Consider the following 144,179-nt stretch of genomic DNA (forward strand, 5'->3'; position numbering starts at 1 on the left):
TACTTACAGAAAAGAAACCATGATATTTCTCCCCCTCCCCCACTTTCCCCTTCACAACTCCACTCTCTATCATATCCCCCCCCTCTCTCTGTTAGTCTCTCTTTTATTTTGATGTCATCATCTTTTTCTCCTCTTATGAGGGTCTTGTGAAGGTATTGCTAGGCACTATGAAGTCATGGATATCAAAGCCAATTTCTGTCAGGACAGTTGAATTGTAAGGAGTGGTCCCCTTCCTTTGGCTCTTACATTCTTTCTGCCACCTCTTCTGCAATGGACCCTGAGCCTTGGAGGGTATGATAGAAGTGTTTCAGTGCTATACATTCCTCTGTCTCTTCTCAGCACTATGTTGCCTTTTGGGTCATTCCAGTGGTCACCACCATCTGAAAAGAGAAGCTTCTCTAACCAAAAGTGAGAGTAGCATTAATATAGGAATATGAACTTTAAGTGTAGTGCTTACAGGGCAGTTTGGTGAGCATAATACATGCATTTATCCAGACAAGAGCAGGCTTTATACGCCTAAGGCTCATGACCTCCCCTGTCATAGGTTTTTGATTAGGCTTTCAGTACTAGGCATGCATTCCCTCCCATAGAGCGGGCCTCAAGTTCAATTAGAGAGCAGTTGGTTTTCCCCAGAGCACACATGCCACTATTGTATGTGCTCAGTCATTTAGCCTGTCTGGCCAAACTTAAGGCTTCTAGTGTCTACTGTTTTCATTGCCGAGGACTTCTGTCTCCCATAGGGCTGGCTGCATGGAGAGCAGCTTTTTCCAGCTTTCAGTTGGTTGGTCTACAGGGAGAAGGTTTTCAGCTTAGCACCAGCTTGATTTCTCAGTGATCTTGCCACACAGGTGTATGAAGTCTTCAACAATAGGGTTTTACCATTTGTTACTCGTCGGAAACCAAGGGCCTTGGCAATAGCCTGTAATATTTTGGAGGCAACAGGGCCTCCCTGGCCAATAACTCACTGGAAAGTATCCCATCTCTGGCACTGAAATTTTTTTGGTAGCAATCTATGGATTCTGGATGTGCCATTATCTAAAAAAGTAGGCTTTCATATGTCTTATTCAGAATATCTTGAATTTTGATTGACCCTCTACCCACCCTTCTCTTATTCAATCTCTTACTCAGTCTCTTCCCCTGGCCTCACTTAGGCATTCTACTCCCTGTAATCTGTTCTACATATATACATACACACATACAATACCATCCCCTAAAATCCTTTCCTCTCCTCCCTCCCTTATAGCTTTTTCTTAGCTTACTGGCTTCTGATACTTATTTTTGGTTCCAGCTCACACACAAGTCTAAACATTTGTAGCTAGGATCCACATATGAGAGATAACATGTGACATTTGGCTTTATGGGCCTGAGTTACCCTACTTAGTATAATCCTTTCCAGATCCATCCATTTCCTTGCAAATTTTATAATTTCATTTTTCTTTACTGCTGAATTAGAACTCTATTGTGTAAATGTACTACACCTTTATTATCCATTCACCTGTTAAGGGACATGTAGGCTGGTTTCATTTCCTAGCTGTTGTGAGTAAAGCAGCAATAAACATGGTTGTGCAAGTTTCTCTAAGGTAGTGAGAAGAGTCATTAGGATATATGCTGTCTCAGAAACCACCGCACTGATTTCCACAATGGCTGTACCAGACTACATTCCCAACAGTGTAGAAGGGTTCCCCTTTTTTCCACATTCTCATCAACATTTATTGTCATTTGTTTTCTTGATGATAACCATTCTGACAGGAGTGAGATGGGATCTCAAAGTAGTTTTAATTTGCATTTCCCTGATGGCTAAGGATCTAGAATGCTTTTTTAGATATTTATATGCCATCTGTATTTCTTCCTTTGAGAACTCTCTATTTAGTCCCATAGCCCATTTTTTTAATTGAGTTGTTTGATTTCTTACTGTTTTGTTTTTTTGAGTTCTTTGTATATTCTGGATATTAATCCTCTGTCAGATGTATAGCTGGCAAAGATTTTCTCCCATTCTGTAGGTTGTCTCTTTGCTCTATTCATAGTGTCCTTTGCTGTACAAAAGCTTTGTAATTTCATGAGATCCCACTGGTTGATAAGTGGTTTTATTTCTCAAGCAATTGGGGTTATATTCAGAAAGTCATTGCCTATGCCAATATGTTGAAGGGTTTTCCTCTACCTTTCCTTCTAGCAGTTTTAGAGTTTCAGGTCTGATATTAATGACCCTGATCCATTTTGGACTTGATTCTTGTGCATGGAGAAAGACAAGGACCTATTTTCATCTTTCTACATATAAATATTCAATTTTCCCAGCACTACTTGTTGAAGACGTTGTCTTTTCTCCAATTAATATTTTTGGCATAAATCAGATGACTGTAGCTGCCTGGCTTAACATCTGGGTCCTCTATTCTGTTCCATTGATCTACATGTCTATCTTTGTGCCAGTACTATGCTGTTTTTGATACTATGGCTTTGTAATACAGCTTAAAATTTGTTATGGTGATATCCTCAGTCTTATTTTTGTTGCTCAAAATTGTTTTGGCTATTCGGGGTTTTTTTGTGCTTCCAAATGAATTTTTGGATGTTTTTTTTTTTTTTTTTTTTCCTATTTCTTTGAAGAATGCCATTGGAATTTTAGTGGGGATTGCATTAAATGTGTAGGTTGCTTTTGGTAAGATTGACATTTTTACAATATTGACTCTTCCAATCCAAGAACATGGGATGTCTTTCCATTTCCTAGTGTCTTATGCAATTTCTTGCTTTGAGTGTTTTAAAGTTCTCATTGTAGAGATTCTTTACTTCCTTGGTTAGGTTTATTCCAAGGTGCTTTATTTTATTTTTATATATTTATTTACTTTTTATATTTTTTTTGAGGTGGGGTCTCACTTTAGCCCAGGCTGACCTGGAATTCACTATGTAGTCTCAGGGTGGCCTTAAACTCAAGGCAATCCTCCTACCTCTGCCTCCTTAGTGCTGGGATTAAAGGCATGCACCACCACGCCCAACAATTTTATTTTTCTTTGAGGCAGTTGTGAATGGGAGAGATTCCCTGATTTCATCCTCTGCATGTTTGTTCTTAGTATATGGGAAAGGTACTGATTTTTGCGTATTTATTTATTTATTTATTTTTGGTTTTCTGTGGTTGGGTCTTACTCTAGCTCAGACTGACCTGGAATTCACTGTGTAGTCTCAGGTGGCCTCGAATTAACAGCGATCCTCCTATATCTGTCTCCTGAGTGCTGGGATTAAAGGCGTGCACCATCATGCTGGCTGTTTATTTTGTATCCTGCTATGTTATTAAAAGTGTTTATCAGCTCTAACAGTTTGCTGGTAGAGTCTTTAGGGTTCTTTTTGTATAGAATCATATCCTCTGCAAATAATAATAGTTTGATCTCTTCCTTTCCAATTTGTATCCCTTTTATGAGTGTGTCTTACCTTCTTGCTATAGCTAGGACTTCCAGTACTATATTAAATAAAAGTGGGGACAGTGGATACCCTTGTCTTGTTCTGAATTTAGTGGAAAAGCTTCAAGTTTTTTCCCCATTTAGTATTATGTTGGTTGTAGGTTTGTCATATATAGCTTTTATTACATTGAAATATGTTCCTTCTATTCCCAATTTCTATAGGACTTTTACCATGAAGCGATATTGGATTTTGTCGAATGCCTTTTCTGAATCTATTGAGATGATCATGTGAATTTTGTTCTTTGGTCCATTTGTATAGTGTATTACATTTATTGATTTGCATAGGTTGAACCATCCCTGCATCTCTGGGATAAAGCCTACTTAGTCGGGGTAAATAATCTTTTCTGGATGGCTTAGCGGTTAAGGTGCTTGCCTGCAAAGCCAAAAGACCCAGGTTCAATTCCCCAGGGCCTATGTTAGCCAGATACACAAGGCAGAACATGCTTCTGGAATTCGTTTGCAGTGCTTGGAGGCCCTGGTGTGCCCATTTTCTCTTTCCCTCTTTTTCTTTCTCAAATAAATAAAATAAAATATTAGCAAAAAAAAAAAAAAAAAAAAAAGGAGACTGCCAATTATATATACTGTGTGGGAGAGGGAGATCAGTTGAACTATTCCTGAATCTATAATGGACAAGTGTCTCATATCCACCCCTCCTGTCTTCACATTGGTAGTTTTCCTTTGCAGGTGCTCTAGCATCCTTTGCTGGAAATCTGTCTACATTCCATTGAATTGCCTTGATCTTTGTCAACATTAAATATGATTTAATAAATTTATATAATTTAAAAAATCTATTTGGATATTCTTTCCTTTCCAAAGGACTTTGGATCCTAATTAGTTGTCCTTTTAAGTAGATAGAAGCACATTTAGCTATAGTAAGTGTAAAAGTCTAGTGGTATGTATCCCCACCCTGGCAAAGGAGAGCATTACTGACCCTCGTTGCAAATACATGAGTTTCAGCTCCCTTTCTGGCTCTACTGCTACTTTCTTGGCAAAAGAAGGGCATTGATTTACATATCTGTGTTGCTTCCTAGTGGGAACATAAGCTTACCACCTGTGGTAGTTTGAATAGATGCCCCCCAGTATATACAGGAGTTCATTAAAATTTTTAATTTAGATCTGCAGCCACCTGGCTGGACCCACTAGGGGTGGGCCCTAGGGTCCAGCCCTAAGGCGTGGGGATGGATTTGGAATTCTACTCTAAGGATATGCAAAGTGCTTGAGCTTTGCTTTATGTGCTTGCTTATTTATGGTGCTGATATGGCTTATGGCCATTATTATTATTGGTTTTTCAAGGTAGGGTCTTGGTCTAACCCAGGCTGACTTATAATTTTTTATGTAATCTCAGGGTGCCCTTGAACACATGGCAATCTTCCTACCTCTGCCTCCTGAGTGCTGGGATTAAAGGCGTGTGCCACCATGCCTGGCTTGGCTTGTGGCTTTTTCTCTCTTCGCTTGGACCTGTGAAAGCAGTTCACCTTCTTCTGCCATTATGGATCTTCCTCTGGATATGTAAGCTTTGAATAAATGCCATTTCTATCATAAACTCTTCCTGGTTTTCCTAGCTCATTCCGGTGACCTAATCTGTTTGCTACAGAATTGGTACTGAGGAGTATGCTAGAGTGCTGAGATGAATTTGGCCATGTGGATTTTTTTTTTTTTTTTGAGGTAGAGTTTCACTCTACCTGAGGCTGACCTGGGAATTCACTACGTAGTCTCAGGGCAGCCTTGAACTCAAGGCAATCCTCCTACCTCTGCCTCCCGAGTGCTGGGATTATTGGCATGTACCACCATGCCTGGCTACTTATTAATTTATTTATTTTGGTTTTTTGAGATTTTTTTTGAACTTGTGTGCTGGAGGAATGGGAAACTTGGTGCTTATAACTGAAGATGTCTTTTGGAGCAGTAAGCCAAGTATTATTTACTATTGTCATGAAAGTTTGAATATGCTAAGTGTAGAGAGAGTTGTATTTGGATGCTTAGTTTATAACCTTACTAAGGGGAAGAAAGGCTACAGAAAACCTTGTTGGAACTGGGTTACTGGAATAAGGGCTGCTGCATTCTGTTGTCCATGCCCAGAGAGTTTAATCAAGGTTAAATTTGTAGTAGACTGATGATACACTTGACTAAAGATAAGACCGAGAGAATTAAGATTTTAAGTTGGAAAAATTTAAGCAAGTTTTAGATTTTTTGGCACCAAGACTGGTTTTTAGGTTATTGGAGCTGCTATTGTCAAACACATTAGCAATCTTTTTTTTTTTTTTTTTTTTTTTTTTGGCTTTTCAAGGTAGGGTCTCACTCTAGCCCTGGCTGACTTGGAATTCACTCTGTATTCTCAGGGTGGCCTCGAACTCATGGCGATCCTCCTACCTCTGCCTCCCAAGTGCTGGGATTAAAGGCATGCGCCACCACCCCCGGCTCACATTAGCAATCTTAAGGAAGATGGTCCAATTGCTTTACATTCAAACAATGGAGAGAATTCTTGAGATGATCCCACCCCGAAAAACTGATAGAAATGCAAACTCTTTTGGAGAGAGTTGACTGGAGAAGGAACCTGCTTTTCAAGGTTACAATTTATTTTGTCCCTGAATTAAGAATATAGCTGTGTCCTGAACAACTGGTATTGGTTTTGGAAGCATGAAAAATGTGTCATGAATTGCACACGGTTTCAGTAGCTGCTGCTGAGACATAGTACATAGATGGGAGTGATGACTCTGATAGGCTGGCAAAGCCACTGGAAGATGGACCATGGTTTACATGGAGATCTGAAGATGTTCTGGATATACCAGGACTGGGCAAGGGCTACCAGGGAGGCTGTTGACTTGGGATGGAATGGCTATTCAGCCCAGCTGGAGGGGTAGAACTGGAAAATCTGGAGATTGTAAGTTACTAGTTATGATATTGGACTTGAACTGCAAGTGCTTGATGGTTATTGAATTTGCATTGTTTCAGTCTCTCCTTGCTATGCCTTATAGCATTAAAAATATTTACTCAGGGGCTGGAGAGATGGCTTAGTGGTTAAGTGCTTGCCTGTGAAGCCTAAGTACCCTGGTTCGAGGCTCAGTTCCCCAGGTCCCACGTTAGTCAGATGCACAAGGGGGCGCACGTGTCTGGAGTTCGTTTGCAGAGGCTGGAAGCTCTGGCGCGCCCGTTCTCCCTCTATCTGTCTTTTCTCTCTGTGTCTGTTGCTCATAAATAAATAAATAAACAAACAAACAAATAAATAAATAAATAAAATTAAAGGCGTGCACCATCATGCCTGGCAAAAAAAGAATTAAAAAAAAATATTTACTCTGTGCTTTTTTTTTTTTTTATCAAGACTTTCCTATACCAATTTTATTTAAAACACAAGTATTTCTTTTTGTTGTTTTCAAATAATGCTGAACACGAATCATGGACTAATACAGGACTTTAAATATGAACAAAAATTTTTTTAAAGCAAAAGAATGAAAGTTATATACAAAAGGGACTTGTAATCTATAGGCTGATTCCAAAAGTGAAATGAGTTTACAAAATGTGTGGTGAAACGGAACATTCCACCCTGCTTTGGAGAAGGGCTATCATACAACATTCAGTCAGCTGAAGATGGATTGGTAGAGGTGTCTGTACATAAATTTCAAGTCATTTTGCTTGTGTAGAATCATCCAGATCTTCCCAAAAGTGAATGGGTAGTCCTGTGGCTTTCTTCCTTTTTCATATTTCCAACAAGGCTACATGAAGTTTCAACTCTTGATGAGCGGTTTACAACAGCAGTTCCTTAGAAGCCAACACAACAGGTGGTTCAGATTTCTCCATGAGAAACAAACTGACCACCTAGAGCAAAGTACCAAACAAGTCCTTCTTCCTCCTCCTTCCCATTATGTACACTGTCTCCTTTCAAGACTATTATCCTCACCACACTTGTTTCTTCACCAGTCTAAACCTTGAGGTGATATGAAGGAGACTAACACCAAGAAAAGAAATTCAAATTCAGAAATGAATAAAACTGGAAGGTATACCATACACCCCCAGACATCTCAATATCCCTGCTACAGTACAACTCAGTATACTGCTACATTCAGATAAATACTGGCAGCCTGAATGAGTTTATTTATTTATTTTGGTTTTTTGAGATTTTTTTTTGAACTTGTGTGCTGGAGGAATGGGAAACTTGGTGCTTATAACTGAAGATGTCTTTTGGAGCAGTAAGCCAAGTATTATTGACTATTGTGATAAAAGTTTGAATATGCTCAACCCCCTCAACCCCCTCCTCCCATGGTAAAAGGACATCAAATAAATACTGGGCAAGAGGAGTTTGATGAGAGTTACAAATAAAAAGTTAACTAATTTTTATCCCTGTGATAATTCAATGCCAGTAGGAGTATTGACAAGTATTGACAGTAATGTCATATCTCCTTCTATAAAGAATGCAAAGGACCCCAGAAGTAGGAAGTTAGCTTCTAGGGACCCAGAGGCACTTTAAAGCTTTTAAAAGATTACAGTATTCAGTTAGCTATTGCTCTCAGAGGCCTACAGAGCAGCTGAAGCGTCAGAATCAGGCCCGCATTTCAGGATTCTTGAGCTGCTCAGTCCTCTTTAAAACTTAGATGAATCTCCAAATAACTTTAAGAATACATACAATTTAACACAGACTGAGTGCGGTTTTTGTTTAGTGGCAGAATGAAATTTGGTCCACAATGGCAGCAGCTGTCTTCATCTCAAATCCCAGTAACACTAAGCACGTTAAGACAGTACACAACAGGAAGAATGCAGTGGAGGGACATCCAGAGCAAACACCTCCTCAAGGAGCTGCCGAGTTCTCCTGTACCCTTCTCATTTGGATCTCCTTCACGGTCTTTTTTTTTTTTTTGTGTAGAGAATGGTGTTATAGAACTTTTTTCTCAAAGATGCTAAATAATGGCATCTAATGAATAAATGATTACTGAAGGATTTGAAATTTGACTCAGGAAATCCAGGACAAACACAGGTAATTCAGAGGTATACTTTTGATTTGGGGCAGATTTGAGACTAAAATGATCACCTCAGGTAAGTGTTATAACAGATGAAGTTCAGTTCAGTTTTTGGTGAGATTTGTTTTAAGTGTCTCACTACCACCTTCAGCTGTCAATCATTTCTGAGAGCTCAAGCAGAAGGTCATCTTCATCTTTCCCAGGATCCAGGTCAATTTCAGCTTCCAATTTGCCTCCTGAAATCTCCCATATCAGTTTCTCAAAATCATCTTCCACAGAGAGTGGAGGCTTTCCTGTTGAGGCAGAGCTCAGTCAGCGAGGTTTTGTGGCCATTTGGAATGAAGAAGGACTGGATATTTCTGGGGGTGAGGGATCTGAAGACTGAGTTGGAGACAGCACGAAACTGTCTCTGGGTTTTTCTGTTTTAGGCACAGTGACCGATTTTTCCTCAGAGAGGAGTGGGACAACAGCCTGGAATTCACTATGTAGTCTCAGGGTGGCCTCAAACACAGTGATCTACTCTATGCTTTTCTATGTTGAAAGTATATAATTTGTTTTGATTTTACAGAACTCACAGCTAAGAGACAGTCTTAAATCTTAGATGAGACTTAGGACTTTGGAACTATCTTAAGTTGGTAAAGACTGTGGGGACCTTAGAATTTGACAGTTTACAATGTGAGATGGTTATGAATCTATTGTGGGCCAGGGGCAGAATATGGTAGTTTGAATGGATGTCTCCCCATAGATATGCATATTTATTAAGGTTTGTAATTTAGATCTGCAGTCACTTGGCTGGAAGAGATGTCACTGTGGGTGGGTCCTAGGATCCAGCCCTAAGGTATGGGAGTGGATTTGGAATTCTAGTCTAACGATATGCAAAGTTCCTCAAGTGTACTTGCTTATGAGGTGTTGGTATGTCTTGTGGATTTTTTTCTCTCTCTGCTTGGATGTGTGAAACCAGGTCAGCTTCTTCTACCTTATGGAACTTCCTAAGGATCTCTAAGCTTCAAATAACTGTACCTGGTTTGGAGGTTCATACCAGTGACCTGAAGCTGTCTGCTACACCTTCCCAGTAGGCTCTAATGACACCAGAGGAAGGAAACAATTTCACCTTATTGATCCACATGTAGGAATGGAGGGTCAGATAAACATCACGTGTTATGTATTCTACTGAAACTGTTATTATATTTTTCTTTCTGGTTCAGGGGATGGAATCAGGACTGTTTTAATGCTAGGCAGTTGCTTTTGTTATGCCCAGTTCTTGGCACTCCCAGTGACCACCAAGGAGAACCAAACATGTATGCAAGGGCAAGGAGCTTTATTTGGGGCTTAAGCTTGGAATCTTGACTTCACCAATGCAGTGGATCTGTACAAGCGTCCCAAGTAGCAGGAGGGTAGGGTTTTTATAGGGATTTGAACAAAGAAGGGGATGGGTACATGACTGGTTGATTTAAACAGTAAGTACAATTGTACTTTTCTGATTGGCTTAGGATATTGGCAGGCAAAGTTGGTGGGCTGGGGCTAGGGGAATTGAACTTATCTATGACTACAGGAATGTATGGCATAATCAGTTTCCAGTAACTGTTAAACCTACCCTTACCAGAAAGTAAAAACTTAGACCTTGTCAGGAAACAGAAACTTAGGCCTATTGAGGACTCCGAAGCCTGTCATGGCATCCATCTGGTTCCTGAGTCCTTCACTTTACCACTAAGCTGTGGCTTGAGCTCTCTGGTAGCATTCAGATTTTATGTCAGGCTGCTGCACTTCTCACTGTCAGAAGGAAAAGCAACCTAAATGTACTGTGATGCTTTGTTTGAGATGGGTCTTCTCAGGGTCTTTCTGTGCAGTTTAGGCTGGCCTTGAACATGAGACCCTCTTACCTAAGATTCCTGAGTGCAATGATAACAGAGGTGTATACCACCATGGTCGGCCACATATTTTAATCTTTAGTTAATGCTGAACTCAGTCTGTATCTGTTTTCTTAAGAATTCAATGTTGAGCATTTTCCAGGGAAAAAAGCAAAAAGTAAAGGTGTAGTACATTAGCCAAGGTTCTATAGAGGAACAGAACCGATTAGAATGAATTGAATTAAAAGGAAATATATTGGATTAGTTTATGGCATTCTAACAATAGCAGTTTGTAGGCCTGAGAGTCAAGGAACCTCGTAGCTGTTCAGTCCATGAGGATGGATGCCTCAGAAGTCAAAATCTGGCACTGAAGGCCTGGAGGCTTCCTGAAGAGCTGTTGCTCTTCAGTCCATGCTGGTTTTCAGTCCATACTAGAAAGCAGCAAGCAGCAGCAAGCAGCACCAGCAGCCAGGTGGGATGAGGAGATACTTTTTTTTCCCTGTGCTTTCTTAGAGAAAGCCCCCTCTGGGGGAAGGGCTCATCCTGGGGGGAAGGACTTCCTCCTTCAGCTAATCCTTCCTGGAAGCAACCTTAGAGACCCACTTTATGAGGAATGTCTGATTCCTCATAAAGATTCCTAAACAGATCAAGTTGACACAAAACTTAACCATCATATTAGTGACAACACATGTTATTTAATATCATTACGTGAGATCAAACAGCTCTATTTAATGCTATTTTCTTATACAACAATGAGTTCTTATTTTGTTAAAGCATCTTCAGGAATTGGCACAAGAATATTGTCTACAATACTTAATAGTACTTTTACATTTTGACCTAGAAGTGAACTGCAGTAGTGGCTACACTACACTTACTAGAAGTTTCTGCAGTCTGTTGTCACTATGATTTAATGGCAGAATGGTTTCAGTTATTCTTTTGGAGTGATGAATGACCGTTGAGATATCTGTGTCCTGATGAAGCTCTGTGTACCTTTATTCCATCTTTTGCATTGAGTATGAAGCTCACTAAGTTGGAAGGCATAGTTTTTTCAACTATTGATGGGATCAGTTTTCCTCTCATTTCTGTTTGCACAAACATCACTAATTTGGAATATGCTGGGTTTCTGTAACCAAAGGAAGAGTTAAAAAAGATAAAGAATTTTAAAATTTACCCAATGAAAAGAGCAGTTTTTAGAGAGCAGAATTTTTGTTTTATTCCCCCTTGATTCCTTCTATAATATGACAAAACAGTTACTGAAGGAAGGGGAAAAAAGTAGAGACAGCCCTGTTTTTATAAAGAAAAATTGATGTAAAATATTCAGTAGTTAAAATATATCTTAAAATCTTTAGTTTTATACAACCTTTACTTTTTTATTTTATTGACTTTCTGAAATTAGACTTATATGTCTATATATATGCATTCACAGTTTTGATTTTTAAAAATAAGATATTTTAATATTTTTGCAATTAAGTTTCTTTTTTTCTTTTCTTTGCCTTTTTCTTTTTGAGACAGGGCTTTGCTATGTATCCCAGCCTGACTCACTACTATGTAACCCAGGCTTGCATTAAATTCATGGTAATCCTTCACCCTCCACCTCCCAAGTGCCAGGGATAAAGGCTTATATCATCATGCCTAGCTAGACATGTATTTTTAAAAAAATTTTCAAGGTAGGGTCTTGCACTAGCCCAGGCTGACCTAGAATTCGCTATGTAATCTCAGGGCAGCCTTGAACTCATGGAGATCCTCCTACCTCTGCCTCGTAAGTGCTTGGATTAAAGGCATGCACCACCATGCCCAGCCTGACAGGTGTATTTTTAATGTTTAGATACTGTGGTCACAGAAAACAAATTTGAAAACTTTAATTCATATTATATTTTTGTTTTTTAAAATTTTTATTTATTTATTTGAGAGAGGCAAACCACACACACACACACACACACACACACACACACACACACACATATGTATGTTTGTATGTATGTATTATGTATGTATGTTGGGGGGAGGGAGAGAAGAAGGGGGAAGGGAGAAGGAAAGGATGAGTATACCAGGGCCTCTAGCCACTGTAAACCAACTCCAGACACATGTGCCACTTTGTACATCTCACTTACATGGGTCATGGGGAATCACACCTGGGTTCTTTGGTTCTTCAGACAAGCACCTGAAAGCACCTCTAAGCTATATCTCCAGCCCTCATATTATATTTTTGTACAAAATTATAAGGTGATTAAAACATTCTAAGCAGAACTGACCCTTACAGTGCTGGAAAGCACTATGGGAGCTATTGGGGGACAATGGCCATCTACAGTGTGAATAAGCAGGGGACCCTAAAAATGATGGAATCAACTAGCCATACAAGAAGTACACACTTGTGTAATAGTGGCATACAACCTTTGGGGATAACCAATTGTTCTCTGATTGGACATGAAGCCTGTTCAGTGGGAGAGAACTCATACCTGGTATTAGTACTGGGAACCAAGTCAGAATTTCATGGACAGGAAAGTCATAGGCTCTAGAAAGAAGTCCCCACTGCTGTCTGGATAAGAAGAGTGGGCTTATACACAAAAAAGTCTTTCAAATAACTGCATATTCCCTATAACCCAAGCTGTTCACACTTTTGAAAGGTGAATCTGTTTTATTTTATACAGATAGGAGAGAAAATGGAGGAGTGTTGGGGTTTAGAGTGGTTGGGATGGTTGGGGGAATTGGGGAGTTAGGGGTTGGGGTTAGGGGCAGGGTGGGTACAGGGGCACCTGAGAAATTACAGAGGAAGCAGTGACATGAGTACTGCTCTCACTGCTAGCCTGACATCCAGCTCCAGGGTGATAGTGGCAGACACTATGGTCAATCAAAACTCACCAAAGCAGAAATCCAGATACTGCATGCTGCTAACAGGCCTGCCATGGCTCATGGAACATTGTAAAAGAGTGGCAGAAAGAGTGTAAAAGCCACAGAGTGGGTAGAAATATCCTGAGGCATAACACCCCACAGAGACTGGCTGAAGCTTTCCTGACCCCATAGTGCATACCATAACCCTACTAAAGAGGGCCCCCAGGGAAACGGGAGTGGAGGTGAGGGGATAAAAGAGTATAACCTGTTATATAAAATAAAATTATAAATTAAAAAAATAAAATGCAAATTCAAATTTTAAAAATTCCAGGGCTGGAGATTGCTCAGTGGTTAAGGCATTTGCCTGCAAAGTAAGGACCAGAATTTTATTTTTTAGAACTATTTTATTTATTTATTTGAGAGTGACAGAGAGAGAGAGAGGGGCAGAGAGAGAGAATGGGCATGTCAGGGCTTCCAGCCACTGCAAATGAACTCCAGACGCGTGTGCCCCCTTGTGCATCTGGCTAATGTGGATCCTGGGGAATTGAGCCTTGAACCAGGGTCCTTAGGCTTCATAGGCAAGCGCTTAACCACTAAGCAATCTCTCCAGCTCCAGAATTTGATTCCCTAGTACCCATGTAACACCGGATGCCCAAGGTGGTCCATGAGTCTGTAGTTTGTTTGCAATGGCTAGAGACTCTGGCACACCCATTCGTTTCTCTATCTGCTTGTCTCTCTCAAATAAATAAATAAAATTTAAAAAACACCAAAAAAAAATCCAAGCAGGAAATCTTTTCCATGAGGAAACTACTATGTAAGGAGAAATATTTTATGTGAGTTCAATAAGGAAGAATCATATAAATAATGACCAGTATAATGGTGGATTTAAGTTATTATGGCATATACATAGTATTGGATAAATTCTGCAGGTACATCCCATAAAAATAATTTACTCAATGTAAAACATAGTTGACAAGTGTGCATTATAAGTATAAAGCAATTTATCTCAATTTAGAAAATTCCTTATTTTAAAGAAGTGACCAGTAGAGAAATACAAGCACTGTGGAAGGTTTAATTGTTGCAAAATATGTGTTGATTATACCCAGGAACTTCAAACCATATTTTATAGGAAACCATTCTGATATTTAATATGAAAATAAATTGCTTTTTTTCCCTAATAGACTATGTTGGTATGTATTTTAACTGATGAACTAGGAATTGTGAACTAAATCACAAGATGAACTAAAAAACTTAAAATACATTGATGGAAATAATACTTACTCTTTCAGAGGTGAACATACGAAGCCACAAGGATGATTATAACCACGGATATAATCTGATGAGGGAGGATATCCTGGGAAATCCACACTTTTAGCTGAAGTGATTAAAGAAGTTAAAATGAAACCCAATTAACAGATGAAAAATTCTACTTCTGGTAGCATATTTAAAAAATATGAGATAGCATTCAACTTTATTACCCATATATATTTGCACTAGTATTTCTAAATATGCTGTTGTCTTTTTTTAAAAGTTTTTATTTATTTATTTATTTATTAGAGACAGAGAAGGAGAGAGAGAGAGCAAATAGGCACACCAGGGCCTCCAGTCACTGCAAACAAACTCCAGATGCATGTACCTTTGTGCATCTGGCTTATGTGGGTCTTGGGGAATTGAACCTGGGTCCTTAGGTTTCGCAGGCATGCGCCTTAACAGCTAAGCCATCCCTCCAGTCCTGTTGACTTTTTATACAAGAAAAACCATTAAAAGTATAATTTAATTTCTGAGGTTTGAAACCAAATAAGATATTATTTCATTTTTTTTTTTGGTCTTTCAAGGTAGGGTTTTACTCTAGCCCAGGCTGACCTGGAATTCACTATGTAGTCTCAGGGTGGCCTGGAACTCATGGCGATCTTCTCACCTCTGCCTCCCAAGTGCTGGGATTAAAGGTGTGCATCACCACGCCCAGCTTTATGCATTTTTGTTTGCTATTAATCCATTTCTTTTACATAAATATCTAAATTGGTCAGACACTTTAAAATGCCCTTTCTTGTTAATTCTATGAACTTACCTTCAAAGTATAATTAGGACTCAGTAGAATTTGTTCTAGTAATTATGCTGCATTACACAGGTATATATGTGTATGTATACATTATTTATATTACATGTGATACAGAGGGAGGTGATTATGATGACATTTATGATAATAATATATGTTCTTTTCAAAATATTTTTAGATATATGTTTGTTAAGTTCTGCTATAGCCAGAGAAGTAGGATTTTCCTAGATGGTTTTAACAATGAGGAATCAGTTCTCTGAAAAATATATTTGCTTAGGAAATTAATAGAGTTGAATTAATTTTCATTTTTGTATTATTATCTTAACATAGCCCATTATTTTTGTACAAAAGTATGGTCAGAAATGATACTGTTTTTTTTTTTTTACTTATAATATATTGGTAATGCTTTTCTTTTAAAAAAATGTTATAGTCTATAAAAAAGGTAAGTATCTTTAGTGAGGCATATAATATGGCTGTTAGCACTCACTTTGAAATGAGAAAAACTGAAGTTTTAAGTTAAGCAGTTTATTAGCGATGCAGTTTAATTTCTTCACTGCTGAATATCTGAAAAGTTCAGTTTATTTATTTTTTTAAAAAAATTTGGTTTATTTTTATTTATTTATTTGATAGCGACAGACAGAGAATGAGGCAGAGAGAGAGAAAGAATGGGCATGCCAGGGCTTCTAGCCACTGCAGACGAATTCCAGATGCATGTGTCCCCTTGTGCATCTGGCTAACGTGGGTCCTGGGGAATCGAGCCTCGAACTGGGGTCCTTAGGCTTTACAGGCAAGTGCTTAACTGCTAAGCCATCTCTCCAGCCCAAGTTCAGTTTTATTATCAGTGAGATAATACATGCAAAATATTTAGCTCAAAGCAAGGTACAGAGAAAGCTTAAAAACATTAAGCGTATTCACTGAAAATTTATTCAATGGAAATTCTTACAGCAAATTTAGTACTGATTCGTGCTCTGAATGACTGGTTCTCCTCCTCCCTATTTTACATTTTTTTTTTTTTTTTTTGCTATCCTGGGGATTGAACCTATAGGCTTATGCATGCTAGGCTAGTGCTCTACTACTGAATGCCTCTATTATAGACCTTAATTTCAGTGTCCTTATGACTACCAATAGAGGATAGAAATGTCTGCTTTCAAACTAGAAAATAACAGATCAATGATACAGAGAAAACAGTATTTTGTACTGTAGGCAGTAAGTACATTTTATGTGCTCTCATTTTAAAATGATACAATTAAACATATTTACATATTATGAATATCAGTCCTTACTGATCTGCTTTAAGATGGAAAGCTGGATATGAATGAGATACACTACAAGTCTAGGCTATGAAAATGATAATACTAGACTCATTTTAGAGTTACTAAAAGCTTGCTGGGAGGTAACAACTTTCTTGCCCCATCTCTAAGCAGTTTATCATACAGGAAATATTAAAATAGCATATATAGTAAGCTTAAATTATAGGGGAAAACCTGAGAACTCTACCATTATTTTACCAAAGTCTTTTCATCTTGAGTTTTCTTAAGTTTTCAGAGTCCAAAATTCCTTATGCTTTGAAGTATTTTGATCAGTAACACAAGTTAACCAATGGTTATACATCTGAATTTTATAGAGTGTCACAACTGCAGCAGGGATTCTAAGGATATGTCAATTTCAAGTTTCTAAAAGAAATATAAGCATACTTCTAGAAAAACTCATTTAGTAGAAATTTCTTCAGTAATTTTACCAATTATTATATATGTCTATTTTAGCAACTCAAGCATAAAATTATATATACAAAAGCTAAGTTTGTTGTACAGGACTTGAAAAATGTACACCTTAAAGTTTTAGCCTAAGTCAGCTATCTATATTGAGTCCAGAGTTTATGCTGTCAAAAATCCTGAAGAAGCCAGGTGTGGTGGCACACACCTTTAGTTCCAGCACTTGGGAGGCAGGTAGGAGGATCATTGTGAGTTTGAGGCTGCCCTGAGATTACATAGTGAATTCCAGGTCAGCCTTGGCTAGAGTGAGACCCTACCTCAAAAAAAAAAAAAAAAAAAAAAATCCAGGAGACATACCTAATGAGATGTTCAACATCTCTCCTCATCAGGGAAATGCAATTTAAAATGACTAATCATCAAAAAATCAAATGACAGCACATGCTGGCAGGGGTGTAAAGAAAGAGGAATCCTTAGCCACTGTTGATGGGAATGCAAACTTGTGTAACCACTATGGAAATCAGTATGGAGACTCCTCAAAATGCTGAAAATAGAACTACCATTAGATCCAGCTATAACTTTTTTGGACATATACCCTAAACACTTTTACTATTTACTTCAGAGACATGTGCTCAGCCATTTTTTTAAAATATTTTATTTTTATTTATTTATTTGAAAGAGGGAGAGAGAGAGAAAGATGGAGAGAGAGAGAGAATGGGTGTGCCAGGACTTTCAGCCACTGCAAAAGAACTCCAGGTGCATGCATCACCTTGTGCATCTGGCTTATGTAGGTCCTGGGGAATCAAACCAAGGTCCTTTGGCTTTGCAGGCAAGTGCGTTAACCGCTAAGCCATCTCTCCAACCCTGCTCAGCCATTTTTATCACTGCTATTTTCACAATAGCCAGGAACTGGAATCAGCCCAGATGCCCATCAACAAATGAATGGTTAATGAAGATGTGGCATATATACACAATGGAATTCTACTAAGCAGTGAGGAAAAATGATACAAAGAAATGTCCAGGAAAGTGGAGTTGGAAAAAAAATCATACTAAGTAAGGTCAGACAGGCTCAGAAAATCAAACACTGCATGTTTTCTCTCATATGTGGTTCCTAATCTGTATCAGCTTCAGTTTATTTTAAATAGTAATAAGCATCAACAGTATGGACACAGTACTATAATGAAGCTAAGAAAAGGAGGAAATAGGGAGGAAGGAGGGGATGAAGGGCTACCTCACAGAAAGTTTGGGGTCAACAAAAATAAATAACTAAAGAAGTGGAAATACCTTTGGGGGGGTAGGGGTAGCAGTAAGGGAGGACAGGGGGTAATTATAGAAAACTAATGGCAATATGAATCAATTCCATACAAACCTTCTTGGACAGAATTCTACAAGTCAATAAAGGGGAGGGGGAATGCAATCAGAAGAGTACTTTAGAAGGTGGAGAAAACTTAATCCTAAAACAATGGGCTTTGGCTGGTAACTTCCAGGGCCAGAATTGGGTTGTTCCCCACAGTGAGTCAGGGAGACTTGAGGTTCTCCACATAATACAGGCCATTGCCAAAGCACTTGGTTACATGCCACAACTAAAAGGTAAGACCCTATTGCTGAAGACACCACAGCCTGTGGTCGGTCACAGGACATCAAAAGACTATGCAAGATCTGAGAGGGAAACCAGTTCCCTACTGGCTAGCCCTCATAGCATTGGAAAGTGCTGTGGGAACTGCTGGGGAATAACAATTGCCACAGAATGAATAAGTAGGAGATCCTGCCAGATAGGAAATCTACCAGCTAAGCAAGAAGTATACTCTTGTGCAATAGTGGCACATAGCCTATGTGTATAACCAAATGCTTCTGGATTGGACACAAGACCACTAAGTGAGGGAGAACTCATATCTAGCTATGGGACCCAAGCCAGGGTCTCTAGAATAGGAAACCAATAGATGCCAGAGAAAATCTCTACTGTTCTTTAACTAAGATGAGTAGGCATACACATTAATAAGTCTCTAATAAATACGCTTATCTCCTTCAGTCCAAAGTGCTCACACTTTTGGTTGGAGGAGCTGTTCTGTCTTATAGATGGTGGAGAATACTGGGGAGAACTAGGAGACATTAGTACATCAAGAATAGATAGCTGCCAGGCGTGGTGGCACATGCCTTTAATCCCAGCACTTGGGAGGCAGAGGTAGGAGGATTGCTGAGAGTTCAAGGCCACTCTGAGACTTCATAGTGAATTCCAGGTCAGCCTGGACTACAGTAAGACTCTACCTCAGAAAAACAAAAAAAGAATAGATAGCTGACTGTCTACCATGAGGTGATTCACCTTCCCCACTTCTGCCCAGGCCCAGAAGTCATTACAGAATAAGTAGTGACATGCGTACTGCTCTCCTATGAGAGTCTGAAAACCAGTTCTAGGGAGATAGTGATAGACACTGTGGTCACACAAACCTCATCAAAACAGAGATTCAGAGGCCACAAAGAACTCAACACTAAATTAAATCTCTAACTTACCTGCCAAGGCTCCAGGAACATTGAAGAAAGATTTTAAGAGCCTCAATATGGGTGGGAATAGTCTGACACACTCTCTCCCTCACCCCTGAGACTGACTGAGGTCTCTAAGACTCCACAATGAATAACAATGATTCCACCAAGGAGGAGCCTCAGTAGAATGGGAGCAGAAGACAGATTTTCTCTGCATAAGAGTATAACCTTTTTATTAAAAAACATCAGTAAATAAGCTTACCCCTCCTCCAAAATACAGGAGATGATATAATCATTACTATGTTATCTTACAAATGACACCTTCTACCTGGCATGTTTCCATTCATGATGCATATATTTGTTGGTCATATTGAGTAAATACCAAGAAAATAACTAAAAATATAGCTTATTCTAAACAATTTAAATGAAAATTTATGAATTACTCATAATAATTCTAAAATGTGGGTAAAATGTTTCAACTTACAGCTGATAATGTCCATATTCTCTGCATAGTGCTTGATATATACTAAGTCAATAAAGTCTCGGGGGGAAATTGAGCCCATGGCAAAACTTTGTGTAATGGTATGACATATAAATGTATCCTGCAACAAATCAAATGATAAAGATTGCAAGAATTATTTAATGTAACTCATTTGTGTGGTTCCCCAAAGATTTCATTGTACAAGTTTGGACTCTATTTGGAAAAAAAACAAGGCTATGAAGTTTTAAGGCTGTCTTACCAAACAAGCTTGGATTTTCAGTATTAAGGGAACATAAAGATTACAATTGTGACTGCAGATAATTCAGAGTGTAATATTAAGACTACTCTATAGAACCCAGATTTTCTGATTCCCTGTAGAGTCCACACTCAGTAATATATTCTGACAAATACACTGCTTTTGCATTATGAAACATAAGACCTAAAATTAAAGACCAATGTTATAAGCATCAGGTGATACTTAGCTGCAAGTTCTCCCTACTCTGCTCTTGCAGATAAGATTTGCTAGCCAGACAACCCTCTTGTGGTGGGTTGAATGTGAATGTATGTTCCCCATAGCCTCAGTAATTTTTGATTATGGTTAAACTTCTTACTTAAATCTCTAGCAGCCTGCTGGAGGAGGTGTCACTGGGGAGGGGGTGTGAATCTTTTATTTAGTCCAGCCCTAAGGTGTGTTTTGAGTTTGCTGGCTGTTGGTGATGTCTCTTTGCTATGGATTTATGGAAGTGAGCCAGCTTCTTCTATCATGATGGAACTTCCCCTGCATTCTGCAAATCTGGAATAAACCCTTTCCTCCCATAAAGTGCTCCTGCTTGGATGTTTGTCCCAGCACTGAAAAGTAACTGATACCTCTTCACTAAAGGGACCCAGCACAGTTACTATTTATCCTTTTAAATAGATTTCAGCTCCCTGCTAGCTTGTGGAAATACTCAGTTATTCCATCACAACCTCCCACAGGAAGTTGGGTTTGCCTTACCATTGTGGTACTACAAAGCCTGCCTCTCAGAGCCTTTGGTTATTTAATCTGTTCCCATGTTGCTCTGTGCTGCATAGCATGTCATTTTCCCCTGATCTGTGGTCAGTGATTAATAAACTGCTGCCTATCTCATTTGTACAGTATCAAGTACTGTATTTTTTTATTTTTATTTTGTTATTTTATTTATTTATTTATTTGAGAGTGACAGACAGAGAAAGAGGAAGATAGAGAGAGGGAGAGAGAATGGGCATGCCAGGGCCTCCAGCCACTGCAAACGAACTCCAGATGCGTGCGCCCCCTTGTGCATCTGGCTAACGTGGGTCCTGGGGAGTCGAGCCTCGAACCGGGGTCCTTAGGCTTCACAGGCAAGCGCTTCACTGCTAAGCCATCTCTCCAGCCCAGGTACTGTATTTTTGTCTATCCTTTAGGATGGGAATTCTTACTCATCCATGGGGTAAATAGGAGGCAGTTAAAAACACTCCTAGAGATGAGATGAATACTACAAATAAATAGGAAAATAAAACAATTTTTAGTTATTGTTATTAGTTTACTCATTGCTCTCACCAAGTATCTGATAGAAAGCTTAAAGAAGGAGTTTATCCTGGCTTACGGCTTAGCAGGAATAAATTCCATCATGGTGGAGAAGGCATGGAAGCAGGTGCAGGAAGCAGCTGATCACATTGCATTCAGAGCCAGGAAGCTTTTGGAAATGGGGCTGGAGTAAAAACCCCTCAAGGCCTGTGTGCTTTAGTGACTGACTTCCTCCAGCATGGCTCTACCTCCTAAAGGTTCCACTACCTCCCAAACAGCACCACTAGCTGAGGACCAAGTGATCATTCACATGAGACTATGGAGAGCATTTCACATTTAAACCACAATAGCAGTAGCAACTGGAATCAGGAAACCAAACAAGGTGAAGGACATGTATGTGGGGCATTTAGTACTTTGTTTTGATGAGTAGAATGCAGGTTGGAGACTCAAAGAATATACTGAAAATCCAATGATCTAGATTTTTATAAATACAATCATTTACAAAACCATAAACTTTGTCTTACTCTTTCACTGTCATTTACTACTACTTCTTAATAGTACTAGCTAAAACTCTATGAATATTTTTTTCCTTTCTCTTTTGCAATTCTGGGAATCAAACCCAAGGTTCCATGCATGCTAGGCAAGTGCACATTGGAGCTATATATACCCTCAGCCTGAGGCCTTATTTCAGAGACTCATGCTGTTGTTCAGACTGGCCTGGCACTCATCATTGTAGCCCAGACTGGCCTGAAGCTCAGAATCTTCCTGCCTCTCCTTTCCAAGTGGTTTTTTTTTTTTTTTTTTTTTTTTTTTTGAGGTAGGGTCTCACTTTACCTCAGGCTGACCTGGAATTCACTCTGTAGTCTCAGGGTGGCCTCAAACTCACTGTGATCCTCCTACCTCTGCCTCCCAAGTGTTGAGATTAAAGGTGTGCAACATCACACTGGCCCAACTGGATTTATTTTTAAAAACAGTTTACTGAGGCAAAATTTACATGTTACAAATTCACCCATTTTAAGTATATACTTCCAGAGTTTTCTAAAATAAGTTTATTTCACTGTCCAACATTTACTAAAATCCTGTTTTAGAACTCAAGTTTTGATTCCCTTCTCTTTGCATCAGTAAGTCTTATTGACTCTCTTTCTACAGTGTGCCTTGGATCCTCTGACTTGTCTTCTACTACACTGCTACCACCCTAGCATAAACCACCATCATGTTCCATGTAACCTGCTTTGACAGCCTCCTAATTGTTCACACCTATTTCAAAATTGCTATGTACAATCCATTCTCTTTTTAGCAATTATCTCATAAAAGTATAAATTAAATCAGTAATCTTCTCACTTAAAAGACTTTAATGACTTCCCATTGAAATTGACATTCTCTCTCTGACCTATGAGATCCTTACAGAATTGGGTCTCAGATTAACTTTACCATTGTGTTCCTTGCTCTTTATGTTCAGATGCCACAGAAGTTGGTTTTTACCTCATTAAACTTTGTCAAACTCTAGCCTCAGGCCCTTTGCATCTCCTTTTCCATTGCTGCCCTCAGATCTTTGCTGTCTACCCCAGCCCCACCTCCACTTTTTTTTTTTTAAACTGATTTTTTTTGTTGTTCATTTTATTTATTTATTTATTTGAGAGCAATAGACACAGAGAGAAAGACAGAGGGAGAGAGAGAGAATGGGCGTGCCAGGGCTTCCAGCCTCTGCCAACGAACTCCAGACGCGTGCGCCCCCTTGTGCATCTGGCTAACGTGGGACCTGGGGAACCAATCCTCGAACCGGGGTCCTTAGGCTTCACAGGCAAGCGCTTAACCGCTAAGCCATCTCTCCAGCCCCCACCTCCACTTTATCCATTTAGATTTCTACTCAACTGTTCCTCACTGTCACACCTTTTCAGATTGTGAATTAGCTCCTTCTGGTTATTTATTTTTAAATATTTTTCAAGGTAGAGCCTCGCTGTAGCCCAGGCTGACCCAGAATTCACTATGTAGTCTCAGGGAGGCCTTGAACTCATGGTGATTCTCCTACTTCTGCCTCTCGAGTGCTGGGATTAAAGGTGTGCACCACCACACCTGGCTCCTGGTTATTGTTTATAGCCTTCCTAGTATTTATTCTGACTCACCTTGACCTTCATAATGTTATGGCCTTATTGGTTACTATGTCTCTTCTGACTACTATATAAGATGTGTAAACACAGGCACAAGTGTTCCCAATACATGACCAACATGTACTTATGGAATAAATAGTCAAAAGAACGTAAATACCTGGGGAGGGGTTGGGGTAAAATAAAGTCAGTTTTCCTTCATAAAACAGATCCACAGGAGGGAACAAACACAAATAGTAATAGAAGTAGATAATAATCATTACATTACAGTAAGATAATTCCTTTCCTTTAAAGGTACTTATTTTTATAGCAGTACTGACGAATGAGAGATTTATAGTATGCCGTAATGAAGTTCAGAATACCGTACCATACTTCTTTTTACTTGTTTCTACCTATCTTTACCATGTATTATTCCTTCTCTTATTGCATTCATTTTTTTTATTCCTCCTGAGTTTTTTCATTCTATTCTTACCTTCTACTGTATGCTTCCATCCCTCCACCTGGGCTGGAGAGATGGCTTAGCAGTGAAGCGCTTTTTTTCCTCTCATATCCCTTCCTCTTCCTCTAATTTGTCTTCAATTTCTAGTCTGGCTATTTATCTTTTCTCTCTCTCTCTCTTTTTTTTTTATGTGTTTTTGTTTCTTTTTTTTATTTCTTTTTTCTTTTCTTTTCTTTTCTTTTTTGAGAGTGAAATAGAGAATGAATTGATATGCCAGAGCTTCCTGCAAATGAACTCCAGATGCATATGCCACTTTGTGCATCTACAAGGGTACTAAGGGATGGAACCTGGGCTATCAGGCTTTGCAAGTGTTGTTAACCGTTGAGCAACCTCTCCAGCCAACCCCCCCTCAGTTTTTTTCAACTTAAAAAATATTTATTTATGAGAAAGAGAGAGAATAGTATACCAGGGCCTCTAGCCAGTGCAAACAAACTCTAGATGCATGTGCCACCATGTACATCTAGCTTATGTGGGTTCTGGGGAGTCAAATCTGGGTCCTTAGGCTTTGTAGGCAAGTGCCTTAACTGCTAAGCCAACTCTCCAGCATAAAACTCTGTTTGTTTTTTTTTAAGGTAGGGTCTCACTGTAGCCCAGGCTGACCTGGAATTCATTATGTAGTCTCAGGTTGGCCTCGAACTCAGTGATTCTCTTACCTCAGCCTCCTGAGTGCTGAGATTAAAAGTGTACACTACGGGCTGGAGAGATGGCTTAGCGGTTAAGCGCTTGCCTGTGAAGCCTAAGGACCCCAGTTCGAGGCTCGGTTCCCCAGGTCCCACGTTAGCCAGATGCACAAGGGGGCGCACGCGTCTGGAGTTCGTTTGCAGAGGCTGAAGCCCTGGCGCGCCCATTCTCTCTCTCTCCCTCTATCTGTCTTTCTCTCTGTGTCTGTCGCTCTCAAATAAAAATAAATAAATAAATAAATTAAAAAAAAAGTGTACACTACTACACCTGGCTCTTAGTTTTTATTTTCCATATTTATGTTTATTTAGCTGCAATAATGAATTTGAAGTGGTTTCTAAACTGCAACCCTTTATAAAACATTACTTCTTTATTTTTATACCTAAGTCTTTATGGCTACATTGTTGCTGTTTTCTTTTTTTTGTTGTTGTTTATTTTTATTTATTTATTTGAGAACAACAGATAGAGAAGGAGGGAGGAAGGGAGGGAGGGAGGGAGGGGGGGGAGGGAGGGAGGGAGAGAGAGAGATAGAGAGAGAGAGAATGAGCACGCCAGGGCCTCCAGCCACTGCAAAAGAACTCCAGATGTGTGTGCCCCCTTGTGCATCTGGCTAACGTGGGTCCTGGGGGAATCGAGCCTTGAACTGGGGTCCTTAGGCTTCACAGGCAAGCACTTAACCGCTAAGCCATCTCTCCAGCCCTGATGATGTTTTCTTTTTCTTTTTTTTTTTTTTTTTTAATATTTTGGTTACTTTGACACAGAAAAAGACACACACACACACACACACACACACACACACACAGAGAGAGAGAGAGAGAGAGAGAGAGAGAGAGAGAGAGAGAGAGAGAGAGAGAATGGGCGAATGGGTGTGCCAGGGCCTCTAGCCATTGCAAACGAACTTTAGATGCATATGCTGCCTAGTGCATGAGGCTTTACATGGGCATTGGGAAACTGAACGTGGGTCCTTTGGCATTACAGACAAGCACCTGAACCACTAAGCCATCTCTCCAGCCTTGTTTCTGTTTTCTCATGTAATATGAATAATTTAATTCTTGCCAAGGCACATTTATAATCCCAACAGAGGAGACAAAAGGGATCTTTAATTCCAAGCCAGCATGGGCTACATAAAGCTCTATGCCAGCATGGGCTACATCGAGACTCTGTCTCAAGCAAAACAAAACAAACAGCAGCAACAAAACAACAAAGCTTTTACTTCCCATACATAAGGTCTACTTATTTATTTTATTTTATTTTTTATTTTTGAGGTAGGGTCTTGCTCTAGCCCAGCCTGACCTGGAATTCACTATTTACTCTAAAGCTGGCCTTGAACTCACAGCAGTCCTCCTACTTCTGCCTCATGAGAGCTAGGATTAAAGGTGTGCACCATCATTCTGGGCTTCAGTTTTTGTTATACATGTTACAGAGGTGGATAATTGAGTTCATTTCTTTATAACAAAAGGCACACATCATCAATAATAAAGAAACTAAAGATTCATGATGTGGTATGTATTTACAAATAGAATAAAGCTAATTGGAATTGAACTCTTGACTAATAAAGGTATTTTAAGGCTTTTATAAAATTTTCAGCTGGGTGCAGAGGCACATGCTTATAATTCCAGAACTTAGAGGGCTAGGCAAGAAGATCATAATGAGCTTGAACCCAGCCTGGGTAACATAGTGATACCCTGTCTCAAAATTTAAGAAAAGGGATGGGGAATATAGCTCAGTGGTATAGTATATGCCTCACTTGTACAAGGCTATTTGGTTCAATCCTCAATATTGCAATCAAAAATTTAAACTAAATATGAACACATAAAGTAAAAGATGAATACCATATAGTTTTATAAATGGCTGCCTAGGATAGAAAGCTAAAGATACATTAAAATAGTAAAGTAACTATTTACTATAAAAACAAGTTACCGAATCAATCCTGTGTATCATGTTATGCACTTTCAATGATCTATCCCATGTAACTCTGTTTGCAGGTTGGTAGAGGAAATCAGATAGTTTAGCTGTTGATTCTGGAATTATCCCTTCAACACGGTATCTATAGTTAGCAAAATAAAGAAAATTTTAAAAATTAAGTTTACTTTATGTTGAAAATATACTACTATCAGAATTAAAGATATGGGTTGGAGAGATGGCTCAGCAGTTAAGGCACATAACTACAAAGCCTAATAACCCAGGTTCAATTCCATAGTACCCATGTAAAGCCAGATACACAAAGTGGTACATGCATCTGGAGTTCATTTGTATCAGCTAGAGGCCCTGGTATGCCCATTCTTTCTGTATGTCACTCTTTTTTTTTTCTCAGCTTGCAAACAAATAAATAAATTTAAAGTTCACAAACAACAATAAAGAAAATTTGAAATTGAATATCCCTTATCTGAAATGTTTTTGATTCTGAATTTTTAAATTTTGGAATATCTGCATATACCTGATATCTTTAGGATGGGACCCAAGAGTAAACACAAAATTCACTGATGTTTCACATATACTGTTATACATATCCTGAAGGGTAATTAAAATATTTATTTTATTTATTTGAGAGAGAGAGAGGCAGATAGAGAAAATAGGTGCACGAGGGCCTTCAGCCACTGCAAATGAACTGCAGGTACATGGACCACCCTGTGCATCTGGCTTATGTGGGTCCTGGGGAATTGAACCTGGGTCCTTTGGCTTTGCAGGCAAATGCCTCAACTGCTAAGCAATCTCTTCAGCCCCTGAAGGGTAATTTTAAAATAAAAATAAATTTATGCATGGGGCAAAGCTTCATGATGCAGAATTTTCAACCTGAGGCATCATGTTGGTGCTTAGAACATTTCAGATTTTAAAAATATTTTTATTCATTTGTAAGCAGAGAGAGAGAGAAGAGAGACAGAGAGAATGGGTGTACCAGGGCTTCTAGCTGCTGTTAACAAACTCCAGATACATGTGCCACTGGTTTTACATGGGTACTGGGGAATATAACCCAACTCATTAGGCATTGCAGGCAAGTGCCTTAACTGCTGAGCCAACTCTCTAGCCCAGATTTAACTCTGGATTTAACCTGTTATGCTTCCTTCCAATATGACAAGATTCCCTTTTACAGTCTTGGTGATACTCATAATTTTTTTTAAACTGTTTATCTTTTGTGAAAGCTACCCCATGTTCAAAGGAATGGACCAAAGTAAAAGGCTCAGTGGTGTAGTGTAGGCTTCACTTGCACAAGTCCATTGGTTTAATCCTCAGTATTGCAATAAAAAATTTAAATTAGGGCTGGAGAGATGGTTTAGCGGTTAAATGCTTGCCTGTGAAGCCTAAGGACCCTGGTTTGAGGCTCGATTCCCAAGGACCCACATTAGCCATATGCACAAGGGGGTGCACGCATCTGGAGTTCATTTGCAGTAGCTAGAGGCCTTGGCACACCTATTCTCCCTGCCTCTTTCTCTCTCTTGCTCTCAAATAAATAAATAAATAAAATAAAATAAACAAAAATTATTAAAAACACTGGGATATCAGAACTACATACTCAGGCTTTGGAAGTTATTCCCCTGAGTCCATGCATCATGAATAAATTAAAAATTAAGTTAAATATTAATATATAAGGTACAAGATGAATATTACCTAGTTTTTGGTGGTCAGTTACCCACCAAAAAATTAAGACAACATGAGAAAACTGAATTCAAATCCACTATTTGTAGAAGTTTGTTAGCCGAAAGTGAAGTCAGTACTGGCCCTGTTAATCATTCTTTCCAAAGTAAGAAGATATATTTTATGTGAAGTCATAGTTTTTTTGCATGCATGTGCATGTGTAATATATGCATATATGTGCATATGTGTGTGCCTTGTACATAGATAGGCATGCAGAGGCCAGAGGAGAATATTAGCTATCTTCTATTGCTCATCCATTTGTTTCCTTAAGACAGTCTCTCACTGAACCTGAAGTTATTGTTTTCAGTCACACTGGTTGAACCCTAGTGATTTTCCAGTCTCTTCTGCCCACAGAACTTGAGTTATAGACACATGTGGTCATGATCAGCTGTTTATGTGGGTTCTGGGGAATCAAACTCAAGCAGTCTAGGGCCTTCTCAGGCCCTCATATTAGTGCAGCAAGCATTCTTACCTACTGAGTCTTCTCCCTGGGTGGTAAGGCCAAACTTTTAAGCCTTTAAAAAATTAAAATTTAGGGGTAAAAGAGATAGCTTGATGGACAAAGCATTTGCTGTGCAAATGTGACAGATCCCAAGAACCAACTTAAATGCTGGGCAGGCATGGTGGCCTACATATAATCTTACTGCTCAGAAGGTTGAGACAGGATCCATGGACATATCAGCTAGCTACATTAGTCAAATTGGCAATTTCAAGTAAGAAATCTTTTCACAGTAAATAAGGTATGAGAGCCTCCACATGCATGCACATACATGTATACCCACATACATATGAATATACATATATATGTGTGTGTATATATACATGTACATTACCTTTATTAGCCTCCAAAATGTTGGAATTATAGGCATGTGTACCTCTGACCTGTCCTGGACTTTGGCCAAACAGGTCAATTAAAGAGGAGACCTTAATAACACAAAATGGCATTAGCCTTTAAGAGATTAAGGAGAGTACATGTGAGACAAGAGAACAACTATGAAGGCTCTATAAGTTCAAGATCAGGACATTTAAGCAACAGAATTCTTGGGGCTAAAACAAGATGAAGGTTCAGTTGTAGGAAATGAAGTAGGAGGGTGAATCAGGGGTCAGAGAGTGAATTATATAGGTCATGATGAAATGTTTGGATTTTTTTTTTATTTTCGAGGTAGGGTTTCAATCCAGGCTGATCTGGAATTCTGAAACTGGCCTTGAACTCACAGCCTTCCTCCTACTTCTGCTTTCTGAGTGCTAGGATTAAAGGTGAGTGCCACCACGCCTGGCAAAATGTTTAGATTTTATTTTAGATTTGAAAGGAAACCTTTAAATGATTTTAGAGGGCTGGAGAGATTGCTCAGCAGTTAAGGGCACTTGTAATGCAAAGCTTCAAGGCCTACAGTATCCATGTAAAGCCAGATGCACAAAGTGCTGTATATATCCAAAGTTTGTTTGCAGTGACAGGAGGCTCTGGGGTTCCCATACTCACTATCTCTGTGTTTGCTCACTTCTGTTTTTTTTTTTTTAATCTTACAGATAAATAAAAATATATTTAAAAATATTTTTGGCAGGGGAGCAACACAATATAAATTATCTTTTAACAATTTGGGCTGGAGAGATGGCTTAGTGGTTAAGTGCTTGCCTGTGAAGCCTAAGGACCCTGGTTCGAGGCTCGATTCCCCAGGATCCATGTAAGCCAGATGCACAAGGGGGCACATGTGCCTGGAGTTCATTTGTAGTGGCTGGAGGCCTTGGTACGCCCACTCTCTCTCTCACACTCTCTCTGCCTCTTTCTCTGTCTGCTGCTCTCAAATAAATAAATTAATTAATTTAAAAAAAGAATTTAGCCATCGTGTGAAGACTCAGATATAGTTGAGCAAGAGTAGATACTAGGAGATCCTTAGTAGTTACTCAGATAATTCAGTTAGAGATGATAGCAGTTTTATTAGAGTATTAACAAGGGGCTAATAAAAATTACTAGTTGTCGGGAGCCATAGAGCAAAAGCCTCTCCATTTTGCCTGGGCCTGCTCATAAACTGACTCATTACTCAGAAAGCTGGTCCATCCAGCTTTCTGCTAGGTACTTCTAGAACTGGTCAGCAGACTACTTACAGAATCTTATCTTTTGCAAAAAGCCAGTTTATGGTCAGGATGTGAAACCTGGTGCAGTCAGGATGTTAAGCCAGTTGGGCAAGATTAGATGAACACCTAATTACAACCCCTCTAGGTTTCCTGACAAGTCCTTGCCCTGGCCACGTCCCCCTCCCCCTACAGCCCTATATAAACCTACATGTAAGAATAAACTCTCGAGGCCGTGACAAATATATAGCATGGTCTCCTTCTTGTGTCTGTTTGCCTATTTTCATTCAGGTTGATTTTCACCTCACTTCTTTGTTCGATTCCCCGCTGACCAGGGCAACTAGTTCTCTATGTACATGTTTGGTCAAATAAGGCTTCTATCAGAACCTAAACCTGAGTTCAATGACCTATTCTCCAAGCTGTTAAAGTTTGAATTAAAATTAAATAGATATATTTAAGACTTTTCTAAATTTCTCAGTGAACGTCTGACAATATAGTTTGAGTAATAACAGAAGAAATTAAGAAGGTATGTTCAATACAGTAATGAATAGTATGTGTATGTGGGAACTTCGGTTAGCTGGCAGGAAGATTGCTTGGGACAGGAGATAGTGAAGGTGAAACCCTGAAACTATCTCTGACATTGTGATCTATTTTTCTAAGAGGCTATACTGCTCCCAAACTCCAGTTTGGCAGACTATATTTGACCATACAACATGTTCCAAAAATGTATAATGTTTATACTCAGTTATTCTAAATTCATATACATGTTTCTTGCTTTGAGTATTCACTGTTCTCTAAAACTTTGAAGTACTGGAAAAATTTAAATTCCTTTTGCTCCCTACTCATCACCCACAATTTGACAGAAATCTCACTTCCTTCTCACTCTAGGCTGGGGAAAACAAATTGTCAAATGAGGCATACAAACCTGGCCAATATACTCAGCTTGATTTTCTTTTTAAGAAACCTAACACCTGCCATAACTGACTTAAAATAATTTAGATATAAGCAAATACAAGCTACACCAATCTTTTCCTGTACATAAGCATAGCAGATTAGATGGATCAGTGGGTTGTGCTTGAGAAAACTTATATAAAAATTGAGTTTCATATTTTTTTTTCTTAAGAAAGGTCTCATGTAGCCTCAGGCTTGCCTCAAACTCCCTATATAGATGAAAATAAACTTTTGATTCTCCTATCTCCATCTCCAAAGTTCTGAGATTACAGATGTGCACCAGCACATTTGGTTGTATTTTGTGCTAGGGAGTGAATTTAGGGCTTTCCGCATGTTAGGAAGACACTGTGCCCACTGAGTCATATCGCCAGTCCAAGTCATGTACTGTTAATCTTATTTTGAAATGTAACTAAGAGAGTTTTCCCAAACTAATGTGCAGCAAGCTACCTCTTATAATGGCTCTAGGAAGCCCCATTTCCTGATATGGACAGCCTGTATAATTCCTTCCCTCTTGAATCAGGGCTGGGTCTAATGATTTACTTCTAATAAATAAAATGCTGCAAATATTCTTGGATGTTACATACAAAATTAAGCTGAAGAAAGACTAGGATTTTTGTTTTGTTTGCATTTTTCTATCTTGTCATTGCCTAGATCTTTCACAAACTACCATATTTTAGTGCTTCCAATAGAATAGCACATAGGTAAAAGAGCTAAAGAAGCTTCCAGTCTAGAATCATCAAGGAATTGAGGCTCCCAGTCTAAAAAGTTCATGAGGACCTAACCTGCTGGTAAGCAGGTGAATAAATATGGAAGCAATGCTTTCTAAGTCACAGGTGACATCATGGGTACAATGTTATGAAATTCCTTGATGCAGAGGTAGTATGCTAAGCTGTGCTGGAATTCCTAACCCACAAAAATCACGAAACAAATGTCTGAGGTCCATATGTTATGGGGCAATTTATTGTGTATCACTGCTGGTGCACAAAGCATACACATTTCACTCATAACGTTAGGGCAGAACATTCCAGTTATTTGTGTGTTTAATTTTGCATGTTAAGATAAGAGTGAAATATCTCTGATAGTAGTTTAATAACACTTTAAAACAGTCTATAGGAAGCTAGTCTTTAGTTATAGACATTAGTTACATGTAGGTATAAATAAGTATTTGCAGAATGAATGACTTCAAGGGTTTCTGTGATATATAGGTTACTGTCTACATTAGTCTGATCTATAAAGTATCAAAAGGCCACATTTACGAAACACTTTTTCACTAGCATTCCTGGGCTTGAACACTCACTTCCCCTTAGTTTATTTTTGAAAGCACCACTGTTATAGTCATCAGCTGTTTAGATAACAAAGGAAGGGATTATTTTCTAAGAATAAATTATTTTCTAAGAATAAATTATGCCAGCTTTGCCCATTAGCAAGAAAATGGTACTCAGAAGGCCGAGGAAGGAATGTCTATAAGTAGAGGCCAGCCTGGGCTATATAGTGAGACCCTTTCTTGAACAAAACAAAAATTGGATTCATATACAAATATTTGTAAATTTATTCAGATAAAAAAACAAGATAGATACCATTAGGTATTTGAAAAGAGTAGATTCTAAAAGAAAAGGAACTGAATAAAATTTGGTCTCAGTTTTTGCAATAACATGATGAACTGAGAAATTGATGTGAGCAAGTGATCATGAGCAATAAATGAGCATCTCTAAAATAAAGTTAAAATAGCACTATTTCCTTTATGGAATATATCCTTAAAAGCACCCTATAGGAAAAAAATCAAAACAGGGCTGGAGAGATGGCTTAGTGGTTAAGCGCTTGCCTGTGAAGCCTATGGACCCTGGTTCGAGGCTCGGTTCCCCAGGTCCCACGTTAGCCAGATGCACAAGGGGGCGCACGCGTCTGGAGTTCGTTTGCAGAGGCTGGAAGCCCTGGCGCACCCATTCTCTCTCTCCTCTATCTGTCTTTCTCTCTGTGTCTGTCGCTCTCAAATAAATAAATAAATAATTAAAAAAAATCAAAACAAAACTGCACATATTAGTAAGATAAATACATAAGGAAAAGAATGTTTTAGTGATTAAATTGAAAGGTGAAGAGTTCTAAAGACTATGAAAAGACCAATGTTCATTTATACAATTTTTCTCAGTGAATTAGAAGGGTTTTTTTTTTTTTTGGTGTGTATACATATGGTTTTGTAGGGTTGGGGAATGGAAATAAGAACCTCCTGCATACTAGTGCTCTACCACTGAGCTACATCTACAGAACAGAAGGATTTTATTTTTGTTATTATACATAATTATATTTTATGAACATCACATTTCAGATTCATGACTTCATACTTTGTTTCCTGATTATTGTCAAATAATTTGTTGTTAATGAAATGGTATTAATGTCCAGATATAGTAATGCTATTCAATTTAGAACAATGACTGTAAATAGGAAGTTGTACTCACATATTTCCATGGAATCTTCTAGAAGTCTTGCTAGAAACAGTTACCTTTTTCTCAAAGGGGAATGAAAATCCAGAAATAAATTGTCAGATTAAAAAAAAAGTAAAAATATTTTTTCTGCTTATAAGAAAAGACATTATTTAAAAATATTTTTGCAATGAATTATTATTTTTAAAAAAACATCTTGAAACATATTTAACTTATTTTCTTACTGAAATTTTAACTACTTTCCAGCCAGATGTATCTTGATTGTAACTGAGAACTTCTTGAGCAGTTTGTTGGGCAATTGCTTTATAGTCCATCTACCTGAAAAATTTAAAAACAAATGATTAGTAAAAATATAATTATATAAACAAACAAACAAACAAAAACCTCTCCATATTGTCCAGGTGTTGAACTTAGGGGCTATTAGTCTGCTTCTGCCTCCCAAGTCGTTGGCACTACAGGTATGCAGTATTGCATTTTAATATTATTTCTATAATAACAGACAATAACTTGATTGCATGTATTCACAAACCTCTTTCTTCTTTTTCATAGTCTTTCAAATGATAAAATGTGGTATAGTATGAAAAACTGAACTTTAGAATTGAATGGGTCAAATCCTTTCTTTGACACTAGTTATATGAATTAATATTTCTATTTTCTCATTTTTGTAATATAAAATTGGGATAATACTTAATATCCTACAGAAGTAGTATGAGGATTAAGTGAAATTGGGCACTGAATTGTCTTACCCTATGGCCTTATATGTAATGATCAGTTAATAAATCATTGTTTCTATACAACATAATCTTTTTATCATGTGGTTTTAGGATTAATCTTGTTGAAGTGACACTATACAATCTGGCTTCCTCTTCAGTTGTCTCCTAGTCCTCTTAGCTCCAACCTTATTCTCCTGTTTGCTATTCTTCAAATACAACCAAGAAACTTTCTACCTCTGTCTTTGTACTTCTGTTCTCTTTCCTTAAGAAGTTATTTCTCGAAGTGTTGACATGGCAGACTTTTCTTGGTGAGAGCTTTGCTTAAATGTTAGGATCACATTCAGATCAATTCAGTTAAATACATTCATTAAATATTTTATCAGGAATTGCATTTGCTTAAATTAGGGCAAGCCCCTTGCAACTTTTCTCCAGAAAGCTGACAAGATCCCCACTGTGATTTTTAGAACACACAGGCCCAAGGTGAGGAGAGCAAACTCAGTCACACTGCTGTCTCGACCAACACATCCTAAATTATAACTTTAGTCTCTATGTAGTGTTCTCCTGCCTCCTTCCAAGATGTTAGCTATTAAAGAGACTGATTCATTGAGACACTGAGATGAAAAGCCATTTAGAATTGGCGCTTTATTGGGAGAGTTATAATACCATGCCACAGAGACTGCTGAGAGGCTCCAAAAATCTTAGAAACAAAGCAAGGTATCCCTTCTTATGAGTTTCTGAAAGGGGTATGTCTAGAAACAGGCTACAAGAGAGAATTAATAGAGGCTATGGAAAGTGGAAAATAAAAAGACCCCTGGTCCTTCAAGGTCTCAAAGAGGGGGAGGTTCTGCTCTGCTTCAGTCAGGGAAAGGATGTGGGTGGAGGGAGGCAGGAAGGCATTAGAAGGTAGGGTCTTGGGAAGGCGATTATGTCATGAAGGCAGAGACCACATGGATAAAAGTGTCTTTGTTAAGAGACTCCAGAAAGCTTATGTGATCCTTCTGCTCTGTGAGGACAGCAAGAAAGTAATGGTCTATACTTTTAGGAGGGCACTCAACAGAACTCAATCATGATGACACTCTGTACTTATAGCCTCCAGACAGTGAGAAATAACTTTTCTGTATTTATAAACCACAGTCTATAATCTTTTAATAATCTTTAGTAATCTTTAGTAGTAATCCAAAGGGACTAAGGTCTAGTGAGTATTGTTTTCCATAGGCCCATATATTTGAACACTTGGATCCCAGTTGGTGGCCCTGCTTGAAAGGTGTCTTTGAAGGGTGGATCCTTGCTGGAGGAAATAGATCACAGGGCGTGGGACTTGAGGTTTTATAGCTTGAGCTCACTTCCTATTCATCCTCTCACTTCCTGCCTATGGCTGAAACATGATGAGCCACTTGCCATCCCTTCCTTGCTATAGTGGATTATATCCCCTCAAAATATGAGTGGAAATAAACTCTTTCCTGAAGTTGCTTCTAGTCAGGTACTCGTTTACAGTAATGAAAAAGTAACTAGTACAGTGAGTAAGCATTGCAAAGGCATTGAAGATACTGTTTTTTCCATAAATGTGTTCAGAAAGCTGTAGTCTCATTGGTCTACCAATGAATTTTTAGTTAGGGGAAGCTGGAAGGTATGGTGCAAAGATATGAAAACAGAGCTCAATTCAAATTCTGACTGTGACATTTACCATAAGCTGGTATATGGCTTATCTTTTCAAGTTCAGTTTTCACATTTATAGAATGGGGATAATAATACACATGGAGATGATAAGGGTTAAGTTTGTTAATATGTGCAAAAGCACATGAAACAGTGAGGGGTTATGTTCAATGTAATTATAAAAGTTAGTTTCCTATAAATGAACACACTGAAAATTATCAAAGACCTGCCTACTTTAGCACTTTAATAAATTGTAAAGCATAATCATTAGACATTTAGAACTTCTTTGGCTGTCATCTAAAACTCCTTAAGTTGGATCATAAATTTATTTTTTATATTATTTTTATTTACTTTCAAGCAGAGAGAAATAGAGAGAAGGTGTGTGCCAGGACCTCTATCCACTGCAAATGAACTGCAGATGCAAGCTCTACTTTGTGCATTTGGCTCCACATGGGTACTGGGAAATTGAACCTCGGTCCTTAGGCTTTGCAGGCAAGTGCTTTAACTGCTAAACTATTTCCTCAGCCCCCATAAATTTATTTTTCCTAGTTAGTTTCCCAGCAAGGTACCATAGCTAGATATCTTTTATATTAAGAAAAACTTGAGTACATCATTAGCTTCTCTTCTTTCATAGTGGAGTCTTAGTTTCTTTACCTTTCCTAAAAATTCTAGTTCAGAATTTTAGTAACCATTGTGACACTTCTCCAAATCCTGGTGTAGATCTCCATATCTGTTAACCTGCAAGGTAATAAAGTACAGGTAGAATTACTTTGATTCATGATTTAGGTGAATATATTTGGTAAATTCTTTCATATCTTCACATTGTTCTCTATTAATACTCTATGTCTTTATTGATTAGGAAATATTTGCATATAAGCCCCAAAATGGATGAAAAAGTAGGAGAAATATTTCCCCCTTCCTTTCTTCCATCTTTCCTTCTTTCCTCCCTCCCTCCCTCCCTCCCTCCCTCCCTCCCTCCCTCCCTCCCTTCCTTCCTCCCTCCCTTCCTCCCCCTTCCTCCCTCCCTTTCTCCCTGACTCCCTCTCTCCCTCACTCCTTCCTTCCTTCCTTCCTTCCTTCCCTCTCCCCTCCCTTCCTGCTTTTCCGATTTTGAAGATTGAACTCAGGAGCTTGAGCAGGCAACACAAGCTCTATCACTGAGCTCTACTCCTAGTCATTTTATTCAGCTGTAAATAAAAATGAAATTATGAAATAAGTAGGAAAATGGATGTAACTGGAAAATATACTAAGTGAGGTAACCCAGGTTCAGAAAGACAAAAGCTGCATATTCTCTCTTGTATGCAGATTATAGCTTTGAATTTTTAGATTTTGTGTTTGAGTTGAAGTTTACTGGAGGCCAAAAAGGTAGAAAGGGGCGTGGAAGAGGTTTAAAGGGGGTATATAGTAGAATGTATATGATATCAAAGTAGACAGAAGGAATACTGGGGGTGGAAAGGTTTAAGTAGGTGATGGGATGGAGAAGTGACAAGGGAAGAGAGAATTAACCCAAACTAAAGATGTATGAAAAGGTCTATAAATACCTACTTCTTTGTTAATTAAAAACTAGAATTAAAAAAAAAAAACATGAAGCAGTCTTTGTGAGTACATAATGCTGCTCACAGAAGCCAAAGGGCCAGGGGTTGAGTTATTCCCTGATGTTGGTCAAACAAAGGTACCCAAGCCCCTAAAACAATACAGGCTATTATTACTACTCTTGGTTACCAATCAGAACTAGATAGGAAGACCCTATGCTGAAGACTTGGTTGTAAGAACCTACTGCTGAAGATTTCTGTTGTAAGACACAGAACAATTAAACTGGAGCTGAGGAAAAAAGCTTCTTCCCTGCTGGCTATCTGTCATAGTGCTGGCAAGTGTTGAGGGAGAAAAAGTCATTATCAGTCTTACCCAGATGTGGACCTTGTGTGCTTCACAACCAACCAACCAGTCAGAATGTATTCATTGGAACAATAGTGGCATGAATATTATTTCCATGAATGTTATGGGGGTAACTAACTGTTTTTTTAAATATTTTATTCATTTTTATTTATTTATTTGAGAGTGACAGACAGAGAAAGAGGCAGAGAGAGAGAGAGAGAGAGAGAGAGAGAGAGATATGAAGAGAGAGAGGGAGAGAGAATGGGCATGTCAGGGCCTCCACCCAATGCAAACAAACTCCAGACGCATATGCTCTCTTGTGCATCAGGCTAATGTGGATCCTGGGGAATCGAGCCTCGAACCAGGGTCCTTAGGCTTCACAGGCAAGTGCTTAACCATTTCTCCAGCCCTGTTTTTTTTTTTTTTTTAATTTATTTGTTTGTGTGTGTGTGTGGGCGGATAGAGGCAAAGAGAGAGAGAATGGGTGCACCAGGCCTTCAGCTGCTGCAAACGAACTCCAGATGCATGTGCCACCCTGTGCATCTGGCTTATGTGAGTCTTAGAGAACTGAACCTGGGTCCTTTGGCTTTGCAGGTGAGTTACTTAACTTTTTTTTCCAGCACAAGTTATTTTTTTTATTTTTATTTATTTTTTTTGTTTTCCGAGGTAGGGTCTCACTCTAGCTCAGGCTGACCTGGAATTCACTATGCAGTCTCAGGGTGGCCTTGGACTCTTGGCGATCGTCCTACCGCTGCTTCCCAAGTGTTGGGATTAAAGGCGTGCGCCACCCCGCCTGGCCCAACTATGTTTTTGATTGGACTTGAGGCTTATTCCACAGGAGGGAATGCATATTTGGTATTGTAAAATACTCCCAGTGACAGTCCCATGGTTGGGGAGATGATTTCTACTGGGGAAGCTACTAATGTTTTGTTAAATGGACATCTTGTTCCCATCAAACTGCCTTCAAAGTATTTATATTTATACCTATAGATAAGTGTTGCTGTCAGCTTTGGGTAAAGCTTCTTTTTGCAGTGGGTGATTACTGTGAAGACTCAAATTTTGACAAAGTGCTAAAAATAAAGGTGACTATCATATTCACCTCTCCACGGCTCAGGGAATATTATGGAAGAGGAGGTGGAAAGATTGTTGGGACTATAGGAAGGGGAGGAGTACTGGGGGATAATCTTTCAAACAAAACATGTTCATTGCACTTACAAGCTCATTGCAACTGTGGTTATCTGCATAAGACCTGCACCCCTGCCATGAGGAGCTCTTGGCAGTTAATAGTTTCTGGGGGACAGACATTTTCTTCAGTGGTGTAGCCACTGGTAATTTGTCCATGCTGTGGTAAATAATCTCCTACCCATGCTCATGCAAACAACCCTAACTAAACTCAGTGGAACACACACACACACACACACACACACACACACACACACACACACACACACACACACACACACACACACACACACGGGGGGGGGATGGGGGGAGGGGGGGGAGAGGGGGGATAGGTATTGAGACACCAGTGTAGAACTGGGAGTAGTTGGGAAGAAGAGATTCAGTGGGAGGTGTAGGGGACAAGAGAAAGCAATGAGGGTAGTGATAAATATGATCAAAGTATATTATATATACATATAAAATTATAAAAAGCAAAATAAATTAAAACTTAAAAAACACTGCTTATGAAGAACCTTTAAAATTATTTTAAAGAAGTACAGGTTCAGGGCTGGAGAGATTGCTCAGTGGTTAAGGCACTTGCCTGGAAAGCCTAAGGACCTATATTTGATTCCCAGTACCCATATAAAGTCAGATGCACAAATCAGCACATGCATCTGGAGTTTGTTTGCTGTGGTTAGAGGCCCTGGCCCTTACTCTTTCTCTCCTCCTCCCTCCCTCCCTCTGTCTGTAACTCTCTGCTTGCAAACAAATAAATAAATAAATATATATATATATATATATATATATATATATATATTTTTTTTTTTTTTTGCTGGAGAGATGGCTTAGTGGTTAAGGTGCTTGCCTGCGAAGACTAAGGACCCATGTTTGATTACCCAGATCCAACGTAAGCCAGATGCACAAGGTGATGCATGTGCAATATGCACACAAGGTAGTGCACATGTCTGTAGTTCGACTGTAGTGGATGGAGGCACTGGCATGCCAATTCTCCCTCCCTCTCTCATAAAAACTTTTTTAAAAGAGATTTTATTTTATTGGTTTTTCAAGGTAGGGCTTCATTGTAGCCCAGGCTGACCTGGAATTCACTATGTAATCTCAGGGTGGCCTTGAACTCACCATGATCCTCCTACCTCTGCCTCCTGAGTGTTCGGATTAAAGACGTGTGCCATCATGCCTGGCAGAGATTTTATTTTTTATTTTTATTTATTTATTTATTACAGAGAGAAAGGGGGAGGGGGGAATGAGAATGGGCATACCACGGCTTCTAGCCACTACAAACGAACTCCAGATGCATGTGCCCCTGTGTGCATCTGGCTTATGTGGGACCTGGAGAAGTGAATTGTCCTTAGGTTTCACAGGCATATATTTTAACCACTAAGCCATCTTTCCAGCCCATGATTTTTTTAAAAGAAGTACAGGTTCAAAAGATATTTAGATAGAATCTAGGTTTTAAAAAAATGTGACTTTTTAAGGTCATGCTATTACCAAATCCTTGACTGATCCATGACATGGGTTTGTCCTAGCATATAAAACACAATTATTTATTTCATATCAACAACCTATTAAATATTGCTTGGTCTGGAAATTTCATATTATTGAAAGTTATTGCTTTTAAGTTCTTGCATCGACTTTTACATTAATTTTTTTTGTTTATTTCTATTTATTTGAGAGAGACAGAGCAAGGGGGGGGGGGAGAGATGGAGAGAATGGGTGCACTAGGGCCTCCAGCCACTGCAAATTAACTCCAGATGCATGCGCCACCTGATGCATCTTAGGCTTCACAGGCAAGTGCTTAACTGCTAAGCCATCTCTCCAGCCTCGACTCTTACATTTTATATCATGACACATTGTACAACAGACATGTGTTTATTTATTTTTTTACTTTATTTGTGAGACTAAAGGGGGCAGAGAAAAAGGAAGGGATGGGGAAAATGAGCTAGAGCGACAGCTAGATTATGTCAGGGTCTCTTGCAGAAATGAACTCTAGACGCATGAGCCACTTTTGTGCACCTGGCTTTGAATGGGTAGTGGGGAATCAAGGCTGGGCCTGGAGACTTTGGAAGTCTTTAACTGCTGAACTATTTCCCAAGCATGATGTGTGTTTAATTGAACTACTGAAAATGGATTTGATACCATCAGGCATTTTTAATTGGTAAGAAAGAAATAGGAAGGTAAACTGGTTAGAGATGCAGGAAAGAAGAAACAGTAGATAAGCAAGGCTACAGTTGTATTACCTGATGATGTAACATCCGATGAGCTGGAACATATTCAGATGGAATATTGGCTACAGATATTATCAGCCATGAGGTCAGTGGAAAATGAACACAAAACAGTACTGAGATAGCATTTTTGTTGTACACCATTTGGTTGCAACTGGATTCTTCACACTTCATATCCCGTCCCAGCCTGGCAGACAAGTTCATAATGCTGTTAATCGGTCTTTACATCTGTTTGTACAGTCTCCCCTTTTCTGGACTGCCTCACTTGGTCCCTAGCCCATGCTGGGTCAAGGTCCCTCTACTTCCACAGTCCTGCTTCTGCACGGTGTGAGGAGCTGGCTGGGAGCCCGGGTGTGTGGGAAGGGGTTGAGGAGCTAGCGAAGGCATTGGTGGGAGGTGTGCTCCTGGCGGAAATGGTACCTATCTTGAGAGGGGACGCTAGGACAGGCGAGACGCCAAGCTCACTTGGCGGGACTTGAGCTGCCAGTCAGAAACTGCAGCGGTCCGCAACCCCAATTCTTCCCCACCGGGTTCCCTGCCACCGCAGGTCAGGTCGGAGAAGTGGCAGGCGGGGCAACGGCGGAATGGGGAGGGCGTGGGGCCCGGATTTGGTCTAGAACCTACCCTGCAACCCAGACGCCACGGGAGAAGCCGCACGTCGGCGCCGGGCGCTCGGCCTAACGCCCCTGGGCGCCCTCAGGTTCGGCGCGTGCTCGCCGAGGCCCTGCGCATGCGCACCGCGAGCCGCGCCACGTCCGTCCGTTGGAACCCGGCGCGGGCGGGCGGAGCGTCCGCTGGCCGCGCCTGAGGCGGGCGCTGCTGTCTCGCTCGCCGTCACGGGCCTGCTGTGGGCAGAGCCGCGGAAACGTGTGTTTTGAAACACTTCAGCGTCTTGGAGTTGCGGATAGGAAGGGGTGTCTGCTTTGGCCGCGCGTCGCCCTGTCCCCGACCGAGGGCGAGGTTGAGGCCCGGCGGTGGCTGCGGAGGACGTCTCCGGGAGCGCGGGACCCTCGGGGAGCCTCCGGCCCGGGTGTCGCGCCTTCCCGCGGGAAGGACCCGAGAGCCTCCAGCGCCGCCGCCCGGTCCTGGTAACCGGGGCGGCGGTCTCGGGTTGGCGCTGCGGCATAAACCAGAAATAAGCAGCCACGCATCGCTGTTGGACCGTCCCATGCCTCATAACCCTCGAAGAGTCTGGTTCTGAACCAAGGTAGTTGAGGTTTACCATTGTTTTATCGGTCAGCGCGATGGAATTGATTTTGGAGATTCGAACTGAAGCGTTTGCAGAGGGAATGGTAAGATGTGTGGGATTTGCTCACAATCTGTGGAATTTGAAATAGTCCTATGGCCGAAGTGGGAAATTGGAGGAGATAGGGATAAACAGCTGAAGTCTGTTGGTGATTGATTGAAGCGGGATGATAGGTGCACAAGGGTTTGCTAAAACTATTTGAAAAATTTCCTTAATAACAAATGTGGATTTTCTTATGGTCGTGTAAATGAAAATAGTAAATATTGTCACCCACTTTGAGAATTATTCCATAGCTTTCCTTTTTAAGATTTTACATTGTTTTTAAGTTCCAGTAAAACAAATATGTGTGTGTGTATATGTATATATATATTTCGAGGTACGGTCTTGCTTTAGCTCAGGCTGACCTGGAATTCACTATGTAGTCTTAGGGTGGTCTTGAACTCATGGTGATTCTCCTACCTCTGCCTCCCCAGTACTGGGATTAAAGGCATGCGCCACCCCAGCCAGCACAAATAATATTTTTAATTTGAAATAGTGTCTCACTCTAGATTAAGTGGCCTCAAATTTGGCAATCCTCCTGCCTCAGCTTCTTCAATGTGATGGGATTACAGTTGTGAGCTATGACTGTCTTTAATTAGAAAATTTGCAATATTTCAAAGTCAAATTAAGTAGCTAATATTACATTAAATTTCCAAAATCATGTAAAAAAATTAAACAGAATTTGCATCGTCATAGCACATGTTATGCCCTAGTTGTTTTTTTTTTTAGTACAAAAGCTGTCAATGGTTATCTTAGTGTGTCCTGAGTTTGTACCTTTTCTGTTAATGTTTTCAACTATAGCTGTTGATGCTTTGCTAAGATAGGAGTTCTCTCAATTTTAATGGAAAACAGAAAGCTGAATACATTAAGTCAATTTCCAAATTATTTAACTTTCGTTCAAAGAAACAAGAGGGGCTGGAGAGATGGCTCAGCGGTTAAGGCACTTGCCTGCAAAGCCTAATGACGAGGGTTCAATTCTCCAGTCCTCACATAAAAGCCAGATGCACAAAGTGGCACATGCATCTGGAGTTCCTTCTCTGTCTCACTTCTATCTCCCTCTTCCTGCCTTCAAATAAATAAATAAATAAATATTTTAGAGTAGAAATGAGATGAATCTATTTAACACGAGAGTTGAAAGTATTAAGGGTATATGAAAAATGAAAGTTAAGAAGTAATTATTAATAACACTGAAAATGAGCATATTGTTGTCTCATTCTGAAATAAGATATGAAGTTTCATCCTAGATCAATATTAAACATATTTTCTTTCCAAGCTCTTATTTTAGGGAAGGGATTAGCTCAAGTTTAATATTGGTGTTTGCAATATTGAAAGTACATGTTTTCCCTTGGGAAATGTTAGGTATTGTGATATCTTAGAATATGTCACCATAAGAATAAAGGCCAGTATTTTTTAGGACTTAAAAATATATATATATTATTTATTTATTTATTTATTTATTTATTTATTTGGGAGAGAGAATGGGCATGCCAGGCAAACAAACTTCAGGTGCATATGCCACCTTGTGCATCTGGCTTACATGGGTACTAGGGAATCCAACCTGGGTGCTTGGTCTTCATATGTAAGTGCCTTAACCACTACAGCATCTCTCCAGCCTTTATAGGATTTTTTTTTTAATTTAATTTATTAGTTTTCTTTTCAGTAAATACAGGCATTTTGGTACCATTATTTAGGCTCATCTGTGATCTACCCCCTCCCATTAGACCCTCCTTGTTATTGAAAATGGGTCGTGCATTGTGGAGTTAGCCCCCAGTTATTAGTATGATAAATGTCTCTGAAAATCATGACCCAACATGTAACTCTGACATTCTTTCCGCCCCCTCTTCCGCAAGATTTCCCTGAGCCATGTTGGGTTCATTTTTGGTCTGCTTCAGTGCTGAGGTGTTGGGGGCCTCTGAGGCTCTGACTCTCTGATTTGGTAGGAGTTGATTTTTCTCTGCATTGATCTCCTTCCCCTTTGTGCTGGTATCCAGTTCACAGGAAAACATCACCCTTGCTTATTTTGCCAGTTGTCCTTAGTTTCAGATGGGCCCCTTCTGAGGTATGTTGGGGCAGATCTCTTCTTAGGATCTGCATCTATCTGGAAAAGAGAAGCAGATTCTCCAACGGAGAGTAAGTTAGCACCCAGAAAATTGAGATAACACTTACCTTTTTGATAGACAGTTTGATAGGTGTAGGCCCTCTTATACCCCGTGATTGATGGTAGCTTGATATTGTAGAGTGGGCTTGTGTTTGGGTATGGTTCTGACTTGTTTCCCAGCTCCAGCTAAGGGTCTAGTACCACTGAGTGGATCAGTTAGCCAAATCAAGAGCAATTGATTCCTCACCATGGCTGTGTACCACTATTGCACTTGTGTGGGTATCACATCCGGTTAATTGTTGCTACTTAGGTTAAACAATGTGTTGCTTGGACAGATCTTGGTCACTTCCCCCAGTCGCCTATGTAGCGCCTTCTGGCACTAGACACGCTGACTGTCTGGGGACTGACTCTCTCCTGGCTTCCAGCCATGTCATTCCATTTTACGTGTCAGCTGCGTATGGAGTCTTCAGCAATAGGGTCTTACCACTGGCCTTTGGTGGGTCATCAATTACTCTGACAGAAGTCTGTCATTGTTTTGGGAAACCTTGTAGGTTTCTCTGATCAAAAGCTCATTGTGGATTGTAGGCCCAAGCTGGAAGTGGGGGTTACAAGTCAGTGTCCACTAAGAAATTGAGGAAAAAGATAACTAATATACAAGAGTTAGAGAGGAGAGAGATAGAGGGGAGAGGGGGAGAGGGAGGGAAGGAAGATGTAGGAGATTTAGGTCAGTTTTGATCCTACCCTCTCCAGTGTCTTGTGGTTCAGGTGTTTCCTGTAAGGGACTAGTGAAGGTTCAGTCATTTGGTCTGTCTTTTAGGAAGTAGAATTTTATGGTACCATTGCCGTTTGGGTCCGGGTTACTGTTTTCCACCCTTTGATTCCCTCCCCGCCCTCCCATCCATCTTATTGTCTAGTCCATGAGGTACTTGCTGGGTATCTCTCCAGCCTTTATAGGATTTTTTTTTTTTTTTTTAAAGGTGAGTACTGGGCTGGAGAGATGGCTTAGTGGTTAAGTGCTTGCCTGTGAAGCCTAAGGATCCTGGTTTGAGGTTCAATTCTCAGGACCCATGTTAGCCAGATGCACAAGGGGACGCACACATCTGGAGTTCATTTGCAGTGGCTGGAGGCCCTACCATGCCAATTCTCCCTCTCGACTCTCTGTCGCTCTCAAATAAATAAAAATAAAAATCAATTTTTTAAAAGGTGAGTACTTTTTCCTTGTATTTCCATGTATATGTTCAGACAGTTTTTATGTATATGTTTCCAGATTACATAATAAATGCTCAATAAATATTTTATAAATCATTGAAGTAAGTCACAACACAAATGGAAAACCTTCACTGCTTGAATAGCAATGTTTATTATAGATAATTGTTGAAGAATTTTGTTTATATATTTAATAGTTTATACTGCATATAGTCATTATTTATTGCACTGTGACTTTTTGTATTACAGTTGTTTTAATGAAAATGAATAAAAATAACTCATTTTGAGAAAACCATGGCAAAATCAAACACAAAACACAGAGTTTGCTCTTGGGAATCTTCAGTATCTTCTCTCCTAGCAAGTTGCAGCCTAAGTTGTGATAGTTCTTCCACATCCGGAGGCTCTTTTCACTATAAGGATAAACTGTACAGTTCTGCTTCTCAGGCTCTACAGGCCTACATTGATGATTATGATCTAAGCCAAACAGACCATGGTGCAAGTACTGGAAAAATTAACATTGATGAAGATTCTGCTAATAAGCCACAATTTTCCAACTATATGTATAAGCCAAATAGTGGTATGATCTTATTCTTTATGCTTTCTTTTATGTTCAGTGATGTGAAACATTTGATAGATGTGCTGTTGCCTTATAAAGCTTTTTTTTTTGCAGTTTAGAATAAAAATTTTTGTAATACCAAAAATCTAGATAATTTTGTAAAATGTTTGTATACTTGTATGGTTGCAGGATTTTAAAGCTAAGATCTTTTTTGATCTTGGAAAGGAAGTTGATGAATGTAATTAATAATAGCAGGTGGATTACCCTAAATATTTAAGTCATTTTACTATAGCATAATGAAAAATATATTGAAACTGTGCCATGAATTTTTATTAGCAAGCTAATGCCTGAACAAATCCCAGCCTTTTGTTTATTATTGCTCAGTTTCAATAGATGAGATCAGACTATATCATTAGTCTTAGTGATGTTTTCTATGACACAATTATAATATACTGAGTTTATCCTTGATAAAATGTTCATGAAAATAGGTCTGGAAAGTACAGTAGTTCTTCAGCGAGTTAACATTCTGCCGAGTACTTACAAAATGGGCATAGGATGGAAAAAGACTATCTTCAACTCTTAGAAATGGGTAAATATATTCTAGAAGAGATTTGGAACAGTTGTTCTTTATGAATAACTATGTTATTGCAGGGTAAATAGGATGAAAAGCAAATTATTTTTCCACATAGTTTTAACAGCATATTTCCTCCTAGCTAGTATTCAGTGATCAATATTAATTGAATTGTATGAGAATAAAAGACATGTCCACATAATGGAAAAAGTTGAAGAAACAATAAAGAACACAAATTTAGGTGACTAGAAATTAGACATTGAATAAATACAAGAAAGCACATTTTATCATACCAATTTATATACTTTGCATTTCTTGTCAAAACTTAATGGGAATTAGAGGAAAGCACCAAAAAATTCTTGATTGTTATTGTTCAATATTATTCTTACCTATGATAAAGGAAATAAACAGAACTATGCTTGGTTTTTCAGCTCTTGAAGTTCTTGATCACAAACATCACTCAAACTCCTTATCCTATAGAAGAGAGACTATTAATGATATGGACTCCATTAGCCTGACAACTGATGATTTGTTAAGACTTCCATCTGATGGATCCCTTTCTTTCACTTGTGTTAGACTGGGTCACCAAACAAGCAAGAAAAACAAAAAATTCAGTGGAAGACTGGGCTTATCGGATATGAAAAAGAATCCAAGTTATCAAGTATCATCTACTCCCATGGGCAAGGATAACTTAGTTACTCCTGATGTATACATAAATGGAAATGGAAATGGAAAGCAATGTGGTAGGCCAAAAAACCCAAAGCTTTTGAATAGAAATAGTAAGTGTGGCTTGGAATCATTAAGTTTTCCTAAGGAAACACCTTTCAAAAACAACCTAGAACAAAATCCTGAAAAGAATTATCCAAGGTGGCTCACTAGCCAGAAATCTGACCTTAATGTTTCAGGGATAACTAGTATACCTGATTTCACATATCCAATTTGGCTCCACAATCAAGACTTGCTACCAGATGCAAATAATCAAAGAGTTGATAAAATAACTAAGGAAGATGAACATTCCCCTATACATAGTTACCATGCACAAATAACTTCTCAACACAGAAATAACGTAGATTGCTTTGAATATCCCTTTGTATCCTCAAAATTTTCAGATTCCTTCAGTGAGGAAAAAGGATTAGTTAATGAATATACACGTGATTCTGAGCATAGCCAATGTGAATGTGAGAATCCACTTCTTCCAGGACAATCTCAAAAGCCATTCAGTGGTAATATTTTGTTTTTAGTTTTTTTTTAAACCAAAGGAAGTGCTATAAATTTGACAAAATGTCTAGAAGTTTTATTTTTGATGTAATAACATCCTTTTAGAATGCTGTGATCTTTACCATTTTATAGCTATAAAAGTTCTTTCCTCCTTTTTTCTTTTGCTTAATTTTGATCTAACTTGCTGTTATAGAAGTTTATATTCCAGATTATACTAGTTCTTAATGATGGAGATTTAGATTTTTTTCTTAAAGAATTAATGTAATTTTTTAAATTAGGTGATAAAATTGAATTGCTTATCCTGAAGGCCAAGAGAAATCTCGAGCAATGTACTAAAGAATTGCCAAAGCCTGTGAAAAAGGATGACAGTCCTTGCTCATTGGATAAACTAGAAGCAGAAAGATCATGGGAAAATATTCGAGTTACTTTGTAAGTGACAATGTTCGGTGTTCCAAATGAAAAATATCTGTGTACATGAGATTTAGTTTTCAGATAACTTAGTCACTACATTACTAATATAAAAGACTATAGCTTTCCATGTAAGTTAACTTTTAAGTTGCATTTTTCAGTTGTTACCACAAGATGGTGTAATATTTCTCATATTCTTAGGTACAATATATAACTTTGGTCTTTGTTACATGTTTCTTTTCTTTCATCATTAAATAATGACATAAATCTATGAGAAATTAGAATTAAGCACAATTATTTTGCAGATGGAGTACTGTTATTTTATTCTGTTAAGCTTCCTACCTCTTATATATTAGTGGTATTCAGTCTCTTATCATTTACATTTTTACTTGCTCTTAATCATTGTTTTCCTTACATGATAGTACACTTTAAAATATCTATTTTAATATCTATCTATTGTATTTTGTAGTTCCCAAGATTGTTTCCAGGAATAATTTTTAAACTGTTTACCTGGACACCTAAGATGATGAATATGTTAGAATTCATATCTTATACAGGAAAGTTTTTTTTTCAAATTTTTATTAACAACTTCCATGATTATAAAAAATATCCCATGGTAAGGGCTGGAGAGATGGCTTAGCGGTTAAGCGCTTGCCTGTGAAGCCTAAGGACCCCGGTTCGAGGCTTGGTTCCCCAGGTCCCACGTTAGCCAGATGCACAAGGGGCGCACGCATCTGGAGTTCGTTTGCAGAGGCTGGAAGCCCTGGCGCGCCCATTCTCTCTCTCTCTCCCTCTATCTGTCTTTCTCTCTGTGTCTGTCGTTCTCAAATAAATAAATAATTTAAAAAAATGTTTAAAAAAAATATCCCATGGTAATACCCTCCTCCTCCCACTATCCCCTTTGAAACTCTGTTCTTCATCATATCCCCTCCCCATCTCAATCAGTCTCTATTTTGATGTCATGATCTTTTCCTCCTAATACAATGGTCTTGTGTAGGTAGTGTCAGGCACTGTGACGTCATGAATATTCAGGCCATTTTGTCTGGGGGGAGCACGTTGTAAGGAGTCCTACCCTTCCTTTGTCTCTTACATTCTTTCTGCCACCTCTTCCACATTAGACCCTGAGCCTTGGAAGGTGTAATAGAGATATTACAGTACTGAGCACTCCAGTCACTTCTTTCCAGCACCATGATACTCTACCAAAAGTGAGAGTAGCATTAATGTAATGGTATGAACATTAAGAGAAGTGCTTACTGGGCAGTTTGATAAGCATGGTATATACATTTAGCCAGGCAGCAGCAGAAATTATACCCCTAGAGCTCATGACTAACCCTGTTTTAAGTTTTCAGTACCAGGGATGTATTCCCTCCCATGGAGCGGCCCTCCAGTCCAATTAGAGGACAGTTCGTTTCCACCATGACAGACAGATGTGCCACTATTGCATCTGTTGGCTCAGTTGGCCTGGCTGGCCAAATATAAGGCTTGCAGTGTACACTGTTGAGTATCTTCACTGGTGATTTCTTTCTCCCGTTGAACTGCATGTAGAATGGCTTCTTCCAGCTTTCTGTCAGCTGGTCTACATGGAGGAGGTTATCAGCTCAGTTCCAGCAGGGTTTCTCAGTGGCCTTGCAGCCCAAGTATGTGGAGTCTTCACCATAGGGTCTACTATCTATTCCTGGTGGGAAACCAAGGGCCTCGGCAATGGCCTGTAATGTTTTGGGGGCATCAGGGACCTTCCTGGCCAACACCTCACTGGAAGGTATCCCATCCCTGGCACTGAAAATTTTCTAGCAACTGTCTATGGCTCCTGAGTATCCCATTGTCCAAAAAAGTAGGATTCCATATGATTTATTTATATCCTCTTAGATGTTGATTAGCCTTCCCTCCACCTTTCCTTTACTCGATCTCTTCCCCTGACCTCACTTTGGGCCTTTTCACCCCTATTACTCTATTCTTCTACTTACATATATGCAAGACCATCCTATTAATTACCCCCCTCCTTTCTTTTCCCTTTATATTTCTTTTCTAGTTTACTGGCCTTTGCTACTGAGTTTTCTTCCTACTCAAGCAGAAATCCAATCATCTCATATGTGGCTAGGATCCACATATGAGAGAGAACATGTGATGCTTGGGCTTCTGGGCCTGGGTTACCTGACTTACTATAATCTTTTCCAGATCCATCCATTTTCCTGCAAATTTCATAACTTCATTTTTCTTTACCGCTGAGTAGAACTCCATTGTATAAATGTGCCATATCTTCATTATCCATTCATCAGTTGAGGGATATCTAGGCTGGTTCCATTTCCCAGCTATTGTGAATTAAGCGGCAATAAATATGGTTGAGCAAGTATTTCTAGGGTAATGAGATGAGTCCTTAGGATATATGCCCAGGAGTGCTATAGCTGGGTCATATGGTAGATCAATTTTTAGCTGTCTTAGGAACCTCCATACTTATTTCCACAATGTCTGGACCAGATTGCATTCCCACCAACAGTGTAGAAGGTTTCTTCTTTTTCCACATCCTTGCCAGCATTTATGATTATTTGTTTTCATGATGGTAGCCAATCTGATAGGAGTGAGATAGAATCTCGACTTAGTTTTAGTCTGCATTTCACTGATAACTAGGGATGTAGAACATTTTTTTAGATGCTTATATGCCATCTGTATTTCTTCTTTTTTTATCTTTTCTTTGTATTTCTTCTTTTGAGAACTCTCTATTTGGTTCCATAGCCCATTTTGTAATTGGCTTATTTGATATCTTATTTAGTTTTTTGAGTTGTTTGTCTATCCTAGATAGTAATTCTCTATCAGATGTATAGCTGGCAAAGATTTTTTTCCCATTGTGTAGGTTGTCTCTTTGCTTTATTCGCAGTGTCCTTTGCCATACAAAATCTTTGTAATTTCATGATGTCCCAGTGGTTAATCTGTGGTTTTATTGCCTGAGCAATTGGGGTTATATTCAGAAAGTCTTTGCCAAGACCAATATGTTGAAGGGTTTCCCCTACTTTTTCCTCTACCGTTTTCAGACTTTCAGGTCTGATGTTAAGGTCTTTAATCCATTTGGACTTAATTCTTGTGCATGAAGCGAGAGAAGCATCTATTTCCATCCTTCTACAGATACATATCCAGTTTTCTCAGCACCGTTTGCTGAAGAGGCTGTCTTTTCTCCAATGAGTATTTTTGGCATTTTTATTGAATATCAGTTGGCTATAGCTACCTGGACTTATATCTGGGTCCTCCATTCGGTTCCATTGATCTACATATTTGCTCTTGTGCCAGTACCATGCTGTTTTTGTTAGTATGGCTCTGTAGTATAGGTTAAAATCAGGTATGGTGATACCACCAGCCTTACTTTTATTACACAGTATTATTTTAGATATTTGACTTTTTTTGTGATTCCAAATGAATTTTTGGATTGCTTTTTCTATCTCTGTGAAGAATGCTATTGGAATTTTGATGGGGATCACATTAAATATGTAGATTGCTTTTGGTAAGATTGTCATTTTCACAATATTGATTCTTTCGATCCAGGAACAAGGGATGTTTTTCCATTTCCTAGTGTCTTCTGCAATTTCTTGCTTGAGTGTTTTAAAGTTTTCATTGTAGAGATCCTTTATTTCCTTGGTTATGTTTATTCCAAGGTACTTAATTTTCTTTGATGCAATTGTGAATGGGAGTGATTCTCTGATTTCATTCTCTGTTTGTTTGTTGTGTTAGCATATAGGAAGTCTTCTGATTTCTATGTATTTATTTTGTATCCTGCTACATGGCTATAGGTGTTTATCAGCTCTAACAGTTTGCTGGTAGAGTCTTTAGTGTCCTTTACATATAGAATCATGTCATCTGCAAATGATAACTTGATCTCTTCCTTTCCAATTTGTATCCCTTTTATGTGTGTCTCTTGCCTTATTGCTATGGCTAAGACTTCCATTACTCTATTAAATAAAAGTGGGGACATTAGACACCTTTGTCTTCTTCCTGACTTTAGTGGAAAAGCTTCCAGTTTTTCCCCATTTAGTAATATGTTGGCTGTAGGCTTGTCATAAATAGCCTTTATTATATTGAGGTATGTTCCTTCTGTTCCCAGTCTCTGTAGGACTTTTACCAGGAAGAGATGTTGGATTTTGTCAGATGCTTTCTCTGCGTTTAATGATATGATCATGTGATTTTTGTCCTTCAGTCCATTTATATAATGTATTATATTTATTGATTTGCATATGTTGAACTGTCTCTGCATCTCTGGGATAAAGGCTATTTGGTCAGAGTGAATGATCTTTCTGATATATTCTTATAATTCTGTTTGCTAATATTTTGCTGAGAATTTTTGCATCTATGTTCATGAGGGAGATTGGTCTGTAATTTTCTTTTTTTGTTTTGTCTTTGCCTGGTTTTGGTATCAGGGTGATGCTGGCTTTGTAGAAGGAGTTTGGTAGGATTCCTTCTTTTTCTATTTAATGGAAAAGCTGAAGAAGCAATGGTGTTAGTTCTTCCCTGAAGGTCTGGTAAAATTCACCACTGAATCCATCTGGGCCTGGACTTTTTTCAGTTGGGAGATTTTTTTGATAACTTCTTGGGTCTCCATACTTGTTATAGATCTATTTAAGTGATTAATCTCATCTTGATTTAATTTAGGTAGATCATATAAATCAAGTAAGTCATCTATTTCTTTTCATACTTAGTAGAGTATATGTTTTTATAGTATGTTCCTATGATTTTTTGAATTTCTCTGGTATCTGTTGTGATGTTGCCTTTTCATCTCTAATTTTATTAATTTGTGTCTCTTCTCTCTTTCTTTTGGTCAGATTTGGTATCAATCTTGTTTATCCTTTCAAAGAACCAACTCTTTGTTTCATTGATTCTTTGAATTGTTTTTTTGGTTTCTATTTCGTTAAGTTCTGCCCTAATCTTTATTATTTCTTCCTGTCTTACTGATTTTTGGTTTGCCTTGTCCTTCTTTTTCCAAGGCTTTAAGGTGAACCATTAGATCGTTTACTTGCCACCTTTCTAATTTCTTAATATAGGCACTTAAGGCTATAAATTTCCCTTTTAGGGCTGCCTTCATTTTGTCCCAAAGGTTTTGGTATGTTGTTCTCATTATCATTTGACTTTATGAATTTTTAAATTTCCTTCTTGGTTTCTTCATTGACCCATTCATCATTTAGTAGGGTATTGTTTAGTTTCCATGATTTTGTGTATGATCTATAGCTCTTCTTGCTATTGATTTGTAGTTTGAGCCCATTGTGGTCAGAATGAAAGGAATTATTTCAATTTTTCTACATTTGTTAAGATTTGCTGTGTTCATAACATATGATCTATTTTAGAGAATGTTCCATGTGCTGTTGAAAAGAACGTATATTCTGCAGTATTTGGATGAAATGTCCTGAATATATATGTTAGGTCCATTTGTTCTATGACCTCATTTAATCCAGATACCTCTGTTTATTTTTTGCCAGGATGACCTGTCAATTGATGAGAGTGGGGTGTTGAAGTCACCACTACCACTGTATTTGGTGTTATTTGTGATCTAAGTTCTAGTAGCATTTGTTTGATGAATTTGGCAGTCCCCATGTTAGGTGCATTTATTTTTAGGATTGTAATGTCCTCCTGTTGTAGTGTGCCTTTAATCAATATAAAGCTACCTTCCTTATGTTTCTTGACTGATGTCTTCCTTGTCAGATATTAGGATAGCAACCCCTGCTTGTTTTCTAGGCATATTTGCTTGAAACACCATTTTCCATCCTTTCACCCTAAGATAATGTCCATCCTTTGTAGAAAAGTGAGTTTCTTGGAGGCCACAAATTGAAGGATCCTACTTTTTAATCCAGTCTGCAGACCTGTGTCTTTTGGTTAGGGCATTGAGGCTGTTGATATTAAGAGATATTATTAAAAGGCGTGTATTTATTTTTGCAATTTTTTTGTAGTTCTTCCAGTTTTACCTTTGTTCTCTTTTGTTAACTAGTATTTGAATATTGCTTATTTTTTCCAGGTTCCTTATATGTGTTCTTTTCTGTCTCTTCAGCATGGAGGATTCTTTTAAGTATTTTCTGTAGAGCTGGTTTTATCTTCAAATACTCCTTTAGCCTGCTTTTGTTGTAGAATGTCCTTATTTCTCCATCTATTTGAATGGATAGCTTTGCAGGATAAAGTAACTTTGGTTGACAGTTGTTATCTTTCAGAACTTGGAATATATCACTCCAAGGCCTTTTTAAACTTTTGTGTTGAGTAATCTGCTGTGATGGATTTTTCTCTCTAATGCTTTCAATATTTTTTCTTTGGTTTGTGTGTTTGGTAGTTTGATTATAATGTAGCAAGAAGAGGTTCTTTCCAGGTTTTGTCTGGTTGGTATTCTAGAGGATTCCTGTATCTGCATTGGCACCTCTTCCCCAATTTGGGGGAAGTTTTCTTCTATGATTTTGTTGAAGACACCTACTATGCCTTTGGAGTGAGATTCTTCTCCTTCTACTATACCCTGAGTTCTTATGTTTGATCTTTTCATCGTGTCCTGAATATCTTGAAATTCCCATTTGTACTTTCCTATTAGTTTGCATTTCTCTTGGTTGAACTGTATTAGATTGCCACCTGGTCTTCTAGTTTAGATATTCTGTCCTCTCTTTTATCCATTCTACTGGTGAGATTTTTTACAGAGTTGTTTATTTCATAAACTGTTCTTCATTGCTAGTAATTGTGACTGGTTTTTCTTTTTTATTTCTATTTCCTTATTTATATCTTGTATTAACCTCTTTATTTCATTAAATTGGTGTTCTGTGTCTTCTTTCTTTCCTTTGATGTCCTCTTTGACTTCTTTGAGCATATTTCTAATCATTCTTTTGAAATCTTTTTCAGGCATTTCCTCTAACTTTCTCACTGGAGGTCATTTCTGATGTATTAATACTTTTTGGTGGATTTATATTATCTTGATTTTTAGTGTTTCTTATGTTATAATGTACATATTTTTGCATCTCGGATTAATTTAATGCTTGGATTATCTAGTTAGCTGCAGTATTATTAGATGTATCAGTCAATCTGATGCTATATATCTTCAGGGTAGGAGCTTAATGTGTTAGGTGTGGCTCTCAAGACTCAGAGTATCTACAAAAGTGATCTTAGGTGTTGGGTTTGCCAGCCATGAGCGTATTGAAGTAGGCTGAGTGGGACAAAATACAGGCAGATTCTAAAATTTAACTAAGCAATGTATACTTAAAATGAAAAACAGCACAGAGTATTTATGCAAGAGTAGGTATTATGACAACCAAATATGATAACTCTTCCTTAGGGTGTGTGGTCCTCCACACCCTTAATCCTGACAACAAGGAGGTTAAGATTTCTGGTCTGTTGAGAGTTCCAAGTCAGATTGTGACCAAGTGAGACCCTTCCCTAATGTATAACAGAAGAGGAAACAAAGCCATTATAAATCAGGAACAAAATATAGCTTATTTAAGAATAGCAAATCTGACCCTCCATCAGATTTAACATATAATTTGTCCTGATAGGGAAGGTGCAGTTAGCACTTCTGGTTCAGGTCTATATACCAAGTTTATTTGGTGGGTACTGACCTGGTATAATCCCAGTTAACTTTTGGAATGATTTTGGTCTCAGTTATGCTGTGCTCCTGCTTAGGTCCCTCTTTGGCGTACTGTGGGTTCAAGTTGCCTGGCTGTGTTGTTGGATCGCTATTCTGGTCACCTGTGTTGGGTGCTGTGATCTCACTTCTGCTGGTCTGTTGCTTGCTGGCACTTGCACTGGCAGAGGGAGAGGGAAAGCTGTCGATGGTGGCTCTAGATCTCTCGCTGGTCCACGTGATCCTCTACCTCATGATCTGCTCCTCCGTTGTTGGCTGCGGCTCTCCACATTTCTTGTGTTTGCGAAGAGCTCCTGTGTGAGTGGAAAATCACCTCATTTGGCTTTTCCTGTAGCTCAAACCAAACCTGGCAGCTGTGGACCTGGTGCTGCTGCTGCTGGAGCCACTTCTGCCTGCCTATTTGGGCTCTGGATCTCTCCTCTTCTCTGCTGCCATTTTAATTTCTTATATACCTTACTTTTTAGTAGAAGAGTGTATTTTGCTGTTTTTTCTTTTTTGGGGGGGGGTGCTTTTTTTCCCCTAGGTTGCTTTGGCATGGTTCCTACACCACCGTCTTAACTGGAAGTCCTCCCAGGAAAGTTTTTATTAGCGATATTACATTTAGATTGATTGGGAATGTTTTTGTTTGTTTGTTTGTTTGTTTTAAGAGTTAGGGCCTTGTTCTAGCCTAGGCTGACCTTGAATTCATTATGTAGTCTCAGGCTGGGCTCAAACCCACAGCAATCTTCCTACCTCTGTGTGCTGAGATTAAGGGTGTGCACCACTATGCCAAACTTTTATTTATTTTATTTATTCTTTTGGTGTTTCAAGATAGGGTCTTACTTTAGCTCAGGCTGACCTGGAATTCACTATGTAGTCTCAGGGTGTCCTTGAACTCAAAATGGTTCTTCTACCTCTGTCTCCTGAGTGCTGGGATCAAAGGCATGTGTCACCATGCCCAGCTAGAAATACATTCTTGATACATCCCATATCCTTTCTTTGGCTGTATTGCTTTATTATCTTTAGTTGTCTAAACTTTCTTTTGGTGTGCTCTTTTTATTCTCTTTTCTTTTTTGAGGCAAACCCGATGGACTGGCCTTTTATTTTTATGAGAGAGAATGAGAGCAAGAGCAAGTGAGAGAGAGAGAGAGAGATGCGCATGCCACCTTGTGCGTGTCACCTTTTATGTCTGGCTTATGCAGGAACAGGGGAGTCAAACATGGGTCCTTAGACTTTGTAGGCAAGTGTTTTAACTGCTAAGCTATCTCTTCAGTCCTCTGTTTTTGAATTAGAATTTTTTTTCCCTAGCAACCCAGGTTGGATTCAATGTACAGTCTTTCTGCTTTGGTCTGCCAAGTGCTAAAATTCATTTTTTTTTATGTTGTTTAAATATTTATATATTTATTTTCAAGCAGAGATGAAGGGGAGGGAGATAAAATACAAGTGGGCACACCAAGGCCTCTTGCCAGTGCAAAATTCCAGATACATGAGCCACTTTGTGCATCTGGCTTTACATGGGTACTGGGGAATCCAGTCCAGTTTGGCAGGCTTTGCAAGACAGCACCTTTAACCAGTGAGCCATCTTCTCAGCCCTTTATTGTTTTCCTTATTTCTCAGTTGAGTACTTCTTGTTTGAATGTCAACTCTGACTGCCATTCCAATTTAAATTCCCACCTCATATTTGCAACCACTATGTAAATTACTTCCCTCAACTTAGTAGATGGAGAAATAATAGTTATAAGTAAAGAATAGCTGGGCTGGAGAAATGGCTGAGCAATTGAAGTGCTTGCCTGAGAAGCCTGAAGACCCATGTTCAACTCTCCAGATCTCACATAAGCCAGATGCATAAAGGTGAGGCAAGCGCAAGGTTGCACATGCCCACTAGGTGGTGTAAGTGTCTGGAGTTCATTAGCAGTGGCAGAGGTCCTGGTGTACCAATTCTCTCTCTCTCTCTCAAGTAAAAAAGGAATAACTGCAATATTTTTCTTTCAGTTGGAACCAAAATAAGTAAGTAATATTCGAGATGATTGAGAGTGAAACTTTAAGTGCATTTAACATATGCATTTTGCAATTGTATTATATAAATTCTGTCTTGGATAGTATAACAAACATTATTAGTGGGTTGGCCCACAAACTTGCACCCACCATTTCATTCTTGGAGAATCAACTTGCCTTGTGATAGTTATATTTGTTGACAAAACTAAAGATGGATTCCTGAGAAAAATGAATAGATATTAGTTTGAGACTGACATATTATTATCAGCCTGATATTAGGTTAAACAAAATAGAGTAGGGAACAATAAAGGTAACATCTGACAGGTAGAACATAACCAAAATCAACTAGTTATATTTTTTAAAACTTTATTATAAAAAATTTCAAACAAATATGAAAGTAGAATAGTAAAGTGAACCTGTATGTGACTTTGTACCCGTCATCAACTAAATCAGGTAAATGCTTTTCCATAACAGTGGATAGAAGGATATAAAAACTATGTTCTTGAAGTCAGGTATGGTGTCACATGCCTTTAGTCCTAGCACTTAGGAGGCAGAGGTAGGAGGATTGCCTTTAGTTCAAGGCCACCCTGAGACTGTATAGTGAACTCCAGGCCAGCCTGTGCTACAGCAAAACCCTACCTTGAAAAACAAAAACCAATCAAACAAAGAAACAGAAAACACTATACTATTGAGTAGTAAGGGGAAAGACTGCTTAGATTGAGACTAAGCTTATATATAAATCATATATGTCAACAAAAACCACTTATTAGTATAATTGTTAGTCTGTACTACTTAAATGCTATTAAGAAGATTCCTGTGCTGGGGAGATGACTCAGTCAGCAAAATGCTTGCTACACAAGCATGAGAACCTGAGTTTGGATCCCTAACACTCATGTAAGTGCCAGATATTTTAGCACATACCTAGTCCCAGTAGGAGGGTGGTGGAGGCAGGAGGATCCCTATAGTTTGCTGGCTTAGCCAAATTGATGAGGTCTAGGTTCAGTAAGAGAACCTGTCTCAAAAAATGAAGATGGAAAATGATTGAGAGACACCTAACACTGAACTCTGACCTCAGCATGTATGTGTACATATCTATGTATACCAGCACATGTGTACCCATACAATATGAACATATACACATATGCAGACCACATGCATATACATGAAAAGTAAAAGGTTGTTGGACATTTTCTTAAGTTTCAAACATCTCATAGTGATATATAGAGAAATAGGATGAATTCATTTATTTCTGTGATTAATAGAAATTGATTTTGGGAACATTTTTGTGTGAAATGTTCCATCTACTAAAATATCAAGTAAAGTGAATATTGATCATGTTAAATGTATCAAGTCCATAGAAAATTAATTAATTTTTATAATACTGCTGTGAAATAAGTGAACAAGTTGTAGATACTGAGGACTAGACAAATGACCTAAGATTATATAGTGATGGTGACTAAATTTTTTATTAAGGAATTTTACGTTTAAAATTAAAACTTCCTGATGTACTCTCTTATCTATGTTAATACAAGTTCTAGAGGAGAACTCTATCTTATTGCCTTGAAGTTGGTGAACATGTAACTACCATTGTGGGAAAAACTCATAAGAATATGTGATTTTTTTTTTTTTTTTTTTACTAACATTAAATAAAGAATTTGTGTGTGTGTGTGTGTGTGCGTGTGTGTGTGTGTGTGTGTGTGTGTGTGTCTTACTGGGGATTGAATCAAAAACCTCTCAGTTCTAGGCAAGGTTTTGACCACCAAACTGTTCCCAGCACAAAGTTTACTTAGAAAGATATACTGTATCAAACAAATGAGGTTTTGGAGTTGTTCTGTAGATGAAGGAGTATTTATTCAGCTTCACTTTCTTTATATGTAGTGTTTTCTTAAAGCCTGAAATGAGAAGCAAGGAGTTATGGAGGGACTGAATTTTGATACCACTTTAGGGAGAGGATGGTAAAATTACCACATAACATTAATCTGAGTTTTGTTCATGGTAATTATTTCTTGGTGACCACTTGCATTTGAATGAAAATGTTTAAGTTATGTACTGCCTGCTTTTAGATTTTGGGAACGTCATTACTGTTTTATATCCTTTAAATCATGTTTAGCAAATCTCCTGTCCCTGTTAATTCTGATGATGCTGCTCAACAAAGTTCGAAGGCCAAGTATGTTAAGGAGGTTCTTGAAGACTTTTTAAAAAATGATAATCAGGTGAGTGAAAGTAACTTTTTAAACTTAATAAAAGAAAGCTTATAACTATTATATCAGAGTTGTTATTGAAAGATGAGTTCATTCCTATCATATTGATGTTTTTGTGGTCTTTGGTGGTTTCTTTGGTTTTCATTTGCTTGACAACTAGCATTGGTTATTGTTTTTACCCTGTAATTTCCTGAATGTGTTTATTCTCTTCAATTTGAAGAAATCATTTTAGTATTGCAGACTGGCTTAGTGGTCATAAATTTCTTTAGTATTTTTGTCATGGAAAAAAATTTCTTTACCATGCAAGGTAATTTTGCTGAATATAGTAGTTTTGGTTGGTAGCTGTGGTTTTTAAATACTTGGAATAAATCATTGCAGGCTCTTTGGGCTTTTAGAGCTTCCATTTAACAATTGGGTATTATTCTGAAGGGTCTGCCTTTGTATTTGACTTGTGTTTTCTCTCTTGTGGCTTTTAATATCTTTTGTTTATTTTTTTTTAATTAAAAAAATTTTTATTAACATTTTCCATGATTTCTTTTGTTTATCTTGTGTGTTTATGTTTTGAGTATAATATGACATGGAAAGTTTTTCTGGTCCTATTTAGTGTTCTATATGCTTCTTTAAAAAAATTAATATTTTTGGGCTGGAGAGATGGTTTAGTGGTTAAGCACTTGCCTGTGAAGCCTAAGGACCCTGGTTCTAGGCTCGATTCCCTAGAACCCATGTTAGTGAGATGCACAAGGGGGTGCACGCATCTGGAGGTCATTTGCAGTGGCTGGAGGCCCTGGCATGCCCATTCTCTCTCTCTCTCAATCTGCCTTTTTCTCTCTCTGTCTGTTGCTTTCAAATAAATAAATAAAAATGAACAAAAAATTAAAAAAATATTTAAAAAACATTTAATATTTGTATTTATTTATGAGAGAGATCTAGAGAGAGAGAGAGACTGGGCTTGCCAGGGCCTCTAGCCACTGCAAACGAATTCCAGACACGTGTGCCACCTTATGCATCTGGCTTATGTGGTGGGTCCTGGGGAATTGAACCTGGGTCCTTAGGCTTCACAGTCAAGCACCTTAACTCCTAAGCCATCTCTCCAGCCCCTATACACTTATTTTAAATGGCAATCTCTTTTCTTAAAGTTGGCAAGTTTTCTTCTATAATTTGATTGAAAATATTTTCTATTCCTTTGTTCTGAAGTTCTTCTCCTTATGTTCCCAGTACTCATAGATTTGGTCTGTTCATCATGTCCCAAATATCTCTTATGTTCTGCTTGTACACTTTTTTGAACTTACCATTGATTTTGGTTACCTAATCTGTTTCTGCTAGTTTCTGAAAGTTTGTCCTTCATATGATCCATTCTATTGGTAAGGTTTTCCAGGGAGGTTTCTATTTGACCTTGTGTATTTTTTCATTTCCATTTGGTTTTTCTTCAGCATTTCTACCTCTGTTGAGATGTATTTTTATGTCTTATTTTACTTACTCAATTCATATAGTTGTTTGTGTTCTCTTGGGGCTCATTCGGGCATTTGTCCATGTACTCTTTTAATAAATGCAGGTGTATGTTGAGTGTGCTCCGAGATTTCATTCAGGCATGTATTCATGGCTCCTTTAAGTTCATGTTCTATCATAATTGTACTTTTAAATTCTCTTTAATTTCCCCTAAGTAGTTCTCATGAGATGCTTCTAGCATGGGACTGGATTTCTTTGTGGTGTGTACTCTTTTAGTATGTGTGTTACTTGTTTTGCATTGAGATTTGCCCATATGGAGATACTTTGGTCACTCACAAGGTAGTAGTAAGATTGGGTTGGGGGTGAATAGAGCTGGATAAGAGGGTGGGCTCACAAGTACATTGGATACTAACATGGGCTGTGCGGGAGAAGCTTGCAAAGGGAGTCATAAGGTACTACAGAGTGATGGGTATAGAAGGGGTGCATGAAGTGGGATGATGTTGGTTCACTCATGACGAGTAGGGAACGTATATGCATAGCAGGAGAATGTCTTGAGCAGCAATGGGGTGGCACACTTTGGGTGTGTGGGGCACAAATGGGAAATAACACTAGGGAGCCAAGGCTCACCAACAGCTGTGTGGTGCAACTAGGCAGACTAGGTAGGCAGGCGTGGGAGCATTTGGGAGCAGTTGAGTGAAGACACCAAGGAACAGGCTCTCAGGCAGCTGTGTGGTGCCACTAGGTAGGCATAAAATTTCTCTCTCTCTCACACGTGTGCGCGCACACACACACACTCACACATGCACACACACACACCATATTTTTTTTATGCATTCATCTGTTGCTGGGCATTTAGGCTGTTTCCATTTCCTGGCTATTGTGAATAGTACACCAATAAACATGGATGTGCAAGTATCTTTGTTATATGTTGGTTCAGATTCCTATATATATATTCACATACATACTCAGGAGTGGCATTGCTGTGTTATGTGGTAGCTCTATTTTTAGTTATTTCATGAACCTGCATGCTGATTTTCATAGTGGCTGTACAAATTTATATTTCCACCAACAATGAATAAAGGTTTCCCTTTGCCCATATCTTCACAAGTGGAAATATATTTAAATGTGTGCCAAAGATGGTGTATTTGAAATTTTAGTACTCACACTGCTAACTAGTTTTATATAGGCAGCATTTGAAAAAAACATACTGGTTTATCTGAACTCTGAGGGCAGCTATCACATAAAAAGCTGTGACTGTATATGCATTTGCTGTAAATGTATTATTCATTTTAAAAGATCATTAGCAGTGCATGCTAAGCTGTTAGCTATCATTCTATAATACTTCATCTGAAGGCTGGTTATAGGGAAATGGCAAGTGAGCAGTTTCTAATTTTTTTAAAAAATTTATTTTCATGTGATGTTTGGATTTTTGCATTAATTTTGTATTGGAGGACATAATACAGAGTAAAGCTTTTCTCTAAAATTTGACTGGTTATTACCATTTCTTAACTTTAGGACTCTACTCTATCTGGTGGTAAACATCATGGTCCTGTTGAAGCCTTGAAACAAATGTTATTTAACCTTCAAGCAGTACAAGAAAGTTTTAATCACAGCAAAACTATAGAACCAGAAGAGATGAAGCAAGTAAGCACCAATTTGACTTAATCTTGTACTTGTCTATAATAAAATATGTGACAGAAACATATTTATTTGGCTCTTGCTTTCAGAGGTTTCAGTCTATAGTCCTTGAGTCCAGTGATACTGGGCCCACGGCAATGCAATGCCTGAGGAGTGTGTTCATCTCAAGGAAGACAGGAGAAAGACAGTGAGGAAGTGACGAGATTAAGTATAACCTTCAGAGGGAGTCCCCGCTAACTCTCATTTCCTTCAGTGTCCACAAAATTCTCAGAATAGTGCTATCAGCTGGTAAACAAACATTCAACACATGAGTCTGGGGACTATTTCATATTTAATCATAACAGGGTTTTTTCCTACATCTCTTGAGAACTGTGTTAATAAGTGTGCCAACATTAACACATGTAGAATTGTATTGTAAGCCTGTTATTTAAAGGAATGTACTCAAACTTAATACTATTCGACTTTATAGTTGTTTTTTTTTTTTTAATTTTTTGAGGTAGGGTCTCACTCTAGTCCAGGCTGACCTGGAACTCACTATGTAGTCTCAGAGTGGCCCTGAACTCATGGCAACCTACTTACCTCTGCCTCCTAAGTGCTGGGATTAAAGGTATGCGCCACCAGGCCTGGCAACTTTATAGCTTTTTAATTCCTATTTCTGAAGATTTTCCCATTAATTTATCCTTTTAAAATTTTTTATTTATTTGAGAGAGACAGAGAAAGAGGTAGAGAGAGATTGAGAGTGAGAATGGGTGCTCCAGGGCCTCCAGCCACTGCAAACTCCAGACTCCATGCTCCACCACCTTGTACCTCTGGCTTATGTAGGTCCTGAGGAGTCAAATCTGAGTCCTTTAGCTTTGCAGGCAAGTACCTTAAGCCCTAAGCCAACTCTCCAGTTTATGCTTTTAAATCCAGTATCTTATTTAAATAACATGTTACAATTACAGTATGCATGAATCATAAATGTTTGACTTTTTAATGTCCTATGGAATTTGTCTGTTTGACTACTTATATTAGGAGAAGCCTAAAAAATCTTTTCAACATTGGATTTCTTCACATTTCTTATTTCAGACAAACAAATTTACTATTGTTATTGTTTATTGGTTCTTATGAGTTAAGTAAAATTTTAGTTTAGGACTATACTTTTTTAATAATTTGTATGTTTTTCTAGAAATTTTGAATTATGCTTTGGGCTACTACTCTTTTAGAGGATAAATTTTCTTCAAAGTATTGGAACATAGACTATTTTTTCCCATGTCTAATTGTGAATTCTAATTCTGCCACCCACTACTATTAGCAAGTGGAATATGAGTATAAATCACTTAACCTCTTCAGTTTCAATTTTGTTTTCTTTTTAAAAAATATTTATTTTAGAGAGAGAGAGAGAGAGAGCGTGCGTGCACGCGCGCGCGCGCATGCCAGGACATGTATCCATTGCATATGAACTTTAGATTCATGTGCCTCCTTGTACATTTGGCATACTTGGGTACTAGGGAATCAAACCTGGGTCCTTAAGTTTTGCAGGCAAGTACCTTACCCACTAAGCTATCTCTCTAGCCCTTAAATTTATTTTTTTAAGTTATTTTTAATTGACAAGTAAAAGTTGTCTATATTTTGGTGTATAACATGTTAAATACTTATACATTACAAAATGGCTAAATCAAGCTATTTAGCATATATAATAATCTTACATACTTATTTTTTGTGATGCAAACACTAAAAATCTATACTCCTAGCAGTTTTTAAATCTATAACACATTGTTATTAACCATATTCACTATGTTATACATTAGCTACTTAACTTACTCTTTATAACTGAAATTTTATCTTCTTTAACCAGCTTCTCCCTGTCTATCATCACCCAGTCCTAATCTCTGATAGCTTCCATTTTATTCTCTGCTTCAGTGAGTTGGATGTTTCAGATTTCATGTATAAGTAAGATCATGAATTGTTCTTCTGTATCTGGCTGGTTTTCCTTATCAGTTTCTGTGTTATTCAATAGAGCTATATAAAATTCAGTTTTCATTACAAATTAATGGATCAGCAACTAGTCCATGGATGTTCATTTAAATTGTAGAATTTTCTCCAAACATTGTACTAATATGGCATTAACATAAACTGTAATCTATACTTTTCCTTGCATTTCAATATCAAGACAAATATTTTCTTTAAACTTATAATTTCAAGAAAGATTTTATTACTTAATAGGCATATGTTGTAAATCATATTTTCGGATAACTGAAAGGTGAGTCTGAGTGGTAGTTGTAGTAGTTGTAGAATAAAGGGAAAATAAGAATACTACATATTATACTAAAAGTAATTTGCTACAGTGACTTCGATATTTTACATTTGTTTTTACAAGTTTTCTATTTTAAATTATAGGTTTCAGAAGATGATTTTTCTCAATTACAGTTGAAGGAAAATATGGTTTCTATTACTAGGTCTCTTCAAAAGTAAGTATTCTCTACTAACATGGACACAAAGCGATCTTAGCTGTTTCTTTGAAATCAGGGTAGAAAGATGTATGCAAGGATATTTAAACTACTACTTTTTTTTCTTTTTTGGTTTTTCTGAGGTAGGGTCTCGCGCTAGCTCAGGCTGACTTGGAATTCACTATGTAGTCTCAGAGTGGCCTCGAATTCACAGTGATCCTTCTACCTCTGCCTCTGAAATGAAAAGAGAATCTGAGCCATTCATATCTACTATATTCTAAATGTCTAAGGGCTTATCTTTAAAGGTCAATAGAACAATTTAAATAGGAAATTACACAGGTTTAAGAGAAAGCGATGTTTGTTTTAAAGATAACATGCTTCAAAAAGCTTAACTATGCTCTTAATCCCAGCATTTGGGAGGCAGAGGTAAGGAGGATTGCCATGACTTCGAGGTCACCCTGAGACTACATAGTAAATTCCAGGTCAGCCTGAGCTAGTGTGAGACCCTACCTCAGAAAACCAAAAATAATAATAATAATAATTTTTTTGCTTAAAAATTATATATTTATTTGTATGTATGTGTATGGCATATCTTATGTGGGTGGCTGGGAAATTGAACTGGGTGGGCAGCTTTTGCTAACAAGTACATTTAACCACCATTTCCTTAGCTTCTGAAATTTTTCACTTTAATAACATTATTTCACTTAGCTATATGTGAGGCTAAACAACTGTTACTCATCTTTTATATTTTATGATTTGCTTAGAATTTTGTTATCTAAGAAAGTAATAGAAAATTGAAGCAATCATGAAATGTGTAAATGTATACCACTCTAAATAAATAAAAACATACAAACTATAGATTTTATAGTTAAAAATACAATTTGTGATGATTTCTATAAATGACTTACAATCTTACAGGTAAAGATAAAGACCTCTTTATAGCTTTGTAGCGTTCCATAGTGCTTGATACAATGTTCTATACCTAGTAGAATTTAGTAAGTCACAGTAAGTAATGTTTTTTGGATATTTGTCAAGTGTTAGTTGTTTTTTTATTTATTTTTATTTACTTACTTGAATGAGAGAGAGGGAGGCAGAGAAAAATAGAGAAGAAGGCAGATAGAAATAGCAAGAAATTGGGCACACCAGGGCCTTCAGCCATTGCGAGTGAACTCTAGACACATGTGTCACCTTGTTCATCTGGCTTATGTGGGTCCTGGATAATCAAACTTGGGTCCTTTGGCTTTGCGGGCAGGTGCATTAACCACTAAGTCATCTCTCCAGTCCAACTATTAGCTTTTTTTAAAAGTGCTATTGACAATGTACTTAAAATCTTTAGGATCTCACAAAGCAAGTACTATTTTCATCTTTATAGTACAGATCAGGGAATAGGCATAGTGAAATAAACTCCCACAAAGCTCTATAGCTAGAAAGCATGGTACTGGGATGCAGACCATATGGTTTGATTAGAAAACTTGTTTCTAACATCTGTTGATGATAGATATAGGACGTCAGTGTTAGGATAAATTTGCCATTCTACTTTAAATTTTTAAAGTGGATATTTCAAACTTTTCATTGCTGTTAAAGCATCAATATTGAGCTTGTGTTGCAGACCCTAGTGTATTTTCTGAGTCAAAGTAATCTTAAAAGATTTTTTTTTTGTAAAAATGAACACTGGCCTATAAAGCACCATTGGTTCTTTTACTGTTTACTAGAATATTATAAATACTTTGTGTGTGTGTTTATATGTGTACATGCAATGGAGGCCAGAGATTGGCACCGGGTTTCTTACTTTATCACTCTCCACCTTATTTGCTGAGACAGGATCTCTCACTGAACCTAGTCCTCTCTATAACTAGTCCATGTGAACCCCAGGGACTCCCTGTCTGTGCCTACTGAGTGTTGAGTTTATAGGCATGCACTTCCATACTTAACATTTTTACATGGGTAGTGGGGATTTGAACTTAGGTCCTGATGCTTGTGATCAAGAACTTTGCTGACTAGGGCATCTCCTCAACCTCTAGTTTTTGTTTTTGCTTTTGCTTTTGCTTTTTTTTCTTCTTTTTTTGAAGTAGGGTTTCACTCTGGCCCAGCCTGACCTGGAATTTGCTATGTAGTCTCAGGGTGGCTTTGAACTCACAGCAATCCTACCTTTTTTTTTTTTTTTTTTTTTGAGGTTGGGTCTCACTTTAGCTCACGCTGACCTGGAATTCACTATGTAGTCTCAGGGTGGCCTCTAACTCAGTGATCTTCCTACCTCTGCCTCCCGAGTTTTGGGATTAAAGGCGTGTACCACTACGCTTGGCTCCAACCTCTAGTTTTTACTTATCATTTATGTATTATTTTAAATAGTCACTTTTTTTCTTGCCATAAACAGTAGTTTTGCTTACAAATAGAATATTTTAGGAAGGACAGAATATATGATTTGTAAAATTTCTTTTAGTTGATTTTGTTGAGTGAGCTTTTAGCAGTCTTTAAGCTTTTATACATTTTGAAAGAATTGTCAGTAAGTTGTACTGTTAGGAAATAAGTTTATACTTACAGAAGCATAACAGCATTTTTTTTCTCCATTATTTTCATTCTAAAGATTGAATGTATGTTCTACTTTTTCATATTTAAAGTAAAAGCTGATTTAGAATAACAGATTTTGGACATTTATCTTTCCATCCTCAACTAACATCTTTTTTGCTGTTAAGACTGAGTGGTTGACCAATTTTAAGATGTCTTTCATTAGCCTTAAAAAGCTCCTGTCTCCTAGATTAGCTTTTGTTTACTTCCTTAGACACTCAGGGAGTAGGGAAGGGCTGGGAAGGACTAATTAGAGCTAAAGTTTGTAAATTGCTGATAATAGTCTATAATGTTATTTTTTTCCTAGATGAAGTTATCTTACATTTTGAAATGTAATGGATATGAATCTCTGTACAACGTAGCTTTGTCTTACACATTTACATGTTAGGAATTTAATACAAACATTAACTAAAACTTGGTAAAAAAAAAATGCCATCTTTAAGTAAATGGAATAATGTTAGTTTAAAAAAAAATTTTGTTTTATTTTTATTTGACAGTAAAAGAGAGAAATAGAGAGAATAGGTGTGCCAGGGCTTCCAGCCACTGTAAATGAACTCCAGACATGTGTGCTCCCTTGTGCATCTGGCTAACTCGGGTCCTGGGGGAATGAGCCTTGAACTGGGGACCTTAGGCTTCACAGGCAAGCGCTTAGCCACTAAGCCATCTCCTCAGCCCAGTGTTAGTTTTTGAACATGATGATTTCCTAGATATTTTTTATGCCATGTTAATAACTACTGTACCTTTGAAGTACTAATGAGTGTTAAAGTATTTTGTGATACGTGCAATGACCTTAATGTTAAATAAAAATAACTTAATTCTGATATTTAAGGTTACAGATATAGATCTGTTGCTTGCATTTATAATGGAAGAAAATGCTAACTTAAAAGGGGTAAGAAAAACCTAAAGGATTATTTTCAAGGAAGCTTGGAAAACTCTAGGCCCCTTTCTCTCTGGTTTATTTGAGAAATAACTGAATTTTCTTTAGTGAGAACTGACCTACAATCTTGGCTTTATTTTAGAGAAAAGTCTAGGATGTTAGTATTTCACATCATCCAACCTTATTGGAGAAATCATTGGGTTTCCTATTACTCAATAAAAATGAGATTCACTGGGCTGGAGAGATGGCTTAGCAATTAAGCGCTTGCCTGTGAAGCCTAAGGACCCCGGTTCAAGGCTTGGTTCCCCAGGTCCCACGTTAGCCAGATGCACAAGGGGGCGCACGCGTCTGGAGTTTGTTTGCAGAGGCTAGAAGCCCTGGCGCGCCCATTCTCTCTCTCTCCCTCTATCTGTCTTTCTCTCTGTGTCTGTCTCTCTCAAATAAATAAATAAAAATTTAAAAAAAGAAAATATTTAAAAAAAAATGAGTTTCACTGAGAGCTATAACTGATCTTAAGTGCTATTAAAAACTTAATCTAGGGCTGGAGAGATGGCTTAGCAGTTAAACTGTTTGCCTGCAAAGCCAAAGGATCCCGTTTGACTCTCCAGGACCCACCTAAGCCAGATGCACAAGGGGGTGCATGTATCTGGAGTTCGTTTGCAGTGGCTGGATGCGCCCATTCTCTCTCTCTCTTTCTCTCAAGTAAATAAATAAATAAATAAAATATATTTTAAAAACTTAATCTATTTTGAATATAAATGTAAAATGAATTGTGTTCTTTGTTTCCTAAGTGATATATAGTTTGCTAAAAGAAATAATACTATTTTGTAGAATTATGGGGAAAATTACCTGAAGAAAAGAGTTAAGTATGATTCATATTATTGTGTCTTACTTGGCTAATTGGTAGATTAACTTTAAAAAATTGAGTATTGAAAATGTAATTTTGAATAAATGTTTACAGAATATTAGATAAATTATCTTAATTCTCACCTGTTAAGATACCAACAGTTCTCAGTTTGATATTTATATTATAAATTTTTATGTATGTTCACTTCTTATGCTAATTTTGTATAAACAATGCAATCACCATTTCTTGCTATCTACATTAATTTTAGTTTCTAATGCTTTTTTGTGCTTTTTAATGAAGGGCCTTACACCATTTATCCCACCTCCGAGAACTGGTTGATGATACTAATGGGAAGCAGTCATCGAAAATGTGAAGAGGAAAATAAAACTGTCACCACAATAAATAGTCACTACAGAGTGAATTTTTTTTTATATTATCTAAACTGACAAAGTAAATATATGCCATACATTATTCTATGGCTGCATCAAGTATTCTTCCAAAAACTTGAACATGGAAATGTCTGCAGGCCTGATTTTGTGAATACTAGAATGTGAACTGGAAGCCACCACAGTATATCTTAGAGTGTTTTCATCTTCAGGCCAGCAAATGTTCAGAATTCAAAAATGGATAACTGATGCTTACTTGGACTTACCCTTTCTTCAGCATCCAAAATCTTAAGGATTTTTTTAAAATATACAATATCTGCTTTTGAAAAGCAGTTTAAAGAAATATCCAAATTGTTATGGAGTATCTTATATTGAATTCTTTTATTTTTAAGACTTCATAAATAGAATATTTAAGATACATTGTACTTGTAGTGGCATTGATTTAATAGTATGTGTGGCAATGTTAATAGGAATGTTCTTTTGTAGCGTGATTTCCATAGAACCTCATTTAGTTAATATGTTTTGTGTTAAGATAATCTTGATAATACTTGACAGATTACAAATCATAAATATTAGATTGTTTCCCAGATTTTTGTGTTGTGTTAGGTCCAAACTATTGAAAAATTTGAAACTAAGCAACAGGAACACACACACAAAAAAATTAGTGTAGAGCTCTATTTTAATGCTATTTTCCAAAAATTGGGCTTGAAAAAAAAAGTCTTTTATAGGGCTGGGGAGATGGCTTAGCAGTTAAGATGCTTGTCTGCAAAGCTTAAGGACCCAGGTTTGATTCTCCAGTACCCATGTAAGCCAGCTGCACAGGTGGCACATGCATCTGGAGTTCATTTACAGTAGCTGGAGACTGTGGCACACCCATTCTCTGTCTCTCACTCAAATGACTAGAATATATATGTGGCCGTTTTTTTTTTTTTTTATAGTCTTCCAAGTCTACATAGAACTGAATAGAGCTGTAACTTTTCAATTTCTTTTAAATAGATGCTGTTAGTATTTGTAAATAGGAAACATTGTCAACAAAACTCATAAAGCATAACAAATACAACATTTAAAAAGACTAATGAACTTGAAGAATATATGTATATGCACAAATACTGTAAACAGTTCACCCAAATGACACTATAAGTAGGTTTACTGTTAATTTCTTTAAAAAAAAATTAAAAAGTATTTTTATTTATTTGCAAGAAGAGAGAGAATGAATATGGGTGCACCAGGGCCTTTAGGTACTGCAAACTAACTCCAGATACATACACTTATTTTGTGCATCTGGCTTTACATGGGTACTGGAAAATTGACTTGGGTCATTAGGCATTGCAGGCAAGTGCCTTAACCACTGAGCAGTCTCTTTAGCCCATTACTGTTGATTTCTAAGCATATGTGGTCATAGAATTATTTTCTAAACTGGGCTGGGAAGATGATTCAGTGGTTAAAAGCATTTGCTAACAAAGCCAGCTGTTGCAGGTTTGATTCTTCATTGCCTACATAAAGCCAGGTGCACAAAGTGCCATATGCCTCTGGTGTTCATTTGCAGCAGTGGCAAGAGGCCATGAAGTGGCCATGCAATCTCTCTCATATTTTAAATATATAAAACACACTAAAAAGAATTATTTTCTAAACTATTAAAATGCTATTTAATATCCTTGTTGCAGAAATGACACATCAAATACTGTAGGGTGAACCCTGCCTGTTTTTTTTTTTTTTTTCCTGGCCAGTGAGTTTTTCATTATATTGCTCTGGCTAGTTTAGAGGCCTTAATCAATGGGGATTTTTTTGGTGGGGAGGGGTTACTCTGTGAATATCTTTTTACCACTGACATTCTATTTTGTGACGTAGTCTATTGCTGAGCAAGTAGTTTGCATAGCCAAACTAGAATTACTTTGCAGATTTATGTCTGGCTTTTTTTCTATTACCAAAATTCTCTCTCTCTCTCTTTTATCAAGTAGGAACTTTGTATGGACATGTCATGCGTTGGTACCATCATTTCCCTCCTCCTTGCCCCCACTTCACTGAAGGCCCTTCTCAGTGGGATTGCTGGTGTTCACCATAGGGTTATGGGTTGAGTAAAACAGCAGTCAGTCATCGTGTATGTGTGTGTGGGGGGGCATTGCCTCTGTATATTCCCTCCCATCCTGTGGTTCATACAATCTTTCTGTCCCCCTCTTCTACAAAATTCCCTTTGTTGGCCATATCTCCCCACCAACTCATGTAGCACTTCCAGCATTATGTGGACTAACCATCTGGGAACTGGCTTCTTTCTTTTTGCAGCCAGATCTCTTGATGTTCTGTGTTAGCAGCATGTGGTGTGTTCAGCAACAGGGTTTAACCTTTTACCTCAGGTGGGTAATCAGGTGCTTTGACAGAAGCCTGTCTTATTCTGGGGACCTCCGAACAACAGCTCAATGTGGGTTGTAACTGATTTCTGTACTGGGAGTTATAAGCCAGAGCCAGTTTTTTGGGGGGGTTAGGTTTCATCCCACTCTCTCCAGGGACCTTCTTACCAGACAATCTTCCCCCATATTCCTACTGAAGTCTACTATGTAGGTGGAAGGTTTTTATTGTACCAATTCATTTTGGATTTAGTTTTGTGTGTATCTCCTCCCCACTCTTTCCTTCCTCTTCCCCCAAACCCTTCCATCCCTACTTCTGTCCCTTGAGTTGCCTGTCAGATATGTCTGCAACTTAAGCTGTTCCAGGTTAGGAATCACAGATGAAGGAAGACATAAAGTGTTTATCATTCTCTGCTTGTGTGAATTCACTTAGTATGATCTCTTCCAAGTCTGACCATTTTCCTACATATTTTATTACATGATTTTTTCCTTATTGCTGAGTAGAATTCCATTGTGTAAATGTACCACATGTTCATTATCCATTCATCCAATGATGGTTTTTTAATTTTTAAAAATTTTTATTTTATTTACTTATTTATTTGCAAGGAGACACACGCGCGCGCGCACACACACACACACACACACACACACACACACACAAAGGGCACACCAGCGCCTCTAGCGACTGCAAATGAACTCCAGATTCATGGACTTCCTTGTATATCTGGCTTATGTGGGTACTGGGGAATTGAACTTGGGTCCTTTGGCTTTGTAGGCAAATGCCTTAACTGCTAAGCCATCCCTCCAACCCTTAAAATTTTTTTATTGACAACTTCTATACTTACAGATAAGAAACCATGATATTTCCCTCCCTCCCTTCCCCCACTTTCCCCTTCACAACTCTATTCTCCATCATATCTCCTCTTTGTTATTCTCTCCTTTGTTTTGATGTTGTCTTTTTCTCCTATTATGAGGGTTTTGTGAAGGTATTGCTAGGCATTGTGAGGTCATGGATGTCAAGGCCAATTTCTGTCTGTAAAGTTACATTGTAAGGAGTGGTACCCTTCCTTTGGCTCTTATTATTTATTTATTTATTTATTTATTTTGAGTGTGTGAGACAGAGAGACAGGCACAGAGAGAGAGAGAGAGAATTGGTACACCAGGGCCTCAGTCACTGAAATCAAACTCTGGACACTTGTGTAACCTAATTGGCATGTGCAACCTTGTGCTTCCCTCACCTTTGTGCATCTGGCTTACATGGAATCTGGACAGTCAAACGTGGATCCTTTGGCTTTGCAGGAAGTGCCTTAACCACTACATCATCACTCCAGCCTTTAAAAATATTTATTTATTTATAAGGAGAGACAGAGAATGAGAATAAAAGAGAGAGAGAATGAGCATGCCAGGGCCTCCAGCCACTGCAAGTGAACTCTACATACAATGTGACAATTTGTGTATCTGGCCTTACCTGGGTGCTGGCAAATCAACCTGGGTCATTAGGCTTTGCAGGCAAGCACCTTAACTTCTGACCCATTTCTCTAGCCCCATGCCTGCCTTTTTAAAAGGGAACTATTCAGTGGGTAAGCATTAGATAGATTTTTTAAAATTTTTTTTAATTTTTAAATTTTTATTAACATTTTTCATGATTATAAAAAAAAAAAAATCCCATGGTAATTCCCTCCCTCCCCCCTGGCACTTTCCCCTTTGTTAGATAGATTTTTTAGGATCATGTTCCAGACCTAGTAAAACCTGCTAATCAACAAATCCTAAAGTTAGTGATGATAAAGATATCAGGTAAGGTTGTCGTTCATGCATTTAATCCCAGCACAAGGCAGAGGCAGAGGCAGGAGGTTTTCTGTGAGTTTGAGGCCACCCTGAGACTACATAGTGAATTCCAGGTCATCCTGGGCTAGAGTGAGACCCTACCTTGAAAAACAACAACAAAAAATCAGTTAAGAACTTCCAAATGGATATTATATGTTAGCCACACAATGCATTCTATACCTTGGAAACATCTCCCAAGGGATGGTAGTATAATAAAGACTTAATAGCATTGATTTGGTTAGTGGCCCCCTTTGCAAGAACATATCTCCAATACCAAATATCACAATCATATACTAACTTTAGATGTTGCAACTAATACTTAAGGAAATTTTATATTACCAAGGAAGCATTATTTTTCCCTTTTATATTATGTATGCAGTGGTTTTAGCCTATACCTACAAAATGAATTGAGTTAATCAGCTTATTAATCTTGACCTTTTAAAAAATCATAAGCCAGGTGTGGTAGTGCACGCCTTTAATCCCAGCACTCAGGAGGCAGAGGTAGGAGGATCACCGTGAGTTCGAGGGTTCCCTGAGACTACATAGTGAATTCTAGGTCAGCCTTGGCTAGAGCAAGACCCTACCTTGCAAAAAAAAAAAAAAAAAAAAAAAAAAAAAAAAAAAAAAAACACAGAAAAACAAGAAAACATAAATGTTTAGGAAATACAGTAAAGTATTTTAGTTACATGTACAACTAATGTTTTTTTTTTTTTAATTTTTTCTTCTTCATTTTTAGCAATGCAAGAGGATTCCAGTATGGAGACAAGTTGAGAATTTAAAGTAGATAGTGAGAAAAATTAGATTTTGAAAGTTTTACTGTAAATATAAAACTTTATCAAAATAGCCCTTTGTTTTAGGAATATTGTGAAAATGTTGAACAAAAAATTATAAGGGCTGGAGACATGGCTTAGCAGTTTAGTGCTTGCCTGTGAAGTCCGAGGACCCCAGTTCAAGGCTTGATTCCCCAGGACCCACATAAGCCAGATGCACAAGATGGCACATGCATCTGGAGTTCGTTTGTAGTGTCTGGAGGCTCTGGTGTGCCTATTCTGTCTCTGTCTCTGCCTCTTTCTCTGTTGCTCTCAAATACATAAAAAATTTTAAAAATTATATGATACTTCAAATATTTGAATGTAAAATGTAAAGTAATAATTAAAAATACTTGAGGTCAAGGGGTCAATATGAATAATATGCAAAGTCAAGGTTGAAATAAACTGTCTTTACTGTAAATATGAATTTACTTTCATGTTTTTTCTTTTTTTGAGAGAACTGGCACCAATTCAGCTTTATAGAAAATTTTGAGCAATTGACAAAAGTTAAGGCATTTTGGAATTTTTCTGTGATACGGGATACCATTACTTTCCTATCTTCTTTATTATCATATGTCTTTGCTTGTCCCCACCCCTTTTTTGACCAACAGCAACAATAAACCTTGGCTGTTTCTTTTACATTGCCTTTATCCTGTACCAGATTGTATGTAAACAGCTTTTCTCACAATATACCAAGTTACTACTTGGACTAGCTCACCTGTATTATAATACCTATTTCCACTTAAACCTTTCTCCTCCTCAACTTTGTCTTTTAGACTGAAGCCAACTGACATTGCACACACTGTTGAATACTGCCATTCTAACACTTTTGTCATACTTTATTCCCATAAGATATAACTATAGTATGGGAACTATCCAGAACATCAAAATAAGACATGAGGGCTGGAGAGATGGCTGAGCGATTAAGCGCTTGCCTGTGAAGCCTAAGGATCCCGGTTCAAGGCTCGGTTCCCCAGGTCCCACGTTAGCCAGATGCACAGGGGGGCGCACGCATGTGGAGTTCGTTTGCAGAGGCTGGAAGCCCTGGTGTGCCCATTCTCTCTCTCTCCCTCTATCTGTCTTTCTCTCTGTGTCTGTTGCTCTCAAATAAATAAATAAATAAATAAATAAAAATAAGACATGAAAAGTAAATAAATGGTAGGACAAGAGGGAAAAGCCAAGTTACTATGATAGAAAAAATTACCTTGGTCAGAGTTTTAAAAAGTGCATAAGATTTAGATAAGCTAAAGAATAAGAACCAAGTTAAAGCATCCTCAATCTGAAAATTCAGGTGCTGACATAATATTTTAAAAGTTCTAATAATTGACATCCTTACTGGAATGAGGTGGAATCTCATGGTTTTAATTTGCATTTCCTTTATGGTTAGGGATGTTGAACTTTTTCTTAAGTGTGTGTTAGACATTTGTATTTCTTCTTTAAGAACTCCCTATTCAGTTCTCTGTCTCATTTTTGGAGTGAGTTTGATATTTTATTGTTAAGTTTTTTGTAAATTCTAGATATTTGGCTTCTGTCAGTGGTATAACTGGCAAAGATTTTCTCCCATTTAGTGGGTAATCTTTTGGCTCTGCTTATGGTATGTTTGTACAAAAGCTTTTTAGCTTCATGAGATCCCATTGGTTAAGTGATTATTTAATTTCCTGGGCTACTGAGGTTTTGTTCAGGAAGTCTTTCCCTACTCTTGTATCATGGAGAGTTCCCCCTATTTTTTTCTTCCAGTAGGAGGAGAGTTTCAGGTTTTATATTGAGGTTTTAATTCATTTGGACTTGATTTTTATGTATGATGAGATGAGTGGGTCTTGTTTCATTTTTCTGCATATGGTTATCCAATTTGTCCTGCACCATTTGTTGAAGATGCTGTCTTTCCTCCAGTCTACATTATTGGCACCTTTGTCAAAGATAAAGTAGCTGTAGTTACTTGACCTAAGGTCTGAGTCTTCAATTCTGTTCCATTGGTCTATGTCTCTGTTTTCATGCCCATACCATGCTGTTTTTGTTACTATGGCTTTGAAATACAGCTTTAGAGCAGGTATGGTGATACCTCCAGAGGTGTTTCTTTTGCTGAGGACACTAGTCCTTGGCTAAAAGATGGGTTACATACATCAAATTCTCCCTAAATTAGCAATGCTTATCCTATAACTATGCTGACTTCAGTCTCCATTGGAGAATCTGTTCTTTTTTTTTTTTTTTTTTTAAGAAGGTAGTGAGACCTGAAGAGATAAACTATCCCTTGCACTTCAGCCAAGCCACAGCTGAAACCACAGTGGAAGTGGGGAGATGAACTTGAGTGCTCCTTCTGTGCTGATCCTGATAATGAGCATCAGGTTGTAGGAGACAGACCCTGAGGATACTCAACACCTACCAAAGCAGAGATCCAGGGGCTCCTAAGAGCTCATCACTGAAGTAGTCCGAAAACTCACCCACTCACTGAATGTAAGCTGGTACAACCACTGTGTAAATCAATTTGGAGACTCCAGAAAGGGATGAATATAGCAGACCCTATTATTCTGTTACTGGGCATTTACCTTAAAAGCTCCACATCTCAGTTCAGAAATATTTGCTCAACCGTGTTTATAGCTGCTCAATTCATAATAGCTAAAAATTGGAATCAACCCAGGTGCTCATCATTGGATGAATGTATAACCAAGATGTGGTATATCTACTCAACAGTAAGAAAAACATGACACATTGAAATTTGTAGAAAAATAGCCACACTTGGAATAGATCATTTTCAGTGAACTCACATAATCACAAACACAATAGTCACATGATCTCACTCATCTGCAGTTCCTAACCTGGGTCAGCCCAAGTTGCTGACATAACTGAATAGCATCTTGAGGCTTGGACTTGGGGGAAGCGAAAGGGGGGAAGGACACAAAATCTGAACTGGTACCATAAAATCCTATATCCTGGAAATCAGACTAAATGGTGGAACTCTCAGGCAAACCTTAGAGGGAGCATCTGAATCGAAGGGTCCTGGAGAGAGTGAGATGAATGTAGCCTCAAATTTTTCTTCTCTGGATTTTTCTTTTTCCTTTTCCCTTGGCACTGGCCTGTAATTCCCTGTACCAGAATGTGGTCTATAGCCACAATGAGCTGTTGATCAGAGAGACCTACTAGATCTCCCAAAACAAACAAGACAGACTTTGTCAGAGCACTTGATTACCCGCCAGAGTAATGGTAAGACCCTAATGCTGAAGACACCAATCACTGTCAGCACAGACTATGGAGAGACCTGATTGGAATCCAGAGGAGAGCCAGTCCTCAGATAATTAGCTCATCTAGTGCTAGAAGGCACTACATGAGCTACCAAGGGAAAGTGGCCAACATATGTTCAAGCAACTCAATGTCTAAGTTACTCAGAGCAAACAACCTGACGTGATGCTCACACAAGTGCAATAGTGGTACACAGCCAAGGTGGGTAACCAACTGCTCTTGGATTGGCTAGCAGATCTGCTCCATGGAAAGGAAACCATATCTGGAACTGAAAACAAGTCAGAATCCTACCCAGATAATGATTCTGCCTTCCATTGTCAAGCTTCCACTAATCTTAAAGTGTCTAAACTCTTTTAATTCTGTCTAAATTAATTGTTATTCCATTTCACTGGTACTGACTTCACTGTCCGTTGGAGAATCTGCTTCTCTTTTTCAAATGGGAACTGGACTTGAGATAAATGACCCAGTGCACTCCACTTTGGCCCCAGCTGAAACCACAGAGGAATTGGGGAAATGAGCAAGAATGCTGCTCTCTTAGTTAAGCTGAAATCAGCACAAGGGTGATGGAGAAAGATATTGAGGACACTCAACACCTACCAAACCAGATATCTAGATGCTCTAGTGCCTATCACTGAAGTAGACTTAAAATGCTCCCAGCTTGGCTCAGGGAATTTTGTGGAAGAGGGGGCGGAAAGATTGTTAGAGCCACAAGTGGGGACATTTTGCACAGACACATTGCCTTTTCCCATAACTGACTGCTGCCCCATAGTGCACGATCCACAATACCCATGGGGTTGACCTGTATCCCCAATGAGGAAGGCCTCTTCAGAAAAGGGGCAGGGTGGCTGGAGAGATGGCTTAGCGGTTAAACAGTTGCCTGTGAAGCCTAAGGACCCTGGTTTGAAGCTCGATTCCCCAGAACCCATGTTAGCCAGATGCACAAGGGAGCACACACGTCTGGAGTTCATTTGCAGTGGCTGAAGGGCCTACAACGCCCATTCTCTCTCTGTGTTGCTCTCAAATAAATCAAAATGAAAAAAGGGGGGGTGTGCAGGGAGGAGGGAAAGGATGGTACCAACATGACATGTTTACATATAAAATATGTCCATATCTAATAATAAAATAATGCAATCAGTTAAAAACATGATATAAATATTTACTTGGATAACTTCAACTTTCTCCACATTTACATATAATCTATTCATTGTATATGGCCAAGAATTACTGGGTAATTCATAAAGAGCAAAGTCAAGTCTCATAAGGACATTAAATCATTTACTTCATGACTTAAATACCTTTTTTTTTTTTTTTTACTTTTACTACTGATACCTCTAGCCCTTATTTCCCTTTATAGATGAATCTTACAGTTTTGAGGATTAAATAAGCAAAGGTATACTGGCATACAACAGCTTAGTAAATACTAGCAGCTATGGTAGTTACAGATTTAGTTAAGGGAGACATTAGGAATAAGATATCCTCTCTGTTCTGTTTTCCAGAAAGAATATATCCTTTAGCAGATGATTGAAGCGCCTCTCAGTTTTTAATGTATTCATATTTGAGAAAAAAGGCAAGTTCTGCTATGGCATAAAAAGTCCTATGTGAAATGGCAATACTTCTTAGTCCTCTTACCTGCACAAACCACAGAGTTTCATTCCATTCCATTTGCCCTATAATTTAGCATGTTGCTCTTGGTCTTCTCAGATATCTGTAAATGTGTGCTGGTCTCCAACCTTTGTACTGTTTCCTCCATCCAGATAGTCTTTCCTTAAATAACCCTTGTCCTATATTCTGGTGTCTTGCTGAGGGCCTACCCTGACCATCAACCAATTGTTCTGCTACTGTAGGGTCTTACTCTAGCCCAGGCTGACCTGGAATTCACTATGTAGTCTCAGGGTGGCCTCAAACTCATAGTGGTCCTCCTACCTCTGCCTCCCTAGTGCTGGGATTAGTGTGCACCACCACACCCAGCTATTTTTATATCAAGCAAAGAAAATTATTTCAAACTATTATCCCTGGATTAAACAGATTTGTTTTATAATGACACCTAATGAGAGATAGTAAGTCAGTTAATAGGTACTAGGGGCTGTGCATGATCACTGAAGTCTCTACCACTGTATTTTAATATGATTCATTTTCTATCACATACACTTTGGGAGTTTACTTAGCCTGCTGAGCCACATGACAAAACAGACCATAAAGGACAGCTCAGTTTAACTGAGGAAATTAAAAGGAAACTTCAGGATCTTTGACTAGAAGCTTGTGCTATTTTGCTATAGATGGAGATTCAAGTAAGGCTAAGGAGAGTGTCTTCTACCTTCTGAAGAGGTGATCTAAGGAATGGAGACTAGGCCTGCTGTGGGAACTTACTAGCTATCATGATATCCCGATAAGGACTACTGTTAGCAGTTAGCCACCTTAAGAAAGTTGCAGCTGGCATCACAGAAACAAAACATGGAGCAGTGTGTACAAAGGCGAGCATGATTGGTTTTTCCACCTGCAAATAATCTTACAAATGCCAAACATTCCAGCTGTGGCTCACTCTTTCCTCCTCCTTTCTTCTTTTTCTCTCCTTCCTTCTTTCTATCCCTCCTTCCTTCCTGTCTTTCTTTATTTGGCTCTTTTCTGACATGAGGAGCTATAGGCGAACATGAGACGCAGGATGGCCTACTGATGGACCTTCGCAAATTACTCTCTGGAAGCTGCTGGACTCTGCTTGATTGTAGTGGACTCCGGTGTCCAATTTGTCGGGCAGACTTCTCCGTGGGTCTCCACAAACTGGAATGCTTTCACCAAGCAGAGGGTCTCTTCCACACTGGGGCCCACTGGGAAGTTGTTGACACTGAGGTGCTTGATGACTCCTTTGGGGTCAATTATGAAGAGGCCTCTGAGTGCAATGCTAGCACCTTCCAACAGCACACCATAGTCCCGGGATATTTACTTGGTTAATCTGACAAGAGTGTGATGTTCCTGTAGCCCAAACCTCCACTCTTCCTTGGTGTATTGATCCAGGTAAGATGGCTAAAGTGGGAATCCTCGGACATTGCAACCACTTCACAGTTAATGTCATGGAATTTATTGGCTTTGTCACTAAAAGCAATTTCCGTAGGACATACAAACGTGATATTCAAAGGATAGAACAGTACCAGGTATTTTCCCTTAAAGTCATCAAGGCTTATCTCTTTAAATTCTCCACTGAAAACATAGGGCACATTCTGGGTGACAGCAGGGGCCTGGTATGCAGCACTAATGGCATATTTTCCTTGGGCATCTGGCTTATGTGGGACCTGGAGAATCAAACCAGGGTCCTTAGGCTTCGCAGGCATGCACCTTAACCACTAAGCCATTTCTCCAGCCTGAAAGTAGACAACTTTATTGGAACTGAGCTATTGGCACAAAGGTTGGCTGTGTTCTATCCATTCCCAGAGTGTTTGATCAAGGTTGAATTTAAAAGTAATGGATTAGTGTGCTTGGGTGAAAGATATAGAACACAAAGATATGAAAAATGTATGGTTTATCACAGAAAAAATTCAAGCAAATTTAAAGCCGTGTTTGTTTAACAAATTACCACCATTAAGGGTGGACCAACTGTTTTGCATTGAAACAATGGAAAAGATACCTGAGGGTTAAATCCACCTAGGAAAGACTTAATGAGTAGGAATACAAATTCTTTTGAAAGGAGATGACTTGAAGGAAGAAGCCTGCACTTCAAGGTCAAGATTTATTTCCTCCCTAGATTAATAGATTGGTGGTGCTGATGCACACCTGGTATTATTTTGGAAGCATGAAAAAATGCAATCAAGTGGATCCTGGTGTGCACATGGTTCTATGATCTGCTGCTGAGAAGTGGCATGTGAATCATGTTGATGTCCCTGTGTAGAGACCATTGTCTGAAGTTCCAGAAGTTACTGCTGAGGTTCAGCATTGTGAAGTGGGGTGATATTTCTGTATTGAAGGCCAAAAAGGCCATTGCATGGAGCTGTAAGTATGGACTGTGGTTTGTAGTGGAGATCTGAAGATGTCTTGGATGTACCATGACTGTTCAATGGCCACCATGGAAAGCTGGTGGCTCAGGATGAAAGTTTTCACCTTGCAATTCAGCCCAGCTGGAGGGGTGGAAATAGGAATTCTAGAGACTTTGTCACTGGTTGTGGATGTCAAACTTGAACTGCTGATGTTTGATGTTTGCCTTATCGTTATTGATTCTGCGTTGGTCCAGTCTCTGCTTGTTAGGTCTTCCCCCGCCCCAATGGAAATGTTTACTCTGTGCTGTGATATGTTGGGAGTATGTAAATTGTTTTGATTTTACAGGTCTCACAGTCAAGAGACAATCTTAAATCTCAGATGAGACTTGGGACTTTTGTATAATGTTAAGGTTAGTAAGGAAAGTTTATACTTACTAGAAATCAAAGATGATCTGATTTATCTCTTGTCTAGTTCCCTAGACCTGCTTTTTTCCACAAGCAACCATAACCCTTCATGGGAGGGAGGTTTTTCATAGCATTTAAACATTGTGATTGATCAAGTTTAGCCCCTAAAACTTGGTGTCAGGGCTATCCTCTTCCTGAGACACCCCCTAGCCCCAAACAACCAACTATTCTTCTGGTTCACCAGAGCCAGAAGATAGTCCACCACTATAAGGTTATAAATACCTTTGCAAGGGAAGGGCAGGCTCTTTGATCATTTGGGAACCTCCAGCTGTGGGTGAGATTTTCTCTGGGCTGGGGCTGGGCTGGCTCAGCCCAGGCCTAGGCCCAGGCACAGTGGGGAGGGCCTCCTAGCCTTCACTCTTCACATGTACTACTTTATCCCTTCCAGTTCCCTACATGATGGGAACTCTTTGAGCTTTCTTTTCTCTCTTTCCTTTTTGTGTTTTCTCCCCCCCCCCCCCCAGGCCCTCCATGTGGGATCTCTAGCCACATAGGTCTCTTTCCTTGGCTCTGTACTTCCCTCAATAAATATAATAACTTCAATTGTCCTTCTCAGCCTTCTTTTTTATTCAATTCTTTGATTAAATTTAGATACACATCTAAGGTTTGGGGTTCAAGGACTTTCCTGATCCCTTAGCACCCCATTACAAGATAGACATGAGTCTATGGGGGCCAGGGCAGAATGTGGTAGCTTGAATGTCTTGGCCCCATAGACTCAGATGTTTTATTAAAATTGAGCATGCAACATGAGTCTCTATCAAGCAGATCCCTACTACAGGGGGAGCACATCATTGAGTGTGGATCTTGGGAGTCCAGGTCTAGCCCTAAGCTAGAGTTTGAGTTTGAGGGTGGATCTGAAGTCCAGCCCAAAGGAGGAAGAGAGCAGTTTGAGCTCTGTTCCTATTTTGTGGTGCTGGCTTTTGGTGATATTTCTCTGATTAGATCTATGAAAGGGATCCTGCTTCTTCTGCCATTGATGGTATTTCCTTGGACTATGTAAGCTTGAAAAATCCCCCTTCCTTCTCTCAACCATGTCTCATTCCTTGTCTCAGCAACCTGGAGATGACTGAAACAGCTTCCTTTGTAAAGAATGAGCCAAATCCTTCTACAGGTTTCCATTTTCTGGGAGATAAAAACCCAAGGATCTAGTTCAATAATATGAATATATTTTCTTGGGAGTACACATTCTGACCTTCAGTAGAAAGAATTAGGAATGTTTGTGAAGTGGACATAAATGAAGTAAAAAAAAAATTAGAACTAAGAGATTTGTCCAGAGCTATTGATGTAATTAAAAGTGTCCGATCATGGGCTAAAGAGATAGCTCAGCAGGTGTAGACACTTGCTTGCAAAGCCTGATGGCCCAGCTTTGATTCCTCAGTACCCACATAGAGCCTGTTGCAGTCAGGTTCACATTGCTTGTAGAAATCACCCAACCAAGAGCAGCTTCTGGGAAAAAGAGATTCATTTTGGCTTATAGTCGTGAGGGGAAGCTCCATGATGGCAAGGAAAACAATGGATGACCAGAGGGTGGACATCACCCCCTGGTCAACATAAGGTAACAATAGCAACAAGAGAGTGTGCTAAACACTGGCATGGGAAAATTGGCTATAACACCCATAAGCCCACCCCTAACAATACACTCCCTCCAGGAAGCATTCATTCCCAAATATCCATCACCTGGGAACCTAGCATTCAGAACACCTAAGTTTATGGGGGACACCTGAATCAAACCACCACATTCTGCCCCTGGCCCCCATAAACTGATATTCATACATGATGTAAAATACAATGTATCCAGCCCAACTTTAAAAGTCCCCATAGTATTTATCAATTCCATTGATATTCATACATCTCCATAGTCTAAGATCTTTTAAATGAGGCATAATACCAAAAAAATAACCTCAAAAAACCCATAATGGCACAGAATAAATATTCACACTGCAAAAGATGGCACTGGGCATAGCAAAGAAACATTCAACCAATACAAGATTTAAAATAATCAGGGCAAACATCAGACTCTGTAGCTTCAAGTCTAACAACTCTAGCCAGTGACAAATCTCCAAGTCCAATAATTCTAACCAGCAACAAGTCTCTGGCATTCCAATTCTGCCCCACCAGCTAGGATACTCACATTCCTGGAAAACTTCATCAGGGCTGGCAGCTTTCCTTAGTAGCCATCTTGTGGTCCTGGCATCTCCACTGGGTTTCCACTGCAATCCACGGTTCATCCTCATGGCTCCATGGGGTCTCCGTGCAGGCATCCAGCAAACCTGCTTCACATTGCCCATGGCCATTTCTAAAACACAAGACTGTGTTGCAAACTCAGTGACCCTCTTTCCAGCATTTCTTACATTCCATAATACCAGGTAGGGTGCCAATTTGTTAACCCAGGGGGGAATAAGGCAGACTTTGAAGAACAGGACACTCCTTGAACACTCAGGCCCCTTCAAAAGAGTCTATATTCTTCCTGTTGCCCCAGTGCAGGTCAGCTAGCCCAGCCTCAAAGGTGGTAATCTCTTAAATAATTTTCAGGTGAATGGGCAGCAGTTTAGGCCCAAAGATTTCATTTTCTCTGTGCCATATCCCTCTGCTCACACCAGTTCATTTCTATGCAAAGCAACCCTACACAACTTCTTAGGACACTGGCATAAGAGCAAGTTTCTCACACAAACTGCTAGCCTAGTCCAAACAAAGTTCTTTCTCACATAAGCCAAACCTCATAGTCCATAGTTCTTACTGCATTCAGGTCTTGCAGCTCAGACCAGAATAGTCCATCAAGCTGTACTTATAGCACTGCAAGGCATCTCTTAGGCCAAGGTTTCAAATCCTCCCACATTCCTCTTGAAAATCAGCTCTAAAAGGCCAAAGCCACACAGGTGTCTAGCAGCAACCCCACTCCCGGTACCACTTTACTGTTGCAGTCAGGTTCACATTGCTGGTAGAAATCACCCAACCAAGAGCAGCTTCTGGGAAAAACAGATTTATTTTGGCTTATAGGTGTGAGGGGAAGCTCCACGATGGCAGGGGAAAACAATGGCATTACCAGAGGGTGGACGTCATCCCCTGGCCAACATTAGGTGAACAATAGCAACAGGAGAGTGTGCCAAACACTGGCATGGGGAAACTGGCTATAAAATCCATAAGCCCACCTCCAACAATACAGTCCCTCCAGGAGGCATTATTCCTAAATATCCATTAGCAAGGAACCTAGCATTCAGAACACCTAAGTTTATGGGGGACACCTGAATCAAACCACCACAGAGCCAGAAGAACAAAGTGGCACATGCATCTGGAATTCACTTGCAGAGGTAGGAGGCCCTGGTGACACATCCTCACTCTCACTCTTTCTGTCTCTCTCCCTCTCTATCTTTCTCAAATAAATAATTTTTAAAAGTGGTCAACCATTATTCTACTAGAACTATTTTATTAGTAATATAGTAGTCTTACATGGCACTTTTTTTCTTTTTATAAATTTTTATTAACCTTTTCCATGATTATAAAATATATCCCGTGGTAATTCCCTCCCTCCCCACCCCCACACTTTCCCATTTGAAATTCCATTCTCCATCATATTACCTCCCCATTACAATCATTGTAATTACATATATACAATATCAACCTATTAAGTATCCTCCCCCCTTCCTTTCTCTTCCCTTTATGTCTCCTTTTTAACTTACTGGCCTCTGCTACCAAGTATTTTCCTTCTCACACAGAAGCCCAATCATCTGTAGCTAGGATCCACATATGAGAGAGAACATGTGGCACTTGGCTTTCTGGGCCTGGGTTACCTCACTTAGTATAATCCTTTCCAGGTCCATCACGTGGCACTTTTTTTCCTCTAGGAATTACGTGATGCTATCTTGAAGTAAAGAATGCTTTGGGGGCTGGAGAAATGACCTAATGGTTAAGGTACTTGCCTGCAAAGCCAAAGAACTCAGTTTTAATTCCCTATGACCCATGTAAGCCAGATGCATCAGGTAGTGTATGTTTCTGGAGTTTGTTTGCAGGCCCTGGCATGTCCATTTTTTTTCTCTCTCTCATATAAATAAAATTATATATAGAGAGAGAATGGTTTGGCTTGATAGTTATGACAACTTTGGAGTAGAACAGCACTGTGATACCAGGTCTATGATAATGGTAATAGAGCTATTTACCACTTCCTAGTAGCATTCCAGCTAGTGTTATCTTCAGCACTTACCCCAGCTTTAAGTAATCTTGGGAGAAATTAGGTTATATGGGAAGCAGAAAGTTAACTAGAAGTAGGACTTAATAATGCAGCTTCCATGAGGTCACCATCCAGGATGGGGTGAGAGTTTGTGGTGATGCAGCTCTGTTTGACTTACGTATGCCCTTGTAAGTAACCCTGCACCTGTACTCTGTAAGTAACCCCAATAAACTCAGTGTTCTACTGAAATTGGATTTGATGCAATCATGCTTTGTTCTGCTGTCTGAGTCCTATCTGTGGTGAATAGACATGTGTTTACTTCTCTCCAGGGAAAAAGTTTCACATGGCAAGTAGAAATAATCATCATTATTTGAAAAAGCCAATGAATGCCAACTATCCAGTTTTGATCACACACCTGTCCAAATGATCATAGGTTCGGAGTTTAGGACTGGAGTGGATACAAACTACAGCCACCGACCTGTTGTTGGGCTTTGTACAGACTGTCAGTTGAGAATAGCTTTTAAAATGTTGAATAAAACCTTTTTACCTTCCAAAATAACTGACTACTGCTCCCACAACATATAAACTACAACCCCATGGAGAATACCCACAACCCTACTGAGGAGCATACTCAATGGAATGGGGGCAGGGACAAGAGAAAGGAGGATAACAACACATTATGTAACCATATGAAACATCTTGTTAATAATAATAATAATAATCAACATTAAAAAAAGAAAAAGTTAAATATTTATTTATTTGAGAGAGAAGGGGTGGGGGAGAGAGAAAGGGCATGACAGGGTCTTTAGCCACTGAAAATGAACTCCAGATGCATGTACCACCTTATGCATCTGGCTTACCATGGGTGCTGGGGAATTAAACCTGGGTCCTTAGTCCTCTCAGGCAAATGCCTTACCTACTAAGCCATCTTCCCAGTCCTTGAATAAAAACTTTAAGACTCACATTTTATGTCACAAAATTATATGTTATTAAATTTTTTATATTATGTCATTTTATTTATTTATTTAGTTAGTTGTTTTTCGAGGTAGGGTCTCACTCTAGCTCAGGCTGACCTGAAATTCACCATGTAGTTTCAGGGTGGCCTTGAACTCACAGCATTCCTCCTACCCCTGCCTCCAGAGTGCTGGGATTAAAGGCATGTGCCACCACGCCTGGCTTTAAAATTTTAACATATTTAGACAAAGATTTATTGTAATATAACCACAGTTACCAATTTGAGTGTTTTCTCTGGATGATTTTGAACTACACTGTCAGCCCTAAGACTGTATATGGTACTTTGATCAATGCACTTCTGCTTGACACATTACAAATTATGGTGCTGTGGTTAGTACTTAACAGTGTGATCACTGGTGTTGATAAGCTGTTGAATGCCCCTTCATTTCTTCCTATTTGGGGATGGTCTGCTTTTCCAGAAATATTCAGCCTACTCATTAGTCTCTTCTTTTTACTTATTGTACCTATACAAATATTATACAGGGACTTATGATTAATAGAAGAAAAAATTGCCCCATTTGTTAATTTTCTTGTATACTGAAATGTGGCATGCATTCTACTTACTTTTTTATATTACAGCTACTTTTATTAGTATTATGTATGACTTTTCAAGTACCACTGAAGTTTAAGTTCAGTATATTCCAGCTAACACATGTAACTGTAATTGGAAGCTCAAGTTGTCAATATCTGGCATGTGGTAGCTCTCTAGAAGATTAAGGGAAGATTGATGGAAACTGGATATATTGGATATAAATTGGACAAGGTAGTTTTGGGGAAGAGATATGGTTTTACTGAATTGCGAAGGTAATTTAAGAGTGAAATATTTAGTCAAGCCTCCTGAGAGCCATCCTGATGTTGTCTCTGCCTTGTGCAATTGGTGGTCAGGCAGTACAAGCATTGTGCAGAGGAAGGAAGTTCTTGTGATGCATATAGAGTGTTTGAAGAATGTTCTATAAGATTACTGAATTTAGTCTGGGCATACAGGTTTTGAAAGATGGGAATAAGCAAATTGCATTTGGCAGTTAGATGGTAAATTGTCATGTGGTATTACAACTTGTTGACTCGGGGACTGGGTAGATTACCTGTGCAAAGACATACACATTTCAGACCCACATTTGTTGATAGCCCAAAGATTGAAAACACTATACTATTGAGAACAGCTAGAAGCTAAAAGGTTTTCCAGGCTGTTTATTCTTAACCCTTACCAAATCTTAAAACTTGAGCAGAGGTCACTGTTGTTTATTCAGTGGTATAAAAATGCCTATACAGGGAAGTGCTAATTGGAAACCTCACCTGAAGTGAACACCTCTGCTTGGGTCTCTCCATCAGACTCTAGCTGAGTGTTTTCATGGGGTTTTCTCCAGTCCTTTCTACTAGATGTTGCTAAATACTTTATCTGTTGTCTTGTTTGTTATCTGTTGTTTGCCATTTATTTCTTTCACAGTTCAGCTACATTAGTCTTGTCATTTAGCTAGGTGTTGTTCAGTGCCCAGCTTGATGTTCTATTTTTTAATCTTCTACATGCCATTTTCAAAAAAGATTTATTTATATTTATTTATTTGTTAGAGACATTGAGAGGGGCTGAGGAGAGAGAGAGAGAAAGAATGGGCACACCAGGGCCTCTAGCCACTGCAAACAAATTCTAGACACATGAGCCACCATGGGCGTCTGGCTTATGTGGGACTGGAGAATTCAACCTCAGTCCTTAGGCTTCATTGGAATGCACCTTAACTGCTAAGCTATCTCTCCAGCCTTCTACATGCCATTTTTTTCTCTTACTTTTGCTTGTTAGATCATTTTTATGGTCAAAACAACTTTGTTTTTGACAATTTATTTTCAAGAGAATGAATTCAGTCATGGTAGAATTGAGCCACTTCCTCTAGACAGTACTAATTCCTTCATTAGGGTATAGTCCTTCCCCTAATTATCTCTCACTAGATACCACCTTAGCACCCACACACTGGAGACCAGCCTTCCACCATGTGAATTTTTGAGGGAAAAGCCATATCTAAATGTAGTTTATTGGTCAATTTATTATTGTCTTAATTTAATACACATGAGAAAATTGACTTAGCAAGGATATAAAGTTATGTAGAGTACAACTAAATGATAGAGTAGAATATTTTTATTAACTTCACATGCTCAGGGCTCTTTCTTGGCATTCTCTTTTGCTTAGAAGTTCATCCCCATTCAAAGCCTGAAGTTAAAGGTTCTTCTTAAGAACAAATGTGTTTATTGAATGAGTAATAGTGGGTGTGGAAACAATGTAGATATATATGGATCCTTTTTCTAACTTTTCCACAAATAGGTAATTTCAATGTATAATGTTAATTTCTTGTGGGGCCCAAGATAATTTCCCCATATTGTTATTAGGATAGCATAAAACATATTTTTTCCATGTTTAATTTTTCTTGTATATTTGTTAGCCAGAATGAGTCATGACATAATATCTTTGAGGGACAGATCTATGCCCTTTATTGGCTTAGTAACTTTCAGTGGTGTCTGGTATATATAGTACATATCCATGAATCTCTGATAGTGGTCATCTGAAAGTTGAGCAATAGATAAGAAACATTTGCATAATGAGAGCATTGATGACTTGTTACTGGTAGACATTTCAAAGGAAATAATTAGGAAGATTTGCTCAACATTGCCTCATCAGCCTTTCCACTTGGATGATTGCCCCAATGATCATTTAATTACTATGACTAATTGCTCCAGAGTTTATATTCTGACCCAGTCCACTAGAAACTTGACAGAATGGCTATTTCTGGGATGGTGACATCAACTAACTGTTCTGACTTGTCAATGCCTACAAATATTAATCTGATAGAGGAGTAATGCCAGCTGCTTTCACCATTGGGAGCACAGTCACCCTCCTCACCCACTAACAGCTAAAAAGCCAGCAGTTGCGACCTGTATGGCCTCTGCCCACATGGAAGGTGCAGGCCCCATTCACCTTAATGGGCCAGGGGATCATATTGGTGTTCTGTATAAACCCAGCTTAAGCCCTAGTTTATTTTTCTCATACCCTTGTTTTACTCTTTCCTTGTCTCCTTAAGAACTTAAAGCCTCTATGACTCTTAGATGACATCTTACCTTTCTTGGCAACTCTGCTTTGCCACATCCATAAGCAGGACAATGGGTCCAAATGGCCTGAGAATTATACTACTTTTCAACAAAGAGGTTAAGATTTCTGGTCTGTTGAGGGTTCTAATCAGCTTGTGACCAAGTGGGACCCTTCCTTAATGTACACCAGAAGAGGAAACAAAGCCACTATAAATCAAGAAGCAACAAATAACAAGCCCAAAATATAGCTTATTTAAGAATGGCAAATCTGACCATTCATCAGATTTAACATATAATTTATCCTAATATGGAAGGTGCAATTAGCATTTCCAGTTCAGGCCTATGTACCAGGCTTATTTGGCAGGTACTGACCTAGTGTAATCCCAGTTACCTTTTGGAATGATTTTGGTCTCAGTTATGCTGCACTCCTGCTTGGGTCCCTCTTTGGTGCACTGTGGGTTCAAGTCAGCTGGCTGGGTCATTGGATTGATGCTGTGGTCATTGGTGCTGGGTGTGGCAAGCTCTCTTTTCTTGGTCTCTGGTGCTGGGTGTGGTGAGCTCCCTTTCCTTGGTCTCTGGTGCTTGCTGGCATTTGCGCTGGTGGTGGGGGAGGGGAGGCTGTTGATGGTGGTTCTAGTTCTTCTGCTGGTCCACGTGATCCTCTATCTCATGATCTGCTCCTTCGTTGTTCACTATGGTTCTCCACATTTCTTGAGTTTGCGAGGACCTCCAGCGTGAGTGGGGAAATCCCCTCACCTGGCTTTTCCTGCGGCTCAAGCCGAGCCTTGCAGCTGTGGCCCTGAGGACCTGGTGCCACTGCTGCTGGAGCCACTTCTGCCTGCCTATGTGAGCTCTGGATGCTCTGGATCTCTCCTACTTCTCTGTTGCTGTTGGTAATTTTTTATATACCTCACTTTTTAGTAGAAGAGTGTATTTTGCTGTTTTTTTTTTTTTTTGTTTGTTTGTTTTTTTGGCTTTTTCTCCCCTTGGTTGCTTTGGCATGGTTCCTTCGCCACCATCTTAACCAGAAGTTTGAGAATGATACTTTTGATTTCCAAAATCTCACTGATTAAAACAAAACAAAAACAAACCACTGTACAGGCAAATGGTCTATTTTTCATCCTGCAAGCATGGTCTTCTCTCTGCTTTACGCGTTTTTCTCATCAGGTCCTTCTAGCCAAGGTCTCAGGAATGCACTCTCACTCAACCCCTCCCTCATACTCATCCTTACCCTCTGCTTTTGACCCTGATGCCATAGAGGGCCTGACCCCAACAGCTCCTCCAACTTCCTCAGCCTCTCCTGATGCCCTGTCTCATAGCAAGGTTTGATTTTAGTCTCTGGAGTTGTAAATAAAATAGAAGTTTAATATGGAAATGCATAACTTCTGAATGAATGAATGAATGAATGAATGAATATGTGAAGGGGAAATGGTTGTCTAGAATCTATATGAAAATGCACTTAAAATGAATATATGTGTCTGTGAGTATGTATGGAACTCACAGCCCTAAGGTTTCTGTTCTGAGCAGTGCCATTCCATTGTGGGGGTATTTTCCACCAAGCCCACTCTACTAGATGACATAGCCAATTTTTACTATTGACTGTCCCCAAGAAGGAACACTAAAAAGTAATTAAGATCATAGGAAAAAAAAATACAAGATTCTCCTACTCTTAAAGAGTTGTAAAATGGCAGGATTGAAAAGCAGCCTTGTAGCCCTGAGGGAAGTCCAAAACTCTCCCTGGAATTTAAAAAGGAAAAAAGTGGCTCTTTCTTAGCTTTCCTGCCTTGAAGAGCCAGGGGCTACAAGCACAGGGAATCTCAGGATCCTGGCCCCAGCATGATGATGAATAAATGCCAAGTCACTATAAACAGATGGGGACTTCTTTTTTTAAAAATTTTTATTTATTTATTTGACAGAGAAAGAGGAAGAGGGAGAGAGAGAATGAGTGTGCCAGGGCTTGCAGCCACTGCAAATGCACTCCAGACACATGTGCCACCTTGTGCATCTGGCTAACATGGGTCTTGGGGAATTGAACCTGGGTCCTTTGGCTTTGCAGGCAAATGCCTTAACTGCTAAGCCATCCCTCCAGCCCATATGGGGACTTCTTATAAGAAATTTGTAACTATTTTATGTTTACTTTATCTTTCTATGCTTCTATGGAACTACTAACAAACAATAGCCTCAAAATTTATATTTAAATTTAGAAGTACTTGATACTAAATTTGTAAAAAAATTTCTAACATTTCTAATAATGTTCAAATCTACTGTCATATTTTTAAAAATGTGTTTCAGGAAAGTTATAAGAAACAAAGTTCTAAAATCTATAGGTTTATTCTGGGTAAATAGTATTAGTCAAATCTGGTCTATTTTTTCAAAAAAGTTATTTCAAAAGGCATTGTGAAAAAAATGATCATATTAAAAGTCTTATGGTAAGGACAATAAAAGTTCTTTTTTTTTGATAGTTATAAGATGAACTGACTGAAGAAGATAAACTGGAGAGGAAACTTTAAATGTTGAATGTTACATGTTTAATGAAAAAGATGTTACAGAGTGGTTACATAGGTTGTAAAGTAAAACTATGATATGAGGAAGCTCAAAGAGAAGGTTAAAGGCAAAATACTTAATCAGATCACAGACTTCTTGAGATATAAAATAACTATTAGCCTAGGGCTTACATCAGACTAACCAAGTATGGCCTGGCTGGTAGCAGGTTGCTATAGTATTCAGGCTGTAAACTTAACTTTAACTCATTGATGTTAATCTGATCATAATAATAGTCATGAAAGACTGAATTTAGAGTACCCAAACAAGTTAACTAGATTCTTCTATTTGTCAACCTTTTAACTAAATTTTAAGATTAAAATTGACACATTAATATTTAATTCTCTCATAAGGTTATTATATCTAAAACTATTTTTTTTTTTTGTTAGCTAGAATCTTGTTTTATAGCTCTGGTTGGCCTGGAACTTTCTCTGTAGACCAGGCTGACTTCAAACTTGCAGTAATTCTACTGCCCTCATTCTCTGACTTCTGAAATTTTTGGCTTGTGCCACCATGCCTGACTTCATCAAAGCATGAAGAGCTTCCCATGCATATACAAATTCTAGGGAAAGCCCATCCTGAGGATGGTAGAGCTGGGATTTTCTTTTGGCTCTGCCAGTGACATCAGTTATTTTGTGAAAAATACTTAAGCCTCTTTGAGCCTTCATTGTTTATCTGTAAAGATCACAAAGGACCTTATCCAGATGTAGTACTTGTTTGATTTAGTGTACCAGTGAATTTTAATGTAGTTTGGATCATGATTTGCTTTTCCTGCCATTTACATAAATGGTACACATGGTACTGTTTACATGAATTGCCCAAATAATGTTTGTGTTAGATAGAGGTCAATGTTATAACATTTCCAGAAAAGAGCATGAATACAAGAATCATATCAACTTGCTTTGAAAGTTTGACTAATACTTTTGCCTTATATATTAAAAAAGTGCCTGTAGTATGAATATTTCAGTGAGTCTAAGAAGCCACTGATTTTAAAACATCTAAATTTTTAGGTTGTCCAAATGGAAAATCATGCCCTTTATATTTGATAACTATAGTAGGAAAGTTCTTATATCAGTTCTTCATAACTTAACTATAGATATGTGCAGCTGTGTTGGAGCCTGGCTGACTGATCCAGGGAAGGTTTGCATTCTTCCCACATGGTCAGAAATAAAGGATATGTGTAATAGACTAAGTATCCCTTCTCAGTGAGTCTGTGTTGGGACTGGAAACTACAGCTCTATTTTGGTGAATACTTGCCTTCTCGTCCCTTTCTTATAGGTCATTCATTTCTGCATTTCACAGGACCTTGTACAAACATCCAACACTTGGAGCATAAAACAGAACATTTTGTTGTAATTTCTTTCCTATTAGGTTAGAAGCTACTGAAAACATTTTTTCCTCGAAGGCTTCTTTATGCTATAGAGCCTGGAATAAAATATACCTTCAACCACATTTATAAACCATGTTAATGGGAATGTGGGTAAGAAACAAGGACCAATATTTTTTTAAAATTATAATTCAACTTTTTAGAATATTCAGTATCAGTCATCATCATAATAAAAAATAAATTTCATATGATTTAAGAAGTACATTATATACATAGATGAAGATGACATCCATTATTTGTACAATTAGTATGTGGTAATAAAAATAACATAAAGAAGCCGGGTGTGGTGGTGCACGCCTTTAATTCCAGCACTCAGGAGGCAGTGGTAGGAGGATCACTGTGAGTTTGAGAGCACTCTGAGACTACATAGTGAATTCCAGATCAGTCTGAGCCAGAGTGAGACCCTACCTCAAAAAACTTTAAAAATATTTTAATTATTTGTTTGAGAGAGAGAGAGAGAGAGAGAGAGAGAGAGAGAGAGAGAGAGAGAGAGATTGAGAAGGAGAGAAGCAGATAGGGAGAGAGAGAATGGGTGAGCCAGGGCCTTTAGCTACTGCAAATAAACTCCAGATACATGTGATACCTTATGCATCTTATGGCTTATGAGGGTACTGGGGAATCGAACCTGGGTCATTAGGCTTTGTGTTCCTTAGCCACCAAGCCATCTCTCCAGCCCAACAAAAAGATTTAATTGTTGAGTAACAAGATTATTTCATGAAACATTAGGAAAACCATACCATTAGAAGCATGACTGATCTGTGTAAGAAAAAAATTTGCTAGACCAAGTGTCCATCATCACATGTGATAGAGAACCAGTAGCATGGAAGAATCTTTGGTGCTTGGCTCGAACACTAAAAATTGACTCTGTGACATGGGCAGGTTATGCATCATCTGGTGGTTCAACTTTCTAATGTTCAAATTGGGAAGAATGATAAAAATTGGCAAGATTACTGCAAGAATAAAGTCACACACTATAAAACAGCTTAATGCCTACTACAGAGTGACAAGAGGAAATGAATATGACTGTTATCATCTGTAAGAGTCATCATACAGATAAATTGGGGGACAACACAATTTCTTTATTCTCTTGTTTTGTAACTCATGAGTTTTTTTTTTTTTTTTTAGCTAAGATTATAATTTGAGAGGCAGCTTCCTTATTTTACTTAGCTATCAGGTCTATATAAATACTTCCTTTCTTTAGAATTCTCATTCCTCCCTCTTAGAGATCTCCTAGTTTGCTAAGGCTGTATTTTTTCACTTCTTTCATTTTTGTTCACTAAATTGCTTGATCCTCTTTGCCAATGGACAACTTAGTGTTTGAAATGCAAGAAAATGGAGCACAGAAAGTGTTGTCTATGGGAAAGAGTAATAGCATCTCCAAAATGGTAAGGTAAGGATTTACATCATGGGGTTAGGTATCCCCGGACTCTTGCATGAAGCTCAGGAAAGAATCCTCTTTAGATATGTCTCCTCAGAAATACCTCATCTGCTCTGAATTCTTCCTGCTCTGCTTAGACTTATAAATTTAAATTTTTAAAAATGTTAAAAATTTTTTAATTTGAGAGAGGGGAAGATAGAGAGATGGGCATGCCAGAGCCTTCAGCTGCTGCAAACAAATTCCAGAAGCATGCACCACCTTGTGCATCTGGCTTATGTAGGTCCTGGGGAATTGAACCTGGGTACTTTGGTTTCATAGGCAAGGGCCTTAACTGCTAAGTTATCCCTCCAGCCCTTATAAACCTTAAAAAAGTATTTTATTTATTTACTTGAGAGAGATAGATAGAGAAAATAAGTGAGCTCTAAGGCCTCTAGCCACTGTAAACAAACTCCAGATGCATGTACCACCTTGTACATCTGGCTTATGTGGGTACCTGAGTCCATAGGCTTCGCAGGCAAGCATCGTAACTGCTAAACCATCTCTCCTGTCAGATTTATAAACTATTAACTCACACCTCTCTAGCTGTTTAATGGCCCTACACTCTGAGTCATTGCTTATAGTATTAATGATTGCTCTTGGCTTAGTGGTTATCATCACTGGGTAAAAATTTGACTCTTAATTGGGGCTTTCTAGAGGCAATATTTTTATCCATGCTGCTCAGTAACCTTCAAACAAGTTGAGGAAAGAGTTTTCATTTTATTATCTTTCAAATTCAGCTGATAGTTCATTATTTTTCATAATCTATCAATCTGAAGGGTCAGAATAATAATCTATTTTTCTATTTAAGGGGTTCCACGTAAACTCTAGGTTGAATCCACTGGTCATGAAATACATATTATGGGCTGAAATTAGAATTTGAGAATGAATAACAAATAAATATTGTTTGTGAAACTTTTGCTTAGAATGTATGCATGTATGTATGTAGTTTAGTGCATTTATATATGTGTGTTGTATTAGATCAGTATTGAAATATGTGGAGGTTGGGGATTGATGTAAGGTGTCTTCCTCAAATGCTGTCCAGCTTATTTTTTGAGACAGATCTTTCACTGAACCTGGAGCTTACCAATTTGGCTACACATAGCTAGCAAACACTGGAGATTCTCCTGCCTCCACCTCCATAGCATTGGAATTACAGACATATGCCACCATGCCTGGCTTTTATAAGGGTGCTGGAGATCTAACTGAGATCACATACTTGTGAAACAAGCACCTTACCAACTGAGCCATATCCCAGCCCTCAAGTATGATTTTATTTTTTAAATTATTTTTTATTTTTTAATTTAATTAATTTATTTATGAGAGAGGAAGAGAGAGAGAGAGAGAGAGAGAGAATGGGCATGCCAGGGCCTCCAGCTGCTACAAATGAACTCCAGATGCATGCGCCACCTTGCGCATTTGGCTTATGTGGGTCCTGGGGAATCAAACCTGGGTTCTTTGGTTTTGCAGGCAAAGGCCTTAACTGCTAAACCATCTCCCCAGCCCCTCAAGTATGATTTTAAAGAATAAAGTTGGGACTAGGGCAATGACTCAGTAGATGCACTTGCCTGGCAAATATAAGTACCTGAGTTTGGAAGCTCATTGCCCTCATAAACATTTTTTAATCCAGCCACACCCATATTAATGAGAAGGGAGGTAGAGACAAAAGAATCCTCCAGCTAACCTGGTGAAAGCAACAGTGAACAAGGTGAGACCTTGTCTCAAAGAAGTTGAAGGTGAGAACCAACATCTGAATTTGCCCTCTGACCTTCACAGGTGTGCCTTGATATGAATGCCTGCACTCCTACCTGAACAGACATATCATATACACACATACATGCAAACAAATTATTTGATTATATTTGATAGTTAGACTTAGTTGAAGCTAGCAGAAAAATTAGAAATCAAGAAAGGAGACAATATTTCTATTTTACAATGAGCAGAGAATAATGGCTTCCAAATTTTTCCAGGAAAAGAAGAGGCAGTGGTCACTGGTGAGTATTTTCCTGATGTGTCTCTTGGCCTGCTTCATCACCACAGCACTAGGCTTACTGATCCTCTCTTTGGTTTATGTTAACAACTCCAAGCCTCAGTTAGATGTTTACTTTGAACACAGCCTCTGAGAACAACAATGGATGTCAAAGTCCAAAAGGCTATTGATCTAAAATTCCAGTTTCTCAACCATTTACCTAAATCCAAGGTATGGACCATGCATCTCAGAAAAGTATTTTTACTTTTTTATTTTTTAAAGATTTATTTTTATTTTATTTATTAGAGACAGGGAGAGGGAGACACACACATACACATACACATACACATACACAGAGAGAGAGAATGGGTGCACCAGGGCTTCTAGCCACTGCAAATGAACTCCAGACACATGCACCACCATGTGCACCTGGTTTATGTGGGACCTGGAGAATTGAACCTGGTTCCTTAAGCTTTGCAGGCAAGCACCTTAACCACTAAGCCATCTCTCCAGCCCCCAGAAAAGTATTTTTAAATGGTGACTTCAAAACTACATTTTCATTTCATGCTATTAAACTATGTTCTCATGGGATGGGACAGTAGTATTAAGGGAGATGAGGGATGGAGAAGAGAGATGGTGGGTTAGCACTGTCTGTAGGCAGAAATTTTCAGAAGGCCATTCTATGTGTAGCTTGAGAATAGAATCTTCAGGTTGCAAATGGAAATCCTGCTAGTCTTTTTTCAAGGTAGGCATCTTTCTTTTTTATCTTTTAATGCCAGTCAGGATGAGATGGATCATGTGATCTATACCATGGCTATCATTCCTGTGACTCTTGCAAGAATCCTGTTTCTCCAAAAATTCACCTCACCTCACTATTTCATTTTTGCTTCATGCTGACTCTATGGGTCATGGTGGGCTCACATCCCTTAGAAGATCACTTGTTTGTTTTTGATTTTTTAGGTGTTTGAGTTCCCTGGTGGTACCATCCAATGGGCACGATACAGAAACAATATTAAAGACTATCTAAGTGATGAAGAAGAGGCCTTTGGCAGTACCCTGAACAGTCAGAAATCACAGATGACTCTGGGGACCTTGAGAATAAAGAACAAGGGCCTCTGGGCCCCTCACTGGCACTTCAATGCCAATGAACATGGCTATCTGGTACAGGTATGACCTGTTTGCTTCTTTTTCTGCTCTTAAGCATCTTTGTTACATGTTTAGTTTTCACAAAACCTACATAATTGAATTTTAGATCCTATTGGCTAGATTAGTTAGCAGTGTCTTCAAGTTTGCTTACTTTATTTATTTACTTTTTTTTTTTTTTTTTTTTTGAGGTAGGGTCTAGCTTTAGCCCAGGCTGACATGGAATTCACTCTGTCTCAGGCTGGCACCTTGAATTCACAGACATGCTCCTACCTCTTGATTCTCAAGTGCTGTGATTAAAGGCGTGTGCCACCATATCTGGCACATAAATTTTTTTGTGGTAGAGTCTTGCTCTAGCACAGGCTGACCTGGAATTAGTCTCAGGCTGGCCTCAAACTCACAGTAATCTTCCTATCTCAAGTGTTTGGATTAAAGGTGTGTGCCACCATGCCCCACCTGTTTGCTTATTTTTGTCAGCACTTTACCTTCTTTATTGAGTATGGAGTATCCTTTTTTTTGCTCCATTTTTTATTTTTATTTATTTTTATTTTTTTTTTAATTTTTATTAACATTTTCCATGATTATAAAATATATCCCATGGTAATTCCCTCCCTCCCCACCCCCACACTTTCCTGTTTGAAATTCCATTCTCAATCATATTACCTCCCCATTACAATCATTGTAATTACATATATACAATATCAACCTATTAAGTATCCTCCTTCCTTCCTTTCTCCACCCTTTATGTCTCCTTTTTAACTTACTGGCCTCTGCTACTAAGTATTTTCATTCTCACACAGAAGCCCAGTCATCTGTAGCTAGGATCCCCATATGAGAGAGAACATGTGGTGCTTGGCTTTCTGGGCCTGGGTTACCTGACTTAGTATAATACTTTCCAGGTCCATCCATTTTTCTGCAAATTTCATAACTTCATTTTTCTTTACCGCTGAGTAGAACTCCATTGTATAAATGTACCACATCTTCATTATCCACTCATCTGTTGAGGGACATCTAGGCTGGTTCCATTTCCCAGCTATTATAAATTGAGCAGCAATAAACATGGTTGAGCATGTACTTCTAAGGAAATGAGATGAGTCCTTTGGATATATGCCTAGGAGTGCTATAGCTGGGTCATATGGTAGATCAATCTCTAGCTGCTTTAGGAACCTCCACACTGTTTTCCACAATGGCTGGACCAGATTGCATTCCCACCAGCAGTGCAGAAGGGTTCCTTTTTTTCCACATCCCCGCCAACATTTATGATCATTTGTTTTCATGATGGTGGCCAATCTGACAGGAGTGAGATGGAATCTCAATGTAGTTTTAATCTGCATTTCCCTGATGACTAGTGACGTAGAACATTTTTTTAGGTGCTTATATGCCATTCGTATTTCTTCCTTTGAGAACTCTCTATTTAGCTCCTTAGCCCATTTTTTGATTGGCTTGTTTGATTCCTTATTAGTTAACTTTTTGAGTTCTTTGTATATCCTAGATATTAATCCTCTATCAGATATATAGCTGGCGAAGATTTTTTCCCATTCTGTAGGTTGCCTCTTTGCTTTTTTCACTGTGTCCTTTGCGGTGCAAAATCTTTGTAATTTCATTAGGTCCCAGTGGTTAATCTGTGGTTTTATTGCCTGAGCAATTGGGGTTGTATTCAGAAAGTCTTTGCCAAGACCAATATGTTGAAGGGTTTCCCCTACTTTTTCCTCTAGCAGTTTCAAAGTTTCCGGTCTGATGTTAAGGTCTTTAATCCATTTGGACTTAATTCTTGTGCATGGCGAGAGAGAAGAATCTATTTTCATCCTTCTGCAGATATTTATCCAGTTTTCAAAACACCGTTTGCTGAAGAGGCTGTCTCTTCTCCAATGAGTATTTTTGGCATTTTTATCGAATATCAGGTGGCTATAGCTACTTGGGCTTACATCTGGGTCCTCTATTCTGTTCCACTGATCTACATGTCTGTTTTTGTGCCAGTACCATGCTGTTTTTGTTACTATGGCTCTGTAGTATAGGTTAAAATCAGGTATGGTGATACCACCAGCCTCTTTTTTGTTGCTCAGTATTATTTTAGATATTCGAGGTTTTTTATGATTCCAAATGAATTTTTGGATTGTTTTTTCTATTTCCATGAAGAAAGCCTTTGGAATTTTGATAGGGATTGCATTAAATGTGTAGATTGCTTTAGGTAAGATTGCCATTTTCACGATATTGATTCTTCCAATCCAGGAACAAGGGATGTTTCTCCACTTTCTAGTGTCTTCTGCAATTTCTCGCTTGAGTGTTTTAAAGTTCTCATTGTATAGATTCTTTACTTCCTTGGTTAGGTTTATTCCAAGGTATTTTATTTTTTTTGATGCAATTGTGAATGGGAGTGATTCTCTGATTTCATCCTCTGTGTGTTTGTTGTTAGCATATATGAAGGCTACTGATTTCTGTGTATTTATTTTATATCTTGCTACATTGCTGTAGGTTTTGATCAGCTCTAACAGCTTGCTAGTAGAGTCTTTAGGGTCCTTTGTGTATAGAATCATGTCATCTGCAAATAATGATAACTTGATTTCTTCCTTTCCAATTTGTATCCCTTTTATGTGTGTCTCTTGCCTTATTGCTATGGCTAAGCCTTCCAAAACTATATTAAATAAAAGTGGGGACAGTGGACACCCTTGTCTTGTTCCTGATTTTAGTGGAAAAGCTTCCAGTTTTTCCCCATTTAGTAATATGTTGGCTGTAGGCTTGTCATAAATAGCCTTTATTATATTGAGATATGTTCCTTCTATTCCCAGTCTCTGTAGGACTTTTATCATGAAGGGATGTTGGATTTTGTCAAATGCTTTCTCTGCATCTAATGAGATGATCATGTGATTTTTGTCCTTCAACCCATTTATGTAATGTATTACATTTATAGATTTGCGTATGTTGAACCATCCCTGCATCTCTGGGATAAAGCCTACTTGGTCCGGGTGAATGATCTTTTTGATATACTCTTGTATTCTGTTTGCCAATATTTTGTTGAGAATTTTTGCATCTATGTTCATGAGGGAGATTGGTCTGTAATTTTCTTTTTTTGTTCTATCTTTGCCTGGTTTTGGTATCAGGGTGATGCTGGCCTCATAGAAGGAGTTTGGTAGGATTCCTTCTTTTTCTATTTCCTGGAAAAGCTTAAGAAGCAATGGTGTTAGCTCTTCCTTAAAAGTCTGGTAAAATTCAGCAGTGAATCCATCCGGGTCTGGGCTTTTTTTAGTTGGGAGATTATTGATAACTGCTCGGATCTCCATGTTTGTTATAGGTCTATTTAAGTGATTAATCTCATTTTGATTTAATTTAGGTAGGTCATATAGATCAAGGAAATCATCCATTTCTTTCAGATTTTCATACTTTGTGGAGTATATGCTTTTATAGTATGTCCCTATAATTTTTTGAATTTCTCTGGAATCTGTTGTGATGTTACCTTGTTCATCTCTGATTTTATTAATTTGTGTCTCTTCTCTCTTTCTTTTGGTCAGATTTGCTAAGGGTTTATCAATCTTGTTAATCCTTTCAAAGAACCAACTCTTTGTTTCATTAATTCTTTGGATTGTTCCTTTTGTTTCTATTTCATTAATTTCTGCCCTAATCTTTATTATTTCTTCCCGTCTACTACTTTTTGGTTTGCCTTGTTCTTCTTTTTCCAAGGCTTTAAGGCGAAGCATTAGGTCGTTTACTTGCGTCCTTTCTAATTTCTTAATATAGGCACTTAAGGCTATAAATTTACCTCTTAGAACTGCCTTCATTGTGTCCCAGAGATTTTGGTATGTTGTGTTCTCATTATCATTTGACTCTATAAATTTTTTGATTTCCTTTTTGATTTCTTCATTGACCCACTCATCATTTAGTAGTGTATTGTTTAGTTTCCATGATTTTGTGTATGCTCTATAGCCTTTCTTGCTACTGATTTGGAGTTTAATTCCATTGTGGTCAGATAGAATGCAAGGAATTATTTCAATTTTCCTGAATTTGTTAAGATGTGCTTTGTGTCCTAATATATGGTCTATTTTAGAGAATGTTCCATGTGCTGCTGAAAAGAATGTATATTCTGCAGCCTTTGGATGAAATGTCCTGTATATATCTGTTAGGTCCATTCCTTCTATGACCTCATTTAGTCCAGATGCCTCTCTGTTTATTCTTTCCCTGGATGACCTGTCAATTGATGAGAGTGGGGTGTTAAAGTCACCCACCACTACTGTGTTTGGTGTTATCTGTGACCTTAGTTCTAATAGTGTTTGTTTGACGAATTTGGGAGCCCCCATGTTAGGTGCATATATGTTTAGGATTGTAATGTCCTCCTGTTGGAGTGTGCCCTTAATCAATATAAAGTGACCTTCCTTATCTTTTTTGACTAACGTCGGACTAAAGTCTACCCTGTCTGATATTAGGATAGCAACCCCTGCTTGTTTTCTAGGCCCATTTGCTTGAAACACCGTCTTCCAACCTTTCACCCTAAGATAATGTCTATCCTTTGTAGAAAGGTGAGTTTCTTGGAGACAACAAATTGTAGGATCCTGCTTTTTTTTTTTTTTTAAATATTTTTTTGTTCATTTTTTATTTATTTATTTGAGAGCGACAGACACAGAGAGAAAGACAGATAGAGGGAGAGAGACAGAATGGGCGCGCCAGGGCTTCCAGCCTCTGCAAACAAACTCCAGACGCGTGCGCCCCCTTGTGCATCTGGCTAACGTGGGACCTGGGGAACCGAGCCTCGAACCGGGGTCCTTAGGCTTCACAGGCGAGCACTCAACCGCTAGGCCATCTCTCTAGCCCGGATCCTGCTTTTTAACCCAGTCTGCAAATCTATGTCTTTTCGTTGGGGCATTGAGACCGTTGATATTAAGAGATATTATTGAAAGGTGTGTATTTATGTTTGCCATTTGTGTGTGTGTGTGTGTGTGTTACTTGTTCTACCTGTGCTCTCTTCTGTTAACTGGTATTTGAGTATAGCTGGTTTTTTCTAGGTTCCTTATATGTGTGCTTTTCCTTTTGTTCAGCATGGAGGATTCTATCAAGTATTTTCTGTAGAGCTGGTTTTGTCTTCAGATACTCCTTTAACCTGCTTTTGTCATGGAATGTCTTTATTTCTCCATCTATTTGGATGGATAACTTTGCAGGATAAAGTAACCTTGGTTGACAGTTGTTATCTTTCAGAACTTGGAATATATCACTCCAAGCCCTTCTGGCTTTAAAAGTTTGTGTTGAATAATCTGCTGTAATCCTGATGGGCTTGCTTTTGTAGGTAACTTGATTTTTCTCTCTAACTGCTTTCAATATTTTTTCTTTGGTTTGTGTGTTTGGAAGTTTGAGTATAATGTGGCGAGGAGAGTTTCTTTCTGGGTTTTGTCTGGCTGGGGTTCTAAAGGCTTCCTGTATCTGTATTGGCACCTCTTTCCCAATTTGGGGAAAATTTTCCTCTATGATTTTGTTGAAGATGCCTACTATGCCTCTGGAGTGGAGTTCTTCTCCTTCTACTATGCCCTGAATTCTTATATTGGATCTTTTCATAGTGTCCCGAATATCTTGAAATTCCCACTCATACTTTTCTATAAGTTTGTCTTTCTCTTTGTTGGACTGCATTAGGTCTGCCACCTGATCTTCTAGCTTAGATATTCTGTCCTCTCCCTCATCCATCCTACTGGTGAGATTTTCTACAGAGTTTTTTATTTCATTAACTGTGTTCTTCATTGCTAGTAATTCTGACTGGTTTTTTTTTATTATTTCTGTTTCCCTATTTATGTCTTGTATTGCCTTCTTTATTTCATTAAATTGGTGTCCTGCCTCTTCTTTGATTCCTTTGATTTCCTCTTTGATTTCTTCTTTGATTGTTTTTATGTGTTCTTTGACCTCTTTGAACATATTTATAATTATTGTTTTGAACTCTTTCTCAGGCATTTCCTCTAACTCTTTCTCACTGGAGGACATTTCTGATGCATTAATACTTTTAGGTGGATTTATATCGTCTTGCTTTTTAGTGTTTCTTGTGTTATAATGTATATATTTTTGCATCTTGGATTAAGTTAATACTTGGATTTTCTAGCTAGCTGTGTATTCTTAGCTGTATCAATTGATTTGATGTAATATATTTTCAGTGTAGGACCTTAAGGTATTAGGTGTGGCTCTTAAGACTCTCAGAGTATCTACAAAGATGTTCTTAGGGGTTGAGTTTCCCTGCTATAGGAGTATTCAAGCAGGCTGAGTGGAATAAAATACTGGTAGATTCTAAAATTTAACTAAACACTGTACACATTCAATCAAAAACAGCCCCGAGTATGTATGCAAGAGTAGTTATTATAATGACCAGATCCTCTATCAACAAAGAGGTTTAGATTTCTGGTCTGTTGAGGTATCCAAGTCAGCTTGTGACCAATTGAGACCCTTCCCTGGTGCAATCCCAGTTACCTTGGGTGATTGTGGTCTCAGTCAAGTTGCTGCCTGGGTCGTCGGGCTGCTGTTCTGATTTCTGGAGCTGGGCACTTGCTTTTCCTACGGGGCAAACTGAGCCGCTGCTGCTGCCTCTGCTGCTGTCGTAGCTGCCACCACCGGAGCCACCACCACTGCTGAAGCTGCCGCTGCCGTGTGCACCGCCGCTGTTCACCCCGAAGCTGCTGCTGCGGGATCTGCCGCCGCTGCCGCTCCTGGGCCCGCTGCTGCTGGGGCCGCTGGTACCGGTGCTGGAGCCGCTGAAGTTGCTGCCGAACTCTGCTCCTGCTTGGGTCCTGCTGTCAGCCCAAGTTGGCGTGGCCGGTCCCGGGCCGCTGCTGTGTTCGCTGGAGCTGGGTTCAGGTGGTGGGAGAGGGGAGGGAGCCGCGGCTGCTCTGGTTGTATCGCTGTTCCACGTGTGCTTCTACCTCGAGGTCTGCTCCTCCCTCCGTTGCTCGCTGCCGCTCTCCCCTCACGTTTCCCGAGTTGCGGAGAGCGCGGTGTGAGGGGAAAATCCCGCACCTGTCTTGTCCTGCGGCTCGAGCCGAGAGTCCGGAGGCTTTCTGCCGCTCCGCGGCTGCGGCGGGTGGCCGAGCCGCCCCGGAGCCGCTGTTCCCGCCTGTGCAGGCTCTGGATGCTCTGGAACTCTTCTACTTCTCCGCTGCCGCCTCAATTTCCTATACACCTCACTTTTTAGTAAAAGTGTGTATTTTGCTGAGTTTTTTTGGTCTTTTTCCCCCCTGGGCTGCTTTGGCGTGGTACCTACGCCGCCATCTTAACCGGAAGTCCCTTTTTTTTTTTTGTTACAAAGTATTGTTAAAATAAGATCACTGTTCAGTCCTTTGAGCCAAAGAGAAGACAATCAAAGAAACAGTGGCTTTCTTCTTAAGAAAAAGCAGCAATTACAGTAATAAACTTGTTTACTCATAATCAGCCTGGAGTATCCAAGATCAGGCAATTGGATAGCTTTTGTGAATTAGACTTTAAAGGATATTCTCAATTCAAGTGAAAAAGACATAACTAGAGGCAAAATGAGTGTGCTTATTTGAATTTGAGATCCTTCATTAATTCCAAATCATAGCGATTGATCTCTTTTGGCCAGACATGGGGAAGAAGTAGTGACCAAGCTCCCCTAGAACACTTAACCTGGTTTTACCTTGGTAATCTGGTTAATATATGTACTGCCAATTATGCAGTATATGTTATGTTTTTGTTAATTAACACTTCATTGTTAATTATTTCGATAACAAAGTATTATTTTAACATAACATTTGCAAAATAAAACACTGTAATTCATTAGAACCTATCCTTATAAATCACTTTTTTTAGTAGACATATTTATTTGTCTTTGATAAACACTCAGGTATGACATTTCTGGGTCATAGGTTAGGTATAAGAATTTTGTTGTTACTTTATTTTTATTTTTAACATTTTATTTATTTATTTGAGAGGGAGAGAGAATGGGAGCACCAGGGACTCCAGCCACTGCAATGGAACTCCAGACACATGTGCCACCTAGTGCATCTGGCTTATGTGTGTGGGTACTAGAGAATTGAACCTGGGTTCTTAGGCTTTGTAGGCAAGTACCTTAACCACTGGACAATCTCTCCAGCCCTTATTTTTCATTTTTAAACTAGCTTACAAAATAGCAGCCAGGCTTTGTGATGGCATTTACATAATACTTAGTTGTTGTTTTTTTTTTTAAATTATTTATTTATTTATTTGAGAGCGACAGACACAGAGAGAAAGACAGATAGAGGGAGAGAGAGGGAATGGGCGTGCCAGGGCTTCCAGCCTCTGCAAACGAACTCCAGACGCTTGCGCCCCCTTGTGCATCTGGCTAACGTGGGACCTGGGGAACCGAGCCTCGAGCCGGAGTCCTTAGGCTTCACAGGCAAGCACTTAACCGCTAAGCCATCTCTCCAGCCCAATACTTAGTTTTGGTTGAACCTTCTCCACCCCAACCTCTCTACAGTCACCCTGCCCACATCCTCATTTATATACCATGAGCCTTTGAATTTCTGCTTTCACTTTCATATCACATCTGTTTCATTATCCTCTCCACCTATTTCCTTTAAAACTTTTTTCCTCTTTTGTGGGCCCCGTTCTGGTTTCCTGGTGTCAATGTACGTATGTATACACGCACACACTACATTCCCACATAAGTACACATATATAAAAATTAGAAGCTAGGATCTGCATATGAGAGAGAACATGCAGTGTTTGTCTGAGTCTGGACTATATCACCTTATATATATTTTCCAGTTCCATCCATCTTCCTGCAAATTTCATTTTTTTTCTTTCCTAATATTATTTGTTCTGAGAGAGAGTACAAATGCATTTGAATTATACACAAGTCTTAACATACTGAAGATCTAAAAACCATGTATATGTATTGTTCCTTTAAATTTTTACTGATAACTTCAATAAATAATCCCCTCCCACTACACTTCCTTTTTCTTCTCCCCAATGTTCCCTCCAATGAGTCACTTCTTTAAAAAAATATATTTTTATTTGTCTTCAAGAGAGACACCAAGAATGAGGCAGCACTAGGGTCTTGTGCCACCATAAATGCACTCCAGACACATGCACCACTCTCTGCGTCTGGCTCTATATGGGTCAGGGAAACTAAACCTGGGCTGTCAGGCTTTCCAGGTAGTGTGTTGATGTCACTTTTAAAAACTTTATTCACTTGAGAGAAAAAGGCAGATAAAGAGAGAATGGGTGTAACCGGGCCTTCAGCCTCTGCAATCAAATTCAGATGCATGCACCACCTTGTGCATCCGACTTAAAATGCATCTTAGGAAATGAAACTGGGGGCTTTGGCTTTGCAAGCAAGCACCTTTACTACTAAGCCATCTGTACAGCCCTGATGTCTTATTATTATTTATTTATTTTTGGTTTTTCAATGTATGGTCTTACTCTAGCCAGGCTGACCTGGAATTCACTATGTATTCTCAGGGTGGCTTCAAACTCACAGTGATCCTCCTACCTCTGCCTCCCAAGTGCTGTGATTAAAGGTGTGTGCCCCCATGCCCGGCTGATGTCATCTTTTATTTGGTTTTATTTTCCAAGGTAGGGTCTCCCTCTAGCCCAGACTGACCTGAAATTCACTATGTAGTCTCAGGGTGGCCTCGAACTCATGGAACCTCTGCCTCTGGTGTGCTGGGATTAAAGGTGTGTGGCACTTTGCCCAGCTTGTTGTTTATTTTTCTCTGTTCACCATTCATGACATGCTGATGGGCCCAATATTGCTACGGGCTTTTTTCAGGGAAAACAGCTGCTGTGAGGTCATGAGAATGGCGGCCACTTTGTGGCTGGACTGAAACTTTCTGCTCTGAGTTTTCTCAAGGCTGGTTCCCCAGCTGCTCAAATAACATCTTCTCAAAGGTAGCAACAGCCAGCTCTGCATCTCATGCAGCACCTGAGCACAGACCAAGGTCTTAGGGTTAGGATTAGGGTATTTTTGGTTTTTCAAGGTAGGGTTTCACTTTAGCCCAGGCTGACACAAAATTCACTATGGAGTCTCAGGGTAGCCTTGAACTCACTGTGATCCTCCTACCTCTACCTCCCGAGTGATGGGATTAAAGGCGTGTGCCACCATGCCTGGCCCTTTCATTTTTAAATGGTAGAATAAAATTCTCTTGTGTATATCTGCCACATTTTTCTTATTCATTCATCTGATGATGGTTATCCATCTAAGATGATGCAATTTCCTTGCTTCTGATAATAATGCTTCAAAAACATGGATATGCAATTACCTCTGTGGTAGGATATAGAGGGTTATACTACAGAGCCCTAGTAATAAAAACAGCTTAGTACTGGCATCAAAATAAGTGTATAGGTTAGTGGAGTAGAAGACCCAGATATAAGTCCACACAACTATAGTCACCTGATATTTGATGAAGATGCAAAAAATATAGATTGGGGAAACGATAGCAATAAATGGTGCTAGGGAAACTGCATGTCTACATATAAAAGAATGAAAATACTTATGTTTTACTCTATACAAAAATTAAATCCAAATGGATCAAAGATCTCATTGTAGGACCTAAACCTCTGAAACTTTTAGAGGAAAAGTAGGGAGAATATTTCAAGATATAAGCATAGGTAAGGGTTTTCTGACTAGGATTCTGGTTGCTCAGGAAAGAAGGCCAATAGTTGACAAATGGGACCTCATGTCATTAAAAAGTTTCTATATAGCAAAGACAACTGTCAATTTAATGAAGAGGGATCCTACAGAATGGGAGAAAATTTTTTGCTAGGTATATGTCTGACAGAGGATTAATATTTAAAATATACAGAAAACTAAAAACATAAACCCCACAAACATCAAGGAAACAAATAATTCAATAAAAATGTCACTATGGAACTGAGCAGAGTTTCCAAATGGAGAAATATAAATGGCCAATAAACATGTTAAAGTGTTCAACATCCTTAGCCATCAAGGAAATGCAAATTAAAACTGCTTTGAGATTCCGTCTCACTCCAGTCAGAATGGCTATCATTAAGACAACAAATGACAACAAATGCTGGTGAGGATGTGGGGAAAGAGGAACCATTATTCATTGGTTGTGGGAGTGTAAACTAGTGTAGTGGTTATGGAAATCAGTGTGAAGTCTTCTCTTAAAAATAGTGACTACCTTTTATATTTGGGTAGTTAATTTGACTTTAGAATTTAAAATAGAAAAAGATTAGACTATCCTTTGTATAGACCAAATATTATTTTCTGTGTAAGGCTTGGTGAGACAAGGTGACTTTTCTAAAGGTACAGTATAGTTATTGGCTGGACTGGAACAAAGTCCAGGTTTCCTGACTTCTTGTCTTTTTCCACATATGCAAAATACATAAAGGATAATTATTTACTAATTTTCATATTCTGGCATAGTAGGAGAAAGAAAATCAAGCTAAAGGGATATTCCTTGAGTGTATCCCTCAAAGTCCACACTAGTAAAATTGGAGAGGAGAATGTTCCAGTAGAGAGTGGGCTCTGAGATCCACTCAATCTTGGAAAGTTGTTCTGGAAGTCCAGGAGATGTTTATAACTTGAGTTTCTAAATGCAGACTATATGCACATCAGTATGCTTTAAGGCTCAAGAAAATTGTGGGAACACTGACAACTATAGCCAGGTCAAGAAACTAAGACTCAGGACCAGAAGGAAGTATCTCCACAGTTCTTGCTTGTGGAGATTGCTTTTGCCTCTTGAGTATCTTCAGAAAGGCCTTGATGGTATTTCTAAGAGAAGCATAGCAGATGAGTGAACATCTGATTGGCCATTGTGCTAACCCCCGCTCTGGGATCTAGGGTTGCGGTCCTGATAGAATAGATAGATATTTCTGCTGTTGGCTGTGTATGGGTCAGGGCAGAGCTTCTTTGAGGTCCACTTTTCCCTTATAGCTTTAATATCTATTTGAGTCCAAGTTATACATGTTCTCTCTCTGTCTCTCTGTCTCTCTCTCTCTCTCTCTCTCTCTCGCTCTCTCTCTTTTTTTTTTTCTTTTTTTTTTTTTGGTTTTTTCGAGGTAGGGTCTCACTCTGGTCCAGGCTGACCTGGAGTTAACTCTGTAGTCTCAGGGTGGCCTTGGACTCATGGCAATCCTCCTACCTCTGCCTCCTGAATGCTGGGATTAAAGGCCTGCACCACCACGCCCAGCCATGTTGTCTCTCTTGATAGAACTAGGACTTCTTTTTCACCCACCATTTATTTATTCTTCTATGTGACCATCAGTTTCTTGTAAAATATAAATAGCAGCATCTTCTCTCCATGCCTCAGGGTAATACTTAACAACAGAATAGCAAATGAAATAAAATGTTGTATATCCTCAGGGTATTTTTTAGCTGTCATGAAAATGTTCTTAAGCAAGTGATAGACAAACATCCAGAATTTTAATTAGATTCAATTAGATTACTTAATAGGGCCTCTGAACATTAATCTATTTGTCTTAATTTTATATCACCATAATTCCAGTATGATATAGTATTCATAAAAAGTATAAACTTTGGCTGCTTAAGTTCAAATCCAAGCTCTGTTATTGAGTAGCTGAGTAACCTTGGGAAAATTATATATTCTGGCCAGAACCAGTTTTCTTATCTATAAAATAGGGACAATAATATTGCTGTTTTTCTATAGGGTTGTTAAAAGGAATATTTTAATCCAGTCAGATAAAGCACTTAGATAGATAAATGACCAAGTAAAAACACTACAGGTGAGCTACCATCAGTATTATTGAATGCAGACTTTTTAATCTGGAAATGTCCACATACACACAAACCTGCATACATTCAAACATCATACATCCCATATATATTGCTTTAGTCTCTTTAGGTTCTAAACATAGAATCTCAACAGGGGAAGTATTCTGCTTAAGGAGGAAAATTTGTTCTTTGTAGGAGCAAAAGATGTTATTACATATATATAAATAAATATGACACATAAGTGTTATATATATGTATATAATGTGTGCATATAGAATAATGATCTGCAGTATATAGATGGTATTAAAATTTTGTAAGGTACTGAAGGGAAAAAATTGAAAATTACGTTTAGAAGAAAGGAAATGAAAAGTTTGAGAAACAAAGCTGTAAGTGTAGCAAGGTGTGTTTTTTTGTTTATGTTTCAGGGAACAGCATGGATTGGGGTGGTTGATGATGGTGGCGTCATTGCTACCACATACAATGTCATAGCTGGCCAAACAATCTTCCCTAAAAATACACTACACTGGATAAAGAATGTGGGTAATGAAGATTGTTTCTTCTTGCTTTTTTTTTTTCTACCCATGATGAACTGCAGACTCTGGATGTTGATGATGTGGTTTTTTTTTTTAATTTTTAATTTTTATTTTTATTTATTTGAGAGCAACAGACACAGAGAGAAAGACAGATAGAGGGAGAGAGAGAATGGACGCGCCAGGGCTTCCAGCCTCTGCAAATGAACTCCAGACGCATGCGCTCCCTTGTGCATCTGGCTAACGTGGGACCTGGGGAGCCGAGTCTCGAACCGGGGTCCTTAGGCGTCACAGGCAAGCACTTAACCGCTGAGCCATCTCTCCAGCCCTGATGTGTTTTTTTCTATACCTGAAGATATTGCATCTAGGTCACTCAAGGTATGTAATATTTTTAAAACACATCCCATCACATCATAAAGGTGTGGTGAATAAAGAGAAGTTATAGGCACAAAAGGAGACTGGGGATCAGTGTTTCTAAGGCAGCAGACAGAGCAGAAACTAAGAGTTGTTAGTTTAATGATGGAGTCTTAAGTGTATCTTTGTTTCTATAAGAGACAAAACCTTGTTAAAATTGGTGTGCTTTTAATTTTCCTTTACTAAAGTCTTCCATAGAAAATTATAATACATTGGCAGAAATATTATGATTTAAATAATGAAAAATTGCTATAACACATATCTCAGAAGAATAAAGCACTCACTCATTTTTCCTGTGGGCCAAAGTTGGCTACAGATAATTGAATCATGTTTTCTTTTTCCTTCTTTTTTGGAGGTAGGGTTTCATTCTATCCCTGGCTAATTTGGAACTCACTCTGTAGTCCCAAATTGGCCTCAAACTCACAGCAATCCTCCTACCTCAGCTTCCTGAGTGATGGGATTAAAGGTGCATACCACCATACTCAGCTATGGAATCATGTTTTCTTAATCTTAGGCAGAGGAACTTGTTCCTGAAAAACTAGTACCTTAAAGCAAATCTTAAATTTATTTTTAACTAATATATAAAACCATAAATTTTTACACATCAACAGGGTACCATGAGATGTTTTGATGCATATATACAAGATATAATTATTAACTTAGGTTAAACATATCTATCTCCTCAAATGTTTATCCTTTCTGTGTGGTGAAAACTTTACAAATACTTATAGCTTTAAAAAATTATAGCAAATTATTGTTCTTGTTGTCACCCAATTGCATAGCCGAATTTTGTGTTCCCATCTACCTTTAAATTAGTACCAGGAATCGCTATGTTTGGTTTCTACAATACATAGTTACAGGTGAACAGCTGGTAATGCTGGTTACAGAATATGAGGTATAGATGCTGACAGTGCTGAGGAGGTCTGGTGATGGTCCATTGTTGTCGTTGGAGAAGGTCCAGTGTAAGCAGCTTAGAAATCCGCATTGTAAGCTTTTAAGAAGTAGAAGAAATGTAGGAGAAAAGTATAGGGAGTATGTTGGTAAGCATAGGAAACAATGTATGTTCATGCAGGAGCTTGTATTGGACATTAAAGCAACCATTTAAAGTCAAAATTCATTTAAAAGTTTCATAAATATCACAAATATAGGTCAGCTTTTCTTCCTGGGCCACAGAAAACCACATGGGTACCTTTGCTCTTACCTTTCTGTTACTAACATAAGCAGAATATTTCACCAACATATTATGTGACTTCTGATGTGTTTCAGCCTGAAGGTGGAATTAATTTCATCAGAAAATTCCAGAAGCAAACAGAGGACCAAGGGGTCAATCTTTCTCCTAATTTTGCAGAACTGGTTATGAATGCTAGTTACATATAGTCTCCTGATAGCCTTGTGTGGAGATACTTTTTTGACCTTAAAGGTATAGTATGCTATTTTATGAAGGCTTTTATTTAAGTATTTATATATATATGATTATATGTGTTTGGATTTTATAGATAGGTACAGGCTGGCCTTGAACTCACAACAATCCTCCTACCTCAGCCTCTTGAGTGCTGGGGTTAAAGGTGTGCACTACAACGTCCAGCACATGTGCCTTTTTTTTTTTTTTTTAATGGTGGTCATAGTCAAAAGAAATTAAAAAAAAAAAAAACAGGAACAACAATAACAAAAAACCCTACAAAGTTCTTAGGTAAAAGAGAATGTGATAAAAGAATTCAAAGTGTAATTTTAAGGAAAGTGTAAGAGAAAAACAAAAGAGAACACTGGACTTGATCTCTACAGACAAGACTGTTTATTGAGAGAAACAGCACAGTGAGGGGCCTCAGCTTTCTCTCGGGATGAAGGCTGAAGCACTGAACCATGTTAAGGTGTAAGTTTATAAAGAGAATCCTAAGAAAGACTGTACCAGGTGTAGTGGATAACAAAATTATAGCTGTTTGTGTCCTTGTTCAGAATAGGCTTCTGCAGGCAGGAATGTCTAAGGGAGGATACTCAGATAGTCTCTGGTCCTTCAAGTCCATCTAGGTTAAGGGGAGTACATCAATCAGAGAAGGGTGCCAAGCTTCTTTATTGCCCACAAGCTTTAGGGATAGCTATTAACTCTTTAGTTCCCTTTAGTTTTCAGGCAAGGCCATTAACCCTTCAGTAATGTGGTGTTTCAGATCAGGATGTGGCCAGAGGGGTGGCTAATGACAGAAGAGGCTGATGATTGAAACTATTCTAATGAGTTTATATTGTATCTGAATGGAAGAGAAGATCAGCTGAGACACTTTTAAATAAGAGTGGCATAGTTGGTTTGTTACTTGAAGTGAAGACCACACTGGCTGAACTTTAGGGGTGGATTGGAGGATGTCAGGTACAAGACAGGGAGATGAGTCAAGCAGCTCTTATCAAGTAGTTGATGATTGTGATCTGCATTACAGTAGTTGTTAGAGAATGGGAATCTCTGTGAATCAAATGACTTAAAGAGATTGATAGTTGACTTACTTGAAGGGTGAGGTGCAGAATGGTGTTTGGGATAACTCTGGTTTTCTTGTCAGGTTCTCTAAGTTGGACAAATTGTAAAAAGGACATTTTATGTTAGAAATTTCAAGATTGTCTAGAAGGTGGGGTAGAATCTGTGCTTTGTGAATATTGTGGAGGCCCATATGACCATTGTCAGTTATTCAGACTATGTAAGTTTTCTGTGACTAGAAGAGCTGTGTGTTTTATTGGCACTTTATTTGGGATATTTAACAATATTTTATTTTTCAAGTTTTATCTTATTCAGGTTCCAAAGAATATCAGTTTCCAGGAGTAACACAACAAGCACAGTACTGGAAGAATGGAAGTGAACTAAGCAACAATGAAAAAATTTTCAGTGAATTTATGCATCAGGTAGGTGAGAGTTGAATTTGCATGAACATCTGAAATGTGGATGAAATATGAGATTTATGTCAGGGTCAGGTTTTTTTTTGGACAAAAGGAAAGATCTAGGCAAATATGAGCTTATTTTATCACTACAAATTGTAAACTGAAACTTCCTTGTGGGTTTAGGAACCTAACTTCTTTGGCATGAACAGTACATAATGAAAAGGTTAAGTAGTTGTGAAAGTTCTCTTTTTATCTTTAAAAACATCTCAAGTGCCTTAATTGCTAAGCCATCTCTCCAGTCCCTTTATAAGATTTATTTATTTATTATGTGTATATGACAGCGAGAGGGGGAGAGAGAGAGAGGCAGGGGGAGGGAGGGAGAATGGGTACTCCAGGGCCTCTGGCCACTGCAATGAACTCCAGATGCATGTGCTACCATGTGCATCTGGCTTATGTTCGTTTTGGGAAGTTGAACCTGGGTCCTTAGGCTTCATAGGCAGGCCCCTTAACCACAAATTCATCTCTCCAGCCCCCTTTATAAGATTTTTATGAGGAATAAATGATGTCACAAGTGTAAATAAAGAACAAAAAAAATGCATATTCTCAGAGCTGCTTATTAGTGATTATGATGATATAATGAATTGCTAAGTTGCTGAATAATATACTGGATTTTCTTCCTTTTTCTTTTTGAAGCATCATAATACTCTTTCTTTGAGCACACTCAAGATTTCTAATAATGGATTACAACAGCCACATTTTCATTTTAATGCAAATGAAATGGGATATGTTCTAAGTGGATGTGGAAAGGTAATTTTTCAGTTTCTTTACTATAGAAAGAAGCAAATAGGAGATAATTCTTTGTATTTGTCTAGCTAATAGTAACAAAAAATCTCAGTCTTACCTTTGTGCTTTCTCTCTCCCCTTATTCCTTTTCTCTTCCTTTTCTTCTTTCTGTTGAAAGCTAGCAAATTATCACAGAGCATGCTCCATTACTTTATGCCATAAGGCATAACTTCAACATAGGAAGATTACCCAGTTTGGGGAATCAATGTTAGAAAATCCAATTGCCCAGAGGTATTGATAAGATTTTCTGATGTCTACTTTATTAATTGAAATTATTTCATAGATGTCTACATACTGATTCTTTAGTTCAAATGTTGAGGAATTAAGATCTAATGTGATATATTAGACCCACTTATAATCAAGTGAAAATTATTTTAATATTCTCCTTCTCTTAATACATTGCTTCCTCCAGCTTAATCATTCATACCTTCATTTAACACACAATTACCGTGGACCCTTTGTGCCTTAGAAGAATATATTTTACAGATCACTAACAATAATCTCCCCTAAAATGGCTAATTCTCACCTATTCTCCAGTGCTGAAGGCAAGAACAAAGAACAAATCCTCATCACATGTGTTCTTAATATAATGTTGGGTCCCAATAGGAAAAAAGACCACATCACCAATATAGATGTTAAACTCGTTGCTACTCTGACCATTAACAATGCCCACCTGAGGGAGGAAATAATGTTTTAGGACATAAAATTGCATACTACTTTGGGAGTAATGAATATGAATAACAGATGCCTGAAAGCTCACAGCTAAACAGTGACTTCTTAAATAAGAGTAGAGGCTGGAAGAAGGAAGCCTTTCACATAAGATCTAGATCAGTGTCAGAGTCCCACAATAATCTAGGGTATTGCATTTTAATAAATGCATTACTCTGTTCAGTAAGTACACAAAACATCATGAAAAGGGACACCAATCACATTGTTCTAATTTAGGTTTTTAATTGTGTCTCAAAGGTATCAGAGAGAAAAACCTATAACTCTGTGGTTGATATGGATGATTATCTTCAGGCCACAGCAGTCCACATTTTGGCTCAGCTTTTCTTCAGGAAGCAAAGTGAGTTTAAGAAGATTCCCAAATTCAAGGACGACTAGGCAATCAATCTGCCTTAGTGTTTCTGATGAGTTAATATCTATTCTTCCCCATTGGTAGTTATTGTTAAAGAATGACCATTGACTAAGCAACTGGTATATGTGGGAGCATACACAATGGAATGTAGGGTCCCCTGTATGTAGAGCTAAATGAGCTCATTTCAGATCAGTAGATATATGGAGAAGCCTGATATTGATATTTACAAAATGGATTTATACACACACACAGGTAAAACTTCATTACACTCTATTATATTCATTATTCATCCCTGTGAGGGGAAGAACAGAGGTCAGTTTATGGATGTACATGTGGAGGCACTAGAGTTCATACACATTAGACCCTTTCTGAACAGTTTAGTTGTCAAATCTCAGGTTGGTATTTCCCAATGCTTTTTATTAAAAAAAAAAAAGGTATTTTTTAATAGATACTTGTTACTCTAGAAGTCTCACAATCAGTTCTAAGCTACTGTATATGATATTCTAAAGTATACAGCTTGTTTTCAGTGTCTTAGTTTATCATCCTCTTTCAGCCATTCCTGTGATATTGAATGGGATTTAAAAAATGTTCTGCTGGCTCTTTTTTCCTAGGCTACAAAGAATCTTTCAGTTTCTTGTCCCTAAAGGTCAATAGCTAGCTCTGTTGACAACAGGTAAAGAATGCAATGAGAATGAGGAATGGTTCACTTTTAAGAAGTCACCTACATAATGGAATTTAGAAACATGAAAATAGCTTATTTCTGCTCTTGATTATTTATTTCATCCATCCATATAAGCTAAGTACTGTGCTAGATGTTAGTGATATAAAGTTAGCTATTAAATTATATCTGTGCACAATGAGTCCATTGAACAACAGACAATGTGGAACACTACAATAGTGATATGACAGCCATACACTGTAATTAGTGATATATGCATACATACAAATTATATATAGGTCTACATATTCACAAATGAAACACTAACTCAGTTGTAAGGTGGCATAAGGAAGGTGTCAAGATTTCCAGGAATAGCTCTGAAGAGGAAGACTGCTTACAAAACTGTTTCAGGTTGAAGGTATCAACTGTGTGAGAAAGCATTTCACTGTGGATGGAGGGAGGGTCTCAGAGATGAAGTGGGGGTAGGGTGGGATCCAGTGTTGAAAGGGCTATTGTCATTTAGAGCCACTTATTGCACTTTTCCTTATTGCTCTTTCCCAGTAGAGCTGGCTGTGATTAAAGCTTGGCAGCAACAGGAAGTATATGGTGATGTTTTGTTTTGAAGACATTTAATAGGGAAAGGGTCACATCTTAGAGAAGAATGGTTGGGAGGATCCAGTAAAACAGCACAAGGAAGTGGGTACATGAAAGAGAATGGATTTAGTTAAAAAGGCAGATAACAATGTGCACAGACAGATTCTTTAATCTTGGAAATAAAAAATTGTATACTACAAACCTATTTATAGTCCAAATTCTTGTATCAGATTACTATGTGGTCATTAAAGATTTGCTCTTTTTTTTTTTTGTTTTTTCTAGGTAGGGTTTCACTGTAGTCCATGCTGACATGGAATTCACTATATAGTCTCAGGGTGACTTTGAATTCATGGTGATCCACCTACTTCTGCCTCCCAAGTGCTGGGATTAAAGGCGTGCGCCACCATGTCTGTCATGTCTATGTTTTCATATCATCTTGTCTTTGTAATTTTGAATACAATCTGTTCATGTATTTCATGTATTTGAAACATTATTATATTCTCTTTAGGTATATTTTAAATATGATTTACCATTTCCTAAAGAAACTATGTTCTTGTGCTGGAACTTTTTGTGTTTCTTGATAACAGTATACTTCAAGTCAGGTTTCATTCTCTCCACTCTATGAATTAGAAAGAAAAAAATTGGGCTGGGCTTGGGCACACACCTTTAATTCCAAGCACTTGGAAGTCTGAGGTAGGAGAATAGCTGTGAGTTCAGAGCCAGCCTGAGACTACATAGTGAATTCCAGGTCACCTGGGCTAAAGTGAGACCTTACTTTAAAAAAAAAAAACAATTTTTTTTGAAAATAAAGTAACCTAAGGAAAACAATTTTATTGAAATAATATTGGTACATTGTGATGTGGTAGAGTATATGCTATAATTTATGTGATTGTTCTAATATTGTCTTTTTTCCATTTTGAAATATACTTTTGATGCTGTGGATTGAGTGCAGGCCCTTGTACACTGTACCACTGGGCTGCACACACAGCCCACAAGAAGTGGATATTGAAGCTGGGTGTGGTGGCGCATGCCTTTAATCCCAGCACTTGGGAGGCAGAGGTAGGAGGATCACTATGAGTTTTAGAGAGAGAGAGAGAGAGAGAGACAGAAAGAAAGAGAGAGAAAGAAGCAGCAGCAGCAGCAGCAGCAGCAGCAGCTGATATCAATTCCTTCATGCCACTTAATGCTCTAGAGTAACTTCATTCATTAATACTAATAGGCTTTTAATGCAGTGCCGGGCTCCGAGGGTGGGGCCAGGTAGTGCCGAGTGAAGGACCAGGACTGCTGGTTCCTCCCTAGGGGTTGAGGGGATGATGGGCGTTGGATGACCCAGAAACCACACTGTCGGGAGTCTTTTAGAAGCAGGAACTCACTTTTTGTTACAGGTGGGTGTTTATATAATGTTGAGAACGAAGGCGGAGACTTTAGGGTGGGGTGAGATGTAAGGGCCAGTAGCATACCTCTACCTCTGAGAAGATTGGTTTTAAGTGTGCACAGTGGGGGGACTCTAACTTCCTCTGCAGAAGTGTCAGGCCAGAGGCCCTTTGGCCCCCTGCTGAGTCATAACTGGGCGGAGGCAGTTCACCAAACTTTAGCTAGGCTCAGGAAGTTTCACTAGGTCTCACACCCGGCCTCTCAAGGCCCAACAATGCAGGGTTTTGGAGTTCAGGAAAAGCTTATGAACTCCAACTTTTGGAGTCTTGTCTACTTTTTTTTCAAGGTAGGGTTTCACTATAGTCTAGGCTGATCTGGAATTCACTATGTAGTCTCAGGATAGCCTTGAATTCATGGTGATCCTCTTACTGCCACCTGAGTGCTGGAATTAAAGGTGTGTGCTACCACACCCAGCTCAAGTCTTGTCTATTTTTAGCAAAATATTGAAATAAACAGATTGAGAGGGATAGATTACAAATCATTGCTTTTAATTAGGGTAGTTTATGAATCCAAGGAGGGTGCTGGAATAGGAATATACACCCAAGTGGAGGCAGGACCTGAGACCCATGAGGGAAGCTCAGCATGGGAGTAGAGAGGTAAAGGGGGCTTTCCAGGAAAATTGAAAAAGGGCCAGGGCTTACAAAGAAAGCTAAGGCACTGGAGATATGACTCAGCAGATAAGGCACTAGCCTGCAAAGCCTAAGGACTGGGGTTTGATTCCACAGTATCCATGTAAAGCCAGATGTACCAGGTGGAACATGCATCTGGAGTTAGTTTACAGTGACTAGAGGCCCTGGCACACCATTCTCTCTCTTTCTCTCATATAAATAAATAATTTAAAAAAAGGTATATACTATGCTCATCAAGCTGCCCAGTAAGCACTTCTCTTAATGTTCATACCCATATACTAATGCTACTCTCACTTTTGGTAGAGAACCTTCTATTTTCAGGTGGCAGTGACCTTGGGATGACTCAGAAGACATCCTGGTGCTGGGAAGAAGTGACAGAGGAGTGCTCAGCACTGCAGTACCTGTATCACACCTTCCAAGGGCTCAGAGTCCATTGCAGAAGAGGTGGTGGAAAGAATGTAAGAACCAAAGGAAGGGTAGGACTCCTTACAACGTGCCCCTCCAGACACAAAATGGTCTGGATATCCATGACTTCACAGTGCCTGACACTACCTACAGAAGCCCACCATAATAGGAGGAAAAGGTCATGACATCAAAATAAAAGAGACTGATTGAAAGGGGGAGAGAATATGATGGAGAATGGTTTCAAAGGGGAAGTAGGGGGAGGGGAGGGAGGCCATTACCATGGGTTATTGTTTACAATCATGGAAGTTGTTAATAAAAAATAATAAATTAAAAAAAAAGAAAAAAATAAAAATTTCTAGATAAAATAAAATGTTAAAAAAAAGGAAAGCTAAGAGGTAATAAGAGAGTAATAAAGTGAAAAGTAAAAAATACCTTATCCCCATTCCAGCAGCCATGGAGAGCTGTGGCTGCTGGAATGCGGGAAGGCCTCACCCTTCCAGGGATCCTGAGGTTCAGGCAAGGTGAAATGAACAGCCAAGAAGGTCTTGCCCACCTGGTAAGCCCCTCAGTTTATTGGAGTGGCCTTCATCCTTAGCCTCAGGTGGGCCTGAGAGAGAGCTGATTGGTTTGGACTCAGAGGGATGGCACAAAAAGAGTCCAGAATACCTAAGTAGAGGGCACTGTCCTTAAGGGATGAGAGTAGACTGGATCAGTAGACTGGCCCATTTCTAGCTGGCTACCTAAAAATAAAACTACCTGGTTTTTTCCCCCCTCACTTTTAGGCTTTTTGGTACATTGACTTTACTTTTTATGAGACTGATGAATAGAACAATGAATTGCTCAGACTAGTATATGACATGAAGGCAAAAACTAAATTTTTATTGAAAAGCTGCTTCAAAATGGAACCCTTCCTAGCTGCTTTATCACAAATATTTTACGATGTAGTTAATTAATTTGAAATGGTATAAATTATAGTACATAAATGTCTTAAATACTGAAAAATATTAAAAAGCTTTCTTTTTTTATCAGAATATGAATAATAATGAATAATAGTAGACTGGATATAATTTGGCTAGAACTACAGGTTAGGTAAAGAAGCATTGACTTCTAAATAGTAGAAAGTGGATCTAAAATATTACTTTGTTTATACTTCCATCCTTTATCCTGTAGTAATAGAGCGAAAGAGAAACAGGTTCTGTTACCATATGACTTGATTCTCAATGGTTATAATGTGTTAATGGCTAAAAATAAGCCAGCAAAATAGGGTTACTGTTTGAAAAGAAAAGAAGTGACAAGTCAGCCTTTTCTCTTTATTCTTGAGACAGGGTCTCATTATATATCCCAGTCTATCCTGGCACTTGCTATCAGCTTTCCTCAGCTTCCTGAGTGCTGGGCCACCATGCCTTGCTGAAAGATAGATTTAGAACTTACAAGTGATCTCTTCTCCATACTCTGTATTAAATAAATACAACTTTCAGGGGAAAAAAAATTCACTTTGGGTGTCCAATTCTCTGAAAAAAAAAAAAAATAGAAAAACCTGGAGGGTCTAGAAAAGAACACTGATGAAAGAATATAAAACTGCATTTTTCTTCCTTTTACTAAACTTGGAACTATTCAGTAAAAGGCTGTTAATGACTAATTTAGAATCATATAATGTAGAGTGGTAGAGGCTACATCTCATCTGGTCTTACCACTTTGCAGAAGAGAAAATTGACATCTAAGCAGCTGAGTTACCCAGATTACAAGTAAGGCATCTGAGACCAAAGCCAGGCTTTCTTTGACCCCTGACCCTCATCACCAAATTGGAATAGTTTTATTTTATTTATTTTAGTTTATTTATTTTCAAGGAGAGAGCAAGGAGAGAGTGGGTGTGAGAGAGAGGGAATGGATGTGCCAGAGCCCCTTGCCACTGCAAACAAACTCCAGACGTATACACCATGTTGTGCATCTGGCTTTACATGGGTGCTGGGGCATTGATCTCAGGCTATTAGGCTTTGAAAAAAGTGCCTTTAACCACTAAGTCATCTCTCCATCCCTAGTTTGTCATTGTTGTTACTATCTTCAAGTGTATGAAAAAGTCTCACAAAATAGATTTAAAAAGTAGAAATGTACCATTTTAAGGAATAAAGGAGCTTGTATTCTTTGAAAATCATCTAACTCATCACCAGCATCAATTACTTCTCCCTTGCTGAGCCTCCTATATACTGGTACTCTGGACTAGCTATTTCTGAAAATAAATGGTTAGGGTTTCTTGACATTGCAGTCACTGTTCCTTTCTAGAAAAGAAAACAGTGCTTTTTATTTAAGAAATTATTGTATTTAAAAAATATTTTATTTATTTGAGAAAAAGAGAGAGAGAGACAGAGAAAGAGCATAGGCATTCTTGGGTTTTTACCACCACAAATGAACTCCAGATGCATGTGCCACTGTGTGTGTCTGGCTTTACCTTGTTACTGGGGAACCAAATCCATGTTGCCATTGTTTGCAAGCAAGTGCCTTTAACTGCTGAGCAATCTCTCCAGGCCTGTTGGTGATTTTTAAAAATATTTTATTTATTTTCAAGCAGAGAAATACAGAGAGAAAGAAAGAGAGAGAGAAAGAGAATGCCAGGGCCTCTGGCCACTGCAAACAAACTCCAAATACATGCTCTACTTGGTGCGTCTGGTTTATGTCAGTACTGGGGAATTGAACCCAGATCTTTGGGCTTTGCAGGCAAATGCCTTAACTCTGAGCCATCTCTCTAACCCTAATGTTGATTTCTTTTTAAATTGTTAATTTGCAAGCAGAGAGAGAAAGAGAGAAGAGACAGACAGAATGGGCACGTAAGACCCCCAAAACGAGGACCCCACTCTCTGCCCGAATATGGCGACACCCCAAATCACTCACGAGAAGTGGTCTTGATGCAAACTGTAAGAGGATTTTATTCCAAGTGCGCTGGGGCCCACAGTCGTACACCGCACAGGGGTAGAGGACTGCAGAGCCCCGAATGCAGGAACGGGACAGTTTTTATAGGGTTTCTAACAAAGCCTGTGTATTAGACCAATCATTTTTTTAATATCAGGAGCCCGCGGGGTGCGAGCCAGTCAGTTTGTGCCACTCCATAGTTTCTAAGCCAATTAGTTTAATTTGTTCAAGCCCCTCGTGGACCAATCAGTCTCTTATGACCTTGGTGGTCAGCATTTGCGCAGGTCCTTGGGTGGGAGTAGCAGAGTGTGGTATCAGTCTCCTATGACCTTGGAGGTCAGCATTTGTGCAGGTCCTTGGGTGGGGGTAGCAGAGTGTGGTATCAGTCTCCTATGACCTTGGTGGTCTGAGGCAGGCTGCTACAGCTTATGGTGCAGGCTACTAAGGCTTACAGTGTGGGCTATTAAGGTTTATGGTGCAGGCTATTTACAGAAACCAAATAAGTGGTTTATTTCATTACTCATTTCCCATCCTTGAGGGCTATCACATGCCCTTTTTACCTAGTTTTATATTAGGAGCGGGCTCTGATATAATGAGAAGAGGGATTCTTTACTTGCTTTCAACAGAGAGTAAAGCCTGGAGTTTAAGGTATGCAGGGGCCCGCTTAAGCTCCCTTTGGAGTGTGATAGTATTTCTGGGCTTCTAAATTCTTGGGCCTTTCAGGCATGCCTCCAGCCACTGCAAACAAGCTCCAAATGCATGTGCTACTTTGTGAATCTGGCTTTATGTGGATACTGGGCAATCAAACTTGGGTCGTTAGGCTTTGCCAGCAAGTGCCTTACCCATTGAGCCCTCTTTCCAGCCATATTGTTGATTTTTTTTTTTTTTTTGGTTTTTCGAGGTAGGGTCTCACTCTAGTCCAGGTGTCCTGGAATTCACTATGTTGTCACAGGGTGGCCTTGAACTCATGGCGATCTCCTACCTCTGCCTCCCGAGTGCTGGGATTAAAGGCTTGTGCCACCACACCCAGTGATATTGTTGATTTTTAACCATAGTAAAATACAACATAAATTTGCAACTTTAACCATTTTAAGTGTATAATTCAGTGATGTTAAGTGCATTCACAGTGTTGTACAGCCATCTTCACTATCCATTTCCAGAATTTCTCACCTGCTCAGATAGAAACTCTGAACCACTTAATGATAACTTTTTCTTCTCCCCCTTCTTCCCCTGCAAATCCTGGTAATCTCCATTTTACTTTCTGTTTTTATGACTTTATCTACCCTGAGTACCTCCTATGTGCAAAAATCATACAGTACTACTCATTGTTTTTGTTTACAAAATTGCATCTATACTATATGCTTAGCATTTTTCTAGGATCATACAAGACAAAGAATATGGCATCAGAATTTATAATCAAGTGATTAATATACAGTTCTATTTTTCTTCCTTCTCCACTCCTGTACTATATGAACCCAGCTGTTTGTATAATGCTAATATTCAACAGAAAGTTTATTCATTCAGATTTTATTTGGGATTCCACACTAACAACATACAAAGAATTCCACAAATGGATATACATTATGCTATTTTCAGTGAAGACAACATACAGCTCTTTTAGTGATTCTTATCCCAGTGTCTTAACAGTTCTTAATTTTCAGCTTTTCATCAATCTCATAGCATTATTTTGTCTTCACATTCTTCTAGAGAAGGACTTCATTCTAGTTTCTGAAATTTGAACATGATAAGATTGTTTGAGTTGTTTTATCCCCTCAACATTAGCAAGAAATCTCAAATAGCCTTAACAGGTGTCTTTTATAACCCTTATCTTGATTTCATAATATCCAACTTCTTTCATCTGGCAATAAATAAAATGTTTTATTAGGGTAGCTTGATGTATTTAGGTTCTTCTTTCATTCAGGATGCTGATAGCTCATTCTAATAGCAGGCAAGTTGCAATGTTCAGGCAAAAAAGAATAGCCTATCATGTTGCTTTAGTGAGGAAGACACTGGTTCATTGATTGTAAACCAGGGATTTAACCCACATTCAAAAAGCCCATTTTTCATGTCAATAAAAACATTTAACAACTTTAATTCTGAAACAATTGCAAATCAATTAGTGATCACTTATTTATTTTTACTTTTCAGGAAATTGGTCAAGTGAAGGAGAGAGTTTTGTTTTATCCTAGTACTAAGAATACAGTGTGCTGTGGTTGTTTAAATAGTGTCACCTATAAGTTAAATAAAAAAAAAAACCTAGAACAATTGCTAATAAATTTGGTCTCAAGTGGTTCATGTAAAAAGTTTTGAATGTCTCCTGAACCTGGATACATTTTCTCAGTATCAGAGTTTCTCAAATGATTATTGTCCTTGGGTACAGTTTCATCTCTTTATAAGGACCAAAAGAGCTAAACCTGAGAAGAAGAAGAAAAAAATCCCTGTCAACTAGATTGAAATGCTCTTTCAAGTATGCTTTCTGTTAGCTTGTAAAGTAAGCTGTTGTTGCAGATTGGTTTATAAATTTATGCAGTTAGGCTCCCACTTGTCCTCAGTATGAAAAGGAGTTGTGAAATATGAAGACAGAGAAAAACAGGGGTACACAGAAGAAGAGGAAAAACTGAGGACTTAGGTTTTTTTTTTTGAAATCTCATAACTAAAGGCTAAGGCAGAATTCTTGGACTTTCCCCCTGGAGATAACTCGACTTATACATTTCTTCATAAAGCATTTGCTTTTGGATGATGCCCTTTTCTAACCAGGCAGTTTGCTTCAGGATTACCCTTCGGATTTAAACTTTCAACTCCTATGTAAATGTAAAAGTTTGTGGAAAAAAAGTACATAGTATAAGTATATAGCTCAATGGATCTCTGCATATTGAATAAGCTTGCTCCACAAGCATCTTGGCCTCTGAGTCTTTTGGTGCCATCCATGCTTGTTTATATACGTGACATTGTATGATAAAGCGTTTTCTGGTATTTGGAGTTGTTTGTTTATGTGTTTGATGTTTATGAAATTATCTTTACCTTCGTTTTTTTAAAAAATTATTTATTTATTTATTTGAGAGTGACAGACACAGAGAAAAACAGATAGAGGGAGAGAGAGTGAATGGGCGCGCCAGGGCCTCCAGCCACTGCAAACGAACTCCAGACGCGTGCGCCCCCTTGTGCATCTGGCTAATGTGGGACCTGGGGAACCGAGCCTCGAACTGGGGTCCTTAGGCTTCACAGGCAAGCACTTAACCGCTAAGCCATCTCTCCAGCCCTTCACCTTCGTTTTTATGCTTCTTAATTTATTTTTGCTTTTCAAGGTTTTTCCTCATTTATTAAACACTTGGCTTTAATCTGTCATCTGCTTGTTTCAGTGGTGATACCCATGACATTTACATAGATAGAGTGACTCTAAATTAGATCCTAATACCTTTGCTCTTTTATCTGAGAACTAAGAGCCAAGGGGAGAGAGAGAAGGAGAAAGGGAGGCGGTGGAGATAAAGTCTGCTTACCTCTATCCTGCAGTATCTTTCTTTTTGACACTCTCTTTACCTTAACACAGTCCTCCATGTAGGAAAGCTTAGAAGACCAAGTGCTGCCCATTAAACTCAAAACAGTGTTCTCCCTGGAAAGAGTCATTTTTCTTTTTTAGCAAAGCAAAGAAAGGGATTTTGGAACATTTTGCTATCTTATAGTGGAATTTCTTTGGCCAGTCATTTCTTTGTGTTTACCACTTTTTGGTGAGGCTGTCCATGAGAAAAGAGTTAAACTTTATTTTAAACTTTATACAATAAATAGATTTAGATTTAACAAGTTTTCTTTTGAGAGAGATTTCAACTGTATAACCACATAGATTAGATGAAATAAAGCTGTATTTTCTTTAGTGCTGTAGGCATTCACTATAGTCAGACTTGGACAAGAAGCAAACTAAAGATGCTCAATGCTTAAACAAACAGGATCTCAAGGACCTAGTCCAAACCCTTTTCTTTTCTTTTCTTTTCTTTTTAAAACTACTTTTATTTATTTATGAGAGAGAGAGAGAGAGAGAGAGAGAGAGAGAGAGAAAGAGAAAGAGAAAGAGAAAGAGAATGGGTGCACCAGGGCCTCCAGCCACTGCAAATGAACTCCAGACGCATGCACCCTCTTGTGCATCTGGCTTACGTGGGTCCTGGGAAATCAAACTGAGGTCCTTTGGCTTTGCAGGCAACCACCTTAACTGCTAAACCATCTCTCCAGCCCCCAAATCCTTTCTTTCTTAATGAGGAATTTGGGGCCTGAAGAATTGCCTTTCTAGTGTCAATCTAAGTAATAAGCAGAGAGAGCTTCTCCAAATAATAATCATCATATTTTGGAATTGGTGAGCCTTCTGGTATACTACAGTAAGGTATGGGTGTATTCAAAGAGTTTACAGGGCGGGGGGGGGGACTTCTGAAGAGAAATTTATGTAAGCTACTTGGTACTACTAAATTCGTTGGTCTTGGATACCTGAAGCAGGAGTTGGTTTCAGCTCATTGGTGGAGGTGGTGTTGATGGGCTACTGTATGTCAAGAGCAACTTCTTTGAATTGTTGCAGTCTCACAGAACATGAGAAACAAAATTTGTTATTATAAAAGTCCATGGGTAGGAGGTACACAAAAGCATGAGGTTGCATAGAATGAGAAAGAATTTTTTGTGAGGCATCAGAAGATCCATGAGAAAGTATTTACCCCAGGCATTATTTCACAGCTCTAAATTTGTCTTGGTCTCACAAGAATAATTTCACCTGGGTGACTTTAAACACTAGATTCAAGTGACAGGAGAGTGGTAGTGATGTAGCTGCTCTAGAAACCAACTACCTGAAGGCCAGATCTCATGTGGAAGAGGGATACTTTGAGAGCTCAGTATTCATGGGGATATACTGACCATCTTCTTGTGATTCTGTATCTTTTTTTTTTTTTTTAAAGAGTTTTACATTCTGTTTCAGGGAAAGTTTAATGGCAAATTTCACCTAGTGCTTTTCATGGCAATATGCTGAAAGTGGTATACCATGATGAAGACCAATACTTCATATTAAATGCACCCTTCTACCCTGGGTATGTATATTTGATTGCTAAGTAAATGATGTTAAACTAGTAAAAGAAAGTCAAGTAAAGAGGCAATAAACAATATAAAATATTTATAAGTGATCACGAAGCCAAGCATGGTATAAGGTTACAAGAAACAGTCTAAACACTCCTCAGCTTCCAGATCCCTGAGAGGTGCTCTTGTGGGTTGTGGACATTGGTAAAGGGCTAAGAATCCTATGATGCTCAAATGGCTGGTCCATGTTCAAGGACTACTAAAACTGACAACTAGAACTTGGCTTAAGTAACTTCACTTTGATTTTATAATGCAGTCTTGTCTGTTTTTGTCTTGCATTACCTCCAGATAATTTGAAAGGCTATGTGTTTCCTCACATTTATAGTTGACATCTAAATTTTTATAAACATTATTTATTTAAGAGAGAGTGAGACAGAGAGAATGAGCACACCAGAGCCTCCTCTGCCTTTGCAAACTAACTCCAGACACATGTACCATTTTGAGCATCTGGCTTTACATGGGTACTGAGGAATTGAACCCAGGTCATCAGGCTTTCCAAGCAAGTACCTTTAGCCATTGGGCCATTTCTCCAGCCCCAATATCTAATTTTTTTTTTTTTTTTGAGGTAGGTTTTCACTCTAGCCCAGGCTGACCTGGAATTCACTATGTAGTTTCAGGGTGGTCGCAAACTCATGGAGATCCTCTTACCTCTGCCTCCTGAGTGCTGGGATTAAAGGCATGTACCACCATGCCTGGCTTACATCTAAATTTTTAAATGATAAATTTAAATAGTTGCACATGATTCATTGAGCAAATTATTGCATATTATATGTGTGGCTTCAAATATATATTTGAAGCTTTAGGATTATCTCTTTATAGAACAGGCTCACTATGTACACTATACAATTAATTTTAAAAATTCCTTATTGTCAAACCAATTAGCTACACCAGGTTTTCCTCCCCCCCCCCCCGACAAAATGGTTTCACTCAATTACATTTTTGGGACAGTCATCTCACTTATAAATTTCCTCCCTAAACTAGAGTAGATAAAAAGAGTCCAGTGATAGAAACACACATACACACAAAAACTTGGAAATTCATCCAGTTTTTTCACATGGATGAATTTATGGCTTTAGTCTCTCCACTGTTTTTATCATATGTTACTTGGATCTCACAGGACTGACTCCCCAAAATGTTAACATGTTCTTATATTTTCTATGGCCTTAGTGACCTGAAGTTTTTTCTAGCCTGAGGCAATGGTGAATAGAAGATTAGGGGGAGGTTCAATAAATATTGGCTGAATGAGTAAAATCATAGATGACATAATGCAGAAATAAACATAAAAAATGGGAGATGTGCCTTGATAAAACCCAGGCTACATGTATCAAATGGAATTTATGTAAAATATTGGAATAAAATTTACAAGTGAAATTTTAAGAAGTTATGTCATGTATTATTACAGGTTACTGGACAGGAGTTTCATAGGAGCCAAGTGGGGCAGATGAATATTTTGTTGTCATTCTGTGGTTAGGATAGCAAATCTGCCTACAGGTTTCAGACTAAGCCATTCTGGCTTTGGGCATCAGGTGGCGCTCATACACCAGCTCAGAAGGTTTACAAACCTTCAGCCCCAAGTTCCAGTTTTAGAAAGGTGAGTAAAATTTTGAACAAATTGATTTTCTGTAGACTTATGGACTGTAGTTCTACTTTCCAGGGGAGTGGTAATACACATGTTAAATACACTTTATTATAAGTCCTAAACTCAGATTGCATGGTCAGTATGCTTTTTTAAGTGGCTTACCTATATATATAGAAAAGACCAAAGAGGGGGAAAAAAAGCAGATAGAGAGCTAAAGAGGTAGGTGGCATGGTCTAGGGGAATCACTGTTGAGCGATGAAGAAACGCAGGGTTGTGATCTGTGATTTTAGACAAATTTTCATTCTAAATCATTTATTTAAAAATATTTTATTTTTATTTAGTTATTTGAGGGAGAGGAAGGGAGAGAGGGAGAGAGAGAGAGAGAGAGAGAGAGAGAGAGAGGAGAGAATTGGCACACAGGGGCCTCAACCCCTGAAATCGAACTCTCCAGATGCTTTTGCCACCTAGTGGGCATGTGTGACCTTGTGCTTGCCTCATCTTTGTGCATATGGCTAAAATGGGATCTGGAGAGTAGAACTGGATGGGTCCTTAGGCTTCACAGGCAAGTGCCTTACCTGCTAAGCTATCTCTCCAGTCCTCATTTTTTTTTGTTTGAGAATTTTAATATTTGAACATACTATAATTTGATCATTATCCTGTCCCAATACCCTCTTTTAAAAATATATTTTACTCACACAGAGTAGGAAGAAAACTCAGTAGCAAAGGCCGGTAAACTAGGATAGAAATATAAAGGGAAGATAAAGGAAGGGAGTGGTTACTTAATAGGATGGTCTTGTATATATGTAAGTAGAAGAATAGATTAATGGGGGTGAAAAGGCCCAAAGTTAGGTCAAGGGAAGAGATTGAGTAAAGGAAAGATGGAGGGAGGGCTAATTAAAATCTAAGAGGATATAAATAAGTCATATGGAATCCTACTTTTTTGGACAATGGAACACTCAGGGGCTGTAGATTGTTGCTAAAAAATTTTCAGTGCCAGGGATGGGATACCTTCCAGTGAGGAGTTGACCAGGGAAGTCCCTGATGCCCCCACAACATTATAGGCCATTGCTGAGGCCCTTGGATTCCCACCAGGAATACATGGTAAGACCCTATTGCTGAGGATACCACATACTTGGGCTGCAAGGCCACTGAGAAATCCTGCTGGAACAGAGCTGATAACCTCCTTCATGTAGACCAGCTGACAGAAAGCTGGAAGAATCCATTCTACATGCAGTTCAATGGGAAAAAGAGAAATCACCAGTGAAGATACTTGACAGTGGACACTGCAAACCTTATATTTGGCCAGCCAGGCCAAATGAGCCAATGAGTGCGATAGTGGCACATCTGTCATGGTGGAAACCAACTGCTCTCAATTGTACTGAAGGCCTGCTCCATGGGAGGGAATACATTCTCGATACTGAAAACTTAAAACAGGGGTAGTCATGAGCCCTAGGGGTGTAATGTCTGCTGCTGTCTGGCTAAATGTATATATTATGCTTCTCAAATTGCCCAGTAAGCACTTCTCTTAGTGTTCATACCCTTATATTAATGCTACTCTCACTTTTGGTAGAGAACCTCCTCTTTTCAGATGGCAATGACCTTGGGATGACTCAGAAGGTATCATAGTGCTGGGAAGAAGTGACCGGAGTGCTCAGTACTGCAATATCTCTATCACACCTTCCAAGGCTCAGTGTCTATTGCAGAAGAGGTGGTGGAAAATATGTAAGAGTCAAAGGAAGGATAGGACTCCTTACAACATGCTCCCCCCAGACATGAAATGGCCTGGATATCCATGATCTCACAGTGTCTGACACTACCTACACAAGACCATCATAATAGGAGGAAAAGATCATGACATCAAAATAAAAGAGAGATGGATTGAGATGGGGAGAGGATATGATGGAGAATGGAGTTTCAAAGGGGAAAGTGGGGGGAGGGAGGGAGGGAGGGTATCATCATGGGATATTTTTTATAATCACGGAAGTGGTTAATAAAAAAGTTGAAATGAAAAAAATATATTTTATTGGGCTGGAGAGATGACTTAGCAGTTAAGTGCTTGCCTGTGAAGCCTAAGGACCCCAGTTCGAGGCTTGATTCCTCAGGACCCACATTAGCCAGATGTACAAGGGGGCGCATGTGTCTGGAGTTCATTTGCAGTGGCTGGAGGCCCTGGCACACCCATTCTCTCTCTCTGTCTGTCACTCTCAAATAAATAAATAAATAAAAATAAAACAAACAAAAATATATTTTATTTATTTATTTGAGAGAAAGAGAAATGCAAATAGAGAGAGAGATAATGGGTGTGCCAGGGTCTCCAGCCACTGCAAATGAACTCCAAAGGCATGTGCCACCATGTGCATCTGGCTTATGTGGGTACTGGGGTATCAAACCTGGGTCTTTAGGCTTCTCAGACAAATGTCTTAACTGCTAAGCCATTTCTCCAGCCCCCTCCCTACCTTTTTTTGTCTCTACTTATCCATCCTTGTTTCACTGAAGACCATCCTCTTCCTGATGTCATTCTGGTATTCATCATCTTTGTCATCATTGTTTATGGGATCAATAATTGTGTAGGTCTTGTGAAGGTGTTAACATCTACTTTGAGGTCATCAATGCACTGATCATTGGCCACTCTACATCCAGATGATAGTGTCCTAAAGTACTCTACCTGATACTCTGGCTCTTACATTCTTCTGCTTTCTCTTCCTTGATGTTCCTTGAGTCATGGAAGACATAATAGAGATGCCTCATTTAACACTGAGCTCTCAACAGCCTCTTATTTTCAGCACTTTGGTGAGTTTTGAGTCTCCCCAGTGTCCACAGCCACAACCAAAAGGAAGTTTCTTTGTCCAGTGGTGAGAGCAGCACTAATATTCTTTTTGCCACCTTCTTCTCAATGTTTCTTGAGCCCTGGATGGTATGATAGAAATGCTGATTTATTTTTGAGTCTTTCTATCCACCCTTGCCTGGCCTGGAATTTTTAGTGATCATCCTGCCTCTACCACCCAAGTATTGGAGTTTCAGGCATGAGCCATGAGGATGGCCACTATACATTGTTAATACATAGAATAAAGGACATGTAACTTTATGCTTTCTGATGTTCAGGGAGGTGACTTTTTTTACTGTGCAAAGATTATGATGTATACCACCAAATATCATCTCCTTTCTCTGTAAGAATATTGTGCACTTTTTCTCTCCTCCTGTAGAGTAGAAGTAGTTCAACAATCTGGATAAATGATGTAGCTTAAGGTAAGCAAACAATTGAACAAAATCAGAACTATAATGAATCACCTGCTTGTTATGCCTCTGGATAGACTGGAAATGATTAATTATCCAGAAGTTGAATCCAAAATTTTCATTTTTCTTTTTATGAGGTAGGGTTTCACTCTAGCCCAGGCTAACCTGGAATTCACTGTGTAGTCTCAGGGTGACCTTGAACTCATGGTGATCCTTCTACCTCTGCCTCCCAAGTGGTGGGACTAAAGGAGTACACCACCATGCCTGGCTCAAAGTTTTCATTTTTCATGCATAATTATTTCTAGGTATAATATCTATTTCTCTTCAATTAGATTGGTTCCTTTTAATATGATTGCTTATCTATTTGGTTATGAAAACAGTATTCATTGAGCACCTACTATGTTATAAGTACTATATTAGATATTGGTGAGAATAAAAAAACAAGGACTTAATGGAGTTGTTCAGAAACAAACAATAAACAGGTAGTAAAGCAAATAATATATAATTACTAACATTTACTAAAAGGAGACAAGTACTGTTTTCAAAATAATAGTGAGAGGAAGAGCTAGGATGATTTTAGAAAGTTTCTAGAGAGATAAAAATCAAAGTACAGGGAAAATGGGCATGAAGATGAACACTTTCTTTTGGAGTAGGCTGGGAAACAACCCATGAACTCAATATTTATAGAAAGATTTTAATTTTTAAATATATATATCTTTTTCAAAATTATATATATATTTAAATTTTATTCACTTCTCCATTATTACCCTCTCTTGTCTACCTTCCACATCTACGAAGCCCTGAACTTCTTATTCTTTCTAATGAGCGCCCTTCTGTTTTCATGTAAGATTTCTATTTTTTAAAATGTTTATTTATTAGCCTGGAAAGATGGCTTAGCAGTTAAGTCACTTGCCTGCAAAGCCAAAGGACCCAGGTTTGATTGCCCAGGACCCACATAAGCCAAATGCACAAGGTGGAACATGTGTCTGAAGTTCATTTTCAGTGACTAGAGGCCCTGACATGCCTATTCTCTCTCTCTCTCTGCCGCTCTCTTGCTTGCTCTCACCCTCTCAAATAAATAAACAAATACAATTTATTTGAGACACACACAGAGTGCCCTCCCCCCACATAGGAGTATGGGTGTGCCAGGGCCTCTTGCTACTGCAAACTAACTCCAGATACCTGTGCTTCTTTGTGAATCTGGTTTTATGTGAATACTGGAGAATGTAAACTGGGCCATCAGGCTTTACAAGCAAGTGCCTTTAAACATTAAGCCATCTCTTCAGCCCCTAAGATTTCCATTTAAATATCTTTATCTATTTATTTATTTGACAGAGAAAGAGGGAGAGGGAGAGAGAGAGAGAGAGAGGGAGAGGGTGAGGGAGAGAGAGAGGGAGGGAGGGAGAGGGAGAGAGAGAGAGCGAGGGAGGGAGAAGAAGGGGGGGGGAGAAGGACGGGGGGGGGGAGAGGGAGAGAATGGGTACACCAGGGCCTCTAGCCACTGTAGATGAACCCCAGACATGTGTGCTCCCTTGTGCATCTGGCTAATGCAGGTCCTGGGGAATCAAACCTGTGTCCTTTGTCTTTGCAGGCAAATGCTATAACCAGTAATCCATCCCTCTATCCCAGATTTCCATTTCGTATAAGCCTTAAAAACCCCAAAACTATTACCCATTTTCAGTTAATATTAACAGATTTCTTTGGGAAATTATATAAAATTTATCTTCTTCAAAAAAAGTTTTTGAGGCAAGCCCAACAGACTGGCCTCTTTTTTCCCCTCTTATGAAATATAGATAGATAGATAGATAGATAGATAGATAGATAGATAGATAGATAGATAGCCACCTTGTGCAAATGTGCAACCTTGCATGTTTGTGTCCACTCTGCATCTGGCTGGATCTGGAGAGTAGAACATGAGTCCTTAGGCTTTGCAGGTAAGCATCTTAAATGCTGAGCTAGCTCTCCAGCCCAAATCTATCTTTTTACTCTAACACTTTACATTCAGCCTAATCAATAGCTGGTAGCCAATAAATGGTTTTTGAATGAATTAATGGTTACATTAATGATTAATGATTTTTCAAGATAATCAAGTCAGGCTTTATTGTCCTATTTCAGAGATATTAAATAACTAAAATCAAGACATATGGCTTACAATAAAGTAAGGCTAGAGGTAAAAATTGGATTAAAAAATTATTCTAGGGCTGGAGAGATGGCTCAGTAGTAAAGGCACTTGCAGGCAAAGCCTAATGAACTAGGTTTGAATCGTCAGTACCCACATAAATCCAGATGCACAAAGTGACCCATGCATCTGGAGTTAGTTTGCAGTGGCTGAAGGTGCTGGTGCACCTATTCTCTCTACCTGTCTCTTTTCTCTCTGTCTCTCTCTGCTTGCTGATATAGACAAGACAATATGTCTGTAGAATTCAGAGAAGAGAGGGAATGATCTACTGATGCTTGGGAGGGTGGTAAGCTTCTGCATAGATTGATATTTATGGGAAAGGAGATAGAAAAGGCCTTCAGAAATAAAGACTTATATGATGGAGAGATGGATCAGTGGCTAAAGGAACTTGCTTGCAAAGCTTGATGGCCTAAGTTCAATTCCCCAGTACCCACATAAAGCCTGATGGACAAAGTTGCATGTATATCCATAGTTCATTTATAGTGGCAATAGGCACTGGCATCCATTTCTTCTCTCTCTCTCTTTCCCTCTCTTAACTCTGTCTGCATGCAAATAAATAATAAACAAAAAAGAAATAGAGACATACTGTGATCTAAATCAACACTGAGAAGTAATGATTTTACTATCATCAGTAGTCGGGAACTTACCTAACCCTATTTTGCCTAAAAATCAGTTCCTATTTTTCTCAATTCTGCTACAGGCATTTTCTCTATAAATTTTATTTATATTATTTCAGAACCTTGTAGATATCAATAAGACTGTTGCTACTTTTGAGAATATTTGTATTGTTTTGTGTATACTTTAAAACATTTAAAAATTTCATCAAATAATTATAACATAATTTGCCATCCTAACTATACACATATTCATTTTTAAATCTCCAACATTTTGAGATGAATAAGGCCATTCATTTATTAATATGTTTCTGATATTCCTAAATGTATAGAGCTCTATATAGTCTATCAGAGCATTGTTGCCCCTGCCCTACTGCTTTTCAACAAAGGTGAAAACTCATGATGGATAAATACATCAGGAAATATTTACATGATGATTTCTTTATATTTTAATTTTGTATTCCTAATTTATTTTAGAACATAAAAGGCTAATTGGTGAGTTTCCAGTTATGGCCAACTGTATTAAAGCTCATCAAATTCAGCCTTTTACCTACTAATGTTTAATATTTAATTGTTATGCATATGCACAGAGGAACATGACACATTTTTAACTTTTTATTGACAGCTTCCCTAAACATAAGCTCCCTCATGTTCTCCAAAATTTCCCCTCCACTGAATTCCTTTTACTTTCCAACTAGTCTCTCTACGATTTTGCTTGTATCTTTTTTTTTTTGGTTTGTCAAGGTAAGGTCTCACTCTAGCTCAGGCTGACCTGGAATTAAAACTCTGTATTTTCAGGGTGGCCTTGAGCTCATGGCAATCCTCCTACCTCTGCCTCCTGAGTGCTGGGATTAAAGGCGTGTGCCAGCTGTATCATTTTTTTTCCTCCTATTATGTGAGTCTTGATTAGGTAATGTCACCCTCTATGAGATCATGAAATCAAGGCCACTTTGTGTCTGATTCTAAGCAATTCACCCTTCCTTTGGCTCTAACATATTTTCCACCTCTTCTGCAATAATAATTGAGGAATGGATGGTGTGATAGAGATGTCTCAGTGTGGCTCTCAGCACTTTGGCCAGTTTTGAGTCTTCTCAGTGGTAACTGCTATCTGAAAAGAGAAGCTTTTCTAACAAAAAGTGAGAGTAGCATTAATATGTGGGCATAAACATAAGTGTTTAGAGGGGGGTTTGCTGGTCATAATATATCTGTTTAGCCAGACAACAGTAGTAGTTTCATCTTTATGGCTTATGACCTCCTTAACCATTAGCTTTTGACTTTTTTGGGGGGTGTGTGGAGAGGGGTACCAGGTATGAATTTCTTCCCATGGAGTGGGCCTCAAATCCAATCAGAGAGCAACTGGTTTCTCTCAAAATAGACATGCCATCATTGTACCAGTTGGTTCATTTCACCTGACTGGCCAGCATAAAGCTTGCAAGGTTTGCTGGTTAAGATCACTGGTTACTTTACACCTCTCTAAGGCTGGGCACTACATAGCTCTTTCGAGAATCCTGACTTCCAGCTCATCTTCAGCTTAATTTCTCAGTGACCTGCAACCCAAGTATGTGAAGTTTTCAGTAGTAGTGCAGTAGAGACTTACCATCTAGTTCTGGTGGGAAGTCAAGAGCCTTGACAATAACCTGTACTGCTTTGGGGGCATTAAGGGCTGGCCAATAATTTGCTGGGATGTATCCCAGTCCTGACACTGGAATTTTGTTAATACCAAATTTTTGACATTATTTTGAATAATGTGATTTAAGATGTAAGTGGTAATAATATGAACATGACTAGTAGCTAATACTTGTCAAGCACTTACATTAGTGTCTGGGACTACTGCAGCTGCTTTACATAAATTGACTTCTGCACTAAAACATTGATTACAGTTAATAATGCAGAGGAATTCACATCTGCCTGTGAAGTTAGATTTACAATGGGTATAGGTGTCTTTTGTCTTCTCTGGGGTTGTTTGTTGGATATAAAGCACACATATAATAGCTATGATGAGCTAAATTGTGTCCACTCAGAATTCATATGTTGAAATCCTAACTCCTAGTACCTCACATGTGACCTTATTTGAAAACAGAGTAGTTGAAGATATGATTACTTAAAGAGATAATACTGGGGAGTATGTACAGGGCAGCTAATCCAATGTGACTAGTGTCTTCATAGAAAGGGAGAATTTATAGATAGACATGTACATATGGAGAATATCATATGGGCATAAAGATGGAGATGGGTTGATGTTACTTCAAGCTGAGAAATGCTACACTAGGCTGCACATAACCTAGAGAAGCTAGAGGTTAAATGTGGAACATCCTAGGATGAAACTCACCCTGCCAACAACATTGTTAATCTTGGACTTCTCTAGAACTTTGAACCACTTAATTTGTGGTATATTATGTGGCACCCCTAGGAAACTAATATAGTAGTTTTTTAGCTCACTAAAATCAGGTGAATCGAAAACTGGTAGGTTGGCAGCTCCTTGAAATACTTAGTTTTGGTGTCCTAAGTCTTACTTAGCACATAACTGTTTGAAAAAAAAAATATGACAGCAAGCAAAATATAACACGATAGGCTTTGAAATGGCAATTGAAACAGATGAGCAGGAGCTAAGAGTGCAGCTATAACTCATCTGCTGTGAGGGAGGAACTATTCTTGTTAAGGAAAAATTTAAACTACATTGTATTGGCTTTACCCTTGATTGCAAATGTCAAAACTCTGTTAATTTGATTTTTAAAGTTTAAGGTATTCTTCCATTTGATTATTCAGTACATGAATAGAATGACATTTATTGTACTTGGCTCTATGTAAGCTACACATGCAAATTTGTTCAAAAGATATTTATCCATTTAATGAGTATGTTGGGAACATATCTTGTTGAGCTAAGTAGGATGCATGGTCTGGGAAATAATAACATGTTTTGAAACTTTAGACACTGATGAAAGACAGGTCTAATGCTCATTGAATCTTGAGTCTCAGTGAAAAACAGTGTTGCAGCTAATATTTTTTTCTTTCTTGTTGCTGGGACAAACACCTGACCAGAAGCAGCTTAAGGGAGGAAGGGGTTTGTTTCTCTTAAAGAATCCAGGGGAACCACCATCAATGGCAGAGGAAGCTAGCTCATTTCAACATTCACAACAGAGAGATAAAAATCAGTATCAGCAAACATGAACAGCTAGAGCTTAGATTGATTCAAACACACCTTAAGTTTGAACTACAAGATCCGCCCCTTAGCGACACCTCCTCCATCAGGGCTTTTCCTGCTGGAGACTCAAGTTGCAAGCCTAATCAAAAATACTTCAGGCATTGGGAGACATGTATGCATTCAAACTACTACAAGCAGTGTGGAGTTAAGCTGTGTAGAGTGATATAGACAAGATAATATGTCTGTAGAACTCAGAGAAAAGAGGGAATAATGTGCTGATGCTTGTGAGGGTGGTAAGCTTCTGCCTAGATTTTGATTTATAGGAAGGGAGATAGAAAAGGCCTTCAGAAATAGAGACTTATATGATAGAGAGATAGATCAGTGGTTAAAGGAACTTGCTTGCAAAGCTTGATGGCCTGAGGTCAATTCCCCAGTACCCATATAAAGCCTGATGCACAAAGTTGCACATACATCGTAGTTCATTTGTAGTGGCAATAGGCACTGGCATCCATTTCTTCTCTCTCTTTCCCTCTTTCCCTCTCTTAACTATCTCTGCATGCAAGTAAATAAATAAATAAATAAATAAATAAATAAATAAATAAATAAAAAGAAGTAGAGACATACTGTGATCTAAACCAAGACTTTGAGGTAATTATTTTACTATTGTAGTAGGGACTTTTTAAAGACTACTCATTGAACATGTACTACATGCCCAATCCTTTAGTTATGTGGCCCTATTCATCTTCAAGGATGTAAAGAGATTGCTGTCTTGATTCTTTGTGGTCAAGAAGCTAGTTAAAATTCAAGGTGTTCATTAATGTTGGAAAGAGGAGGATAACTGTTTAGGGATAGTCAGCAATTTCTGCAATAGAGGGAATGATAAAAATAGACAACTTTGCAAGGTATATAATAATATAGTTGTTTCCAGAATGCAATAGTAAAGATCAAATTGTTCAATTTCATTTGGAGGGAATTCTGTGCCATAACAGAAGTGTGCTCCTTTAGAGAGGAAAAGACAGAGAAAAGACAGAAGAAAGCAGAGAAGGAGAGAAGAGAGCGAGTGAGACAGAGAGACAAAGAAAGAAAATGAGTGGATCATGTACATTTTGCATGTGTGCTGACTTACACAAAACCTCACTCATATCCCATTCACAGGGAAAAACTGTTCAAGTTGATGAATTTAAAGTAATGAAAATAAATACTTTTTTAGGGCACAAGCTGCATTGATACTAAGCTTACGATGCTGAGTGGGCTTTGTCTTCTATGTAGAGCAGTATGACTTGCTTTATTCTCATAGGAGACTCACTGCTCTTTGCACACATCAGGGCCATCCACTTCTAACAACTACTTTTTAGGTATGCAGAGAAACTTTGAAATTATACCTTGTTTTTGAACAAAAACTCTTATCTAGGCTACAGCCTAAATAAATAAATATTCTCTCCAAGCTCACAATATAGGTATGTCGCAGATCTCTGATAAGAAAGGGCCTGCCATATAATGCCTCAGAGGGAGTTAACCCCAATTGTGCTGGAGTGCGCCTTAACCGCGCTAAAGTTAGTGGCAACAGTTTGATCCAGGAACTCTGGGCTTTCTGTAGTAGCTTAATTATTTGCCTTTTTAGTAGGCCATTAATCTTTTCTACCTTTCCAGAGGATTGAGGATGCCAGGCAGAGCAGAGATGAAATTGTATTCTCAAAGCCTGGGAGACCTTTTGAGGGACTTTATCTTAAAAGATGGCCCATTGTCACTCTGTATGTTCTTGGGTATTTCAAACCTTGGAATAATTTCACTGAAGAGGGCCTTTACTATCTCTCTCTCTCTTTTTTTTTTTTTTCCAGCAGGGGAAGGCTTCAACCCACCCACTAAAGGTATTTACCTATACCAGCAACAAGTGGGTAAAGTCTATTTATCAGTCCTAGGAGATTGAACCTGGGTGCTTTGGGTTTGTAGGCAAGAGCCTTAACTACTAAGCCATCTCTCCAGCCCTTATCACTTTACAATTAATCTACATTTTTAGTACCTTCTACAAATATAACACTTGTTATTATCCTTAAATCCTTCTTATTAATCCTATGACATCCAACATTTGCAATTTCTTTTCATCAACTTTATATAAAACATATTAAGATCTCAATTTAAGGGGGAAAAATATAAAGAGGGAAAGGAAAAAAAGAAATCCATTTATTTATTTTCATTGCTTTTCAAATTTATTTATCTTTACCTCCTCTTACTGTTTTTGGCCTTTGTGATCTATGGCACCAAAAACCTTCCTTGATATAGGATAGTCTAGGAAGAAAAAAAATTATGAATATTAAGAACATTTGTCATGTGTCAGGAGTGTCACCTTAAATCAGGAGCATAGTGAACCCTGATACTGATTGCTGGGTGACAGTTTATTGTCTGTCAGTTTGGAGCCAGCTTGGCAGTTCTACCCTCTTTGGCACAACTGGTTTTCCTTTTAGTATTTTGCTTTTAGTTGTTACTGGAGTGGAGTAATCCTGCATAGATCCACTTAAATCAGTTATAGAAATTATTAGAGTACAGGAGGAGAATTGATTGTTCTATTGAGAAAGACCACATGGTAGACACCATCTTTAATTGGGGAAATGCCATGTGGTTGATGCCATCTTTAATTAACTATTTGTTCACTGGTATTGATTAAAGCATACATTTTAGTATTCCAGAGAAAAAGAAGAGATATAACTTTAAATTTGAGAGAAGGAAAAAGGAGTCTTATGAATATGCCCAGAATTATTTATATTGTCATAGAGCACAGCAGAGTTAGTACAGAGAGAGACAGAGCAAAATGCAAACCACAAGCCTGATTTCTGTTCAATTTTTTACCTTCCTCAGTTTTTTACCTTCCTCAGTGTGAGGCTGCAAGAAACCAGTCAATTTTCTTCCCTCCTGGTGAGTTTGTTTCCTCCCAGAAACTGCTGAAGCACAGAAACTGCTAAAGCATTGAGATGTCAGCTTTTTAAATTTTTCCTGAGGGTAGCGTCTCATGCTAGCTCAGGCTGACCTGGAATTCACTATGTCTCAGAGTGGCCTCGAATTCACAGCGATCCTCCTACCTCTGCCTCCCCAGTGCTGGAATTAAAGGCGCGTGTCACCATGCCTGCTTTTTTTTCAAATTACCTGGAGTACCTGTGGAGCCTAAGCTGATGGAAGCTATGGCTAGTGTTTACTGGTGGCTCATAGAAGTTTTAATAAGGGGAAACTGAATAAAAAATGTGCCTTTTTGTACAAAAATCATTATCACACTATCTTGGTGGGACCTCCATTCTATAATGAGGAAATTGTGGTTCTGGTGTGCTTTCTAGAACCCCACGCCCGGAGCTCATGTCTACAAAATTGACAATTTCACATTAAAAAAAAAAGATTTTTA

At 38.6% G+C, this 144,179-nt stretch overlaps 2 protein-coding genes and 1 pseudogene across 7 annotated transcripts; 1 reads left to right on the forward strand and 2 right to left on the reverse strand.

Annotated features, from left to right (window-relative positions):
- Positions 1 to 10,911: 10,911 nt before the first annotated feature.
- Stard6 (StAR related lipid transfer domain containing 6) lies at positions 10,912 to 42,049 on the reverse strand. 2 transcript variants are annotated; one of them, XM_004654620.2, is made up of 9 exons: positions 41,955 to 42,049; positions 41,346 to 41,517; positions 36,709 to 36,792; positions 33,913 to 34,006; positions 33,704 to 33,753; positions 26,517 to 26,643; positions 19,793 to 19,910; positions 14,347 to 14,440; positions 10,912 to 11,359 (listed from the first exon to the last, which is right to left on the reverse strand). In XM_004654620.2, exons 4-9 carry the CDS (start codon positions 34,000 to 34,002, stop codon positions 11,161 to 11,163), a joined length of 678 nt encoding a protein of 225 aa, XP_004654677.1. In that variant the 5' UTR covers positions 34,003 to 34,006; positions 36,709 to 36,792; positions 41,346 to 41,517; positions 41,955 to 42,049; the 3' UTR covers positions 10,912 to 11,160. The 2 variants fall into 2 exon arrangements, with proteins under 2 accessions (XP_004654677.1, XP_044991019.1); XM_045135084.1 differs by lacking the exon at positions 41,955 to 42,049 and having other exon boundaries at positions 33,704 to 33,747; positions 41,346 to 41,925.
- Positions 42,050 to 42,136: 87 nt separating this feature from the next.
- Positions 42,137 to 71,189, forward strand: C15H18orf54 (chromosome 15 C18orf54 homolog). 5 transcript variants are annotated; one of them, XM_012948013.2, is made up of 8 exons: positions 42,137 to 42,622; positions 46,169 to 46,496; positions 47,478 to 48,269; positions 48,543 to 48,693; positions 60,336 to 60,438; positions 63,388 to 63,516; positions 65,890 to 65,960; positions 70,529 to 71,189. In XM_012948013.2, exons 2-8 carry the CDS (start codon positions 46,214 to 46,216, stop codon positions 70,599 to 70,601), a joined length of 1,602 nt encoding a protein of 533 aa, XP_012803467.2. In that variant the 5' UTR covers positions 42,137 to 42,622; positions 46,169 to 46,213; the 3' UTR covers positions 70,602 to 71,189. The 5 variants fall into 5 exon arrangements, with proteins under 5 accessions (XP_012803467.2, XP_044991330.1, XP_004654806.2 ...); XM_045135395.1 differs by having other exon boundaries at positions 47,478 to 47,825; XM_004654749.2 differs by having other exon boundaries at positions 47,478 to 47,789.
- A 10,298-nt stretch (positions 71,190 to 81,487) lies between these two features.
- Positions 81,488 to 82,856, reverse strand: LOC101594743 (annotated as a pseudogene).
- Between the last annotated feature and the right edge of the window lie 61,323 nt (positions 82,857 to 144,179).

This window comes from Jaculus jaculus, chromosome 15, assembly GCF_020740685.1.
Source record: "Jaculus jaculus isolate mJacJac1 chromosome 15, mJacJac1.mat.Y.cur, whole genome shotgun sequence".
Taxonomy (NCBI): Eukaryota; Metazoa; Chordata; class Mammalia; order Rodentia; family Dipodidae; genus Jaculus; species Jaculus jaculus.

Coding starts and splice junctions, on each gene's coding strand:
- C15H18orf54 (XM_012948013.2), top strand. CDS start 46,214: ATGGCAAAATCAAACACAAAACACAGAGTTTGCTCTTGGGAATCTTCA. Junction 46,497..47,477: donor TATGTATAAGCCAAATAGTG/GTATGATCTTAT, acceptor TTGGTTTTTCAG/CTCTTGAAGTTCTTGATCAC. Junction 65,961..70,528: donor ATTACTAGGTCTCTTCAAAA/GTAAGTATTCTC, acceptor TTTTTAATGAAG/GGCCTTACACCATTTATCCC.
- Stard6 (XM_004654620.2), bottom strand. CDS start 34,002: ATGGACTATAAAGCAATTGCCCAACAAACTGCTCAAGAAGTTCTCAGT. Junction 19,911..26,516: donor TGATACACAGGATTGATTCG/GTAACTTGTTTT, acceptor GATTTGTTGCAG/GATACATTTATATGTCATAC. Junction 14,441..19,792: donor GAATATGGACATTATCAGCT/GTAAGTTGAAAC, acceptor TAATCACTTCAG/CTAAAAGTGTGGATTTCCCA.